The following is a 106,138-nucleotide window of genomic DNA, read 5'->3' as shown; positions in this document are numbered from 1 at the left end:
TTATTCTGGTTAGGAAATAAGATGAGCGTTTATCAACTTTCATTGAACGGATTGCCTCTATTGAGTAAAATGTCCTTCGTTCGGGGTAATAGATTAAGTAGTATCCACTTCAACTTCCAAAAACAGAGAGAGAATTCTTTATTCGACCCTCTTCTTAAATACCAGACGCAAACAAAAGACATTTGTTAAATATAACAATATTGTTTGATACAATAGAACCTGACTGACCAGCATTTCGACCGTTACGCAACTGAGGTACACTGTACTAAATCTGTTGGACATAATAGTCCTTTCCCTTTAAGATAATGCAAACTAAAAGGATATTCCAGTGTGTACCTAAGAAAGCTAATATCTAGCAATTGATAAATCTGATAGAAACTTTTCTTCAATATGCTTAATTCTGAATCAAAAGGAAGGAAGATTAACAAAACACATTATTTTATTCTGGGAATATGAGCTTCTATGATCACAGTATATAAAACAAATCAATCATCATACGTAAATTCATATATTTTTTTTCGTTTCTTCTGTCTGGATGATCTTCTCGGCAACAGCACTGACCTCTCTGCCAATGGTTCTTCAACGCTAGGGAGTCTTAACGGTAAAGGATGATGTTCACTCTTGGCGGGTACAGGTGGTTCCAAGGCTGTATCGAATCCATGAAACGGTTCTTCATCACTGAAGGGATCTCTGTAGTGGCAATACCACATTACACCGGCGTCGACGTCCTTCCTTCGGCCGAATCTGCCCCTTGTGAGCCTAGATTACGTGTGAGCCGATTGCAATCTAAAATACGTTAGGAGAGATTTTTATTTAGATTTTGTTTTTATATTTTAATAAGGATTACTTCAGTCCACCCTTGAGGTCCATGCGATTTAGGATTTCTGTACAGAACCTTGTCGCCTTGGGTTAGTTCATACAATTCATCCTCCACTGTATCATCTAATGGTTGAGAAGATTTTTGATTATTAACAGGTTTATGAACTAAATTCTGCTTAGCAGTTTTATTCGGGTTAATTAGATCAATTATCGTTTTAGGTCTGTAGCTCAAGACTCTTTCTGCTGGAACACCTTCCCCCGAAGTCAAACAACTGTTACGATAGTTAAAAAGAAAATAATTGAGTTTGTCTTGAAAATCCAGTCCTTTTATTTCTGGGTCGAGCAGAAACTTTTTCAGTACCTCATTAGTCACCCTCACTAAGCGTTCAGCTTGGCCATTGCTTTGTGGGTGGTACAGAGGGATTTTTCATTACTTGAATACCTTGCCGTTCTAAAAATGCCTCAAATTTTTTTGGAATTAAACGGTGGACCGTTGTCTGTTACTAGTACGTCCGATAAGCCAAATCTAGAAAAAAAATTGTGAACTTTTTTGAGACTTTCACTGTATCAGTACCATATTTCATCCAATCCAACTCTAACCATTTCGAAAAACTATCTACAATAAGTAATACGGTATGTCCATAGAAATAGAAAAAAACAAGAAGTGGGATATATCTGTGATACAACTGCAAGGTAGACGTAGGACTACCGTTGGCTCGGCAATCATTTATTTGAAATTGCATGAATGAATGAATATTTTGAAAAATTTCTGAAAGTTTTTCTTGTTAGGATGGATGAGTATAAGTATGGAATTTTTATTAAAATAAAATTCAACTTTTTCGAACTTTTTGGTGGTCCCAAAACGAACCGATGATATTTGAGTGGCCTTGTAAAAGCAACTGAAGATGTTTGATACATGATTCATTTTTGTTTTCATGAGAATGACTCGAGATTTTTCATGATCACTCCATACGTAGAATAGAAACTGAGGGCGCCATTTCACGGTGAAAACGAAATAAAGTCTATAGAACCTTGCATAAAATTCATTTAGTTTTTACCGTGATGTGGCAATTTTTCATGACTGTTCCATGCGAAATCAGAACAGAAACTGATGCTATTGGATTGCATCACGAGAACACCAAATCGAATGAGTAAATGGGTGCGAATATTCCTTCGATCGGACGCATTCACACGCAAACAATTTTTCATGACTGTTCCATGCGAAAGCAGAACAGAAACTGATGCGAGTGGATGTACTCACGCCTTGCGTGTGTCCGCTATGGTTTCCCAAACACGAATTGTTAATTGAAACTTTGCAGTCAATTACAAGACGGATGTCATCATCTTTCTTGGCAACAATCACCACTGGTGATGCCCATCGATTTGTTTGAATCGGGGTTATGATACGATCCTTTTCAAGCATTTCTAAATGCTCTAGAACCTTGTCCTTGAGCCGATACGGAACATCGTAAGCCTTACGAAACATTGCCTTTCTCTCATCCAACACAAGATCAGCTTCAAACCCGATTATCGGAGATGAAAAATCCTTGTTAAAAACTTGTTCATATCGAGATTTGATTTCGCTAACCATTTTCTCCTGTTCCCTGTCATTTGTTGTGGAATTAATCGAAAAAATATTGCAAATCTTCCTCCTCCATCATAAGCAAAAAACATCCAACCAGTCACGCCAATCAGAGGAATGAAGTTGTGGCCACTATCTAGAACAATCAAATACAATCGAGCTTTCTTGTTATTTAGTAGAACAGTTACTAAAGCTTTACCAAGAATCGCCAAAGAGGAGCCATTGATAACGATTAGTTTTCTAGTTCATTTGATCAAAGTAACGCCACTGAACTGCTTCAAGAAATCAGGCTTGATGATAACTGAAACAGTTGAGCTACTGTCAACCTCCATATTGATTGTAGTTCCTTCAATGCAAACCTCAAGGAGACAAGGTTCGTTCACCTTTTTCGATGTCTCTACCATCAAACAAGGGTAATCACCGGAGCTATCACTATCAGAATCGTAATCCACACGCAGTCTTTTGAAGTAATCGTGTACATTCTCCTTTTGGTTGGCCTTCTCTACGAATTTCACAGCATTCCTATTTTTCCTACGGAAACAGTATTTTTGGACATGACCTTTCTTACCACAATAGTGGTAAGTAAAATTGGAATACCTTCCTCTACTCGAGGAACGCTGGCCTGATCTAGAACGACTCCTGTCATACTGTTGACTTCTTCTCTCAAACCGCGATCTACCCCTACTATGCTCTCTGTAGAAACATGGATCATGCTCCGAGGATTTCCTTACCTGTACTTAACTGAGTTCACATGCCTATCATCGTTGATCATCATCGCGTTGTATGTCGTAACTTCTTTGTTCTTTATGATTTTCTCAGCCATTCTCAAATTTAAATTATCTTCATCTAGCAATCGATGCTGAACATCTTTGTTGAACACAACGTATACCAATTGATCCCGTATCGCGGAGTCTCTGAATTCCCCGAAATCACATGCTTCAGTTAACAGTTTAACGTCTAGAATAATGTTTCCTCCTGACTCGTTAGGAACCTGTTTTTTGATCGAAATTTATAGCGTGTCACAATCTCGGAATCCACCTTATCAGAATGTTCCTTGAGTTTTCTTGTAATTTCCTCATAACTTAATGTACGCAAATCCGTTACCGGATACAAAAGCTTCAATTCTTCGAAAGTGGGTAACCCACAGCAACTCGTGAATATATCTGCTCAATATTATTACTCGAAAAAAAATTCAATAAATTCAACATTATTCGAAAAACTTGTTTGTACCACTATATCAATTGTATATAAAACAAGTGACGTAAAACTCGTAAACAATTGACCAAAGAAAACTTCCACCTACCTCAATTTCTATGACGGCCGCCATAGAGAAATGTCCGTCCTTCCAACCAAGTCGCAAAATCGACCGGGACTTATGCAATCCTTTCACCTTCCACGCGCAAACCAACGCCGGTTACCAAACGTACTCAAAACAGTTCGTTCGTCGTAGTGGAGGCGATCTGGCGTAGTGGTAACATCCATGCCTCTCACGCTGAAGGTCACGAGTTCAATTCTCACTCCCGACATTCTTCCAAAAATGGAAGTAAAAGTGACGAACCAGCCAAATGAGTTGAAAATCACTATAATACAGATAAAAAAAAAAAAAAAAAAAAAAAAGTTCGTTCGTCCTATGTTAAACCCAGCACGCCGCTCTAAAGCGCAACCGCGATCCCGATCAGAGTGACAATGGCGTCATAATCCACTAACTGCACCAAATGTTCAGCTTTCAACCAAGCGGGAAACGACGGGAGACTGTGGTCTCCCGTCGTTTCCCGTCCACACTTAATGTGGATCAACTGCTGTGAGCCAAGCTTCATGCAACACTAAAAAAAAACTTCCACTTTGCCGTATCGAACACGTGCTACCAATTTCTCACGTCGCCAGTAAAATGTCCTTCGTTCGGGGTAATAGATTAACTAGTATCCACTTCAACTTCCAAAAACAGAGAGAGAATTCTTTATTCGACCGTCTTCTTAAATGCCAGACGTAAACAAAAGACATTTTTTTTATCCGAAATATATATTTTTGTTAAGGCTCATATGGCGTCAGCCTAACGGGGCCGGGAGCTTAATATTTTGACAATGTTTGCTTACAACTATGTTAGTAATATGTAGCCGATTACTCGCGGTTGGCTCGAGGTTAGTATTACAAGTGTTCGCATAATTGGGATGTTGCAGTCTGCAATGCTCTCTACGTGTGCCCGACACGGGATACTTCCTATTGGGATGCAGCTGACCGTTAATCAGCAACGCCCCCCTAGTCTGTACCCCATATCTAGCGTGGTGCGTCTTTCTCGACTCGAGGAATCCAGGATAGAATGATCACTAGCCAGCACAATCATCAGCTCGTGTAGAGTTGTCAAGAGCGGTACAACCTTTGGCTCTTGTTGAATCATCAGTGGACTGCTCAACCTTCGGCCCGTGTATCTGTAAAGAGTGTGGGTATGTATTGTCGCGACTAAGTAAAAGTTTATAGATCGGAAAGGAGGGATATGAAACAGGGACACAACGAAGGAAACATCATTAAACGTTGACATCGACGTTTCTGAGGAACAGGTATAGATGAAGCATAAGATCAGGATCACGGCTACCTAAGATATCCCGGACGGGGATATCCGATTGTCTGCCTTGTGCTCTTAGTGCTCTAGAGAGCTGAGAGCGAGCAGCATGGAACCGGATACACGACCAGACAACATGCTCGATGTCGTGGTAGCCATCGCCACAATCACCAAGATTGTTTGCTGCGAGCCCAATGCGATAGAGATGCGCGTTTAGGTTGTAGTGATTGGACATAAGCCGAGATATCACGCGAATGAAATCACGACCTACATTCAATCCCTTGAACCATGCACTCGTCGAGACCTTAGGGATAATCGTGTGTGAAAAACGACCGAACTCATCTTCACTCCACATGCGCTGCCAACTAACGAGTGTGTGCTGACGAGAAATCTGAAAAAAATCCGTAATGAGCAATTTGCCTTTCAAAAAGTGTGCCTTCTGAAGCGCCCACCTTAGCTAACGAGTCCGCTTTCTTATTCCCCGGAATCGAGCAATGAGAGGGAACCCATGCTAAGGTAATCTTGAATAATTTTTCGACCAAAACACTCAATAGTTGTCTTATTCTTGTTAGGAAATAAGATGAGCGTTTATCAACTTTCATTGCGCGGATTGCCTCTTTTGAGCTGAGACTGTCTGAAAAAATAAAATAATGGTCGATGGGCAATGTTTCAATGATCCCTAGTGCGTAGTATATCGCACCCAGTTCAGCGACATACACGGAACAAGGATCTTTGAGTTTGAAAGAGACACTGGAATTTTCATTGAAGATGCCGAAGCCAGTAGACCCGTTTATGAATGAACCGTCAGTAAAGAACATTCTATCAGATCTAACTTTCCCATATTTTTTCGAGAATAACGACGGAATAACATTGGATCGTAGATGATCTTGGATTCCATGGATTTTTTGTCTCATGGACAGATAAAAAATGACTGTAAGATAATTCTGTGAACCGAAGAGTAAGGTTATACTCCTGCCAAGATTTCGAGACTCATCGTATGTGTCGAATGCAAACTTCCCATGGCTATACGCAGGGTTTCTCAAAGTAGTCGATGTCGACCCCCTGGGGTCGATTTCGGTTTCCCAGGGGTGGGAAGAAACGAAAATTGATTTTGGGGGTTGACGGGGCCTGAATAACGACCCCTATAGAATAACACAAGTTCTTATTTGAAGTATTTAAGATGCTCCATAAGTTATGTTATGTGAACCATCATTTTATAAGAATGATCAGGATTGCCACATTTGATCCTGATAAATTTAAAAAAAAAAATCTGTATATCTGTATTCTTAGCAAAAAAAAATCTGTATCAAAAAACTAATAGAAAAAAAATGGAAAGGTTTATTTTCATTTTGAATTTATTGTTCTTATTTATGGTTTACTTAAGACGTATCAATACAACAAAATAAATCATAAAAAAAGTTTTCTCATAATGAATTGTATGATGTTCATACATGGTTTAGTTGAACATTGCTTTTTTAAATTTTCCGTCAATTTCATCCTTGACGCTCCTCCTTGAGCCGTTACATAGTTCTTTGCCTTCAAAATAGAGTCCATCATTGTAGAAGCCAACCGATTTTAGAATTGTGTTTTGTTGGCATTGTGAAGCGACAATATTCACTCAACACATGTTGATGAATGTGGAATTATCAAAAAGTGTCCCAAAAACATCCTTAGCAGGAATGGAGAAGTGGGGTGATATTTCATATGGTTCAACATTCTTATAAATCAAGGTACATGGCTCATGACTTCATGACTCAACGATTACAAAAACAAAGTTTATTAATAAGAAGGTAGACAGAAAAAATGAACTGTAATTAATTTAACATTTAAATTTGAATTTGGAAAAATATCTTTAAATTCTGTATCTTTGCAGAAAATCTGTAAAATACAGAATATTCTGTTTAGGTGGCAACCCTGAGAATGAAAAATTCGGTGAGCAGAAAAACGTGAACAGGATCGTGCAAGATAATGTATTTGAGCGTATGAGTCCTTCAGGCATGTTTAACATTTCTATGTATTTTAAACATATACGCGATTTAACACGAAGGAAGTAATCATCAAATCCATGTCCAAACATGCTCCTGATATTTTACTGTATAACAAGTTTGCCTCTAGGTTGCAATTCCATATGCGTTTTGAAATACGCTGGAGCTTGAATGATAATGTACTCAACTTCTAATTTAATTCAAGAGATTACAAGGTATTTACATAGCTAAATGAAGTGAACTAGAATAAAGTGATTGAAAAATAATTCACAAAATGCTTGGTCAAATACGAGGTATGGCTATTAAATAACGAGACTGGTTACGGAAAAGGTTATATTTTAAAAATTACGGTACAACGATATGCTCCCCTTCAATATACCCCCCTTGGCTTCTCACACACCTTTCCATACGTTTTCTCCATTGTTCGAAGCAGTGCTGAAACTCTTCTTTTGTGAAGGCGTTCGAAAGCCGCGTCGCTTTTTCCTTCGCCTCTTCTACGGACTGGTACCTTTCAACACGGATTTGATCTTGGAGAATAGTAAAAAGTCGCATGGGGCTGAATCTGGCGAGTACGGGGCATGTTCGAGTACTGGGATGCCCTTATCGGCTAAAAATTGCTTCACCGACAGCGCGTTATCGGCAGCTGCGTTGTTGTTCGTGTTTTTCGTCACACATGATTTCCGGCGCGCTACAAACCACGTTCCATTCAAACCACTGCTGCTCGCAAACAACTATAGTGACAAAAACGTGTTCTCGTACATTTATGGCAGACACTCCAAGCTATCGAACGCACTATTCGTTTTCCCCACCACCCCTCTAGGGCGACTTCCAGGCGCGCATTCTCGTTATTTAATAGCCATACGTTCTGTTTGCATGGCGTAACATTTTTTTTAAAATTATTTCAGGAACTTGAGATGAGCCGCGAAGAGGGAAAAGTGTTATTCAATTTATTATAGACCAACAGATTCTCTCTCCAGCTGGACGAGAGTACATTACCCAGCAATGAAGCTCTTTTGTTAAGGTATGTTCGATATATTAAAGATGAAAATATGTGCGAAGAAATGCTATCAAAAACCTTCGAAGCAATTCTCGATTATTTGCTCAGCTATATGAGAAACGAAAACGAAAAAATCTTTATTCGGTTACTTCTACACGCTGGAGTACGCTGATCATCAAAAATCTCTTGCATAGCAAGATTTTCAGCTTTTTTGAATTTGTGTTTCAGCTGCAGGGTGGCGATTTCAACTTGATGAAACAGTGTCAATAATATCGACCCGTCTGACAAAACTTTCGAAACAAAATTTAAGCAGAAGAGAATAAAGGGTGTGTCACATCAAATTGCATCACGGAAAAAACGCTGTAGAAATTTAATTTTTAGGAATTATATCTTCAGCTTTCGCTTATAATCAGATAAGAGTGTATAGATCACGTTGGCGTTGCTTCACTGTTAATTTTTCGTAAATTTGGAAAAATGTCGTCGAACGAAAAAGAGCGTCGTGAATTAATCCTGCGCACTCATTTCGAGAATCCGGAGTTGTCACATCGGGACATCGGTAAGATGCTGGGATTCGTCCAATCCACGGTCAGCAGAGTACTAAAACAATACTTCGAGAACCTAACCATCGACCGGAAGGTGAAGAACGGCAAAAATGGATGCTCCGTCAGTGAAAAAGATCACAAGCGCGTAGTTAAGCAGTTTAGACGTGATCCGAGATGTTCGGTCCGGGATGTCGCCAATAAGCTGAATTTGTCAAGTTCATTCGTCCAGCGGACCAAGCAGCGGGAGGGCCTGCGTACATACAAGGTTCAGAAGGCTCCTAACCGCGACGAAAGGCAAAACATGGTGGGGAAGACGCGAGCCCGGAAGCTGTACACCGAAATGCTGACAAAGCCGCATTGCCTGGTAATGGACGACGAAACCTACGTCAAAGCGGACTTTCGTCAGCTGCCGGGCCTGTTGTTCTTCTCCGCAGAGGACAAATTCAGCGTTCCGGAGGAGATTCGCAAGCAGAAACTATCCAAGTTTGCCAAAAAGTACATGGTGTGGCAAGCGATCTGCTCTTGCGGAAAGCGGAGCGCCCCCTTCGTGATGACCGGCACGGTAAACGGGCAGGTTTACCTTAAGGAGTGCCTACAGAAGCGCTTACTACCACTATTGAAGCAGCACGAGGGCCCGACCATCTTCTGGCCGGATCTCGCTTCGTGCCACTATTCAAAGGACGTGTTGGAGTGGTACGAAGCCAACGGGGTCACCTTCGTGCCAAAGGAAATGAGCTTCGCCCAATAGAGAAATATTGGGCGAATATGAAGCAGGCCCTCCGGAAGAACCCAAAAGTTGTCAAATCGGAGGCGGACTTCAAGAGAAAATGGATTTCTGTTCAAAAAAAAACTACAACCTGACGTTGTACAGAACCTTATGGACGGGGTAAAGAGGAAGGTGCGAGCATACGGGCTTGGGCTCGAAGTATGAATAAAAAGAAAATGCCAAAAGTTGTTTAATAGTTTTTATTTTACTGTCTAAAATTTTCAAAAGGATCGGTCTACGGGGCGAATTTCTACAGCGTTTTTTCCGTGATGCAATTTGATGTGACACACCCTTTATTCACAGTTTCCGCAGTTGTCAAAACTATCACAAAAACTTCAAGACCATGTTATGATGTTATATTATCATATGTAACTCACTTGGACGCGTTACACAAGGATTCTACTGAAATGTTTTTAGATCTTCAAAATTGTCAAATTCCTCAATGAATAATAAATAAGTACTATATCACATCTATGGAATGAGCCAAGGTGATAATGCAAGAAAAGTTGATTTGCATCAGCATAGATGAGGCAGGAGTACAACCAAGGTTGTCCTTTGTTCAAGTTATAACGAAACATTAGAAAACAGTATCCTGCGATGTGAGACATTACTGAAAAATATCTTCTCGTTTTTCCATCGTCATACTTTGTCGAAAAAAAGGTCTCATAATGGTTACAAACAACGCGAAACCGTAGGAATCATTTGAAAATCAACGAATGCGGAGATTTGGCTTCAACTAACCAATATTGAACCGTATTTTGAAATGTTGGTAGTTTGCGAATTGAGTGTTCTTTATAGTTTGTATTAATAATTATTTATTATACTTGATATTTACTAAATTTTGTCTCTATTTATATTTTTTTCTAAAATATATATTTTTATTAAGGCTCATATGGCGTCAGCCTGACAGGGCCGGGAGTTCAATATTTCGACAATGTTTGCCTTACAACTATGTTAGTAATATGTAACCGATTACTCGCGGTTGGTTCGAGGTTAGTATTACAAGTGTTCTCATAATTGGGATGTTGCAGTCTGCAATGCTCTCTACGTGCGCCTGACACAGGATACTTCCTTTTGGGATGCAGCTGACCATTAACCAGTAACCCCTCCCTAGTCTGTACCCCATATCTAGCGTGGTGCGTCTATTTCGACTCGAGGAATCCAGGATAGAATGGTAACTAGCCGGCAGAATCATCAGTTCGTGTAGAGTTGCCTTGAGCGATTTGCTGAATATGATGAGAAAATATTTTTTTTATGTATTATACTCGTAGTGACTTCCAACACTTTTGGCTGGTTTGTTCCATTTTTTGGAAGAATGTCGGGAGTGTGAAATGAACTCGTGACCTTTTGCGTAAGAGGTGCGGATGTTACAACTACGTCAGATCGCCTACGTGAGAAAAAAAAATTCAAGTTTATTCATTTAACCAATTGCAATTCAGTAAGAAAAAAACTAAAGATAGTATTTTCAAAGAAATTTGGCTATGGGGGTTTAAGGTATGACTTAGCTCTGGAAAAGGAGTCTCTTGTCCAAAACAGTTCGAGAACCTCTGGCTATACGCAAGCAACGATATTGTATCCTTTCCAGCTTGAGAATATGAATCCTGGCAGCTGATCGGAAGCAAAAACTGCCATGTTCTCACACTGATAATATCGTTGTTTGTACAACTTAATGAGGTCTCATGGATGGACACCGCACCATGTTCCGATTATTGTTTGGAGAAAATTGATTCTTTGCTGGCATTTCCGTTTCAGATACGCAATGTGTCTTCCCCAGCTACATTTAGAATCAAAATATACACCTAGGTATTTGAAAAACATTAAGTGCCTGATCGTTTTGCCGGATAGGTGAAGCTGGAATTGGGCGGGTTCGTGCTTCCTATAACATAGGACCATTTCGGTTTTCTCCGTAGAGAATTCGATACCCTGTTTGAGAGCCCACGTGAACAGGGTACAGGGTCAGGGTATCTTGCAAGGACTTTTGCAGGACGACGGGATTAGCACCCGTGATGGACATAACACCATCGTCTACAAGTTGTCTCAGCGTGCAGTATCTAGTTAGACAATCGTCCATATCATTGACGTAAAAACTGTACAAGAGGGGGCTTAGGAAGGAGCCTTGCGGTAGGGCCATAAAACTGTAACGAGAAGATTTCGATCTGTCATGAGATAAAATCATGTGCTTTTCTGACAGTAAATTGTACAGGAAATTATCAGAATTGGTGAAAGTCCATGATTATGAAGCATTTATGAGAGAATTTTCATGGAAGCTGAAGCAAATGCCCCTTTGATATCAAGAAAAATAGAAACTATTTGTTCTTTACGAGCAAATGCAATTTGAATTTCAGAATATAGCAGCGCGAGACAATCATTCGTCCCTTTACCCCGGCGTAAGCTAAATTGCGTATTTGACAGCAAATTGTTCGTTTCAACCCATTTGTCCAAACGTAGTAGAATAATTTTCTATAACAATTTACGGATACAGGATAACACGGCAATCGGCCTATATGAATTGTGATCGCAAGCCGGCTTGTTGGGTGTGGCTATCACTCTCACTTGTCTCCAGTTATACTCTTCACGGGGAGGAAGTTCATGCATCGAAACGATTGCTTCAGATATTAATTCCGCAAATTTTCTCCAGTCATTATTTTTCGTGAGGTCATACGCAATATCGACTGGCTTACTAGATCTTGATTCATTGGCGATCGATAAAATTATTGGTAGGTGATCACTACCGTGCGGATCTTGGATTACCTTCCATGTGCAATCCAGGGATAATGAAGAAGAGCAGAGAGATATGTCTAGCATGCTTGCCCGTGCAGGAGGGTTGGCTAGCCTAGCTGTTACCCCAGTGACCCCCATGCTGTTCCATGGGAGTTGAAGTCAGTTGAAGATTAGCCGCGGCTCCGGCAATACCTCGATGACATTAAAAAACTGTTGGCGGCCTACCATAGTTTTGGGATATATATATATATATATATATATATATATATATATATATATATATATATATATATATATATATATATATATATATATATATATATATATATATATATATATATATATATATATATATAGAAGCAACGCACAGGTCTTAGCCATTGATTTGTGTCTGGCAAGCGACAACTTCAATGCCTGTAATCGATGGGATAGTGACTCTATAGAAGGAGTGACGTTTTTTGATCCCCAATAGCACGCCCCCAAACGAGTCGTTTCGATCGAGGCGAATAATGTTGAAATCATGGAAATTCAGCTCGTCGTCTGAACAAAGCCATGTTTCACAGAGAGAAAATACATCACAGTTACTAAATGAACTAAATTAAATTGTTCTAGTTTAGGGATGCTGCTTCTGCAATTCCACTGTATGCGGTCAAATCCTTGATCTCTTGCACTGAATTAGGCATCGAGGGAAATGAACGCTGCTAAAAAGCCACATTTTTCTTACAAAAATGTTCTCACAACCGGAAGCAAACATAATACTATGCTTTTAAGAGGATCATGCATATTTAAAGCATTTAAAATGTTATACACAAGGTCTGAAAACGCAAGCAAGTCAGGTAATGGTTGTTGCTTCGACCGCAAAAATGGAACAGACGTGTTCGGTGTTGTTCTGGGGAGTGCTGAGGACCCCTGGTTGATAGCAGGACCACGTAAGCCAGGAGGTTCTTACTTCGGTCTATTCTCAGTACGTTCAATTCGAGGTTTCATTCCAACTTGGGAAGTTTCGGTCTTCTTTCTGGGGAGTGATGGAAAAGAAGTAATTTTAGGGATTGTCGTTGGCACGGAACTCTTAAGCATTTCTGCATAAGTCCGCTTGGAATGTTCTTTTAAGGAACGCTCGATTTTTTCCCTCGTTGTATGTACACCGGGCATTGAGTAAGATCATGAGGAGTCTCGCCGCAATGAAGACACTTGCGCTCTTTCGCGCAAGGATTCTCATCATGGCTCTCTTCACAAGCTGTGCAACGTTTTTTATTGCAACAATAGACGGCCGTGTGACCGAGTTGCATACATTTGTTGCATTTTATTACCCGGGGTACAAATAACCAAACAGATAAACGAGGTGCACCTATTGCAACGTACTTTGGAAGGACGGAACTCTCGAAAGTCACACGAAAAGAGTTTGTCCGTGTCATGTCCGAGGGGAACTAGTCATTTGAAGTCGTTCGGACAGATCGTATGGAAACACGTCTTCACAGTTCAAGTTATCAATACATACTCTACTTTATTAATGATCTCGGGGTATATATAAGAGCTGAGAGTTATCTTTTCTCTCATCTCCCCATTTAAATTAATTCTTTAATAATTCGTACAATTCTATGTTTTTTCTACTTATTCCAATAACAATTTATCTCAGTTCAACCAAGTTTTCATTCGCTATCCAACTCTTGACGAGTAAAGTTCAGTGTCGTTATTGTGCGTTGCCACTTTTACTATTGTGCGATTGGTATAGTGTACGAGTGAAGGTCATTGCTGTCCGCTTTCGAATTGACCTTTTGTGAAGTGGAACAAAGGAAGCAGCGCTCTTGCAGCTTGCAGCCCTTGGCGGCTGTTGAACATTGGCATAACGGGATCGCCATCGTGTGGCTGTCGTTAACGGGAATTATCATCACGTGACCGTGTGAGCTATTCTTGCGCTATTGTGTTGATCCATAGCGCGTAGCCTCTGTCTCTCCCTGGTTAGGGCAGTAGAGCGCAGTATCGGAACAACTTTTATATTAAGGTACACATATTTAATATTAATATTATTGTTCAACTCATATGTTCATTGCTTAATATTATCATCATAATTTTTTGTTTGTTTGTTTTGTTATTTTTTTTTTTTGAGATTATTGTTAAAATCAATAATAGATTAGAAATAAGACAAAAAATTTTGTAAAATGGAGAATAGTGGAGGATCTCCAGAGATGGAGATCTCCGATAATGAATCCCATTCAAGATCTGGGAAAAAACATAAACGAGTCCCTCAAAAAGAAGATAATTCTTCTGGGGACGAATCTGCTCATCCTTCCAAGCCCCCTTCTAAGAAAATAGCAAGCCTCCCTTCTGAACCCAATGTTACTTCCACTCCCCCTCTCCCATCATCGATTTCGCTTCCCCCTTCTGATGTTTCCGATCCAACCCAATCCTCGTCCTCGTCCTCATCCTCGTCCTTCTCCCTCTGTTGTCTCCTCTCCACGTGTCAGAGTTTATCCAGAAGATGCACCTGGAACTGGCCCGTGGGTTGTTTTCCTCCGGCCAAAACCAAAAGGAAAAAGCCTTAACGTGATTCAGATCATGAAAGATCTGGCCAGATACACTTCTGTATCTGAAATTCGCAGGGTTAGACCGAACAAATTGCGGGTTGTCGTGAATGAACGGAAACACGCAAACGAGATTGTTGCTGACCAACACTTCACTCTCGAATATAGAACATTTATACCCTCCCATAACGTAGAAATTGAGGGGGTGATAACTGAAACGGGTCTGACGAGCGAACAAATAAAAAAAGAAGGAAAAGGCAAGTTCAAGAAGCTTCCCTCAATGGAAGTAAAGATCTTGGACTGTCGCCAACTCGGGAAACTCTTACATGATTGGGACCAAACTAAATTTACACCGTCAGACTCGTTTCGAGTCACCTTTGCTGGTGCTGCCCTCCCTGACTACGTTATGGTGGACAAATTGAGACTACCTATGCGACTCTTCGTGCCAAAGCCCATGACTTGCAACAAATGCAAGTCAGTTGGTCACACTTCAGATTATTGTGCCAACAAGGAGCGCTGTGCCACTTGCGGAGAGCAACATGAGGGGAAATCCTGCAGTGCGACTGAGCATAAGTGTTCATATTGCGGAGGATCCCCACACGCGCTCTCAGCTTGTGAAACTTACAAGAGTCGCTGGGAGAAACAGAAGCGCTCTTTAAAGGAACGCGCGAAACGCACTTTTGCGGATATTTTAAAGGGCGCTTCTCCATTGGCCCAACAACAACAACAACCAATCTCAACACACAATATCTTTTCCACGTTGCCAGTTGATGAAATGGAAGCGGACACAGCTAGCGGGGGCACACCGTTAATTTTAAAAGGGAATCCCCGGCGCAAAAATGTGACCACTCCCAAAGTTCAAGAACAAGTCCCCCCGGTGATACCCCCAGTTAGCTTGCCTGAAAAATCGAGTGCAGCGGACAAGCAAAATCAGGTTCCTCCTGGCTTCCGTGGGAATAGTTCACCTTCGAACGACCCAGCACTCGAGGGGACATCAAAAACCCCAACTGTCCCTGTTTTTCCGTCCAGCTCAACTTCCCAATCGGGATTTATAAAGTTGGCTGACCTTGTGGATCAAATCTTCACGTGTTTTAATGTCTCCGACTCCATCAGAACCATTGTCATCTCAATGCTTCCAGTATTAAAGACAATTTTACAGCAATTGATGCAAACATGGCCCCTCCTTGCAATGATTATCTCTCTTGATGTCTAATTTAGATAGAGAGGTCGGAGATATCACTGTTTTTCAGCGGAATTGTCGTAGTCTTATCCCTAAGTTGGATACATTCAAATTTTTAATTCATAACCTCAATTGTGATGTTTTTGCTCTGTCCGAAACTTGGCTTTCTTCGCGAGATGATATCTCTTTCCACGATTTTAATATTATACGCTTGGACCGTGATGATAGATACGGAGGGGTGCTTTTGAGGATCAATAAGTGCCACTCATTTTTTCGAATTGACCTTCCACCTATTGGAGGGATCGAAGCTGTTGCTTGTCATGCAAACATCAGAGACAAAGACCTCTGTATTGTCAGCTTGAATTGGCCTCCGAGAGCTGCGGTTAGCCGCAAACAACTTGATGACATGTGCTCACTCCTTCCTGAGTCACGATTGATCTTGGGTGACTTCAACTCTCATGGAACTGCCTGGGGGGAACAGTACGACGACAATCGTTCATTGTTGATATATGACCTTTGTAACAACTTCAATATGACCGTTTTGAACACTGGGGAAACAACACGTGTGCCTAAACCTCCTGCTAACCCAAGTGCTCTTGACCTCTCGCTTTGCTCGAATTCACTATCGTTAGATTGCAAGTGGAATGTAATCCAGGACCCCAACGGTAGTGATCACTTGCCAATCAAAATTTCCATCACCATTGGGTCGAATTCTTCTGAATCTATAAACATGGCATATGACCTCACAAGACACATTGACTGGAAAAAATATACGGACGCGATTGCTCTAGCCATCAATTCCAGAGATGGTTTACCTCCATTGGAGGAGTATAACTTCCTTTCTCGTTTGATCTATGACAGCGCGGTTCGCGCTCAAACGAAACCCATCCCAGGTTCCACTATTCGTCGAAGGCCTCCCAATCTATGGTTGGATAGCATATGTTCCAAGCTTTATGTAGAAAAATCGAATGCATTTAAAGCTTTTCGGAAACGTGGAACCCCTGAAAATTTTCAGACGTATTTGGACCTTGAAAATCAATTTAAAAACTTGATCAAAGGGAAAAAACGTGCTTATTGGCGAAATTTTGTGGGAGGTTTGTCACGAGAAACGTCAATGAAAAAATTATGGAAAGTGGCTCGAAACATGAGAAATCGCTCTTCAACGAATGAAAGCGAAGAATATTCACATCGATGGATTTTGAATTTTGCACGGAAGGCTTGTCCTGATTCCGCTCCTGTGCAAAAAATTGTTCGAGATATACCACAAGATAGGTGCGATCTTGATTCCGAGTTATCGATGGTAGAATTCTCTCTTGCTCTCCTTTCATGTAACAATTCAGCTCCGGGATCGGATAGAATTAAGTTCAACTTGTTGAAAAATCTCCCTGATGTGGCGAAACATCGCTTGTTGAACTTATTCAATCGGTTTCTGGAGCATAATATTGTTCCAGATGATTGGAGACAAGTACGAGTTTTAGCTATTCAAAAACCCGGAAAACCCGCGTCCGACTTCAATTCTTACCGCCCAATAGCAATGCTGTCTTGTATACGGAAATTGTTGGAGAAAATGATCTTGTTTCGCCTTGATCGTTGGGTTGAAACGAATGGCTTACTCTCAGATACACAATATGGGTTCCGCAGGGGCAAGGGGACGAATGATTGTCTTGCGTTGCTTTCTTCAGAAATTCAAATGGCTTACGCCGAAAAAAAACAAATGGCTTCAGTATTCTTGGACATAAAGGGGGCCTTTGATTCTGTTTCAATAGAGGTTTTGTCAGACAAATTACACTCTCGGGGTCTACCGCCTCTATTGAATAATATGTTATATAACTTGCTTTGTGAGAAACATTTGAACTTTTCTCACGGAGATTCGGCAGTAAGTCGGGTCTCTTACATGGGCCTCCCCCAGGGCTCATGTTTAAGCCCCCTTTTGTACAACTTCTATGTAAGCGACATCGACAATTGCCTTACACAAAATTGCAGCCTAAGACAACTTGCAGATGATGGAGTGGTGTCTGTCGTAGGATCAAACGAATCCGACCTGCAAGGACCCTTACAAGATACTTTGAACAATTTTTCAACCTGGGCCATTGGGCTAGGGATCGAATTCTCCACGGAGAAAACAGAGATGGTGGTTTTTTCTAAGAAGCATAGACCAGCAAAACCAAAGCTTCAACTTTTGGGTAAACCGATCACTCATGCTATGTCATTCAAGTATCTTGGGGTCTGGTTCGACTCCAAATGTACTTGGGGGGCCCATATTAGGTATCTGAGTAAAAAATGTCAACAAAGAATAAACTTTCTCCGTACAATTACCGGCACCTGGTGGGGAGCCCATCCCGAAGATCTTATTATGTTGTATCGAACAACTATTCTCTCATCGATGGAGTATGTCAGTTTCTGTTTTCAATCAGCTGCCAAAACACACCTCATTAAACTCGAGCGAATTCAGTATCTTTGTCTCCGTATTGCGTTGGGATGTATGCCCTCAACGCATACCATGAGTCTCGAGGTTTTGGCAGGCCTACTCCCACTAAAAGATCGCTTCAATTTATTATCTCTTTGGTTCCTCATCCGGTGTAAGGTTATGAATCCATTGGTGATCGTAAATTTTGAGCAATTGATCGAGCTAAATTTTCATTCTGGATTCATGAATTCATATCATGAATTCACCTCTATGCAGGTTGTTCCTTCTTCGTATATTCCCAACCGTGTTTGTTTTCCTGACTACATCAATTCCTCTGTACATTTCGATCTGTTCATGAAGGATAAAATCCATGAAAATCCAGATTATCTTAGATTGGGGTTCGTTCCTACAATCTTCAATGCAAAGTATGGGCGTATCAATAGTGATAATATATACTTTACTGATGGGTCCTCTATGAATGAGTCCACAGAATTTGGAGTGTTCAACGTATTTTTTAGCACCTCACACAGTCTTCAGAATCCTTGCTCGGTATATATTGCTGAATTGGCAGCGATATACTGGGCGCTGGACAGCGTCGCCTCACGACCTGTTGAACACTATTACATTGTAACGGATAGTCTTAGCTCTGTCGAAGCTATCCGTTCAGCGAGGCCGGAAAAGCACTCACCGTACTTCCTTGAGAGAATACGAGAAATTTTGAGTGCTTTATCCAGACGCTGTTATGTCATTACCTTTGTCTGGGTCCCTTCACATTGCTCAATTCCGGGTAATGAGAGGGCTGACTCATTGGCAAAGGTAGGTGCAATTGAAGGCGATATTTATCAGCGTCAAATCGCCTTCAATGAATTTTATTCATTAGTTCGCAAAAATACCATCGCAAACTGGCAACGTAAGTGGAACGAAGATGGATTGGGCCAGTGGTTTCACTCGATTATCCCTAAGGTTAGCCTCAAACCGTGGTTCAAAAGTCTGGACTTGAGTCGGGACTTTATTCGCACCTTCTCCCGACTCATGTCCAATCACTGTTCGTTAGATGCACTACTCTTCCGTTTCAATCTTGCCAGCAACAATCTCTGCGTTTGTGGCCAAGGTTATCACGACATCGAGCACATTGTTTGGTCGTGCGAGGTGTATCTGGTCGCCAGATCGAATTTAAAAAACTCCCTTCGGGCCCGAGGAAGACAGTCCAATGTGCCGGTGAGAGATGTGTTGGCTCGGTTAGACCTTGATTACATGTCCCATATATATGTTTTCCTTAAAGCTATAGATCTTCGTGTGTGATTGTCCCTACATCCTTATACCCTCCTTTCCTTCCTTTGCGGGTAATTCGTCCCCTTGCTATAAATAGTAGAATAAGTTGAAATGTAAATAAACTATAGATATACGAATAGATTTAAGAATTGAGTGCTCATCAACATTGTTACAATTTCCTTATATCCCATCCTTCTCCTAAAAATATGTCACCCTTCTAAACTCGAGTACACCGCGAGTAATCGGTTTTCCACCTTACTAACCATAGATGTAAGAAAATTGTTTCTATATATATATAGTTTTAAAAATATATTTAAGAATTCGGCTCCTTTAAACTTAAGTAACTGAGCCTGTAAAAATAAACGAATTAAAAAAAAACCAAGTTTTGACTCACCATAAAATAAATTCAACAAAATTCATCTCGTTATTATGAAAAGAAAAATACATGCAAGACAGTTACAATAATATTCATTCATTAGATCTTATGCTTTTTCTTCTTGAATAGCTGTCCTTCATTAAGGCTTCTATGCTTCTGTTGTTTTAATTCTAGTAGATCTGCGTAATGCCAGACCCGTTATTAGCTTGGGAATTTTCTTGAATACAAAACCCTTTCGCCCTTTCTTCATATTTACTTCATTTTGGTTTTTATGCTCTTCCTCTGGAACCACCCTGTACTGTAGCTGAATTGGAATCTACGGAATTTTTCAAAACAAATGGTTGTTGTGGGACTCGTTTCAATTGGTTTATATGAGCTTTGCGAACGTCTCCGTTTATGTCTACTAGATATGTGCTGGTTGGAATTTTTTTCACTATAATTCCTTCTAAACTATATGTTTTATTATTGCATTTATAACTGTAAATAACTTTACTATCAATTGCAAATTGTTTTCTGGAGCTTTCATCACTATCATTTCCACTGAACGTGTCCTTTTTTCTCCTCATTCCTTTAAATTCTGTACGAGGTATAAATTTGAAAATGCGTTCATATGGTATAATTTTATCTTCTGACATTGAAGATTGACGATGATGGTGCAAAAATTTGTTGATTCCATTGTCGATCTGAAAAGATGAAGAAGAATCGTTCTCATTGATTAGTTTCCCCAACACAGCTTTTGTGGTTTTTACTGCCCTTTCTGCTAATCCGTTGCTAGCTGGGTGATAAGGTGGGGACAAGATATGTTCTATATTTCGGGCCTCACAGTATTTTTTGAATTGAAAACTGCTGAAGTGAGGCCCGTTGTCACTCACAATGGTCGATGCAAAACCAAAAAAAAAAAATGTGAAAATGTTGTCAAGTTCTTGTGAAACACTATCTGCATTTGTTTTAGACATTCTTCGAACTTCAATCCAACGAGAATATGCGTCGACTAATATTAAAAATGTGCAATTATATTTACAGAAAAAATCAATGTGTATTCGTTCGAATGGTTTAGTAGTAGCTGGACAATTTCCATAAAGTCTTGGGGTTCGGTCGATTCCCAAAAGTTGGCATTTCTTACATGAATGCACATATTTCTCAATGTCTGATTCGACACCTTCCCAGTACAAATACCTTCGAGCAATTTGTTTCGTTTTCTGTATGCCACGGCGGTTTGCAAGTAATAACTGCAAAGATGGCAATTTTAGTGTATCAGGGACCACTACTCGTTCACCGAAAATCAAGCACCCTGATTCTACAATGAATTCATTTCGTTTAGTATAAAAATTATTCAATGGTTTTTCTTTAACGCGTCTCGGCCAACCATATTGAACATATCCTAGAACTTTAGATAATGTTGGGTCATTTGATGATTCTACACTAATAGTTTTTGAATTGAGATTGGCCGTTTGATTTTCGAATAAATAGTTTAAATTATTGAAAGTACTGCGTTGACTTTCTTCAAAATCGGCGTTACTCATGATTTAATATAAAGGTAGTCTTGACAAGCAATCTGCGGCATGGTTCTCCTTACCCGCCATATAAAGGGTGTGTCACATCAAATTGCATCACGGAAAAAACGCTGTAGAAATTCGCTCAGTAGACCGATCCTTTTGAAAATTTTAGACAGTAAAATAAAAACTATTAAACAACTTTTGGCATTTTCTTTTTATTCATACTTCGAGCCCAAGCCCGTATGCTCGCACCTTCCTCTTTACCCCGTCCATAAGGTTCTGTACAACGTCAGGTTGTAGTTTTTTTTGAACAGAAATCCATTTTCTCTTGAAGTCCGCCTCCGATTTGACAACTTTTGGGTTCTTCCGGAGGGCCTGCTTCATAATCGCCCAATATTTCTCTATTGGGCGAAGCTCCGGCGCGTTGGGCGGGTTCATTTCCTTTGGCACGAAGATGACCCCGTTGGCTTCGTACCACTCCAACACGTCCTTCGAATAGTGGCACGAACCGAGATCCGGCCAGAAGATGATCGGGCCCTCGTGCTGCTTCAATAGTGGTAGTAAGCGCTTCTGTAGGCACTCCTTAAGGTAAACCTGCCCGTTTACCGTGCCGGTCATCACCAAGGGGGCGCTCCGCTTTCCGCAAGAGCAGATCGCTTGCCACACCATGTACTTTTTGGCAAACTTGGATAGTTTCTGTATGCGAATCTCCTCCGGAACGCTGAATTTGTCCTCTGCGGAGAAGAACAACAGGCCCGGCAGCTGACGAAAGTCCGCTTTGACGTAGGTTTCGTCGTCCATTACCAGGCAATGCGGCTTCGTCAGCATTTCGGTGTACAGCTTCCGGGCTCGCGTCTTCCCCACCATGTTTTGCCTTTCGTCGCGGTTAGGAGCCTTCTGAACCTTGTATGTACGCAGGTCCTCCCGCTGCTTGGTCCGCTGGACGAATGAACTTGACAAATTCAGCTTATTGGCGACATCCCGGACCGAACTTCTCGGATCACGTCTAAACTGCTTAACTACGCGCTTGTGATCTTTTTCACTGACGGAGCATCCATTTTTGCCGTTCTTCACCTTCCGGTCGATGGTTAGGTTCTCGAAGTATCGTTTTAGTACTCTGCTGACCGTGAATTGGACGATTCCCAGCATCTTACCGATGTCCCGATGTGACAACTCCGGATTCTCGAAATGAGTGCACAGGATTAATTCACGACGCTCTTTTTCGTTCGACGACATTTTTCCAAATTAACGAAAAATTGACAGTGAAGCATGGCCAACGTGATCTATACACTCTTATCTGACTTTAAAGCGAAAGCTGAAGATATAATTCCTAAAAATTAAATTTCTACAGCGTTTTTTCCGTGATGCAATTTGATGTGACACACCCTTTATGTAATGGTGTAATCAAATATGGAAAGTCGTAAAAAATATCTCTGTAGCCTATTTGCAATAATTGAAGGACCTCCCTTTTTGTTATTGGAAATGCCCAATAAAGGTTTGTGGTCTGTTATAATGGATACCTTCTGGCCCTAAACGTATTTATAAAACTTTTCCATGGCAAATACTATAGCAAGTGCTTCTCTATGTAAAATGGGATATTTTTTTCGGTTTTTGAAAATCGGTGCGAAACAAAAAATACCGGTTTGTCGGTGTTATTTATTGTGTGACTAAGAATTCCCGAGGGGGTCTCTGTAGCCACATTGGTTGCGCGTTCGCTTAGTAAGCGATCGATCGTGAGTTCCAAACTCAGGGCCCTCATTGACCATCTTTGTGTTGTTACAGAATAGCTACGTCCACGCAACAATCATCAGCGATGGAGATCGATCCACGGTCGAAGTAAGATCGATTCATCCATACAACTGCTCTGCTCTGCCAGACACATAGGGCTACTGTTCTATAAATAACTCAACAATGATCAATCAACTGTCTCCGCTGTCCGGTGGTTCAGCTGGATAATGGAAGAACAGAAAGAATAACTATTACGCCTAAATGGCTACTGTGTGAATGTACCATATGTAATGGTATAGAAGAAATACTGGCGAATGGCAACTGTGTAATGTGCTAATTATAGATATGATAACCATGTGACATGTACACGATTAAAATTCGGCTCTGTTACAGCTAAAATGCTAATGAGCCTTAAATAAATAAATGGGATAAAAAAAAGAATTCCCGAGATTCCATCGTCACTTGCGTCGCACGTCACGGTGATCGATTTAGACGGATCAAAGTGTGTTAGAACTTGGGCGCTACTAATGAACTTTTTGCTGATTTCAAAGGCTTTTTTACAAGAGTAGTCCCAACTCCACTTAGAATCTTTTGATAATAGATTGTAAACTAAACTCAATTTAGGAACAAACTTGGTATAGAACGTTATCATCCCAAGAAATGCTTTTAGCTGTGTTTTTGATTCTGGCCCTGGCACGACCATAATCGCTTTCACCTTCTCCGGATTTGGCGACACACCCGCTTCCGATAGAATGTGACCCAAATATTTAACTTGGGGAACGAACCACTCGCATTTCTCGGCATTTATTTTGACATTGTATTGCGCTAACCTTCCTAACATAGTTTTGATGACATCTAGTAACTCCTCATCCGACTCGGCCCAAATGAGGATATCATCTATAATAAGTTTGTACGTTCGAAATACCCTGTAAAATTCTATCCATGAGTGATTGAAAAATAGAAGCTGCCGGTTTGACTACAAATGGTAACCTGCGATAAGCATACAAACCTTTATGGGTATTGATAACTAAGAACTTTTTTGTGTTTTCAGAGACAATGAGTTGTTGATAGGCTCCTCTCAAATCGATGAGAGCGATTTTTTTTGCTCTACTTTTATTGGTGATAAGTTCTTCGATAACCGGTAGGGGATAGTGATTATTAACCGGTATTGCTCAGCAAATACATTTTTGTTCTCTTCGTGTAAGGTTTTGAATTTGTCAATGAATTGGGCGTATGTTTTATCCACAATCTTGTTCGGTTTAAAACTACTGATTATCCGATTTGCTGTTTCCTGACCAACACTAGTTATAAACTCCAAAGCCTTCTCATCGTCTGGAGTTTTGTTCAATACATAATAAATTTCTACGGTTTGTAGATAGGAATTTACATTGAAGCCGGGTACATATACAGGAAATCTTCCTTTTGTCCTTTTGTCCACTGTAACAGTGACGAACTTATTTTCGTCTTCTACGAGCGTTGTCATATTGGCTCAAGAACCAAACCAAAAAAACTTGCACGTCGAAAACAATAATGTCTAATCTCACTCAACTAGAAATTATTATTTCTGAACTAAATCTCACGCCGCTCTTTAATCCTCGTCGCCAGTATTGTCATGCCCGAGGGGAACTAGTCATTTGAAGTCGTTCGGACAGGTCGTATGGAAACACGTCTTCACAGTTCAAGTTATCAATACATACTCTACTTTATTAATGATCTCGGGGTATATATGTGAGATGAGAGTTATCTCTTCTCTTAGTCCGATTCAAAATTCTTTTGTCATTTTTATGTGACACAGATTTCAGTCGATAGCATGCAAGAATCTTCACAGTTTTGAGTGAGGAGGTCTTGAATAGACCGACACCATCGATTATCTTTTTTCGGGTCAAATCCTTTTCGGTTATTACGCCATTTATTTCGGCGTTGCAACAGGATACGTATACGCGATACTCAATCGCAAAGAGGTCGTAGCGCGTTATTTTGTAGTTTGTAGCAACAAAAAAGCTAAACGAATTCCAACGACTAGCATGCGTTGCAATTACTGGAACAATGCGAAGTACACCCTCAAAGGCATTGGAGGCTGTCCTTCACCTATTGCCTTTGAACCAACATGTTCAGCTAGATGTTAAGAAAAGCGCTTAAAGGATGGAAAAAAACACTAGACGGGGACAAAACTGGTCACTTGAGAATCCTGAATCTCTCACCCTCTGGACCAGCCTCAGAGATGAACAGTGATTGGATGGAACCTAGGACCAATTATGACATTCCATACAAAGTGATCGAACACTCTCGTTCAGTATGGGATGAAGGTGGTCCCAATGTTCGTGATGGTTCAATCATGTGCACTACTTGTAACGGGGCGCTGCACATGTTCTACACTGATGGGTCAAAATGGGAATCAGAACAGGTGCCGGAGTGTACTGTGGCTATGGGAAACTGGCCAACAGTTTTTCAGGGAGAAATAGCTGCAATAATAGAATGTTCCAATGTCTGCCTCAAAAGAAAATATACACATGCTAACATCTGCATATTCTCAGACAGTCAAGCGGCACTTAAAGCTTTAAATGCCTTTAACCCTTTTAACGGGCCGTGAGAACTAGGCACGGTATCGACTTCAACTTCAGAGAACATAATCCTCAAATGAGGAAGAACACATGTTCGCTTTGAAAAGTTTTTTAGCTATTGAAACTGTTGAAAAAAATTGGTGGCAATATAGTAACCACTGTTCGTTAACCCCAAAAACAGTTTATTACGCCTTTGGTTATACGAACGAACGTGATGAATTATAGAGGTTTTAAACTTTTCAGTTCATTCACCTCTAAATTTGGTTATACAAAAATCAAAACAATATTTCTAGTGCAGCGATACTGATTATTTCAGCGATTTACAATATTTCTAATGCAAATTAATATCGTACATTTTAGCAGTCCAAAGAAATGGAGTTTTGCCAGATACTTTTAGAAGGTTTTGCTAAGTAAAATATTGTAAGAATATTTCAAGTGCAGCAAAAAGAATATTTTTTGTTGGTGGCAATATAGTTGCCAATACCCGTTAAAGGGTTAAATGCTCTTCATAGATTGTCTGGGAATGCATCTTCCTTTTACGGCAATTAAGATAAGTTCGGTACAACTGTACTAGATTCCTGGCCATTGCGGCATAGAGGGCAACGAGCGAGCAGATGAATTTGTCAGAAAAGGCTCAAGCTCACCCTTCATTGGTCCAGAACCATTCTGTGGAATTTCTGACTGTGTGTTGAAATGTGAGCTAAAGAAATGGGAAGATCGGGAAATGACAGCCAACTGAATGGCTGTACAACTTAACCAGGCAAAAAATTGATCACGCCGAGTATGAAAATTATTCAACAACTGCTGAGCCTTAATAAGAAAGACTTCAGCACATTCACTGGTCTTGTAACAGGACACTGTCCGAGTAAATGAGTAAATACTTATATAGAACTTGTTTGATGATTTTTTGACTACGTCTTTCAGGAAGGGTGCCAAATCACAAAACAGGTCACGTTTTTATGAAATAAAGTTAACGTTAATAACTATTTTCACTGTGAATGAATTTTCATGATTTACATACCAATCGAATCTCTATTATTTGTTTGATATCATATACATTACAATTCGTTTATCTCTAAACGGTATGAACTCATGAAAACTGGAAGAATTTCATTTATCCCATACATTTTTTCTGCCGATTTATGTGCTAACCCTACCCGCACTTCGAATGCTTATAACTCGAACATTTCTTAACAGATCGGAAAGATGTTTGCATCAATTGATAGGAAATATTTATACGTCTATCACAATTAATAAAATGTTACTTTTCATGAGATGAACAATTGAATAACTGTAAAATATCAAGCTTTTAAACTGAGAAGCCTGGGAAAATCGTCATTTTAGATGCTAGAGGTGAATGAACTTTCGGTTCGAGAACTACGTAAACATGAGATGTGCAATAACTTCAGAGGGAGATGTAAAATACAATGATCGTTTGATAATTCTTCCGTTCACATATTTTGGTAGTCCTATGCATCGTATCAAACGTAAAAGGACGTTCATCAAATTTACTTGTAACGAAGAACATAATCTCTTACAACAAATGCGATGCATTCTAAAATAATATTCGAAGTGGTAAACAAGTGGATTGCATAATATAATTGCGTAGTTCTACGTCGAAAATGCGGTCGTGTGCCCTTACAATTTTTTTATATCAACCGTCATGATTTGTGCTGAAAATTGCGTGTTTTCGTTGTATGTTTAAGCGAATTGTAAAAAAATATGCGAACTGTTCATTTTTCCGAGCAAATAGTGCGAAATCAGTCCATCAGAGCGAATTACGTAACTAAGTGTTCCCAGATGCTCACGGACAATGGTTCCGGATATCCGTAGTGAATCTGCTAATTCACGTGTCGTATAGGGTTGAGGAAAAAGAAATGTCGTATTTCTGATCGAAATTTGACGCTTTATTTAACATACTTAAAATTATCCAATTTAAGTCAAATATGCGCCGTTTTGTTCGCAAACTTGTTGCCATTTAGATGGCAACTTCGTTATCCCCACCTTTTAACCCCCCCCCCCTTTATTTTCAATAAACTCAGATAGCAAGTTTTCGCAAGTCTCTTTTGAGGCCAATTTAGTATCACCAAGAGCGTTTTGCATGGACCGGAAGAGATGATAATCACTTGGAGCCAGGTCCGGACTATACGGTGGGTGTAATAGGATATCCCATCCGAGCTCCCGTAGCTTCTGGCGGGTCATCAAAGATGTGTGAGGCCAAGCGTTGTCGGCCATAGTTGAGCAGCTCATAGTGGATGATTCCTTTACAATCCCACCAAACACACCGCAAAACCTTCCAGGCCGTCAATTCGGACTTGGCGATGGTTTGGGCCGGCTCACCGCGCTTCGACCACGACTTTTTTCGCTTTAGGTAGTCGTACGTGATCCATTTTCATTTTGATTTCAACGATTTTATCGATTTCCACGTCGATTGGCCTACCAGTACGGGGTGTATCTTTGACAGCCACTACACCAGAACGAAATCGATCAAACCAACGCTGTGCTGTGCGAATCGTTACAGTATCGGGTCCATAAACTACACGAATTTTTTCGGCCGCCTTCGTTGCAGTTTTACCTCGCAGGTAGTAAAAACGTAAAATATGGCGAAATTCTTGCTTGGTGGACTCCATCTTTGACGCGCTATAACTTGAGACTGAAAAGGAGAATCACAACACTGTCAAAACGACACTTGTAGCACAGATTGTAGTCCTTAAATAGCCGTATAGTATGACCCGATGTGATAAGTACAACATAAGATATGTTTAAGTGTTACCATATATTGACAATATACGACATTTCTTTTTCCCCAACCCAATATATCCTTTTCAGCATCTTGATTTGATCATTATAAGTGACAGCACGTACTTTCCCGACAACCGACTATTTCACGGTGGTTCAATTGTTTCATGTATTAGCCATAACAACAAAGATCATAAGGGTAGTGGGGGCAAATTGGTTATGTGGGGGGAAAGTTGTCACCTGCTTGTTTGGTAGTATAACTATTGACTATAGATGCCGTATTGATAGTCACCTTATGTTTGAAGAATTTAATGACTTTTGAGTCACACTGTACTTCAGTAGGGCTGTCGCGTGTCAAAATATAAATAAAAACAAAAATTGCTCTCTCGATAGCCATTAGGCCGTAGTTCTGTGCGTATGGTATCTAAGGAATTTCTCGTGAAATTTAGTTTGTTCAATCTGATATATTGGTCAAATCATCAGTTTGGACGACTGCTCACATATTCTAGGAGAGGTGAACAGATATTTTGTTTAAGCTCAGTAATTAATTAGCAAATAAATTACTTTGATGTTTGGGCGCAGAGTGGTCATATGTGAATAACAACTTACAATGTTCTGTTTACTAAAGCTGATATACCGCATCACATTCTGCTCTTGGAGACCATTGATCCTTTTGTGGCTTTGGCCCTGGATAAATATGCCACTCCAACTAAACCAAGCCTCATTATGCGGAACGTTATGTGTTTCTTACTACGTTTTAGTATGCATGAGAAAATTTAAATTGAGACTCTAGGTGAATAGGCCAAGCTTATTTCATACATGTACCTACTATATTAAATATGATTTGAACAAATTTGGACGAAAATAACGCATAAATCTCTCCAATTTAGCTTGATATGAGCGAGTGACCACTTCGCCCCCACTAGGTGTCCACTTTACCTCCAAGCAAAAAAATTGTTCGATTTTTCACCTTTTTTCCTAATGATGAAAAATGTACTATTTTGAATTTTCTTAGTAGAAGCCGTTTGCTATCTTGAACAACAATGAGTTGAACTATAATATTCTTCGAGAAACGGGAATTGAAGCGGTATGTGGAAGCTGGGAATGGGCATATGACTTAGGGTGACCACTATGCCCCCAATCCCCCCACCAATCACATAAGAACTGTCTGTCACTACTGATGACGACAGGCGATGCATATCATGAAATGATTAAAAAACAAATCACCGGTGTGAAGCGCTGCATTTGTTTGTAACTTATGAATGTGCAATCACGCACTCCTAATCTTCCGGTAAATTATTTGAATGACGAATTCGTTTTTTCTTCGGTTGTGAGTGAACACTATTGTGGGTTCATTCATTCACTCATCAAGTCTACCGTGTGCGAACTATCGCGTTTCCAATAGTCGAAGATCTTGAACTTGCATTGAGAGTGTGGAGATCCTTGAGTTCGATTACAGTACACACGTGGTCTAGTCGTGTTGATCTCCTTCACCAGAGGTGCAATTGAGAGTGTTCCCATAGAAGCATTCATTTCCAGGTAGCTGGAGAGATGATGGGAAGATGCACACTCACTCGCTTCGACCCTACGAGTACATTATTTATTTGCCCCACCGCTCTTCTTTATTCGGGAGAGCTCAAAGCTTTGTGTACAAACAATTCACAGGAGGAGGCCCGACAGCCTATCATGCCCTTCGCCGTCACAACGGAATGCATTATTTGTGATCAGTTCATGAGAAACGCATGCGTCTTTGGAGCGGAATAATGAATAAAATGTGTGAGCTGCATTGATAGCATGACTCACTCAATGTGTCAATCTTAGTTCGAGTTTGCTTGAAAGTTTTTTTTCATGTTATTATTCATTGAATCTTCCATGATGTGGAAATAACCATATTTGTTTATGCATTTGGTTTTTACATAATTATTATATTTGTTATCAAATCTTATAGTCAAAATTTAACAATAACGTTTAACCACGTTCGGATAATTAACGTTTTTTTCATCAGACGTGTTACCATAGGTGGCTGAGTCGCCTTGCTAGTGGATTGGATGATTCTTCAACTTTTTCGTATATTTCCTCCTCGTTTTATATAGTTCTTCTTTAACGCTAAGTCTCGACGTATGGCACTATTGCGGATGTACCAAGGGGCGCCAGTAATTTGTCTTAGCAGCTTCTTTTGTACTCTTTCGATAATTTCAACGTTGCTTGCTGAAACTGTTTGCCATAGGTGACAGCCGTAATGCCAAATAGACTTAAGCATGGATTTGTATAGAAGTACTTTGAACTTCTTTGAATCGCGATGAGCCAATGCATTTGATTAGCTCGCATCTTCAGTTGCGTATTCTTTGCTCCTATATGCCTCTTCCAGGTGAGATGGCGATCTTGGTGTACACCGATTTCATTTGATTGGGGCACTGCCGATCCATTGAACTTGATTTATGGACATGTGTTCTTATTAAGTGTGAACGTAACGTGGATACATTTTGTTTCGTTTACTTTGATCCTCCATTTTTGAAGCTACTTTTCCACTACCGTTATATGTTCCGTGTTGAAAATTCTCGTGAGGTGTTCGTGGCGGTAACATCGATTCACACCACTACCTGATGATGCAAAGACCGTCATCGGTTATTCACAATGCGGACAACAGAACGAATGGTTTGACGACGAGTGAAGAGAAAGAGTTTGAGGAGATTGAGTTGCTTTATCGTTCTCGAGCATTGCAGAAGTTCTTCAAGAAACCAAACGCCTCATAAAAAGGCTTTGTGACGCGGGTCGAAATATGCAGAAACAAGGAAAAAGGCATCTTGAAGAGAGAACGCGAGGTCATCGAAAAGTGAAGGAGCACCTCGATGAACACCTGAACTGCGCGTAGACAAGAGACCAAGATGGCGTTGTAGAGAACTACACCGGTGCTGTAAACCATGACGACGTACCATCCCCCCGACGATGGGTGAAATTAAGGAGGCAATTGATCAGCTGAAGAACCACAAAGCAGTTGATAAAGATGGCCTAGCAACGGAGCTCTTCAAGGGAGGTCCTGCGAAACCTATACAGTGCATGCACCGGTTGATAGCCAGGATCCGGGATACAGAACAGCTACCGGAGAAGTGGGAGGTAATCTACACCGGTTGCTTGACGACTGATCAGATTTTTACACGCGGCACATCCTTCAAAAGTCCCGCGGGTTCCTACGCACCACATCTTCGTCGACTTCAAAGTCGCATATGATATAATCGACCGACGACAGATATGGATAATCATGGACGAACACGGCCTTCCTTGAAAGCTGACAAGACTGATTTAGGCAATCTGTTGGAATCGTTTGAGACTCACAGAGGACTTCGACAAGACGATGGACTCTCATGTCTGATGTTCAACGTGGTGCAACATGATTTCAACGAATCTGCTTCACCGATGACGTGGAAATAATCGGAAGAACGCATGCAACGATACCCGACTTGAATACCCAACTAAAACACGAAGGCTTCTTAGGCTTGGTTTCAATGCGTTTAAGACTAAATACATGCTAGCAGAAGTTACTAGAAGTTGCTAGAAGATTGTTAGAATCCGAGCGCTCAAAACAATCTACGGCGATGTAGAGGAAAACGGTGTATGAAGAAGGAAACTGAACCACGAGTTGGCGCAACCCTATGGTGAACCCAGCATCCAGAAAGTCGCCAAGGCCGGACGAGTGCGATGGACAGGGCATTCTTCGGAGTAAACCGAAGGGTGCAAAAAAAGTCCAGCCCATTAGAAATCAATGTATTCCAATATTAAAAGTTTTTTCGAACTTTTCGGTAATCCAGTCAATACTACGTGAAAGTAAATAATCAGTAAACCATTTTACCATTTCAGTATCGTTGATTTAATTTTCAGAAAAGCAAAAAAAACTTTTGTTCCTAAATGGATAATTTTAGGCTATGACATAAAAAACATCCACTTCATGGTTGAAGAGTTGAGAGAGTCCTTACACGTCCTTATTTCGGACTAGTGTTGAGATTTGCTTTCTACTCATTTTCCTGAAGCTCAGCGTCGAAAAACACGTCACTACGCATGAAAAGTCGACTAAACAGCTACGAAAATTATGTTTGTGTCAGATGTAAACAACCAGCTGTCAAAACCGACAAACACGGTAAAACAAATTTAAACAAGTGGATTTTCTTTATGTCATTCCCTGAAAGTACCCATTTAGCATTTTTCTAAGAAATAAATCAACGATACAACGATACTTTTAGGTAGTAGGCGAAAGTCGGGATAGACGGATAGGGTGGGAAAGATGGACACCTATGTATGATTGATAAATTACATTTTTGTTCTAAATTTTGATGATGTACAAACTTGCAACACAGTGTGTCAATACCTCTACACTTACTGTGTACACTTAGCTGGCCTTCTGTTAAAATTGTTAATAAATAAAAAAAAGTAATCTACAAAGAGCAGTCCGATGTAAATTTTCGTCTGCAGAAAATAAGGTTCTCATTGCTATCGAGTAATTTTTGGGGTATTTTTCGTTACGTGAGTGTTTTATCACCACTTTTCTTCCAGTTTATCGAATCAGCGGTGAAGTTTTCTCATTTTTACTCCAGAAATATTGTTGAAAAAAATTCTAATCAAGTCGGGTAAGACGGACACCCCACCGAAGGGAAAGACAAACACTTTGTTTTGAAAACAATTTGATTATCTCCAATTTTTCTTCTTAACTGATGTCCACTAACTACATTTGCAAGCAGATATCATGATATCATGGATGAATCAGCAGAGAGGTTTTTAAAGCCTAATCCGAATTTGTCAATCCGAATGCGGGAAGCTATTTTAGACATGAAAAAATAAAAAAATCAAGCTCTTCTATGGGATTTCAGTCAAGTCTTTTTGTTCGTTCATTTTCAATGTCAAATGTCTGACCTCCAAAACATATCGAGTACATAAACTAGAATTTTCAGTTAGTGTCCATCTTCCCCACCCTAGGTGTCCATCTTTTCCGTGAAGTGTTCGTCTTTCTCGACTCGTTCTTATTTTTTCAGAGATATCGAACACATTCATTTTGCAAAATTTCTGCCTTAACATATTAGGGACCGCACGTTTTGGGCCAAACTTGAACGCATCATTTATTCGGATTCCACGAATGAGATCGTTTCCTTCGATGTGGATGAGACGAAGGCGAGCCATCGCTAGGCCTTGTTAGTTCACGAAAAAAATCAACGTTTACCGTCCTTACCACCCTTCCCCTATTAACTGGAATATCGGAAGTTTTGAAACAAAAATAATATTTGAATACTTTGATTCCAATTGGGGTGGATTTATTTTGCGCCCATCAGTGTGTTTTTTTTAGAAAGACATTCTGCTCGAAAAATTTAATTGCGTTGTCGTACTTTACTACATGGGCTGAAATGTCCCGGGATTTTTCAACAGATGGCGCCACTAAAAATGAACAAGATTAATTTCTAGAGGCACACCTTAGTGTGCACCCGTGGCCGAGTGGTTAGCGTCTCACATTATCATGCCGGGTGTTCGGGTTCGATTCCCGTTCTGGCCGGGGGATTTTTCGTCAAAAAAATTTCCTTCGACTTGCAACTGTGGTCACGCGTATTCAAGAGCTTGCCCCTCGGAATACATTCAAGGCGTGTTATTTGGCTCAAGAAATCTCAATTGTCATTAATAAATTACGCTAGTTAAAGCATACGTTGAGACGGCAAAAGATCCACAAGGAACGTTACCGCCATTCAAGAAGGTTCACCTGTCAATAGTTTATGAGTGATGTTTCATGATCTTTCATTTATTTGTTCACAAACTACAGTTGTTCAAGTGTCACTACCTGAGCATTCGTATAGAAAATGGAAAAAAGAGGAATATCGTATTTTGATCAAACATTGCTTTTTTTGAGGGGGAAAACTTCTTAACAATCAATGCAGTGGTTGACGAAATGTTATTCCCCTTCTTCTCTCGACGTTTTGTGACAATGGATGAATCGTGGGTCCATTACCATACTCCTGAGTCCAATAGGCGATCTGCAGAGCGGAACTGAGGCATATTCCGAAGACTTAGACGTTTCGTACTACAGAAAGGGTATCGAAATCTTGGAAACTCGCTATACCAAGTGTATTGCCCTCGAAGGAAACTATGTTGAGGAGTAAATACAGCTTTGTCCAAAAAACGCTTGATTTCATTGAAAATCCCGAGACTTTTCAGCCCATGTAGTATGTTCAGAAGCTTATTTTATCTGCCTATACTATTTCTGATGAATTTTAGTTGTAAATTGATCAACCGGCAGATGAAGTGCGATATATTTTCTAAATTTGATGGTTTTTGAGAAATAGAAGAAACAAGTTATCATATACCGATAACCGTACATTTGAGCAGCAAGATCACAATACTCCCCCGCGATGAATGCAGGGCGAGGAAAGGCGCGCGTGATGTCTTGAATGAAATCAAGAGTCTGTACGCGCTCAGACCGCCCGCTCCGTATTTGGATAGTCCTACTCCGGGCGTGCACGTGAATAATAGCGAAACGGAGGCATAAGCATCCCGGTTCATAATATTTCCGTTCAGTTTCCGTTCGGAATCGCTCGTGGTAGTATCTCTGGTGCGCGCGAAGGCCAGAATAGCATCCAATCAAAGCATAAGGACACTTTTGGCACTTTGTCAGATAATAATCACACAGGTGGCTTGCAGTGGTGCAGTGGTAGGCGTTAAACAATTCGCGCGACAGCAAAAGAAGAAGAAAGTGTTGTGCTTATCTCTCTTATCTTGCGTAGTCGGGTGATGACGAGTTCATACGAGTGTCGGTTTCCGAGTGGGACATTCCTGCTCTAATCAGTGGTGCCTTTGTATGACGATCTCCGCGACTACTCTTTCCTTTGTGACTGTCGTGATTGTGATTAGATGCGCTCATTTGGGCTGATTAAAAAGATTTATTGAGGCACTCGTTACTTCTCGCAGGAAGCATAATTGTTGAAGATGGATGCAGGTTGGATCGGGGCATAAAAACATACCCACATTCGTCGACGGACTGAGGACATTCCATTGACCGTTTTGTCCATCGATAGTTTAATCTGTACGCAGTCAGCCGGCGAACGCAAGACAGAGAGTAAAAGTGATTTTATTATTATTATTCAAAGTGCATAGAATTTATGCTGAAGTGTTTTCGTTGTATCATGATTACGGCGGACTTTGCATAATTTTACGTAAACTGTACAGCATTGGATCCAATTCGGTAGTCCATGGATGGTGTTGCAAAAAGTGATAATTCAAATGAGTCGCCGGTGATAGGCAAGGTGATTTATAAGCGAAGCTCATTCTCGAAGCTTGTCATCTGCCGGCCATTATTGTCGGATTATGTGATCGGAAAGACACATTCCGGGGATTAAATGTGGTTATTTGGTTATGAAGTTTGCAGACTGACAGGCAGACTGGACATTACCTTGAACCATGGGTCCTTGAGACGATTGGAACGTTACGTTGAGAATTGTTGAGACTGGCACAAATTAAAAACAAACAAATATCACGTACATCGGGACGGATTTGAACTGCACCGAGTTTTTGGCCACTGTTATCTCGTTAGAATACTAATTAGTTCCACAGAGATACAAATTGCTTCAAACGAATAACATCAAGATGTCATCAACAAGCTTGGCTGACATTATTGAGGAAAATCACGAGCAGAACAGTTGCTCGCTGGACATGACTTTAACAGCGACGGCGACAGGGGCTCTTACGGAGTCTACTTCGAAGACTGCCAGCTCTAGCGTAGATGGTGCTAGCCTTGGGACTAAAGAGCTCTACACTGTCAGTGTCGAGGAGGGCAGCTACGGAGCGAAGGACGCCAAAGAGTCAGCTGAAGCGATGGATCAGAATTCCGTTCATAATTGTGGATGGTTCAGCCTGCGACCACGATGGATTCAGCGATTCATGACGCCCAAGTGGGCTCTATTTTGGCTCTGTTGGGCAGGGGCCGTACAAGGTGAGTTGCGATGTATATTGTAGCCCACATGATTGCTTTCGAAGAACAATAGACTGCGACTACGGATGGACAAAAAATCTATGTTTTTCGGGAATATGTTGGCTTCACGAAAAATGTATTATTTGATAGTATTTCGTATCTGCTGCTGAGTGCAGTACGTGAGACTTGTTTGAAGTAAAACCAATAAGTTTTTTTTATCGTGTCGAGAATGAATGTTTTTTTATTTAATAAACAACCGTTATTATAAACATTCCAAAAATAAATTATTAAAAAATTACTGAATGACTGAAATGACATAACATGAATTAATTCTTACTTCTCTTACAAATTCGAGCGAAGGAAAGCACACTTCAATGCCTATACTACATTCTCTAAAGCAACATTACAAAAGGCAGTTTTCAATTTTTTTAAATGCCCCTGTTGTGACGGAATACAGGATTCGAACATATAATGCCTTACATGCCATGCAGTTTTGAATTCCTTCAGCTTTAAGACAATGCTATTCCAAAACATCTTATGTCATAGAAAGCATTTGTACTTTAACTTTCAGCAAATTTCATTTACTGAAGAAACTTCTGTTCCTTCGTTCAATATTTTGAAACTAAGATTTAACTCTTGTTCATGGCAGTACCGTTAAACAGTGAAATGATGGGACAAAACTTAGGTTTTAGTAAAGGGCCTGACCGGGTAAGGGAGTGAAAAGTGCCCGCAAACCAAATCACCAGCTATATGACAAATTTTATATAGGATATTGAATAAGAAATTTTGGGCGGTTTATTTGAACCCCTATGTGGTTTAACATAGGATCTATTGTGAAAAACGTACTTTTTCGTTTATTCCACGCCATCCTCAAAAGTTTTAAGGTAAAAATTAGAAAAAAATACTGGATATGCATCTTACTACGGTGTATCAAGAAAAATTATCAAACAAAAATTTTATCAAAAATTGAAGTACAGGTCGGAATCGATTATCCGGAGTATTGATTTTTTTTTCACTCCGGATAATCGAATTCTCCGGATAATCGAGTCAAAAAAAATTTTTTTATTCGTTTTTTTGCATGTATTTTTTGTTTTTTGAATATAAAAGAGGAATTTGATTTTTGATTCATCCCCTTAAAGTCAGAAAACACCTTTCTCACATGAAAAAAATAAATTTATCCAGATTTTCTCAGGAGGTGATAGGCGATCATATTTGATGAAAAAAAAATCCTTCTACGCATATGTTAGAATTTCAACAATGCAGAGTCATAGAACTTTTTTTCTGTTTCGGACTCTGTTGCCTCAAACTGGTTCTACATTAGAAAATACGCTACGGAAGACAACTCTGTTGCCTTCATTTGAAAGATGAGAAAATTTAGTATAGGATATAGTAGTGGAACATCTAAATTAGTGTATTTTAATAACATTTCGGAAGTGAAAAACTTAAAAGTTAATAATTTTTAATGTGTTATTATTACTTTTATCATAAAAATTGTACTAATTGGATTGTTCCTATCAATTAAATTGAAGCTCTCAAACCGCTCTACAATTTGTTCTTTGATACCCAAATTTTATCTTTCTTAATTTGGCTGCAATATCGATATAAAGAATTCCTGGTATAAAATCAAGCAAAATCTCCAAAAATCACTATTTTTACCCCACTGTACATGCAATAGCCACTCAAATTTCACCTTAACGTTGAAAGGTTACATTTCTTCTTGAAATAAGTCATATTTGAAATATAAAAAAAAAAATTTTACAAACTGTATATAATCGAGTCCAAAATTGTATATAATCGAATCACATATAATCGAGTCTGACCTGTATCAAATGAAAGAGATTGACTAGTAGAACACAGTTAGTTATTAAAAATGCGAATCCAAAATGGCCGCCACCACAAAGTGGCGCCAAATATATATTTTTTTTTCAAAACCACATCAACATGGGTATCAAATGAAAGTGCTCGACTAGTAGAACATAGCAGATAATGAAAAATTCAAATCCAAGATGGCCACAGTCCGCAAATAACTGATTACTTCTCAATGGTTTCATTCAACTTGCCCTGTTTGTATGTATGTTTGAGTGTTTGTAGGATTGCCCCACATTTATTGAAATTTGACCCCGTTCCTGGTCACTGATTGTTCTGAAATTTGGAACATACCTTTAATTATACTGCCATTATAAACCTGCTTGAAAATTCAATTTGGTCGCCCCTAAAAAAATGGCTGAATGGCTTGACTTGGAGAATAGACTACATTATGGACAACATAAATTCGAAAAGGTAACTATGTAACTATGTCTAAATAGTCGACTATGTATTTTTTGCATTCCCCCCAATACAGGGAAACTATGAATTATCTGTATTTTGATACTAAAGCTTGGTTTGTACTTTTAACCAATCCCGAAGTACAACTGTTTTGTGATTCCGGATTCTAAATGAATCAAATTTTAATCAACAGTACGAAGAGAAACATCATGAGAAAGGTTGGCTTCGTCTTCTAGTTGAATTTATCCATTAACCTTACTCAAACAGCGACACAATAAAGTAATATAAGCTACGTTTCTGAGTTCTTTATTATGTTTCGATATAACGTACAATTCGATACAACGTACAATTTTGAAAGTAAAATGTACGTAATATCGAAGTTACCCTGTATTGTTATCAAATAAAATGATTTGACTAATAGAATACAGTAAATAATTAAAATATTCCGAAGGAAGTTAGGTAAGAAATATTTTTTTTTTAAAAGTTGAATGGTTTTATTGTAGAGATTCCATTGTAGTATGCTAATGGTACAGATAATTTACTAAAAACTAGAAAATAAAATAAATAAAACAGCTTTTGAGGTTATACGGATTAATGTACTAAAAGCTAGAAAATAATAAGACAAATAACAGTTAGTAGTTATCACATCCGTTCCTTCATTCATGTTTGTGTTGTTGATAATGTAGTGTATTCTCCAAATCAAGCCATTCAGCCATTTTTTAGCGGCGGCCAAATTGAATTTTTCAAGATCATGGAGTACGCAGTTTTATAATGGCAATAGAATTAAAGGTATGTACCAAATTTCAGATCAATCAGTGATTAGGAACGGGGTCAAATTTCAATTAATGTGGGACAATCCTACGAACACTCAAACATACATACAAACAGGGCAAGCTGAATGAAACCATTAAAAAGTAATCAGTTATTTGGGAACTGCGGCCATCTTGGATTTGTATTTTTCATGATCTACTGTGTTCTACTAGTCAAGCCCTTTCATTTGATACCGATATTGACTATTAAATATGGAATTATTATACAAATTATTCAAAGTTTCCGAAAATCAAAAATAAAATACTCCGGATAATCGAGTCTAAAATTCCGGATAATCGAATCCCGGATAATCGAGTCTCCGGATAATCTAGTCCGACCTGTACTAAAAAAAATCAAAATTGAAATTTTGATTTTTTTTTTCGATTTAGAGATTCAGTACGACTCTAATACATATTGAAATGTGTTTTTTCAGATTATTTTCAGTATTGCGCGATACAAAAAAATATTTTTTTATATTTCCAACGGGTCTGGAGTAAAAAGTGCCCCCAAACCAAATCACCAGCTGTATGGAAAATATTGTATAGGGTGCTAAATAAAACATTTTGACAGTAGTACCATATATTTGAGTCCTTATATGGTACACCATAGGATCTATGGTGAAAAATGCACCAAATGCAAATGCACTTCTCGTTTTTTTCACGCCTTTCTCAATAGCTTTGAGATAAAAAAATTGGAAAAAATACTGAAAGTACATCTTACTAAGGTGTATCGATCAATATTTTCAAACAATTTCTTCATCAAAAAATCAAATATTTAGAAAAAAAATAAATTTTAATTTTAATTTGTATTTTTTTTTTGATTCTAAGACTCAGTACTACTCTAGTTTGTATTCAAATTTATTCCTACGTCTATTTTAGGTATATGTGATTTTTTTCAGAATTTTTAGAGTGTTTTTCGCGGTACAAAAAATATATATTTTTTCAGGCATTTCGAGATTTACAAAAAAATATTGCTTTTAGACCCACTTTTGCTCTAATTTTTATTTAAATGCATTCGTATGTGTTGTTTTTTCCACATGTAGCGTAATTTTTTTTTAAAGTTTAAAGAAGATTGCGCGAAAAAAGATTTGTTTGGCCTTTGGGTATTTTAAATTTATTTGAATTTAGAGACCCAGTGCTGCTCTGATATTTATTTAAATTTTGTTTTTATATATCTAAATTTTGTCGGTCTGTTTAGAGCATTGCGCTGTGCAAAGATTTTTTCTCATATCCTAAAATATATGAGATCATCTTTACATTGGATTTAAATGGTTTACCAAAGTCATAGGAGTCAGCAGTACGATAGAGCTCTGTGAGAAAAAATAAAGTCCTTAATGAGATGAACACTTAAAAAATCCAAATTCAAAATCCATACAGCTGGTGATTTGGTTTGGGGTGCTCTTTTAACTCCCTTACCCGGCCAGGCCCTTTGTACCAAAAATGAAGAATCCTCCAAACTTTCCTCAGGCAAGGTCGATCGAAACTTCTTAGGTTCTGACATATTTAAGAAAATTTGCTAAAGCAGCGGATTCCATTCCAAGCTTTGGAAAAGACTGGGGGAAAACTATTCAAAATTATTGAAAAACCGTCTGTGTTGAAGCTAATGAGTATTTTAAGATAAAAAATCCTCTCGTCGATGTACGATTGATTGAATTTCAGAACCATAATGTTGATCTGTTAGAAAATACTGTAGAACACACAAAAGTTCTCCAAATACAAATACTAACCCGATGTGAGAAAAAAATAAAAATGTTTGAAGAGCCACGTTCGAATGGACTTGTGTGATATATTATGGTTGATAAGGAGCCGTCCACATACCACGTGGACAAAAAAACGCATGTTTTAGACGGCCCCTCACGCTCCTTGAATAAGCGTGGACATTCCTCCATTTTTTTAGATTCAAAAAAAAAATTGAATTGCCCTTAAAGCCTCGCTTTTACTTCGGTTATTCACGTATCGATTCCTCGTTGAGATAATGGGCCTGATCACGAACATCACTGCCACGTATGCTTTCACGTCACTTACACTTCACTTAATCTTTTTTTGTCTATCATCATTGTCACGGACAGTTGCGTGTAAAAATGAACTCCGTGAAGTGAAAGTGTTCATTCCCGTTTATAAATGACATGTTGGTTGCATAATGTCTGGTGTTAGAACGTTGTATCGGTTGCATAATTTCGGACGTTTGAACGTTATGTAGGTAAAATTAATACAGCGTTTGAGATAATATTCAATTGTATTAATCGTATGTTTTAGAATGACAAGTATGCGATTATACCTCGATGATTAGTTTGCTGAATCAAATGCTGGCTCAAAGATGAGGAGGAATACTTGGTTGCTCGGGAATAATGTAGTTGTTGAACATATGGGAATGTAATTTTATTTACTCTTTCTATAAATTACGCTAGAGATAAAACATGACTATTACGTTTAATAATCGAAATGTCGCATACTCTTGTATTTAGCTCTGTTTTACTCGTTTGTATAGTGAGAAATATTTAGAATCATTTTTTTATGAACTGTTTCTACAATTTTGATGAATAATAATATCTTCTATATCTTAGAACAAACCCGAATTTATTCACCTCACGATCAATATAATCTGAGCTGCTCCCATATGGGATTCTGAAGTTTAATCCTTTTATCCTTCCCATTCTCGTGTAATTTGATATACGGGATATGAGGATTGATTTAATTATTTAAACAGAAACTGGTCAGCAGCGTCGATCAGAAGGATAATATTCATAACATAACATCTGATGGGTTTCAAAGAATTTGACAAAAGCGGAAAGTAATTCAGATTTTCTTAAGACGGATATCAAACTAGAGAAGAATTTAAAAACAGTATCTTGTGAATGCTTTACAATGATAGACTAATTTTTTCCTTGTTTGAAACTTATTATCACTGTTTTAATATTCTTTCATTCAAAGTTCAAAACAATACCGTTGAAAATATCTATAGCGTAAAAAGTTATAACTATCGTCCTGATTCTGGTCTGGTCCGCCAATTGTGAATGTTTGAATTACAAAAACTAGCTCTGCAGTGTTGAAAAAACTTTACAGTTATTATTTTATATTTAAAATATCAAAAAATCAATCATAAGGATCGTATTTGGGCCAGTGGCCTCCACTGCCATTTTATGGTGTTGCAACTCTCTCTTAGTCTAATCCTAAAAATAGAAATAAAAAATTTCTGTTCATTCAAGACAATCGGAAGTAGACCTTCGCCATATTTCAATGGGTCTACGGGAGCTACATTCTCAATCCTCAATTACATCCCATAGCGCATTTACCGAATCCAAATAGACAAATTTACGTCCTCTGGATACGTCAGAATTTCGTTCTAAAAATGCCACCAGGCGGGTAAATTGCTGTTTGTGTATCTTTTGTTACTTAAACAAGACAATAAAAGATTCAAAATGTTAGCAAAAAAGCTAAATAAATACGAAATTAAACTAACTCCATTCCGCGTGACTAGCTTTCACCATCTAAAACACAAGTGACAAATATACCTGTTTTTCTCCGTGACATGACAGTATCGTGGTATTCATAATAACACCGAGTTCATCAAAGTTGTCACGACGGATGAACTCTCCTGGATTCTACACACACGGTGACAGTTGTAACAAGGTTGTGTACAATTCACTTCGTTTTCACCGTGATGTGACGTTCGTGATCAGGCCCAATGATATGAGATGTGATCATTTTTTCAAAATATTTATTTCACGTGTCCACATGAACATTATCTATACAGTTCTCATTCGGTCGAGAAAGGAAGCCCAGTTATCGACAATCGCTCGCCAACTGGACCGGCATGTAAAACGTCAAATCAAATCAAGGGGAACTTCATGAATTGTTTGATTCGCATTGAGCGTGAAATTGAATAAACAAACGATTTCCTCTGGAAGGTTTGCACTGAGTGAAATATAATTTGGTTAAATTATTTTTCTGTAATTTTATCAATGTTTTTGTCATGCGAAAGTAATGTGAATTTTTATAACATCTCAAATTACATTCGAATGCCCCTCACAGCTATTTTTCAAATTGAATATGACGTGAATTGTTTACAAATTGCTGCTTTTCAGCAGTAATCTTCCCTTTCCCCAAGGGGTATTTGGACAGCTCCTAATGAGTTTTTTTGAACATTGCAAATATTGTTTTAATCTCAGAATTTGTTTCCGAAATTTTTCGATTTTCCGGATCACGAACGAGGGTTTTGTAGTAGAGCTGATTTGGATACTAGCGCTTTTTTGCTGGAACACTATTATTTGTGTCGATATTTCGCTTTGAACGGAACGAAACATCTATTGAGACTTTCTATATACCGTTCTGAATCATATTTCGGACACTTAAGGCATATGATGCAGAAAACAGATCTAAACGTTATGCACAGGTATTATTTGGTTGATATTCTTAATAAATTAGTTCAATATGCTTTCAAGTTTTCTACTTTGGTACCTATCTGATTGAAAACGAATAAGAATCAAACTTCGGACACTATTTATAAAACAAATATTTCGGACAGATCGAATTAAAAATTTCGGACACTTTATTTTGTAATTTTTTGAACGAAAATTACGTTACACTTGATTATATTTTGTAGTCAAATGCGAAACACTTACCAAGCAATCACATTAACTTGGCAGCGATGATGAGAACTGATGAAAAACGAGAGAAATTTAAATATTGAGGAACGAGTAATTTCTACGTGCTCATGCTAAGCAAACGTCAAACGCAAGCGATAATGAGTAGTGCTGTTGGATTTTTTCCTACAATGTAATAGTTCAAATGTAATTCTCATATGAAATGAAAGTGAAACCAAGGGATTACTCTAAAGAGGCAATTATGATATTAATTTTATAGTTATATCATCAGTGCATCAAACATTTCAAGATATTAGAACAAAGTGTCCGAAATACGATTCAGAACGGTATTGTAATTTGACGAGTTCATCTTGCAAGATGTGAATGCCAAAATATGCTTCATAGTTGCCCCCAATAGAATCCATTGAAGATCCTTCTTCAAAATTGTGAGTAGAAACAATTACTCTGGACTCTTTCATGGATCTCGCCTATTGAAAGTTGCAAATCTTTATTCGACGAAATATTTACCAGATAATGAATATTTGGGAAAGCTTTTTTTTTTTGGAAAAGAAATCGTGTGAAGTCTCAGAAGAGGTGGATCCTTGTTGCGGGCATGTAACTCAGAGAATTACGAAAAAAGGTTACTAAACACGCAAAAAAGAAAATCACATAGTTATTGAGCTTGCCAACGTAAACCTAAAATGTTCATTGGAGATTTTTTCCAAAGATTTTATCTTTCATTTACTAGAAGAAAGTACATATGTATAAAAAAAATAAAATCTCACTCGTTCCGCCTTAAAAATGTACCGAAGAGCTAAAGGTTGAAAAATTCGCTGTATTGAACAATTTACAAGAAAGAAGACAATACAAGATCATTTTGCTTCATGACAATTTATCATACACTTTGGTAAAACCAGTTCGCGATATGATACATTTAAATCGAAAGACCACGCACCAGGGCCCGAAATCTTCGAAGGTGAAAAATGAAGACCGACTCTACTCTCAGTAGCTTCGCTTCGACTAGAATTGCTTCGGCAGTCGCCCACAACAAAAAGTGACTTGACTGGAAAATGAATTGACTAGCGTTGACTAGCGAGGATGACTGGTGAACTAGTCCAGTCCGTGATTATTTTAACTGACTCGACTAATGAATACTGCCTCTTCATTCAACTGACTTCAATCCACATTTCTGTACCAAAGGCCTGTTACGCCCTAGCTGCCCGCATGGACTCCTCTAGTCCTCTCAGGGTCGGCTCAAGATTATAAGTAAGATTAACTCGAAAAGGGGGAACACACGTGGTTTATAATTTTCGACGGCTTTTATTTACCGAATCCAAACGTCCCTATTTCTCTAACTTTTTTTTACAATTACTCACAGGTGTTTATGTTGTGTGTCTGGGCCCGCCGTTGACTACTCTGGTCGCTGCTTCGGTTCCGTCCTGGACCGTTCTGGATCTGGGTCTGCTTCTTACTGGAATATCCGGTTACGTAGATTCTGCTTCACGGGTTTGTGGATTCTGCTTCACGGGTTTGTTGCGATCCCTTTACCAGGATGTGGGTTCACCGGAATATCTAACTCCGTTCTGTCAGGATAGTATCCGGGTTCAATCCGGGAGCTCACCTGCTCGGTTGGATGCCAGCTCTTCAACAGGAGCACGGATGACGACAAAGTTAAACTCTTTCGTTACTAGACGATTTTGGTGGGTCTATTTCGCCTCACTGGCACTTTTCGACTTTGGGCTTTTATTTAGTCCGAACAAGTTCAGTGGAAACTCTCACTTCACAATTCGAGGTTCAATATATACTTTTTACGTGAGCGCGTCTGTTCTTCTACCGGTGGCTCAAGCAAGTGCCCTAGTTCAGCATGGCGGAACTCCGAGGAGCCCGCTGAGTCACCATCGGGTCGAGTCACACCGCATCTTGTACAGTCGTATCAACCGCTGCGATGAAAAAGTGTGTCGTATTGTGTTGTATGAGCTGTGTATAACACCTAAGTTTGTGTTATATATATATATATATATATATATATATATATATATATATATATATATATATATATATATATATATATATATATATATATATGCCGTCTTCCTAATATCTAGATATCTTTTCAAATTTATTTATTATTCTTATTTATTATATTCATGTTTTTACCAATTTTATATATTCGTATATGTGTCCTGTCTAGCTATGAGTGTGTTCCACCGTTTTTTAATTCAAAATGCAATTTATTTTTAACCGTGGGAGGGTAGAAGCCTCAAAAAACCCCAGCAAACAGGTGACCTGTCACATTTCTACTCTCCTAGGAACGAAATGTATACCCGCGAACGCAATCTTGTTTCTACGTCCATATAAAGAAGAACGAAAACATGATTTGTGATGCAAAAAACAAAATTACCCCATCAATGGACGGTTTATTGTATACCCATCGTGAACTCAAACCAATGAACTTAGACAATTATCAAGTATGCTATAACGGTCCTCGCGTTAGTATTAGTAAATAGCGTACAAAGCGTTTTGATTGTGCGGTAAATTCGATTTTTGATTGATGACAAAAACACCGGTTATATTTTGAATCAAATCCTTCAAAAACTGATTAAACGGTTGATTATTTCGAATTTTTTAAAACTTCTATATTGTCGTAAAATTTACCGTAATTCAATCTTTACTTTTATAAATTACCAATGGTTGAGAGGGCAACAACTGATTATAACGGTCGTTTCCATATCTAGATTCCCACATGACCCGACAAAGGTACCATAACTTTGTAGCCTGATACGTTGGAAAATCAAATGGTAGCCCCAAAAAGTTGACATCGACATGCCCTTGTAAACGTGCAATAATCACTCGTACAATTTTCACCCTATACCATTTAAATCAAAAGCGACTAAATTGCTTCTATCATAACATCCCATTACTGTCATTCTTCCAATGGCACTAATCTGTCACCACTCGTGATAAGTGTTATCAGGCGCTTAATCATTCTCGCGCGGCAGACGGTATGGCACTCGTTGGCCTGAGTATCCACTCAATCTTGCGCGCGAGACCAGAGCCGCTAACATTATTAGTTATGACTTCGAGTTCATTGAATTTGTCATTCTGTCAAGTTGAATGTTGAACAGCTATCAATAGGCTAAACGACGTGGGGCCTGCAGACGACACTTTCCGCGGACTAAACAGTTGATAAATGAGAGGCCAGAGATCAATTGGTGAAAGTTTCTGCATTCGGCTACTTATTATGAAGTGAAATTTACCATGATAAAATCACACCAAAACAGAAATGCTTTTGATTTTCTCGGTCTATCAAAAGTTCTAACCAAAGGCGGAAGTTTGTTCAGAGCTATAAAGCAAACAAATCAGGTGCGATTTATTAATATTCCGCTGGTGTTTGAAAGAAGCGTCTAGCGATTTCTTAATCATCACTGATTGCTGCTTGAAACGACACTCAGATTTTATTTTATATCGTTTCGCTGTTAACCTTCGAAGTTGTTGGAAAAATCAAGCCTCATCTAACTGGAATTCAGCGCGCCACCGCGTTATCACCAGGTAATTGTCATAAAAATAGAGTTGTTGCTGATTTAATAAAGTCACCCATTGCATTCCAACTTGAACGGTTTACCATTAAAGCGTGTTCGGTGAACACAGTTATCATGTCATATTTCACTGATCATTGCAGTGTGATTGCAATCGTATGTATCGATTAATAAACACACGAAACCGGAGGATGCAATTTTCGAAGTGTTACCCGGGGTGACCACTGAGGGACCCATAATTAATGAGTGGGTGGCGTGAAATTGAATTTTAAAGCCCCGGAAGTGATTCCCACATTAAATCATATAATCGTCTGTTTGATTTATTGAACCATTTATTATTGTGTGGAGCTTTCGTGCTGGCCCAAACTGTGACACTCGCGTCTAGCCGCCGGAGGACAATCCGACTAGTATTTCCATTCCACCGATGCTCACTTGTTGAGTGGGATAGCCGAACGGTCGTAAAAAATATGTTCCATGTATATTACTCAAGTATGAGGTCAGGAGCGGCAAGTGGGTTGGACCGATATTTATTATAATATAAAACAACGATTGCATCTGCAATCGACGGATAACGAGCCTGCAAATCTCTGCGGTCCACACGGGTTCTCAGCTGGAGTGTGTCCGTTCCAGTGCACTATCTCGCGCGCTGGCACTGACAAAGAGGGCCCCATAATGATCTAATTGAGATTTATGGGAATTTAACCAAATTACACATTATGTCGTGTTTGGGATGAATAAGATGCATAATAAAACCGATACATCATAATCTCATTCAGCTGTTTAAGTCGCGTGTCGCGTTGTCACGTTACAAAAAAGGTGTACTAAATAAGAATTTCAGCGTTTTGTAGCAAGCTACGTGCTATTTTTTATGTTAGTTATTATCCTGAATGCTTCTCACTTTCCTCTGAGATCTCCTCTTCCCCTTCGTTCAACATATAGAGGAAGGTGGTCCTAAACCAACCCTCCTTCGTATCTTAGGAACAGTGCTCCCTACCGAATTTTCAGAAGTGTCAAATGAAAGGTGTCACAACGCTGACAATTTGATAATATGAAACTCTTGCTCTCTTGTTTGTTCTTTTTCTTGTGTATTTTCATTGCTTCAAGAACAGAGAAAATATATTTTTGACCTATATCAATGCTCTTATAGATTGCAAAAAAAAAATAAAAAAGAAACAAGACAATTTTAATTTCTTATGGTCTGTTCGTAATTGTATCTGCCTGTTGCTTTCAGTACTCGGCATGTCGTTGATTGGAAAAAGTCTGGATGGTTCTGAATTGACCTTCGGAATGTGATTATAAACCGATCTCCAGTTTTAACTTCACAATTATTTAACACATTCACTCTGACGTATGCCATAAATGGTTCGCAAAAGTCTGGCACATCGGACGGTGTTCACTACCGAGGGAACGCATTCAATATTGCTATCAGAAACTTTTGCTTCCGTTGCGTTCCTGCTTTTACTTCGTCCGTGTTTATTTTTCATTTTTCACTTTCAAATAAGCTTCACGGCATATTGAAATGACCCTCCTCTCCGACTGAATTCGTTTATTCGTTACTCATTTACAAATGATTAGTTCACGATAGGTAAATAATGGCGTAACTTCTACATCAATGGTGTAACTACTTTTTTGCATTAGAAATCAAGTTTTCGTTCCACTTTATATCAGCTATATTCGACTTGCGGTCCACCGGGGTCTTCTGGTTGGCCCGTGTGGTTCGTTACCATTTTGTATGTGTAATAATCACGAAAACTTTAGAAACCGTCTAGGAAACATGAGACGAGAATAATGCAGTTCGACACATTACACATTTACACATTAGTTAGTTGTCTAGTTGCTAATCCTTTCGACGTTAGTGACAAAAAAAATTAATATGAAATCATCCTATTTTTTACATAAGATTATGTATTTCTGTAATGGTACCAAATCAGAAAGGTCACGTTTTTTAGGAAATAGTTTTAACGTTAATAGTAATTTTAGCTCTGAACGAATTTTGATGGTTTGCATTCCAATTGAATCGGAAATTCTCTAATTTTTTTTTCGGTACGTTATACAATACGATTCACTAACCCATGAATGAATGAAAATTGGAAGAATACCCATTTTCCTGTAGTGTTCCCGTTGCCGAGTACGTATCAGTGAGGTACAATAATTAAAAAACCGTGCTAATCAGACCTGCGTAAATCGGTCGCTAGAAATGCAAATGTAGCATTCCTTCTATAGACAATGTGGATAGAGAAAATATTGCAATCTAAGTCCCATCCCGCATTGAGTATAAAAAAATCCATTCGCTAATTCAAATTACAGTATAGCGCGGGCTCGAATATATACAGTCTTCGATTCCTTTTCACTGAATATAATCGAATCCTGTACATAATCGATTAAAAAATTTTTTTTTATTCTTTTTTTCACGTATATTTATCGTTTACTGAAAATATAAGAAGGATTTAATTTTTGATTCATCTCCTTAAAGTTAGAAAATACCTTTCTCACATGATTTTTTTCAGAATCTCTCAGAAGGTGATAGATGATCAAATTTGATGAAAAAAATCCTCCCAAGCATATGTTCGATTTTCAACAATGACAGAGTTACAGAACTTTTTTTTTGTTTTTGTTGCCTTAAACTGGCTCTACACTAAAAAGTACACTGCGTAAGCCAATTCTGTTTCCTTCATTTGAAAGATGAGAAAATTTAATACAGGATGAAGTAGTGGAGCATCTGAATTAGTGGATTTAAATAACTGTTTTGGAAGTGAAAATTTCAAATTTAGTATTTTTTAATGTGCTATTATTAATTGTATCCCAAAAATTTATATTAAACTTTATTGTTTCAATAAAATTAAAGTCAAACCACTCTACAATTTGTTCTCTGGCACCCATCTTGTATCTTTTTTTATTTCGTTGCAATATCGATATAAACAATTCCTGGTGAAAATTCAAGTATAAACATCAAAAACCACAAACATCAAACTGCATATAATCGAGTCTAAAATTGTAAATAATAGAATCACATATAATCGAGACTGTATAGAATCGAGTCCGACCTGTATTCACAATTCATCAGTTATCTAGCTAGCGACCAAAATGGTCTTTTTCAAGGCTAGAGACAAATGAACTAATCAATTTTAAATTCTCTATAATTCAAAGCATCATCATCATTCAAGTCGTCTTGCTCCAGCTATCAAACAGCACTCTTTCTTAATGCTGATGTCAGACATACTGCGTTAATACCTCTTTATCGGATGAACAAAGTGTGAATGTCAATCACTTTATTCTAAAGATAAAAAGGTGTATGAGTGATTTTGGTTACTGTGTGGATAGTGTATGTAATCCTCCATTTACATCCAACGTACTTCGCCTGCAATATGCAGTCTATCCTTTTGTACACACCGTGTCAATGCGACACAATCCTGCGCACATATTTATTCTTTAGGTTTAGCACAGCCCTGCATCATCCAACTCAATCACGCAGCATTAACACTCGGCCTCTTCCGTTTCTGAACAACGGTGAAGGTAAGACGTGCTTCGAAGCTGAAGTGTAAAGCATTTCCGAAATGGCTGGTCTTATGGTGGCTAGGACCACACAGTTATTGACCCAAAAACTTGATTCAATAGCTCAAAACTGCCTCGAAATCACAAAAATCTATAAATATGAGTACCTGCTTGAATGTCCATTTTAGTCAAGATTTTTCGATGCATGTCGTTGGCTGTCAGTGAAAGTACTATAAATATTGTGCTCATTCTGGCCAACCTCAGTTTCTATTTTGCTACTGTCTTTTTTGCCGCGACTACAAAACAACTCTCGAAATTTTCGACTCAAGAGTTATTTTGAAAATTTCGATGCGGAAGCTTCTGTGAATTCAAGAGTGTGTTTGGATTTATTGGTGTAATGATGTGGTTTTGAATTATAGAGGATTTAAGTTTTCTCAATTAATTCGCCTCTAGCCTTGAAAAAGACCAATTTGGAAAACTAAATTGAACAACTCGGCCTTGAGAAATACCATTTGGAAAGCCTTGTTGCCGTCCGATCGCTAGCTGGATAACTGATAAATCATGAATAATTTATTTGTGATTTTTTTCGATCTATCATTCAATTTTTTAGACTTCCATTATTGTTTTCGTTGAGCGTTAAGAGTTGTGTTCTTCGAACTGAAGGTCAAAATTTGTTTCGATGCTATTGCTTTAGTCTTCGCCATCACCACACAGTTGATTCGGTTCGGATTTTCTGCTGCCGTTCTGCGTCTTCTGAAATGATTAGTTCTTCGTTGGAGATGTAATTTTGCTGAGAAATACTGAAAAACTACTTAGATATTCAGAAGTTCGGTATTTCAGTTTCAGTGTTCTAGATAGCGAACAATCAACAGTACATGTTAATGCTTAGAATTCATTTGACAATCTACTCAAATTGATTGGCGAAACGTTCGCACTCCTAACTTAGTGAAAGTTTTCATTTATCGTCCCTTGTCATTGCTATCAAATTTGTATCAAAGAGTTTTATTATTAAATTGCTTTAATGTTTGTTCTCGCCAGCAATAATTTGGTGCTTCTATGTTAACAATGCTCGGACATCACCCTTCTTTATTTACATTTGGCGGCCCACGACACCATGACTAACAGGTGTTTGTGGACCATATTGAAAAAAGGTTGGGTTCCACTGATTTATATGGACGTGAAAATAACATTATATACGCTGGCAACGAAGTACATGTATAGGTGGAGTAGTAGTCAAATTGAATGAAGGGGCAGATTTATATTCATTCGTCACGTCACGTCACGCCATGTCGGTCACTAGGAACTGACGTTGAGCTTTTCGTTAGAAAAACGTCGAGACTGACAGTTACAAAATAAGGAAATATTTAAAAAATGGTTTGTTTTCGAATGTTTTATGATATGTGACTATTTTCTAGTCAAATTTCTAATTATTTTATATAAGTTCATGCTTTCAATGCCAATAAAAACATGATTATTCCCCTCCCCCTTGCCAATCTTGAAGCACCTCTTGGAAACCCATCGCTAGGATATTGCGAAAAACATAAGAAAGATCGCTTGTAATGAACCCTGCCCCGTTAGAGAAACAAGTTATAACATCGTTTAATTCTGTGTAATTCATACATGAAGATGAGAAAAAAAGTGTTCGTAGTGAGTCTAAATGTTGTCACATCATGTGACGAGACAATAACTTCGCGAGACAGTTCATACTTCTCTATTTGTAGACCGATCTTAACCAAATTTTGTGGTTTGTTGACCTTTATTGTTTGTTAAGAGAAACCCAAGTATAAAAATGTTTGAACTCAAGTTCATCTGATGAACTAAAAAATGTCCCATTTATGTGACGTGACAACGCTTCAAAACACCTGTTTTTCAAATTATTGTTTCTCATAAATTCCAAATGAATCCCAAGTCTACCCACTGCTCTTCAAACAAGTATTTGATTATTCATTCAGTGCTATATAGATATTGAAGTTTGGCTGAGTGAGTGCAGAGATATCTCAAGAAACATAGAAATAGCGAAAACATAAAATATATAAAATATCATTATGTAGTTTTCAGACACGCCCTTCTCTAAGGATGGTGCAAAAAATTAAATTCGTTTTGTTATTATAACTTCATATTATAACTAGTGTTTATTCAGATAACGTTATATTTTTTCCCTAAAACACAATCTGAAATTTGGTTCTTTTGGCCATAACCTCATGGAATGGGTCCTCTGTGTCCTGCGTTTACATACAGCATGCGTATCGTAAACTCCACAAATTCTTTTACATGTTTTTACTCAGTAATTGCCTTTTCTGAAAAAAATTACTTATTGTTTTGGCTTCGAATTCACAAGTAAATTAAGTATTGATGGAAATGCAAATATAACTAAGTTCAGATTACGAAGTTCCTCTAGGAACATCTAACTTGCGGAACTAACATGGCCCTCAATATGTTACATCCTGCTGGTTCTAACAACAAGCACGAAATCGCTAGAAAAAAAAAATCCCGCTTCTGATGATTGTAACTCCAGGGAAACTTCTGCTATCAGATCAGCTCTCAATTTCCAATTGGGTTCACCTTATTTTTATGACTGCTAACTGTCCCAAAGATAATGTCTTATCACCAGTGCCTAACTCGGCCAAGCAAAATAAAATGATTCATAGCCAATAGGAAACTTCCTTTCCCTCGTTGTCCTAAATGAACAAAAGAGAGAGAAGGCGAAAGTTATCCTTTGATAGCGCACAAAAATCACACACGTTTCTGGAGGAGGCAGCAAATTTTCACGACAAAACTTTTCCCAGCGACGAATGTGTGCATAAAACATACTGGCCCACTTCCAGATTACGGGGTCAATACTTCAGTTTGGCATATCTTGCCAATCCAACTGAAAGAACCCCTTTTAGTCTTTGCGTTCGTCCGGGAGTGGGACGCGTTAGCTATTTTCAAACGAAACATATGCTTGTCATGAGGTACGGATGCATTCAACGGATCAACGGATTGCGGTTTTATGAAACTGACATGAATGGAAGCGCAGACAAAATAGCTGATATTGGATGGTTGATTGCAGCATAAAAGATTCCATATTGGCACGTGTTCTCAAGTGCAAATGGTGGTTACTCGACTGACATCACTCCCACATGTATGCATCCATCCGAGCGAAAGTCTTTCATTCTGACACAAAAGGTCTGTCGATTGCCAAGTGGGAGGGGGTGAGTGTTGGCAATCCCAAGATTATGTTACCTCCATTCAAAATATTGGAAGCACTTATCATATTGTTTGTATACATTGGCAAACGTAAACAACACATTACACTTTCATCATAACGCTATAATTTCATGCTTTCAATGCCAGTAAGAACATAATTATTCGCCTCCCCTTTGCCAATCACGAAACACTTCTTGGAAACCCATCACTAGGAAGTTGCCAAAAACATAAAGAAGATCTCTTGTAATAAACCCTGCCCCGACGGAGAAACAAGTAAACAAACACCATGCGCCGTATCAATCTTGGACACGTGGCGGTAGGTAATCGAAAAGTACCCCTGGCAATTGGAAGCTACTCGAAGAAGTTGTTTGATTGGGCCAATGACATCCAATGTAACCACAATATACTTAAAAGTACATTAAATGACAACAATTATGTGAATGATGCAGTGAAGATTTAGTTGTTTGACTTTGACTGAAACGATTCTAAATGTTTCTAAAAGAGTTGCGACTATGAAGTTATATAACGGCGAAAATTAATCATTGATCACAGCGTGTTGTTTATTCGCCGAGACCGTCGCGTCGGCATAATCCTCGAGGTGAAAGTGAGGATGACACCAATGACACCTTTCTACCACATTAAACAGTGTCTTAATGAAGGTTCTTCAATCTGTCATCGAATTTTGTTCGCAGTTTATGTAGTTCGGGAAACTTCTTTATCACAAAAAGGAGAAGGATCTGAGCTTAGAGGCACGGACGGAAACTTGACGTAGGACTTTGAGGAGTGTTACGTCACGTTGTGAGAGGTGGCCGTGATATAATCACATCGAGAGGAAATAAAAAACGTGATCGTAAACGTACTAACTCTTTACTAAAAACACGCGTTCTAAATATCACAATAGGTACATATTTGAATAGCCGATCACTACTGACTCGGCTTCCGGTTTAGCTTCTGACGTCTATCGTGTGGCAGCATGTAGCTGTCACCGATGAGCCCAACATGAAAGTGATGGGGCTGCACGCAGTGCTCCCAGCACTTCTGTTCCATTGCTGCAACAAGGAGATTTTTTAACTGTTCAGGAGCCCGTAAATTTAGCTCATTCAATACGCCAAATGTCTCTAGAAAAACAATTTGTTATATGAACTTAACTGAACATCAAACGGATTGTAAGAGTTGTAGTGGTAGAAAGAATCCGGAAGCATTATTTATTAATTCTGCCTATTTTTAATAGTAAACTGTTGAAAAAATCAGATGGATAAATATTCCAACATTATCACGAAACACGTGAAATTCTCTGGTTTTCTTGTATCCAGCGACGTAGTGAAGGTAGACAGCGCCCCCGGCAAACTATGGAAATGGCGCCCCAAAAAAATACCACTGTATACGATTTTTTCACTAACATTGAGTTTGTGATATTTTGAGAAAGCCACTCCCTTATGCCAAAGTTCACTTTGAGCAGTTTATACGTATTTAGAAGGTTAGGAAAAATCATTACCAGCTTCGTTTATTCTCTAGTAAAATCTTTGCCTTGGGTACTTTAACTGGAGCAAAATGATCCTTAATTGCATTTAAATCAAGATCTGCTAACGATTCATTTTCGATCGAAAAAATAGCCAAGCCATTGATTCGGTCTTTGTTCATTTTAGAACGCTGATAATTCTCAATCAATTAAGATTGCTGAAACTGTGTTCGCACGATGCGCGGTATGTACCATTTTTACTTCAGTGTAAACCGGACTAGCAAGTTCTTTCATTCCAGCACAAAAATTTCTCAAAAATTGCCTTTCAATAACACAGACCTTATTTAGAAGTATGCGTTCTTATAATGCAGCTTAAGAAATAAAGTGTGTTTCAGTTAGAATTTGGTCCCTTATTTTTATTCACTTCAGCGCCCCTAGTTGTCACATCGAGAAACTATTGACAGCGTTTTGATCCGGGTTTGTTTATTCAGTAGTACAGAATTCGTCAAGATTGGAGGATATATCCAAAAGTTATCGACGATGGAACGCGAAAGGCGAAAAAAAAATTCGCACAACCATATTGAGAACCCGACGTGGTCGGGAGGAATAATTGCAAAATTCCTCAAATTTCCAAAATCGACTGTAAATACCGTACTCAAAATTAGCGGGAGACGTCGAACACCGAAGAAAACTTGTACAAAGTGAAAGAAATGGTGCTTGAAAATCGTCATACCCGCTTAAGGGGGTATGTCTAGTAAATTTGGCATTGCATATGTCTAGTAAATTTGGCATTGCATATGGGGCGGCACAGCATATTGTTTGGGTATGAGACGCGTGGAAGCTTTCGTGAAACGGATAATTACGGGCAACGAGACATGGGTCTATGAATTTGACATAGAAACAAAGCAAGAATCGTCCCAGAAGCGCTTCGAAATCAGAAAAAACCGCGTCAAACCACTCAAAAGTGAAGGTGATGCTGACTGTTTTCTTCGATTATCAACGCGTAGTGCACTATGAGTACCTTCCACCGGGCTAGACAGTCAACAAAGAATATTATTTATCCGTTTTGAAGCATTTGAAAGATGCTGTACGTCGCCAACGACCAGAAATGTGGGCCGACAATTCTTGGATTTTGCATGATGATAACGCGCCATCGCACCGAGCCAGAATTGTACTGAATTATTTGACCAAACATCAAGTTAAAACCACCGAGTAAGTACCGTATTCACCTGATGGCCCCGTGTGACTTTTTTTTTGTTTCTCTAGTTGAAGTTGCCACTTCGTGGAAAAAGATTTCAGTCGATCGATGTGATCAAAGAGAATGTTACGAGAGAACTAAAAACCATCTTTTCGTTGGCCTACCAGCGATGCATGGAGGACTGGGTCAAGCGTTGACACAGGTGTGTTGCTTCAGATGAATCGTATTTTGAAAGAGATAAAATAAATTTGCCTGGTCCAGTGAAGTTCTGGCCTGACTTGACAAGCTACCATTGCAGCCGGGATGGCATTAAGTGGTATAAGGAGAACAAAATCGACTTCATTGAAAAAACTATCAATCCATCAAATTGTTCGGATTTTCGAGAGATATTGGACAATAGCAAAGGCAAAAATTGAAGATATGTGGCAGAACCATCAAAAATACAATTCAAATGCACCATTTTTCCAAGAAGATAGCAAAATCACACGATACCAGGTGTCTTGGCCAGATTCCAGACCAGTAAAGTTGGATTGACACCATCTCGAATTCTGCATGAATCTTTTCACTATTGATCGAGCATTTTCAAACGCTTTTGATGCTTGGTAAAAGAAAATCCGTTCGCGATGGCCTGCGTTGCTCTTTCAAGCTCCTCCTTCTTCCAACGTTGTCTGTCCATTCTTTTTTTGTAATTCAGCAGCATCTGGAATCAATTAGACCAAAGAAAAGTCTCAAACCTGTAGGACCAATTCACCCCACAGAAACGAGTCCATGTCACCCCACACAACAAGCAAAAATTAAAATGCAATTAATTTCATTTATTGTTATCAAACTTACAGTTTCGCTGCATAAAATTGTTCCTCTTCTGTAGGGGAACAGAACTTTACTGTACAATACACGAAAAAAAGTTTGTTTAATTAGCGGGTAAAACCTTCAAACCACTATCGGAAAACTCACATTTTTTGACGATCAAAGTGCTTGCTGTGTTCATGTTACCGTTTCCCTCTACTTGTGAAGTTTTACCAAAGTTTTTTTTTACTTTAGGTACATACGGTTAAACAATAGAAGGAAATGACATTCTAAAAAAATCCAAGTTGAGCCGTAATTTTCAAGATAAAGGGGTGGTCCAAATCACCCCATATGACCAAATCACCCCGTGTTACCCTACATAAAAATCCTTTTTGATAAAACTGCTTCTATGCCGGTGAGAAATGTGTTGGCTCGGCTAGACCTTGATTACATGATCATAGTGTGAGTGTGAACACTGTTACAATATTATTATATCCCATCCTTTTGCTGAAGAAAATATGTCACTCTCCTAAACGACCGCGAATAATCGGTTCTGTACATTAATAACTTTCAAACCCATACTAGTAACTAAACACTTAGATGTTTGGCTCCTTTAAACTTATGTAACTGAGCTTGTAAAAATAAACGATTTAAAACAACCACTTCTACAAAAGACAAGGAAGGTCAATACATGGTTTATTGAACAGAGGCTTCAGATTCCGGACTGGTCAGCTTGTTTACCAGGTCAAAACTCTATCAAGAACTTATGAGGAGTGATCATAAAGGGTGTGTCATATCAAATTGCATTACGGAAAAAACGCTGTAGAAATTTAATTTTTAGGAATTATATCTTCAGCTTTCGCTTATAATCAGACAAAAGTGTATAGATCACGTTGGCCATGCTTCACTGTAAATTTTTCGTAAATTTGGAAAAATGTCGTCGAACGAAAAAGAGCGTCGTGAATTAATCCTGCGCACTCATTTCGAGAATCCGGAGTTGTCACATCGGGACATCGGTAAGATGCTGGGAATCGTCCAATCCACGGTCAGCAGAGTACTAAAACGATACTTCGAGAACCTAACCATCGACCGGAAGGTGAAGAACGGCAAAAATGGATGCTCCGTCATTGAAAAAGATCACAAGCGCGTAGTTAAGCAGTTTAGACGTGATCCGAGAAGTTCGGTCCGGGATGTCGCCAATAAGCTGAATTTGTCAAGTTCATTCGTTCAGCGGACCAAGCAGCGGGAGGGCCTGCGTACATACAAGGTTCAGAAGGCTCCTAACCGCGACGAAACGCAAAACATGATGGGGAAGACGCGAGCCCGGAAGCTGTACACCGAAATGCTGACGAAGCCGCAATGTCTGATAATGGACGACGAATCCTACGTCAAAGCGGACTTTCGTCAGCTGCCGGGCCTGTTGTTCTTCTCCGCAGAGGACAAATTCAGCGTTCCGGAGGAGATTCGCTAGCAGAAACTATCCAAGTTTGCCAAAAAGTACATGGTGTGGCAAGCGATCTGCTCTTGCGGAAAGCGGAGCGCCCTCTTCGTGATGACCGGCACGGTAAACGGGCAGGTTTACCTTAAGGAGTGCCTACAGAAGCGCTTACTACCACTATTGAAGCAGCACGAGGGCCCGACCATCTTCTGGCCGGATCTCGCTTCGTGCCACTATTCAAAGGACGTGTTGGAGTGGTACGAAGCCAACGGGGTCACCTTCGTGCCAAAGGAAATGAACCCGCCCAACGCGCCGGAGCTTCGCCCAATAGAGAAATATTGGGCGATTATGAAGCAGGCCCTCCGGAAGAACCCAAAAGTTGTCAAATCGGAGGCGGACTTCAAGAGAAAATGGATTTCTGTTCAAAAAAAAACTACAACCTGACGTTGTACAGAACCTTATGGACGGGGTAAAGAGGAAAGTGCGAGCATACGGGCTTGGGCTCGAAGTATGAATAAAAAGAAAATGCCAAAAGTTGTTTGATAGTGTTTATATTACTGTCTAAAATTTTCAAAAAGATCGGTATACTGGGCGAATTTCTACAGCGTTTTTTCCGTGATGCAATTTGATGTGACACACCCTTTACGAATAGTAGATGCAGCTTACAAGCAGTATAAGTGATTTGAACAGCTTAAACGAGCAGTATCCTCTGCGTAGAACGAGATACACTCTACAACATGGCGCAGCTTGGTCGAAACCACCCCGAATGGGTTATATGAACTGATTGAGAACTAAAGATGACCTACGAATAAGGAACATAATGTAATTCATGTGAAATTGACGTTAATTTTGTGAGTGGGAGTTCTGGTTCTGTAATTATGAATCACTGGAATTTTAGTTTTTTGAATGTTTTGCGCCTGAACACAACAATAAAGTTCAAATGGTTAGTCTTTTAAATGAAGTTATTATATCCTAAACTATATACTTCAATTCAACCGATTTCTTACATAACTCTGGAAACTTAGAAAAAATTAGTGGTTCTATAGCTGTGAAACGCAGTGTACAGAAATATTAATCGTTCGGTCGCCTTTTTTCTTTAATTTATTTAATTTAGCTGAATACGAAGCCACCATCTTACAGTGCATCTTTAAACTTAAGTTAAAACAGTTTGCCTCTCATACTTAGGCTCATACTAATTATATTGAATGGTGATGCACATTAGATATATCATGACCGTGAGTGTATGAAAACGAAGCGAAGTGTATGCGCGATACGGTGTCGATATCTGGATAGGAAATTAGTTTTCAACAAGGTATACTACTCTCTATCAGATTAGCTGGTCCGATGGTATTTTCTTTTCTGTATTATAGTGACTTTCAACGCTTTTGGCTGGCTCGTCACTTTTACCTTCCACCATTTCGGAAGAATGTCGGGAGTTAATGGGTTACTACTACGCCAGATCGTCTTAATACGGCCGGGTGGTAGTTTTAAAATGTTAAAATTTGAATAAAAATGATTACTTGCTGTTATTTGAATACGTAGGCTTTGCTCTGATAGAACAATTTTTCTATAAATGTTCTATTTTCTACATCGGCTAAAATTTTATCATTTTCTTTCAAGATTTTTCACCTTTTGAAGGAATTGTGGTACTCTATTCTATAGAACAGATATTTGAAGAAAACGATAATCGTTTTTTAAAGATAACATCAGTGTTTGTCGATTGAATATTTGACTGAATAACTCACATCCGTTTGTTCAAATATGATATTGCACAATTCATTTCCACCAGCGGCATTTGTTTGTTGTTACATGCTATAAATCATGACAAAAACAAGAACGAGAGAACTCTGCTTCGGTTAGCACTTCATGATATACGAGCGTTAAAATTTCAAAAAATTACCCTATACAAAATGTTCACCACCTCGAAAAAACACCCTATGCAGAATATCAGCTCAATCGGATTTAAGCAAGACTGGCGCAAAGCGGTCAAAGTTTGAGTTTATTGAAAATCGAAAAATCACCCAATCCAAAATTTTGTTTTGATGCCAAATGTCTAGTGTCATCTCGATTTTTTTTTGTCAAAAATCGACACTCTGGGACTGTTTTGGGTTAGGTGGTTTTCGGACTACGAGACGAAACATATGGTTTTGGGTACCAATGAAAATAGTTATCTCGATTTTTCACTCGGAACTTGCTGCGAAATGTTGATTTGCACGATAATAGGCATCATTCGAACATCATTCATTAATGTCGCAGACGTTAAAAATTTGAGTTTTTTGGAAAACCGGGAAATCACCGGAAATTGGGGTTTTAAAAGTTTTTTTTCGGTGTCAAATGTCTTAAAATTGCATGACACGTCGAGATTTACAATCATATCAAAAAATTTTTTGTCTAAAATCAACTTTTCAGACGGGAAATGACCAAACGCCAAAAAAAATTTTATTTGATTAAATTTTTTTCGTGATAACAAAAAATCTCGACTAGCAATGCAATTTTTAAACATTTGGCTCCGATTTTTTTTAAACCCTCAATTTTCGGTGATTTTTCGATTTTCAAAAAAACCGAATTTTTAACGTCTGCGACACTAATAAATGATGTTCGAATGAGCTAATGTTTTGCATAGGGCTTATTATCGTGCAAACAACATTTCGCAGCAAGTTCCGAGTGAAAAATCGAGATAACTATTTTCTTTGGCACCCAAAACCATATGTTTCGCAGTCCAAAAAAAAAAAACCCAAAAAAGTTCCAGATTGTCAATTTTTGACAAAAAAAATCGAGATGACACTAGACATTTGGCATCAAAAATTTTTTTTCGAGAACCTCGATTTCCTCGAAACAGCTCTACAGTCTGCACTTGTATAATGGTTAATCTTTTTTTGTTCATTATCTATATACAGTGAAACCTCGATTATCCGTGCGGGTTATCCGCGAAAGCGAGTTTCATAGTAATTCTATAGAGCGTCCCGAAATTTTTCAATTAGAGGTAGGCACTTGCTCTTTTGTTTTGATCATGACTTTCACATTATCTAATCACTAGTGTACACGACCTTACAGATTGATAGATTAGTGATTTCTGTATTGATTAAACATAGTTTTCATGCTGAAATATCTTTTTTCCTGTTTCCACTCATTTTGAATTGTTTATCACGTTATCCGCGATTTTTGTTATTCACGGTGACCAGACTATTTCGCGGATAATCGGGGTTCTACTGTATTCTGGAGCGATTCGCTTTATCGGAGATATCCTGTTGACATTTATTGAACCTTGAAGTTGGCGTGAAAAAAAGATATTAGCACGCCCAAAGACAGTTTCAAATCATTATATTTTGAATGAAAATAATTACTTGTTTTTTTAATTGTTAAAACATAATTCTTACTTTACAACTTTGTCAAAAAAAAATCCTGATGTTTCCACAATATTTCTTTGAAGCTGAACTTATTCATTATTCTCGAAGCTCCATTATGATCTTCTACTAATTAAACAGTCGATATATTCCCATAACTACTGCTCGCAACAAACAAAGGAAACTTCTAGAATTAGTCAATGCGATAGTCCTCGTGTTCCATCAGAGAAACGCCTAACTTCATGGCTCTTTGACAACACGTCAATTTATTTTGGAGTTTGACTGGAATGTGCTATCCTACCAGCTAAACTAACCGCTTTCAGATTACCACAGGTTAAGGTGCGAAATTCTCTCAAGTACACGAACTTTGACACTATGGACATCAAAAAATAAAAATATTCTTCTATAAATAAAACAGCTTTCGACGAGAAAGCAAACATATTCTGGTGGATAAATTTTTTAAGCTGTGTGAAAGATGGCGAAAGATCGTGGAGCAAAACTGTGCACATAAATTTCAATAAATGTATGTCAGCGTATAAAAATCATGCGTTTGTGTTTTAGAAAATCGGTTCGAACTTTCCGGACAACACAATATGAGCATCCTGATTTCTCCTGATTTTTATTTTCATTCTCCCTGATTTTTGAAAATAATAGTTGGCAACCCTGAGTGCAATTTGCACTCATGTAAACCGAAAAGTGTTACTAGCAACACCGATCCAGTGAGGAACAAAACCTTTCTCGTTTTAGTTCTTCTTCCATTGAAGTTTGTAAGATCTTGCGGATATACCAGAGTGTAACCAACCCAAAATTTTTCCTACCTCTAAATTGGCGGTATATCGCCAATGACAAATGTGATTGATTATCTTGTGACAAGGGATCAACATTGTCTTAAATAATTACAGTTCGCAGATTAGAACCATCGAAGGTGAAATATTCCGAAAAGCTTAATAAAGTCTACAAAAACTTATTTAACACATATGCGATGATAGGAGATAACGTGCGCTAATCTGCCTCAGATGTCCCACTTTCTGCGGAAATCTCCAAAAAAGGCGAAAGAACCCAACATTTTTAAACACACGGATTATAAATGGCACAAACGTGACTTTGCACCAGATAATGCTGCTAACAATTTATGTTTGCGATGTTCAATGGAAGGAAACAACCTTCTCATCATTGATTTTTCGCGGATTCGCTTTTTCCGACCGTCATAACCATACCATACACTGCATGAAATGAATGAGGGTACACAACTGATAAGGTTCAATATTTTACGAGCAAACGGACTAGAAGAGGTGGAAAAGTATCCCCATGTACCATCATCGTTGGAGCCCACACTGCAGAACTCGGGCGGGGGTTCATAAAAACGCAGCAAGTTTTTCTCCCGATGCTGCTTCTTCAGTACACCGAGGGGTTGCAGAAAGATGATTCAAGAAATATGTTTATAACTATTTGTTCAACTTATGTCTATATTTTATGTGCTCTCGCGCTGTAAACCACGAATGGGGCGGGGGCTCAATGGATGTGCAGAAAAAACATCGGGGGTTTCGAACGCAGTTTATCGCTTCATTGCATCTCACAGTAAGAATGCCCTGCTGGGAGTGAAAGTTGGCCTAGCGGTCGCGCAGCATCAGATCATCTGAATCTGGCAGAACATAAAAGCTTTCTCTAATAACAGAATTATCGCCAGACGAAATCAGCCACTTCAGAATGTATGAGATCAATCCATACGGAGAGGGTGAGTTAATTGAAGAGCATGCATGAAGTACACATATTGTATTTCTATAAGTATTTGATCGAACCTTCGAGTTCTATTGTAGTGCGAGTTACTCTACCGACATATTGAAATTATTTTTTCATTTTGTCACACAATTTTCTACCTTTATCCCGACGACTGGCATTCGTGTCACATTCATTGATATAAATTCATTCTTAAAAGCTCCATTAGTGGGAACCACGTTCGTCCCCGCCGTTCATTGACTGCGACCGAGGAACCGACGACGACTGTGACGGGAAATCCTAATTTCCGGCTTGGCGTTCCTATTCCGTATGTGTCATCATTCACACCCTTCCGATGAAATGTGATTTCACACTGTTGAAACTTATTATGAAACGATTTGCCACAAATCGTACATCTCTCAATCCCCACCTCTCTGCAGAGTATGAACGCGAGAAGCTCGTGGTGCACTTGAATAGAAGTTAACGTCACATATCCCTTTGCGGGGGAGGTCGCTGATGAGCATCAGGTAAAGATTACGACGTTCGCCACATTCCGAAGCTAACGAACGAATGAGTTGAACGGGCGATATGAATGCTAACGCTTTTCGCTTCGACAAATCGTCCATTCGTCCGGGGTGAGGGAAAACATTTCCAAGATTCAACAGGAAATCCTTTAAGTTGACATATTTTTCCGCTTAGCGTAAAAATGTCGATCCAACACTTCGGTGCTTTCCCGTGATTGTGGCCGTCGATAGTGGTGACGAGAAATGTGCACATGAAAGCGTAGGATGCTGAAAATATGACGGCGAAAGGCATTACATATGGCTGTCATCTATTTGACTAAACCTTCTCGAAGAATGCAACAGTTAGTTGCCCGAGGCTGTTTGTATATTCGTCTCCTGTTGTGGCAGTTGTTCCAATGTAAACAGGTTGATTTTCCTGGTTCGGATAGCATTTTATATTTTCTGTATCAGAGTACAATTTCAGCAATAGTTTTTCAAGGATTTGTATCCATTTTTTCCATCATTTAGAATATGTTGAATTAAATCATTTAAATAAGACGGCTTTCATTTGATCCCCTAGAATGAATCTATGAATCTATATAGGGTAAATGATCTTGGTTTGTCCGATTTGAAGTGTTTTTACGCAACTAGTAAATGCAAATCGATTTTTCTTCATGAAAATCACATATAATCAATACGAGTTTGGGTTTGTTGAAAAGCCCCAAGTCTCTAGTTGCTAATATAACCATAAGGTGTTGAAATTATTCAAATTTTTATGTTTTTTAACGATTTTCCTCAAAGAGGAATTTTGATCATGGTTTAACCTCCTCTGATTATGGTTTGCCCAGAAAATGTTCATGGTTTGTTCGGATTTAGAAATCACCATTTCTGAATAAAAACATTCGAATTCTCAAGCAGATTTGCATTTATCATTGCTTGAGTTTACTGTCATCTTATTGATCCATTTATAATTTAGGCTTTCTTCAGAATATTGCATTTTCTTGGGCATTTTAAAAGTGTACTCCTCAATTCATTCAACATAGAGAAACTTTATTTCTGCTATGCGCGAAGGACACAATAAACAAACTGCAGCGCTCCAAGCGGTTGTCATAGAAATAATGTGGACAAAACAACATTATTGAATTGGACAACTCATGATCAGATTTGAGTTCATCAAAATGCGTTAATTTAATGGTTTAGCTATGTAAATCTGATACAAATGGTGTGCAAGAATGATGTTTACAATATTTGTAAGTGTTATACTCCAGAGAAGGTCTGAATAGGTGCGAAATAATCATCTGGTGATCGATTAAAAGTTAGCTCGAATGAGGGGTGCATTGACACCAATAGATGGTGTATTTTATAATCCTTTAAAACATGTGATTCCGTAAAAATATACTATAAAATTACTGTAAATCATGAAAAAGACAATTTTATTTATATGTTTTGAAACATTCGAATACATTATTTGACAAAAGTGTGCTGAATTAGAGCATTCAAAAAAGTGGACAAACCATGATCATATTTTCGACTGGACATCCCAAAATCATTTACCTTAAATAGAACTGATTTGGTGTCCGTTCCTCACGAATTAACTCAATAACGGAGCAACGGTCTTGAACAGTCAGTATCAGGATTGATGCGTCTTAGTCTGCGTTAGGTTTATATGTCAAAAAAGTTATGAAAACCATTCGGAAAGATGGAAAATTGAAAAGTCAGTTTTTAGCAAATTTTGTATCTTCTTCTATATCTATAAAAATGGATTTCTGTCTGTCTGTCTGATTCTTATGGACTCGGAATTGGTATGTAGGGATTTTTGGGGCCGGGGAAGGTTCTTATGGTAGTTCGAGACCCCTCCCCCTCTCTAAGGGAGGGCTGCCATACAAATGAAACATAAATGTCTGCATTACTCGAGAATTAATCAAGCAAACGAAACCAAATTTGGCATGTGGAGGTTTTAGGGTGCAATGTTTCTATGGTGGTTACATACTCCTTCCTTCCTCTCTAAGTGAAAGGCTGCCATACAAATGAAAAAAAAACTGCATAACTCATGAACTAATCAAGCAAATGGAAACAAATTTGGTATATGGAAAGTTTAGGGGGCAATAATTGTTAATATGGTGGCTGGACAATCCTTCCCCCTCTCTAAAGGCAAGGGGCCGCCATACAAATGAAACACAAACTTCTACATAACTCGAGAGCTATTCAAGCAAATGGAGCCAAATTTGGGATGTGAGGGTTTTTGGATACGAGAAATGTTCTATGATGGGATGACACCCCTCTCTCCTCTGAAATGGAGAGGGAGTCCAGTAAAAATAATACACTTATTTCAACCAAACATGACAATTGAAATTTTTTGGAAAACTCTGAAGGAAAATGGGAAAGTTAGGAAAATTCTAATTCGCGAATGTTCTACAATTACATAGTGACAAACGTTGTAAGTCCATTTGATGTTTGCGCTAACGAAATTGATTTTTGTTCGAAAGTGGAAATTGATTTTAATGCGATAAAACACACTCCTATATCTTCTTCTATCTATATAAAAAAATGGATCACCGAATGTGTTGATAATAGCAAAACTCGAGAAAGGAATTGTCCGATTTAGGACTGTCTTTATTCTATCATATTTTCTGTATCAAACATTCATTCCATGTAACGGAGAAACATGTTATTTGCAAGTGGTTGAAAAATCATCGAGAATTGTATCTGAAAATAACCTGATATTATGATGAAGAGTTTTGGTAGAAGTACTAGGAAATTTACAGTAAAAGGTAATTTTAAAGGGTAGTTTAGAAGATCAATCAATGAACAGTTCAGCGATTAGACGCATGATCGTGTGCTTAGTAAGAAAACGTGAATGTGATAACGAAAAATAAATTTTGGGCGGTACGAAGTTTGCCGGGTCAGCTAGTTGATAATAAATGTGATTAATTATCAGGCGATTTTTAGTATATTTTCTTGAAAGTTATAACATTTAAACAACATACAATTAAACAAGGATTAGGATCTACATCTTCTCATGTCTAAATTTGAGTTTCTTACTTTTAATGATTTTGGCTGAAATTTTCCTCAAATTGGCGAGAGCAGGCATTTAGTTTTCTATAGTATAGGTATATATTAATAGGTATTATGGTTATTATAAGACCATTGTTTCACTGTTCCTTCTGACCATAGGCAATTGCTCGAGTTTTTCTTCGTACATAGCCCGTGTTCTCTGTTTCTCTCCTGTTCCATTTCCGCTTGAAATCCTTGAGTTCAATTGCAGTTCCACATACAAACATTGCCTCCAAGTTCTGCTTTGCATTCCGGTCCAGCACAATCTAGTCCTTGATATTTTCTCATCCGGTCATTTTCTTCTCTTTTTGGACGTAGGATTGTCGAAAAATACTCTTTTCGCTGCTTTCCTCGATTAGAGATATCTCAATTTTTCATTTAATAGATTAAAGATTAATTGTTGGTGAATTTTACAATAATCGATGGGCCTGATTCTGGAATACACTTCACGTGGAAACGAAAAAAACGGCACGCCATTGAACTACGTTTTACGAATTAGTGAAGTGTTGAAGATAATAATGAGCTTTCAGGCAGAATGAGCACTTTTCAAATAAAAAATCATTCATGAAAATTAACTTCTTCGTATCAAATTAGTATTCAATGAGAGTGGAAAACTTTGTTATCTTCATGTGATATAAAATTCTCATATAAAAATTTCATCTGAAGATAATTTGATATTATAATGATAAGTTTAGTGGGAAACTAACCTCGTATCCAGATGTCGACACCGTACCATTGTCATCGCGAATACGTTTCATTTCGTTTCCACCGTGAAGTGTATTCGAGAATCAGGCCCTTCATTTCGGGCCACATGAAGAAAACAAAGTTTTCCATTCACATTGAATACCAGTTTGATACGAAGAACTTAATTTTCATTAATGATTTTTATTTGAAAAGTGCTCATTCTGCCCGAAAACTCATTATTATTTTTGGCACTTCATTAACTCGTAAAACGTAGTTCAATGGCGTGCCGTTTATTTCGTTTCCACCGTGAAGTGTATTCGAGAATCAGGCCCAATGTAAACAAAAGAACTCATCCTGACAACCAATGCCTACTGTGATTCTTTACACTGTTAGCTTGATTCAGTTGAATATTGAAATAAAAAACACCAAAATTTCCTAAACTAAAGCGTTTTCAGTATGTCCTACTTTTGTCGTATTCAACCTTAGCAATTGAGGGGCTTAGAAGGAAAGGAGTGTAAGCGACTTGATTTATCTTCATCAACTTTTTCTTTAGGTAATAACTCCACTGCAAAAACATTCCAATTTGAGTTTTCTATAGAATCCGATAGATAAGGTGCTGATTTATCTTCCACATTATGTATGAATGGTGTAAGGCATTCGAAGATGGCTGAGAAAAGATGAACGATTTGCCAGGTCAAGGACGACCATCCACATCTCCGATTGATGAAAACATTCACAAAATAAAATGAATGGTGCTAATGATAATTTTAGTTTGAGAGAACTAGCCCGTGAATTTAATATATCTCACGAGACCGTCCGTCATATTTTGGATGATGTTTAGGGCATGAGAAAAAGTCACGGCACGACTAGTGCCTAAAGAGCTCGATTTTCTTCGAAAATTTCATCCCAATCAAGTGGCTGAAGACATGCTTGAACGATCAAATTCAAACATGGGTTTGACTTTTTCCTATTTCCAGAACTCAAACTACCGTTTTGTTAGCATTAAAGCTTTTTCGTTGGAAAAAATGTATTGCGTATTTTGGAGGCGATAATATAAATCATTATGCATTGAAATACATAATAGATAAAGATTTTCGAAATTTTGTTTCATTGGGTGTTTGAAAATTCGCGTTGCTTACAGAATCAATGACACTAACAACTAGGTGACCCTCCTGGCTCCTATATCATACTAACGTCCCTTTCTACCCTGATGGCTGTAACAACGGGGCGTCGTCATTGATTATTAAAAGTTCAAATCACCGAAACTTTCATCATGAGAATGTGTTGTTACTGCCAAGCGCATTTCGGTGTGCTTTTTGTGTAATTTTGCTGGTCCAGGAAAATCACGTAATGTAACTACAAAGTGTATAGTGCACCCAAGCTCAAGCTCTATAAAAAGATAATTTTATTTTGGTGGGATGATGATTCTGCTGGTCGGCTCAGTGAAAGGTGTCACAAATTGGGCACGGACTAACGTATATGAGTTTGGGCGACAATTTGGGTGTTGAATGAGCAAAAGCTACATAAAACAAAATTTTTGTAATTAGAAATGCGTGGCGATATCCATATCGATTTCTATTTATACAACTGCTATCTTGTTTCGAGATTCGCTTTTATTTGATAAATACCAATAACTCAAAACGAAGTCGTTGATTTCATTGTCCATTTTTTTCAAACAGCTCAGCTTTTTTGATTTTTGTTTTCCAAAAAATGGGAGAATGCCTAAATGCACAAAAAGGGAAGAGGTATAGGAAATGTCCACACTTGTCCACGTTTAAAATTGCGCTTTTACAGCCCGCGTGGTATGTGAACTGTCCCTTACGTGAAGCTTCAGCCAAAATAGTGGTTTTTTATTGTATTAGCAAACTGCAGAAGATGTTTTTGAGACGCTCAATGTTATAAACTGTTCGTTTTGTGACGACAATTCAACTTTGCTTGTAGCAGCTCTCTACATCAGCCTGCCAATTAATACGTCCGTCGCCCATCGTGAACTAACTGAGTTTCTTGTGGGGCCCACCTTGCAGATAAATTATTAAATGAAGGTCAAACTTTGTTTGTAAACAATTTTTACATCATCTAGTTTTTTTTTATTTGAAGATGAACTGACAACAAGTACACATGCCATTGTTATATAATATGGGTTCCGTAGGACTAGTAAATATTCAATAACTCAAAAATACAATTGACATATTAGGGGTACCGGTGAGTTTCTTAGTTTTTTTTTCAAAAAATAATTAATGCTTTGTTCTGCAGAAATGGTTACAAATTTAATATTCAAAGTGTTGCCCATCGCTAGTCACAACTTTTTCTCATCTTTCTGGCAATTCACGGATTCACGGATTTGCGGAAATATACGGCCGGTTTGCCGGCTAACCACGAACCGATCCAATTTTTGACTTCATCAACATTGGAGAAGTGCTGGCCAACCAGGCCATGTTGCATCGATCGTAAAAGGTACTAATCGGACGGAGAAATGCCTGGAGAATACGGCGGGTAGGATAGGATTTTCCATTCCAGCGTTTCCAAATATGTTTTGACCGGTTTCACGACATGCGGCCGAGCATTGTCTCTGCCACTTTGCTCGTATTGTGGCCGTTTTTCCTTCAGTGCACGGCTCAAACGCATCAATTGTCGCAGTTAGAGGTCCCCCGTAATGGTTTCATTCGATTTTAGCAGCTCATCGTACACTACACCCAGCTGATCCCATCAAATAGACAGCATAAGCTTCTGGCCGTGAATATTCCGTGTAGGCGTCGATGTTGATGCATGGCTGGAGTATTGAAGGGTGTGTCGCATCAAATTGCATCACGGAAAAAACGCTGTAGAAATTCGCCCAGTAGACCGATCCTTTTGAAAATTTTAGACAGTAAAATAAAAACTATTAAACAACTTTTGGCATTTTCTTTTTATTCATACTTCGAGCCCAAGCCCGTATGCTCGCACCTTCCTCTTTACCCCGTCCATAAGGTTCTGTACAACGTCAGGTTGTAGTTTTTTTTGAACAGAAATCCATTTTCTCTTGAAGTCCGCCTCCGATTTGACAACTTTTGGGTTCTTCCGAGGGCGTCTTCCCCACCATGTTTTGCCTTTCGTCGCGGTTAGGAGCCTTCTGAACCTTGTATGTACGCAGGCCCTCCCGCTGCTTGGTCCGCTGGACGAATGAACTTGACAAATTCATTTTGTCATACGGACGCTATTTGTTTATTTTATATTTAGTTCAAAGTTTGGTCTCGGCAAAAAAAATTGAACTGAATCGTGAACATTTTCGTGCGATGATTTTTTACGACTTTCGACGTGGATTATCACAACAAGAGTGCGTCAATCAACTTAATTTGACTTTTGGCGATGAAGCTCCATCAAAAACCACTGTGCATCGCTGGTATAGTGAATTTAATCGTGGCCGTAGTTCGCTGTCCGACGAGTTTCGTGAAGGTCGTCCAAAATCGACTGTAGTGCCAGAAAACATCGATGCTGTGCACGAAATGATTAAGCAAGATCGTCATGTAACCTATTGTGAGATTGAGGCATCCCTAAGCATTAGTTCCACCAGCATATATGCGATTTTACATGAACACTTAGTTGTGCGAAAATTATGTTCACGTTGGATTCCACATAATTTGACAATCGCTCAAAAAAAAAGGCTCGCATCGATTGGAATAAATGCTTTGAAAATTGGTTTAAGCGCATGCAAAAGTGTATCGATCATCGTGGCGAGTACTTTGAAAAACAATAAAAATATATTCGCAGCTTAACTATTTGTTTTTGTTCCTATTCCCGAAATATAAATAGTGACCCTCGTACGTTGTCCGGCGTTTGTAACGGATGTTGATCGAGTAAAGCTTCCAGTTCTTCGTTTTCAAACTTTTTTGGCGGTCACCGCGGGAACGTTCTCCGTCTTCCAAGTCAAAATTACCACTTTTAAACCGTGCAAACCACGTCTGACAAGTTCGCTCAGTTGGAGCATGGTCATCATAAACTTCCACCAAAATGCGATGACTTTCCGCAGCTTTTTTCTTCATATTGAAGTAATGAAGTAACACTACCCGCAAAAACACTCTCGTTAGGGGCTGTCCACATACCACGTGGACAACTTTAGGGGGAGTAGGGGTTACGAAAATGTCCACGCATATCCACGGTGAGGGGGGAGGGGGTTTTGATAATGTCCACGTGAACACGTTAAGTATTTTTTAAAGTAAAACATTCAAGTTAATTGCCAAAATCGAATGAGATCTGTTTTGTATTTACACGATTTTTTGAACTTCACGCCCGCCCTGAGTACTCAGTATTCATCAATAAAAAGATTGAACTGCCTGAAAGTGCTGCTCGGTCAAACATCCGTATTTTTTCATATGACAGAACCGCTTTCCTGAAATGTATATTCTGAAGGTAACGCACATGAACTAGGATCCATCAATTTATTCCAATCGGTAATAGAGGGCCATTAAATCCATCAGGATAAAGACAACCAATAACATAAAGAATGTTGGTTTTGACGTAGGACTACGTCTAACCGGAAGATATAGGGGGTGAAATGGAAATCTAGGCACTGAACAAGTAGGAAAAAATGCAAGATTTGGAACGCTTATAACTCGAGCATTTCTCAACAGATCGCAAAGGTTTTTGCATCAATTGATAGGAAATATATCTACGCATCTATCATAACGAATAACATTTCATTTTTCTTGAGATAAATAATTGAATAATTGTGAAATATCAAGCATTCTCAAAATTCACTATGTGCCCATTTTTGATTGGTCCATTTTGTGCTCCTCAAATCGTACCGACCAAAACGGGCAACCAGAGCAGCAGCGAAATAGAATGAAGCACCATTGGAAAGGAAAAAGAAAAAAATGAACGAAACATTGGTCGCAGTCTCACACATGCGTAATTCTCGAGCCAGCCAGTAAGCTTAAAAATCCCCGCTCCGCTGCCGTAACGATCATTCTCATTCAAACCGTACACCACATCGGTTCGCAACACAACACATCAACAAACCAACCCAAGCAGCCATGTCTGGACATGGTAAAGGAGGAAAAGTGAAGGGAAAGGCAAAATCCCGCTCGAACCGTGTTGATCTGGAGTTCCCCGCAAGGGTAGCTAGGCCGAGCGCGTTAGTACCAGTGTACCAGTCCACTTAGCCGGCGTTATATAGTTTCGGCCGCCGAAGTGATCGAGTTAGCTGGCAAAGCTGCTCGCGACGATAAGAAAACCCGCATTCGGAACAGAACACATTCGGTTCGGTGGACATCAAGACAACAGGCAGTTGCAGCGAGTGGCGAGTGGCAAACGCAATCGCAAAACTGCATCAGGTAGCAGAAGAAAAAAGTTTGTTCTTTATACAAACTGCTTTGGTGGCAAATCCAGAACAATGCGGCATCGAGGGCGTTCGAAATGGTTTTTTTTCAAAACCACGAGTACTAAGTTTTCTAAATTGGAACCATTCCATAAAACAAGGCGCTTTTCAGGGCCATTAAACCTTCCAAAAAAGAGTTTAGGAAATACAGTTCAATGCTTTCTAAAACATTATCCAAAATAATAATAAAACACAAATTGATTTTTTCATAATTTGTTTGCCAGGATCTGATGAGTATGAGAATTTGGCAGTTGTTCTGAGCTTATTGATAGTTGGGGACTTTCCTGATTATTCAATTTTCACCAATTCTTAAATTGTTTCCAGATTGAAAGTACAGTAATTTACAATTAGTTCGACATTTAGCTAATTGGACGGACATGTAATGCGACTTATTTAGTTGGACATTTTTGTAAACATAGAGATCCAAATTATGACCCCACATTAAAAGGCGTCACTGTACCACTGTCATCGCATATGTTCAATTACAGATTAAAATCGCCTCCAATGTGACACTGAGTGGCGCTTCGGCACGTCGCATTGAATGTTATTTACTGTACAATATGTCACAAAGCTGGATGGGAAGAAATTTTCCAACTGTGAAAGCTGTGGCGAGTGGCAAACGCAATAGCTAAACAGGAAGGTTTAACCGAACAAGATGGGAATATCGAGTGATAACAAAAACACAACACCAAAGGTTCTTTTCAGAACCATCAACATATTCATAAAGAGTAAACAGTAAACTAATCCATTTTTCAGGCAGATAGGTAGGTATTCACGTAGGAGAAGAAAATAAAACAATATATTTAAAATATATATTTAATAAAAGCTGTCCCCTTTGTATAGTCCTACGTCACTCCGGTTATGTCCCCGACATTACCCACCCGTCTTTTTTTTTTGTAGTATTAAAAATCAAGACTTCAGTGCGGGTTGAATTCAGTTTTTGATGACAAAACTGTTTTTTTCGAGAACTCTCAAGGATTTCTGAACATTGAAACGAACAACAAATTCTTTCATGAGTGTACGGGCCGTATCTCTGGAGATCTATTTCTTGCAATGATGTTGTTCTTCATTGATGTCTCGTAATTTTTGTAACACGCTTCTTTTGCATTGTATGGAAAGTTCATGCTGCTACTGCTGATTAATTAAAAGAAAAGATTATTCCTTGATGCACATGAACTAGTAGATTTGATACAGATGTCGAAAATCACCGTTCATGAGAAGCGAAACATTACGAAAAACATGCATGCAACATGCAAACATGCAACAATGCATGGACTACATATCAACCCATATTACGGAACCCGATCGGATTTGACATATCGCAATTCGAACGAAATAAACTTTTGCATTCTGCATTTCAAGGTTGCAACATTTGCACAATCCAATAGGATTTGGCTCAATCAGATTAAGAAGGGATAGAGACACGAATTTCGAACGTTTCTTCGAGCTCCGAAAAAGTACAACAAAGCACATTTTTACCATCCATTATATCACTATTTGTTTATCTATCTTTCAACAATAAAACAAAAATTGAACGGAAAAAATATATCCATAATTAGAAGCTGATCAAGTGAGGGGGTTCAAGAAAAAGTCATACCATGGCGACACAATTCCAGCCCTTCTGGTTATCTGAAACAGACAAATCGAACAGATTCTGAATCAGTAAAGATGCCACTATCGCATGAACCTCGGACAAGTCAAAAACGTGTTTTTTGACAAAATGGCGGAAATTTGAAAAAAAAGAATGATGTTTAAAAACATTTTTTCAAGTTTCTTGATTTTTTGAAAACAGTAAAGTTACGGAATTATGATTTTTTGTAGGTTCATTCGATAGAGAGATGCATACAGATTGTATTCATATAAACATAGATCGGTTAAGTAGAACTTGAGATATCATGTAAGCCGGTTTGAAAAAACATGTTTCGAGAAAAACGTGTTTGAAGTTAATTGTTATGGCCGTATCAAAGGGTGTGTCACATCAAATTGCATCACGGAAAAAACGCTGTAGAAATATAATTTTTAGGAATTATATCTTCAGCTTTCGCTTATAATCAGATAAGAGTGTATAGATCCCGTTGGCCATGCTCTACTGTCAATTTTTCGTAAATTTGGAAAAATGTCGTCGAACGAAAAAGAGCATCGTGAATTAATCCTGTGCACTCATTTCGAGAATCCGGAGTTGTCACATCGGGACATCGGTAAGATGCTGGGAATCGTCCAATCCACGGTCAGCAGAGTACTAAAACGATACTTCGAGAACCTAACCATCGACCGGAAGGTGAAGAACGGCAAAAATGGATGCTCCGTCATTGAAAAAGATCACAAGCGCGTAGTTAAGCAGTTTAGACGTGATCCGAGAAGTTCGGTCCGGGATGTCGCCAATAAGCTGAATTTGTCAAGTTCATTCGTCCAGCGTACCAAGCAGCGGGAGGGCCTGCGTACATATAAGGTTCAGAAGGCTCCTAACCGCGACGAAAGGCAAAACATGGTGGGGAAGACGCGAGCCCGGAAGCTGTACACCGAAATGCTGACGAAGCCGCATTGCCTGGTAATGGACGACGAATCCTACGTCAAAGCGGACTTTCGTCAGCTGCCGGGCCTGTTGTTCTTCTCCGCAGAGGACAAATTCAGCGTTCCGGAGGAGATTCGCAAGCAGAAACTATCCAAGTTTGCCAAAAAGTACATGGTGTGGCAAGCGATCTGCTCTTGCGGAAAGCGGAGCGCCTCCTTCGTGATGACCGGCACGGTAAACGGGCAGGTTTACCTTAAGGAGTGCCTACAGAAGCGCTTACTACCACTATTGAAGCAGCACGAGGGCCCGACCATCTTCTGACCGGATCTCGCTTCGTGCCACTATTCAAAGGACGTGTTGGAGTGGTACGAAGCCAACGGGGTCACCTTCGTGCCAAAGGAAATGAACCCGCCCAACGCGCCGGAGCTTCGCCCAATAGAGAAATATTGGGCGATTATGAAGCAGGCCCTCCGGAAGAACCCAAAAGTTGTCAAATCGGTGGCGGACTTCAAGAGAAAATGGATTTCTGTTCAAAAAAAACTACAACCTGACGTTGTACAGAACCTTATGGACGGGGTAAAGAGGAAGGTGCGAGCATACGGGCTTGGGCTCGAAGTATGAATAAAAAGAAAATGCCAAAAGTTGTTTAATAGTTTTTATTTTACTGTCTAAAATTTTCAAAAGGATCGGTCTACTGGGCGAATTTCTACAGCGTTTTTTCCGTGATGCAATTTGATGTGACACACCCTTTAGATAAGATATCGCATCACTATAATGGCTATAACTTGGTAAATAATGAGATTTTCGAAAAGTTTCTTCTATGGTATATTCTTAAATGTCTGAATTAGAGAAATATGAAGGAAAAAAAATTGATTTTTTTCAAATTTCTAGACTAGGGTATTTGAGGTATTTAAAGAACGCAACATTGTGCTGATTTCAAATCCGACCGGATTTCGGAATAAGGGTTTATTTTATCGAAAAACATTTGAAGGGACTTATCTCATAATGCGATTCGTTTCATAAACGCGACGAAAAAACATATTTGTAGTGAATTTTAAAGGGCAAATCATTCACAAGAATGTTGAGTTAAAAAAATCCCAGCAAGTAAATGGAACCCCGAAGCAGGTTTTCGCTTGAAGCAAGTTGTGGCTGGGTCTGGTAGGGCTGAAAGAAAATCTGTATCAGGAGCCTCTATCAAGCAACTAGTTTCGATGAATTCCAACGAGTACTGCCAGCAGCTGGACGTATTAAAATCAACGATCCAGAACGTTTCTAGGGCACTTCTAAAACTCCACCCGCCTTACTCACCAGATATTGTATCTTCAGATTATTAACTATTAAGATTCTTGTAAGAACTTCAACATATTGCATAGCATAAGTTCTGAGAGGATGGAATTCTCAAGTTGCATGAAATATTCAGGTATGTCTACAAAAATATGCTTTTGGTTTTTTCCTTAGAATCGGCACGAATTTTTCAGGGCAATTTTTAGCATGATTTAACAATTAAGAGTTGTAGGTCAACGGAATCATCTATCACGATGATAATGCAGATGTGTTGTTTTTACTAGGTTCGAACCTGTAAAAGCGAATGTCATTGGTGTTTAGACGAGAAAATTCTGTTTTCAAACAAAGTGCTTGATTTCATTGTCTGATTTTTTGAAAACTCTAAAAAAGGCAGCCAGCTTTTAAAAAAATACTCGAGAATAAGTTCACAATCGATATTTTAAAATGGATATGGAGATAACGTAAATGGAATTCGGAAGAAAATAATGAGCTCCTGGAAATCGAAGATTTCAAGACAAATCGTTACCATTGGTAAGGCTATAATTTTTATCAATAAAAATATGGAATAGAAAATAGAAACATGAAAATAGAAACTTGAAATGAAATTTAAGCGAAAATAGAAGTTCTTGATTTTTTCCTAAAAACAGGAGGAATGTTCACGTGGACAGCAGGGGGAGGGGTATAAGGAATGTCCACGATTGTCCACGGAGGGGGAGGGGGGTGTCTAAAATCATGCTTTTTCTGTCCACGTGGTATGTGGACAGCCCCTAAGTACGAAATTCGACATATTCGAAGTGGCAAAGAACTATGTTGTTTACGCTTCAACTTTTTGACATATACTGAAAAAGATGCGCAATGAAAGAAGCTTTCCATTGAATGTCTGGAAATTTGATTTACTGTAATAATAGTCAAGTTATGCCATCTGTTGTAAAACCGAAGAATCTTACCGGTACACCTAATAGTTTTGTAGAGCAGAAAGAATTCTATCGAATGAATACTTACCCTTTGTCAAACAGCAAATAAATCGTTGTAAAATAAATAAATCATAAAAACGCTACGAACTTATTCCTCAAGCCAATATTTTTAGGGTTTTCAATTTTCTGGTTATTCTATATAGGTATTCTATACATCCTACATAGGTGTCTATTCCTTTGAGAAGGTTGAATTACAGATCCGCAACAACCTAGATCGCGATAGGACAGCCCCGGATTTTCCCTATGCGCATTCAAAACTATTTTCACGCGTTTCCAACTGACTCACTCCCATTTTGGCGAAATCAAAATACTCAACTACGACACTCACATGATGTAGGGTAACACGGGGTGATTTGGACCACCTCTTTATCTCAAAAAGTACGACTCAACATGGATTTTTCATAATACCATCTCCTAACGTAAAAAAACTTTGGTAAAATTCGACAGGTGGAAGGAAACGATAGCATGAACACGGCAAGCATGTTGATTGCCAAAAAATGTGAGTTTTCCGATCGTGGTTCTAAGGTTTTTCCCGCTCATTAAACAATGTTTTCGTGTATTGTGCAGTAAAGTTCTGTTCGTCTACCAAAGAGGAACAATTTAATGCAGCGAAACTGTAAGTTTGATAACAATAAATGAAATTGATTGCATTTTAATTTTTGTATGTTGTGTGGGGTGACATGGATACGTTTCTGTGGGGTGAGGTTTGAGGCTTTTCTTTGGTCTACATTATTCCAGATGCCGCTGAATCATAAAAAGAGGAAGGGCAGACAACGTTGGAAGAAGGAGGAGCTTGAAAGAGCAACTCAGGCCATCAAGAACGGATTTTCTTTGACCATTCATTGAAAGGGTTTGAAAATGCTCGAACAACAGTGAAACGATCCATACAGAATTCGAGATGGTCTCAATCTAATTTTTTTGGTCTGTAATCTGGCATAACATTATCCCAAAATACTTTACATAAACATAAGTATGTTTTTTCGATGAAACACACAGTGGTCCAAATCACCCCGCATCAATTTTTAATGTCCAAAAATCATCTCTTTTATTTTAAGATATATTTGGTAGTTTCAAGCTTCTTATAATGATTAAACATTATTGATTGAGAGAAAACAAGTTTAGCTCAGAGTTCAAGGTGATATTTTTTATTTAGACCGTATTGGTTTGGTAACAATACTGCGTAAAACAAGGTTGATTTGTACCCAATAGATAAAAAAAAGATAATTGAATCTAAACATTGTGGCGCCAGAGTTCTGGCCATTTCATGAACTTTTCGAACAAGGAACGAGGAACTAGGTATTTGAACATCTGAAATAAATGCAAAACATACCGTCAGACCCCTAGCATAATCAACACCAACGATGAAACACACCTACTTCGAATTAATCAGTGTCATAACCCTGTTGTAAAGCCCGACACAGATGGTAGTCCCTTGACGACTTGTGAAATTATACCTATCGTACCTTCATGTATGCATGTTGTTAGTTTACCGGCGTTGTAATTGCCACGCTAATTTGTTATTCCCACCGTCTGCCGCCTCCTAATGGGTATCACATATCACAACTGAAGATTCGAACACAAATACGGCTTAATTTGGCTGAGATCTTTGCTGCATTTACCTATGCATACGCGGGTTGCACTATTCGGCGGATGTTTGCTTTTGTTTTTCGTTAAAATATTCAGAACAAACCACCGATGTCAATTAGTCATGTTGGTGTGTCATTGTGCCAGGATGTTCTGAAAATTTAATGTCTCCATTTTCTAGCGCTAGGCTACGTTTCCTATTACACGTGACAATGGGAAACGTTGCTTCGTTTATCTGGTCCGACAGATATGGGTTTTCCAGGATAACAAAACACATTGTCCGAAATAAAGCATATAACCTTTGGATGAATGAAGGGAAGCTAATATCGTTTTGTCAATTGTGGGATTTCTGATGTATTGTTTGATACACAGGAATCAATTTGCGATATATTTTGTTGGCTTTTGCGTTTATTCTTTTTGGGGAAGTATTGGGTTGGGCATTCCCTGTTTATGGCTATCGAAACGAATACGTGGTGAAGGACTTCTCCGAAGTAATTGCGTTGTTTGCTCTCCCGATTTTCCTCCGACAAACGACAAAGAACTGCACTTGAATGGTTTTATTCTGCCCCAGCTTGGTGCTAACACGACAAACAAACTAGCTGTGATATGTTTTTTTTTGCATTTTACTCTCTTTTCCACAATATCTGAAGCATTTTCCACCCTCTTTCTCTCATCAACAGGACTGGTCGTCAATGGTTTCATCAACGTTGTCATCACGACGATCGAGCGGCGGTTCGGCTTAAGATCGACGCAGACCGGATTAGTGGCAAGTGGGTACGATATTGCATCATTTTTATGCCTGGTGCCCGTGTCCTACTTCGGTGGCCGGATAGGTGCCTCCAAGCCTCGCTGGATTGGGTGGGGTGTCGCCGTCATGGGCCTCGGTGCGTTCGTGTTCGCTCTGCCGCACTTTTTGGTGGGCCAGTACAGGGCAACCAATTCGGAGCAAAATGTTTGCTCTAGCTTGGCGGAGTTGGTCAACGGAACGAACGCCGCAACAGCTGTTCACCTGCTAGGGGAGGTAAGCTGGCTTTTGCACATCGCTGGCCAATTTGTTCCATATTTGCTAATTAATAAGATTAAGTGATGTCAAATGAATCGTAACGTGCGATATGATCTCCCAAGTTCGTAGCTGGTAATTAAAGGCTGGAATAAAATATGTTTTGTTCCGATGGAACATAGACCGGGGAAAAAAGTTTTGCGTCGACGGGAAAGTTAGAAGTTTTGTTGATAGTTTTTTCTACGCTCGATTGCAGATAAATAGTAGTAGTTTCAGTCTGGTGAAATAAATTTGTAACATTTCTACAATTAGATAACGTAAGAAGTATTGAATCCACACGTTTTACGGTCTACATAATCGAACTAATTTGCGCTACATTTTATTCCCTCGCCAGAGTTGCTCGTTGGACGGAAGCTCCGCCGGCGGTGGACTCGACAGTACGGAAAATCTTTCCTGGAACGTTTGGTTTTTCTTCACCGCACAGCTCCTGTTGGGTGCTGGGGCCTCCCCACTGTACACGCTCGGTGTAACCTACATCGACGAGAACGTGTCCAAGAAGATGTCGTCTGTTTATTTAGGTAAGTTCCACACACACGCTGGAGGGATGGCTGCTTAGTGCTGCATCATTTGGCACAGTGTAGTATGGTAAGCATCGTAAAAATGCCGCCGATAAAACGGGATGACGAGGGACGACTGCACGGGTAACGGTTTAGCAGGATAAAAGGAGCGAGCTTGTTTGGGAAAGAAAGGTGATAACTGTTTGTTATTGTTTTGAATTGCTCGTTTTTACTAGGGGTAATTTACCAGCGTATCGGATGGGGTGCCAGGGAACTCACAGTAGGTTATTTGCGGTTTACTGGTGGGCACTTATATCGTCGTTTAACGGTGAATTTGATGAGAATTCAGTTCATACTCGAATCGTGGGCTCATGGTGTTCCATATTATAATCGGACTCCTTCCTGTTGCAAATAAATCTAGGTCTAGTAAACATCTCTGGTCATAATTGGCAAGAAGCTCCTCAATTCACGACAAACAACGGAAATAAATCGAATCAGTATTGGGTACTTTTACGACAAGCTATATAGATGCAATATAATTTATTGATTGATTGCAATTTGCTCCTTGTCTTTACATCTGTTGATACTTCTGATGGTTAGGCGTAGATAATTCTGTACTGGCATTCTGTCTTCTCAATTTTCAAAACTCTTACTACGATAGGTCTAAGACGGTTAACCTTTTTCAAAAGTTGGGGAGAATGGGGAGCTTATACAGCGTCGGACAAAGCAGTAAGAGCACTGCTTAAGCAAAAAAAAGTCACAACTTTGAGAAAAAAATACAGGCAAACCTTTTTTTGTGCGGGGGATAGGGACCGCACAAAAAAATCGTGCACAACTTCACCAGTAGCTTTAAAAAATCGTGTTCGGTTCACAATTTGAAAAAAAAAACTTTTTTTGTTTTCTGCAAGGAATAGTTCTTTTTTCTGTTAAAGATATTAAACACTCCTCAGCGTATTATTTAATACGTCACACATGAAGTGATTTCACTACTCTGCTGAGCGTTCTAGCGCCCTATGTTATGCAAGTACACCACGAGCGAAGGGGTAAACGAAATCGAGTGTTATGCGAAAACATTTCGAATCAATCGCAATCATGTTCCCTACGTTTGGAGGTCATTCAACTGTAAGCAGTACCTCAAATTGACATGGTTTGCTAGAGTTTATCATTCAGCTCCTTTCAGTAGCGTTTACTGTGAAAGACTGTTATCTGAAGCTGGCCTGGTGTACGAAGCAAAGCGTTATCGGTCGGTTAAACAATTTATAATAAAAGTCATAGTGTTATTGAATTAATGTTAGGAGTTAATATTGATCAAAGTTTGAAAAAAATATGATTTATCTTGTGTTAATGAGAAATTATTGTTTTTTTTTTTTCTAATATCCGGTATCCGGCCGGATAGCAAATATTGGCCGGATAGGCCGGATACCGAATAGTTAACGGATATCCTTTTCATCTTTAATATAAACCATCGAAAAAAAATGGACGATAACTGCGTCAAATATGCTTCTTTTCATATACCACACAAAAAAAACCGCACAAGAACAGAAAACCGCATAAAAACAGGTTTTTCTGTAATCCGATCCAGTGCTTCAATCCATTTATAATAAATTATTTGCATTGTTCGAAGAAATTTATAACATCTTTAGTTAAAACAATAGCCATTCATTAAAAAAGTAATACTAAGTAATACCTAAACTAAAATGAGTGCTCCCGTGGCCAAGTGTTTAGCGTCACACCTAACATGTCAGGGGTTCGGGTTCGATTTTCGTTCTGATCGGGGGAATTTTTCGTCAAAGAAATTTCCTCCGTCTTGTACTGGGGTCACGCATATTCTAGAGCTTGCCACTCAGAATGCATTCAAGACGTGTTATTTGGCATAGAAATCTCAACTAAGTATTAATAAAAAAGTGACGCAACTAATACTACGTTGAGACGGCGGAGTTCCTCTAGGAACGTTAGTGCCCTTCAAGAAGAAGAAGAACAACTAAAATGACGCGACAAAAATTAAGTAAAAAAAAATAAAACAAGAAGATTCATACCGTGAAAAGTTTCTAGGGATAGTACTTGGTCATGTAGTCTTTGTTACGCATCACTTCACGCACCCGGTTCGGCATGGATTTCACCAACGTCTGGCACATGGTCACCGGGTTGGCGTACCAACAAGCTTGGATACTATCCCACAGTTGCTGCTTATTCTTCGATTTATCCGTCCTTTTCACGATTTCCCATAGGTTCTCTATAGGGTTCAGATCCAGTGACTGCGCTGGCCCCTCCATGACGTCGATTTTGTTATCCTGAAACCATTTGTTGACGGTCTTGGCAGTGTGCTTCGGATCTTTATTCTGCATGAACTGCTATTTCAGGGGCATCTCCCCTGCATGTGGCAGCATAACATCCTTTTGGGTTTGAGCGTAGAGGTACTGATCAATGATCATATCCACCCAGTACAGGGGGCCAACCCCGTATCAGGAGAACACCCCCACACCGAAATGTTCTCCTCCTCCTGGAAGCGATCTGGCATAGTGGTAACATCCGTACCTCTCACGCTCAAGATCACGAGTTAAATTCTCACTCCCGATATTCTTCCAAAAATGGAAGCAAAAGTGACGAACCAGCCAAAAGTGTTGAAAATCACTATAATACAGAAAAAAAATTCTCCTCCTCCTTGAATTTCTTCGGGGTATACCGTGGCATGTAGGCGCAGCCTATTGGGCGATAGACCCAAGTGTTTCCGTCCGAGCCGATGAGGTTTACCTTCGTCTCATCCAACCACAGTATATTTCGTCACTGCTTTTCCTTCTCCGGACTGATCCAATCGAAGTGGTCTTTCGCGGACTTCAGCCTCGCCTTCGGATGCTTCGGCGTCAGCATCGGGACCTTCCGGGGGCTTTTCAGCCTAGCCTCCGATCCATCAGCCGGCGCTGAACTGTCCGGGAACTCCCGGATCTTTTTCGAGGCCTTGAAGGGATCGTTCTTGGAGGCTCACTTTATGGCAGAGTCATCCTTCGCGGTCGTTTGCCTTTAGCGTCCAATCGTTTCGGTTTTTTGCGGCCGTGAAGGGCATTAAATACGAAGGTTTTGGGTCGTCCCAAGTACTCTGCGATTTCGCGTTGGCTGTTGATTGGCTTGCAGTGACGGCATTTTCACTGAAATGAGGATACAGTCATCACTCACCAAAGCGCTCTTCCCTTTCACCGGCGAATATATAAAGAGTCAGTGTGCGCAAGTTAGGAGAAATTTTGGTGCGAGTGAGTCACACTGTCTTACACTCTCTTTACTCTTGGGAGTTCGAGTGTGCGAAAACCTGTGTTCAGCACAGAAGCGCGCTGATTCGCACTTCATCACACTGAGGAGTACACTGAAGAGTACACTGAAGAGTAAACTAAATATGTTTCACCTCGGTTCAATTTTTTCATCGAACCACAGTGCTAAGTTAATTGAGAGCCACTTCTGTTCTTTTATCTGTGCGCACTCGCCAGAGCGGGTAGCTAAAAGCTCATTATAGTATATTCTCCAGTGAATTCATTCGCTACACTGTAGAGAGTTTGTGCGCTCTCTTTCCACACTCTAGCGGGACCGAGTGTTGTGTGAAAAAAATAATCTTTCTTCATCTTGCGCCCGCACATATTTAGAACTATGGTGATTATAGACCAAAGAGGAGCGCTCTCGTTGAGGAGGACAGAGTGGGTGAGTGAAGTTCAGTTTCCCTTTGCTACACAGAGTATATGGACATCACTGCTGCCTTGGACATTTTGCGGATGACCATCCGCTTTGTTCACGTGTAATTATGCGCGCAACCCATTTTTCGTTAACTGCAACTAAAATTCGAGAATTAAAACCTTACATACTTCTTGTTTACATGATAAATACTTACCATGATCCGAAAAACACAAAATATCACCGAGAAACAAATAGTTTTCTTAAAAAAATGGTCGAAACAATACTCAAAACAGCCGATGCGAGTGGTTCTAAATTTTGTCGCGTCACTTTAGTTGTTAAGAATTCTTGAAACGCATTTTTAATGAATGACTATTGTTTTAACTAGAGATGTTATAAATTTCTTTGAACAATGCAAACAAATTATTATAAATGAATTGAAGCACTGGATTGGATTTTTTCTCAAAGTTTTGCCACTTTCTTTTTTTTGCTTGAGCAGTGGTCTTAATTTTTTATTCGACACTGTATATTAACGCATATATATTAGGTTATACAATGTGATTTGTTATACAGGGCTGACTTGATTATGTACAGTCTGTCGAGTCAAAAAAAATGTTAGTCGTTTTTATGCATATATGTTTTGTTTATTGAAGAATTTAGTTTTTGATTATATCAATTTGATTCAAAGTCAGAAAACACCTTTCTCACCTGAAAAAATAAATTGATCCAGAATCTCTTAGGAGGTGATACACGATCATATTTGACGAAAAAATCCCTCTACGCATATGGTTGAATTTCAACAATGAAAGAGTTATAGATTTTTTTTTGTTTCGAACTCTGTTGCCTCAAACAGGCTCTTCATTAAAAAGTATACTACGTAGGACGATTCTGTTGCTTCCATTAGAACGATGAGAAAATTTAGTACAGGATATAGTAGCGGAATATTAAAAGTTAGTAATTTTTAATGTGTTATTATTAATTTCATCCCAAAAAATCATATTAAACTTGATTGTTTCTGTCAATTAGATTGAAGCTCTCTAACCACTCTACAATTTGTCCTTTAAAACATAACTTCTTTCTTTCATAATTTCGCTTCATTATCGATATAAACGATCCCTGATGGAAATTCAAGCAAAATTTTCCAAAATCACGATTTTTACCCAACTGTACTTCTAATAGCCACTTGAATTTTACCTTAGCGTTGAAAGGTTACATTTGTTTTCGGAATAAGTCATATTTGAAACATATAAAAAATATTTGTTTCAGATTGTATGTAATCGAGTCCAAAACTGTATATAATAGACCATAAAACCATAGTTCAATATCGTATCGCGAGTTTCACCAGATAAATCATATTTGTTATGTGAAATATCTGTTCACCTCTCCTAGAATATGTGACCAGTCGTCCAAACTGATGATTTGTCCAACATATCAGATTGAATCAACTAAATTTCACGAGAAATTCTTTAAATAGCATGCGCTCAGAACTACGGCCGAATGGCTATCGAGAGAGTGATTTCTGTTTTTATTTGTATTTTGACATGCAACAGCTCTACTGAAGTACAGGGTGACTCAAAAGTCAGCAAATTCTTCAAACATAATGTGACTATCAATACGGCATCTATAGTCAATAGTTATGCTACCAAACAAGCAGATGACCACTTTGCCCCCACAGTTTCATAACGTATGTATGGAAGTTAAAAAAAAAAAGAAAATCAATGGTTTTAGCGGAGAGTTGCTTGCCAAGAAACAGCCATAAAAGAAGGAAGAAAAGGAAGAGTAAAAAAAGTACCACGAAGTTCGATTCAGTTTTATGTTAGGATCTGAAACTAAAGGTAATGAAAGGGGAACATAAGGCGGCTCGCACACCGGAGCAATAAGCAACTAGCAATTACCAACATGCAATGAGCAATATTATCGCCAATAGGTTTCTCCATTTGATTTTTGTTGATCTCGCACACCGACGCAATACGATATCGTTATCACCTTTGTAGATCAACATATATTGCTAGCAACACGGCTTGTTGGTTGATAAGCAACTATATTGCTCATAATTTGACAAGTTTCGTTCATCAAGCAGTTTGTTTACAAAATGTCAGACGATCCAGCATTTAACATCAAGTTTGTAGAAGTTGTTGAGAAATACGAATGTATTTATGATTATCGAAGACAGGATCATAGCAAAAGAGATGTTGTGGAGAAAGCATGGGGTGCAATTGGAAGTGAATTAAAACTATCTGGTAAGTATTTTGCAAGCATTTATTTTTTCAAAACGATCTTAATTATACAATATAGTTATCTTGCCATTGTAAGGCGTTTTCTGGCCTCAAAAAATATGATTTCAAGTAATCTCGTAATTCAGAAGGAGATTTTTTATTTGTTGATGAATTATGAGCAAGAATATTTCTATACAAGCGGTTATGTTTTGCAACCTGTGGAATTGAAAACGTACCCTCTCTGAGTTTTATAAAGTTATGAAGAACACAGGCACTTTTAATTATTGAAATAGCTGACTCTTCTTGACATAATATTGGCCTTTGAAAAATTTCAAATTTGGAAGTTAGCATTCCGAATGCACATTCTATACTTTTTCGCCCTCTTGATAGTCTATAATTAAATATTCGTTTTTCATTATCAAGAAGCCTTTGTGGATATGGTCGCATTAGGTTTTTTTTTAAAGGGAACGCCTCATCTCCCACAAAGTAAAATGGAAAATCGAGTTCGTCATTTGGCAATGGTGTTACCTCCGGAATAAGGAGTTTTTCTTTGTCTAGCAATCTTCCAAGAGTGGAAGAGCGAAAAACGCCACCGTCACTCATTCTACCTGCTTCCCCAACATCAATTGTTAAAAATATCCCATCAGCATTGGCGCAGGCCATCAGAACCACCGAAAAAAAACTTTTGTAATTATAATAATGCGATCCGGTCTTGGAAAATTTGTTTATTCGACAATGCTTCCCATCGATTGAGCCTATGCAGTTTGGAAGGTCCCATAATTCATAGTATCGTTGCGCTGTCGATTCCCAAATGGCTTCTGTCGGAACAGGCATATATAGCGGTTGAAGAACATTCCATATAGCCTTTGTACATTCTTTTACTACCAATCCTATAGTAGTGTCTCCTCTCATAAATATATGGGTGAGCGCCTTGAAAGTGCATCCTGTAGCCAAATACCTGCAAAAATTTTCTATAATTAGATTTTTTATTGTTTATTTTTCAGTTTCTCAATGCAAAGAAAAATGGAAAAATCTTCGGACGGCATTTTCGAGAAGTATGAAAAAACCACCATCAGGAAGCGGAGCCAAAAGAACTAAAGATTATTATTTGAAGGACGTGATGCAGTTCCTCACGCCTTTTATGAAATCAAAAGCGCAACAAAGTAATCTACCTAACGAAGCAGACCAAATACCGCAAGAAAACAGTGACTTTGAATTTTATGTATCTGAAATTATCGCATCTGCTACAAACTCTCAGGATGTGACATGTGATAAACCTCCAGAGGAGAAAAATAAATCCACTCACGCCCAATGCTCGGATAATGCAAGCATTCGAGGAATGAAACGACGAAAAATTCCACCAAAAACCCTTAATGAAGTTGACAAGTGTTTCATAGAATATATGAAATCAAAAAAAGGGTCTGCAGTAGAAAAGAGTAATCCAGATATGGAATTTTTAAAAAGTTTACTCCCTGATATCGCAAAGTTAAACGATTATCAAAAGAGGCAGTTTAAAAAGAGAACTCTCGAAACACTAGATGAACTATTGTGCGATAATCCATTACAAAGCAATTCATTCGTAGTAATACCAAGCCCTGTTGATTCCAACTACTCAGTTCAATCAAATGCTTCCAATTACACAACTTATTCGCATTTGTATTCAACAACAGAATATGGTGGAGGACAGGTTTCATCTGCAGCAACATATATTCCGAATTTTTCACCCAAAATGTCATCAGTTAATGACGATAGGAATTCATAATATCAATTATGTTATGTTTTTTAATTATATCATTAATATAAGTATACTCTGAGTTTTCCAAATTTTTGTTTTATTGAATTCATCTTACCTTAATGTGATTAAAAGTTTTTCCTGTGGGCTGATCGCATATCTGTAATTGGTGTCTTGTTTAGTAATATGAGGTGCTATCAGCTGAACTAGCATTTCAAAAGTACTCGGACTCATTCGGTAGCAGTTTTGAAACTGTGTGGGATGCGTTTTCAATTCTTGAGCACATATACTGGCTCCATGTTTACTCAACGCTTCAAACGCTGGATGAATCCAATATCGTCTCCTTTTTCTTTTCTTTCTCAAAATTTGCCACAACATTATCACTTCGTCTTCATCAGATGACATTTTGAACAAGAGATTCTTTATTCGCGATGACAGTGCGACAGTGTCGACGACTGGCGGCGACTTTCAATTAGGGGCATAATTTGGGTTCCAAACTCGTTAGTGTAATCTCTATCAAATCAGAAGACACTGAGCCAGGTTTTAAATGTTAGAATTTAAATGAAAATGTTCACATAATGTTATTTAGTTACTTGAAACACGCATTTCCGAGTTTTATTTAACTAATTGTGGATACATTTCCAACATTGTTACTGAATATTTTCATTATAATATTAACTTGTCTTCAAAAACAATTTCCCTTAGAAATTTTTTCACCACCTGCAAAAAAAAGTATTTTTCATCCAAAAAGAATACTAATTTGATACGGGAAACCTAATTTTCATTCATAATTTTAATTTTAAAAACGGTTTCATTCCAACTGAAATTATTTTTTTCTTTGACGCTTCCCTAAACTAGAAACGAAGCTCAATGCCGTCAACGCAGATTCGCGATGACAGTGGTGCAGTGTCGACGTCTGGTGGAGACTTTCAATGTGGAGCCATAATTTGGGTCCCAAACTCGATAGTATAATCTCTATCAGATTAGGAAGCGTGAATCCAGTTTTGAAATGATAAAATTTGAGTGAAAATTTCTACTTTATGTTATTGATTCACCTGAAACACTCATTTCCGACTCTTATTTAACCATTTGTCTATACATTTCCGATATTTTTACTTTTCATTATAATATAAATTGTCTTTAGACACAATTTTCGTGTGAGATTTTTTCATCACCTGAAAAAAAGTATTTTAGTTGAAATAGAATATTAATTTGATGCGGAGAAAATAATTTTCATTCATAATTTTAACTTTAGAAACATGTTCATTTCGTCTGAAAATCAATGCTCCTCGAAACTGGTAAACGAAGCTCAATGTCGTCAACACGAATTGCTTTGGTATGCGAAGTACAACAAAATATGTTTCCTGTTGCATGTTGCGTATTGCTGATTTCTAGTTGCTTATTGCTTCGGTGTGCGAGCCGCCTAAGAAAAAAATAGAGGAGTTGAAAATGACGAAGAACGCACTCTGAGGGAGAATATCGAGAACATCGAAAAAATGAAAGCCATACGACAGGCATTCAAACGGGCATAGGAAAGACTGGACTTAGTACAAATTCCGCAGAATATACTATACTATATTCCGCTCAAATTCTTCAGAAAGCTTCAGTACACCGATCCCAGCAAAAGGTAGCATACAACACACTGCGGAGTAACGAAAAATTGTTAGTATTTATTGGAAAGTCTAAGCATTTGCCGGTGGTCGCTGGTGGATTGATTAGGTATCGTTAGAATTTCAGACAAGTTCACTCTGGATATAACGGCGGATATTGCTCTTGAAGAAAAGGGTTGAATGCAGGAACGATTACCAGACAATGTTCACATTGGCAGAACCTTCTCCAACGTACTCGTACTCCGATTCGCTGGTTTTAGCTGGTTCTCTGAGAAAGATCAGCAATATCGATTCTATTACTCCACTGGAAGTGAAAATGGGTGAACTTGGTGAGCCAATTGCTGTCCGCAGTAAAACGGGATGCGGAGTCCTCTGCAATCTCTTAAGAACACAATGTGCTCAGGAAGAACCTGGGGTGGCGGTGAAAGGAGACTCGAAGGAGGCCAACGAAAAGAATTGGGAACTGTTTCAAAAGCGACGTTGTTTGGAGTGTAGACAACGTGTAGAGCGAAAGTTAGAGAAGAATCTAGAACTATGAGACCATCCAAAATCAAATTTTGGCCAATAAGAGTAGGCGCAAATGGAAGTAGTCTCGCAATCCTATGTCCAGATTGCAAATAATAGGGTGGGTTTGAGAAGCTTGAAGGAAGCTTTATCAGGTCGTGGCGTAAAGCAAAATAGACTTCCCCTACGAGAATTCGCTGACGAAATACGACTGTGTCCTTATGGACCTTATGGTTAGATCGGAAGATTGATGTCAATAATTGTCGCGATTTGTTCGTCTTTGTTTCTATATAATTGTAATATGTGTTGGAAAATGGTTTCTGCGTGATGACCGAAGATGTTCTTGATGGCGGTTAGACGTTGTTGAGCATATGTCGACCGTTAAGTGGCCGACGGTTGATGTAGATTATGCTATACAATTTTCTTCATCTGGTCGTTGCGACCAGAAACTCGAATTTTGTAACGGATAGAAATATTAATTCACTGTTACTCTAAATGAAATGTTCGTCTAATGGTACATTTTTTTACCTTCAATTTTGGCACTTAGAAATGCTGAAAGGGCAGTTTTTTAATACTTTTATAACATTTTGTCATGACGAAAAACATTTGATTTAAATTTTATTCCAGATAACCAGGAAATTGGATTTTTATCACTAATAAAGGGTTTCTTGGTTTTTCTCGTCACTGCTTATAGCATCGTTAGAGGGTTTCTATCATATACGAAATACATTTGTCCCATTTCTAAACAACCTAAGCATTATTCTGAATATCACCTTGGATTTGAATTATTCTAGAAGATGAAGGAAAAGTTTAATATAGAGGTTTAGAGAAATTATCAAGCCTGAAACGAATCCCTCTATGGTGAATTTATATTTGTAACGAGTACTATTTTTGATCTTCAAAAAGCTGCGATTTTTACATTATCAAATTATCATTTCGGCCAAGCACTATAGACATCAGCCTTCAAAGCAAATTTTCGAAATTATTGTTGCAGGAGAAAGAAAGAGTCGCCTTCAATTTTCAGGTCAAAGTTTATGGATTGCAAATAAAGTGTACATGAGGGAGGAGCCGGTCGGAATATACTTCCCCTCTCCTGTATTTTCCCCAAGCGCTACAACGAAGCGGAAAACAATAAAAAATATTTCCATCATAATTTCATTCAAAAACATTTTATTATCTTCCTAAAGTGAGTCTATTAGGGGGTTGGTGGATGCTTGTGGCCTTCGGTAAGGAGAACACAAACACCATCGGTAGTGGCCGCCCACCTCTCGCTCTCCGGAAGCAGCTATCCGTCGCTTCCTGGCTAGGTCGCTTTTGTTTGGCCGCTGTGAAAGTGAAAGCGAAATGGACCGGAGAAGACGAAGATGCTTCTTTTCGAGCGCAGATGTTTGGATGCACTTGCTACTCAACGGCGTGGAAAATGCTCCCTTCGATTTAGCATCATCCGCTTTTATGAGCGCGTTGTTACGTTGGCTGGTCGATGTGATCGATGGGGGATGAAAGTAGCAATTTTCCAATTCAGGACTATTGCTTACAACTTCCGGGGTGGTATAATTTTATTTGGATGGGGTTATTAGATTTAAAAGCGGTAAAGTGGTTCTGATTCTGAGTGAGTGGATTTTGTGATGCATCTGGGGATTACTGGACAGCGAGGTGATTGGTTTTGTTGGGTGAGAGTGTGTTGTTGCAGCCTCGTGTATTGCAAACTAAACAGATTCCACAGGTTGAACTAAAATTTATTACTTGAGTTATTACTGTAACCCAACCGGCTTTTAAATTTATGTAGTTACCCAAGCGTGCAACTTATTCAAATAACATCCAACGGCACAGGCTAGATATACTTTTCTTGACAATATGGAAGGATCTCAATAAAGATAACTATATTTATTGCTATCATTTTGGTTGTTTGCAGGCATCTACTACACCATGGCCGTGGTTGGTCCAGCTGCTGGATACGTGATTGGAGGACAATTGCTGCTCTTCTACACCGACATGTTCGTTGTGGATTCTTCGTCGTAAGTATTCTGAAAACTGATGTGCATCAAAACCCTCCGCAAGAAGTTCCTACAATGCTAACCGCAGTGCGATCTTCCCCACCCCGTGCGAAGATGACTGATGTGTTTATAAACCATTTTCCGCATTGTTGACATTCATTCACACCCAACCGCTCCGCATCGTCTCCTCTAGATGATGGGGAGGGGGAGGATACAGCGGTTTATCACCGTAGCAATATTTGCATTCCCAGACGCACGTAGCTCATCTAATATTAATAAATTCAAATTGCGTGAAAATATCTTTAGGATGTAACCATTAATCGAGCGTTGCGATGTAAGCTACCTTCTTAGCGTGGCATTTGTAAAACGGGAGCAGCGTCACGGGGCAAAAGACCCACTAAATCGCAGGAGAATACGACGCTTTCAGCCTGTGGCAAGTTTCACGGCATAGTATGGAAAATGATTCAATAAAGACTTGCCCTCGTTTCCCTTGCTGCCGGAGTCGCTGCTGTGGAATGCTATCCTGCGTCCGCAAGAATGATGAATATGTGTGGCAAAGGGGCGCAAGGTAAACTAGGAAAGGTTTTTCCCCAACCAGCAGTAATGGCTGGGATGTTATGCCGGGGAGCTAACAACGACGCTAGGAGTAAAGGATTTATTCTTTTTTTAAGTTGAGCGTCCGACAATTACGACACTGTTTGGATGGCACAATTTTCGAGAAAAATCCTAAGGCTGGCGAATACAGTGGATGGTGTAGCACTCGCTTCTCATGTGTTTTCAAGCAGAGCTTGCCATTTTCGAAATTAAGAAATGAAAAGTATTTCTATATGTTAATTTTAATTTAGATCGAGCAATTTCCGATTGATTCATTTTGGTCTATCGTGTTGAAGTGAAATCGGCACATTCTCTACGCATGCTGAAAAATTTTTCCTATGTGACGTATTCTTCCGGCACCCCCTGCACACTTACCTTTCGGCAGCGGCGTCTGGTGATATAATACAGTCATAACAAAATGCACATCCGTCAAGCTTCCTCGCCGCTCGCAGGGTAGATGATGCTTTGGGCAAGGAACGAAGTGATGAAATTCTAGGCTCCTTGTCGCACACCAGTGGGTAAGCACTCACTTGGCATGCCGAAACATTTGGGTCCACATCAGATTTTTCCCGAGCGCCAACCAGCTGATCCTTTTGCAGCAAATTATGTGAGAATGTGGGATAAATAAGCATCCCATACCTCGGTGAATGGGAGTACAACAATTCCGCTCAGACATGCTGCCAGAAGGCGCAAAAATGCCACCGTCGTCTCCTGACTTAAGATCCTCGGAGATTCGATACCCAATATTCACGTTGCTCTGCTGTGGGTTCACTTGTAGCACGAGTGCAGTGGTCTATCGTCTGCCGTGGTTGGGCTAATATATTAGCTCTTGCGATTCCCACCGGATAATGCTCGTCAGGAGGTGTCTGATTCCTTGTGGTTGCATGTTGCTTGCCGAAATAATAATCATTTGTTTGTAAATTGCATTTCGTCTGGTGAATAATAAACCGTGTGTTTGGTTGAATTTTGAGTGCGGGTTTGTGCTGTTTTGGAAGATGTTCATATTATTATAAAAGTTGAGTAAATTTTGAGTTTAAAAATCAAAATATCAGGATTTCTATTTTTTTCTTATTATTTCTAGATGAGTTGAATGCTACTCAGAAAAATGTGGCTTTTAACACGCTCCCTACACCCAAAGTTAATTTTTAGCTCATAGCTGAAAGATAACATAAAATGTTCTACTCCCCGATACATGTATATCAATTGTATAATATATATGCTAGAGCCAATATGAGGGAGCGAAACAGGAGATACATTTAAATGAAAGCTTTTCGTATAGTTTGCCAAATACACGGCCAAGACAGAGAAAGATATATTCTCGTTCATGTTCTTCTTTATCGGCTTAGAAAACACCTTCCAACTTCATTTTATGATGAGGTGTAATATTATCACGCACCTTTATAATAGCGCTGGCAGCTATATGGATAGCGTGGACGTGTGAAGTAACTTCGCATTCCAGCCGGCCTTGGTTCGATCCCCATTGACGTCGAATGGACCTTATTTTTTGCACAATCCCAAATGAAAAGAGAAAACAAAACAGAAAGAGATGTCTGCTCGCATACATACAAACCATTTTTAAGCTTCAAAATAGCTCATATTTGACTCTCATGACCAGGAAATAGCATATTTTCTGCCAAAGATGGCATGTTTTCTGCCAATGCTAGTTTGGGTGTAGAAATCTAAAAACATTTCCGGTGTTTGTTAGCCACCCAAAGTCAAAAACAGGCTAATAGAACTACAAAATTTTTCCCATGGAATAAACCAAATAGCATACTGATGAGTAGAATTTTCAGGAGAGTTATGAATATTTCAACATTGACAAAATGGTGAGTTTTGTCGTCTAGCAAAACAAAATAATTCTCTGAAGGTATGCAAGAAACAAACCAAACAACTCGGAATTCTGATAGCTGCACCGATAGCTATCACTCGCTCGATGCTATCGAATTGCTCGGTATCTATAATAGTAAAATAAGGCTAACAAGCAAAATTATTATCGCCTCGATTTCTGTAATAGTGCCCAAAATTATCGTGAGATGAATGAATTCGGCTCTGTTACAGCTGAGTTGCTCAATGAGCCTAATCAAATAAACAGATGCGTTAAAAAAAAATCTCGACATTTGTTCGTTTTATTCATTTTAAACTACGAATGGGAGAAGGAAAATAGCATATTTTCACAGCTCTTCTGTGTTCGTTCGATAGAATAGGAGAAAGTTTAAACATTCAACTGACAGCCGTGTTCGCGACTGTGCATTTATTTCTGATGTGACTGTTGAAGCAGAGGTAATGCATTCGTTGTCACGTTCACAGTACTTATTGAGCCCTGGCTTTCGCGCAAAGGGAGTATGTGATGGTCACCAAAAATGCCGACCGTCTACAAGACATTCTGTTTCCGTTTCCGAGCTTAAACTTTATTGCTTCAAGCACGATGAATCAACTAGTTTATATCAAAAAGTGCCTATAGAAACGCCTATTGTCGACTTTATCTGAAAGCACACATGTTCTGCGCAACTTCCATTATGCCAAAAGACTGCGATCCTCCAAACACTCCAAAATTTCCTCTGATGGGTAGAAGCTCGGTAGGAGTGCCATGTAGGGCCCGACATCTTCGAATTTGAAAAATGAGGACTCTACTATCAGTAGTTTCGCTTCGACCAGAACTGCTTCGGCAGTCGCCGGCAACAAAAAGTGACTTGATGAGAAAATGAATTGACTAGCGTTGACTAGCGAGGATGACTGGTGAACTAGTCCAGTCAGTGGTTATTTGAACTGACTCGAATGAAAAATACAAATCTGCCTCTTCACTCATTCAATTCAAACTTCCATTTCCCCTTGACATGATTTCTGATGATAAATTATAGGAGGTTGTGCCTCCTATACACGACCGCATTGTTGACCTAGAACTACGCTGTAGTTTAATTCAAGTCGCTTGTTAATAACTGCGAATATTATTTTATAATGCTACGAAATTTTAGAATAATAACAATTCTACCAGTTTGGTCTCCCTGAAATATTTTTTTTCTTGTAGAATCATTTGACGATTATTGTTTGATGATTCATTCACCCGATATTACTTCCTAAAAGCCATCACGCAACCGAATTAATTGTACTGGATGTTCACCTGCAGTATTGTCATCTCAACCACCGAACCGTCTTGAATGAAATACGACAGAGATATTATGTGCCACGCCTTCGTACCGTCTACCGTCGGATTTGAAATCGTTGCCAACTTTGCAGGATCAGAAATGCGAAACCTCAGTCACCGATGATGGGAGATCTGCCTCCGATGCGTTTAAAAGCTTTCTCTAGACCATTTTTGTACGTCGGAATCGACTACTTTGAGCCTATGCAGGTGATGGTAGGCCGTAGGGTAGAAAAATGCTGGGGCGTGTTATTTACGTGTATGACCGTAAGAGCAGTACACATCGAGATCGCCCACTCGTTATCCACCGATTCCTGCATACTAGCCGTTCGTAATTTCATCGCACGAAGAGGAATGCCTTTGGAGATAATAAGTGACCGTGGCACGAACTTCACAGGTGCCTGCCGCGAACTGCAGGAAGCCCTGCTGAAAATGGACCAGAGCAAGATGATCGAGAGTTTTGTAAGCGCCCAAACCAAATGGTCCTTTAATCCACCTGCGGCGCCACACTTCGGAAGATGCAGGGAAAGACTCATCCAGTCTGTCAAAAAGACTCTTACTCAAGTTAAGCCCAATAGAACACCCACCGATGAAATTCTTTCCTAACATTCTCGTTGAAGTTGAGGCAATTATCAATGCTAGACCGTTGACAGAAATCCCGCTCGAACATGGAGAAGCCTCACCACTCACACCGAACCATATTCTAATCGGATCTTCGAATGGCTCCAAGCCTCCGATCGCATTTAACGACAGTGCTTCCACGGTTATACGCTCCTGGAAAATGTCGCAGGTATATGCGGACGAGTTCTGGCGACGCTGGGTGGCCGAATACCTTCCGACCCTGACCAAAAGGACAAAGTAGTTTCATCCGGTCAAACCGTTGGCAGAAGGAGATATCGTAGTCGTGGTCGATCACAATCAACCCAGAAATTCGTGGCCGAAGGGTCGAGTCATCGGAGTGACCAGATCCAAAGACGGACAGGTTCGTCGTGCGTAAGTACAAACTGCTGGGGGAATTCTCGAGAGACCAGCAGTTAAATTGGCAATCCTGGATGTTGGTTCGACAACAAGTAAGTCGGATCAGTGATCGCGACGTACTGGGGGGGAGTGTTTCGACCATAGCTGCAACGAACCATCATCAGGATGAAAAACAAGTTTCAGTGTAGGTTTGCCCCGACCTACCTAGAAGGTGCAGGCCTTGTACTTCTCACTACTACTTAAACATCGCAATATATCCATTTTTGAAAAACAATAGGTATAAAAGATAGAATTGATACGTGCAGATAAAAGGTTGCAGAAAAAAGGTTGCTGATTGAACGGAATTATTTATTTCAATATTAAAATTAGTTGTAAAAATTGTCATAAAGGGTGTGTCACATCAAATTGCATCAACGGAAAAAACGCTGTAGAAATTCGCCCAGTAGACCGATCCTTTTGAAAATTTTAGACAGTAAAATAAAAACTATTAAACAACTTTTGGCATTTTCTTTTTATTCATACTTCGAGCCCAAGCCCGTATGCTCGCACCTTCCTCTTTACCCCGTCCATAAGGTTCTGTACAACGTCAGGTTGTAGTTTTTTTTGAACAGAAATCCATTTTCTCTTGAAGTCCGCCTCCGATTTGACAACTTTTGGGTTCTTCCGGAGGGCCTGCTTCATAATCGCCCAATATTTCTCTATTGGGCGAAGCTCCGGCGCGTTGGGCGGGTTCATTTCCTTTGGCACGAAGGTGACCCCGTTGGCTTCGTACCACTCCAACACGTCCTTTGAATAGTGGCACGAAACGAGATCCGGCCAGAAGATGGTCGGGCCCTCGTGCTGCTTCAATAGTGGTAGTAAGCGCTTCTGTAGGCACTTCTTAAGGTAAACCTGCCCGTTTACCGTGCCGGTTATCACGAAGGGGGCGCTCCGCTTTCCGCAAGAGCAGATCGCTTGCCACACCATGTACTTTTTGGCAAACTTGGATAGTTTCTGCTTGCGAATCTCCTCCGGAACGCTGAATTTGTCCTCTGCGGAGAAGAACAACAGGCCCGGCAGCTGACGAAAGTCCGCTTTGACGTAGGTTTCGTCGTCCATTAACAGGCAATGCGGCTTCGTCAGCATTTCGGTGTACAGCTTCCGGGCTCGCGTCTTCGCCACCATGTTTTGCCTTTCGTCGCGGTTAGGAGCCTTCTGAACCTTGTATGTACGCAGGCCCTCCCGCTGCTTGGTCCGCTGGACGAATGAACTTGATAAATTCAGCTTATTGGCGACATCCCGGACCGAACTTCTCGGATCACGTCTAAACTGCTTAACTACGCGCTTGTGATCTTTTTCACTGACGGAGCATCCATTTGCTCCCTGCTCCCTTGGCCGAGTGGTTAGCGTCATAACTAACATGCCGGGTGTTCGGGTTCGATTCCCGTTCTGGTCGGGGGAATTTTTCGTCAAAGAAATTTCCTCCGACTTGCACTGTGATCACGCGTATTCTAGAGCTTGCCACTCAGAATGCATTCAAGGCGTGTTATTTGGCATAGAAATCTCAACTAAGTACTAATAAAAATTACGCAAGTAATACTACGTTGAGACGGCGAAGTTCCTCTAGGAACGTTAGTGCCATTGAAGAAGAAGAAGCATCCATTTTTGCCGTTCTTCACCTTCCGGTCGATGGTTAGGTTCTCGAAGTATCGTTTTAGTACTCTGCTGACCGTGGATTGGACGATTCCCAGCATCTTACCGATGTCCCGATGTGACAACTCCGGATTCTCGAAATGAGTGCACAGGATTAATTCACGACGCTCTTTTTCGTTCGACGACATTTTGCAAATTTACGAAAAATTGACAGTGAAGCATGGCCAACGTGATCTATACACTCTTATCTGATTATAAGTGAAAGCTGAAGATATAATTCCTAAAAATTAAATTTCTACAGCGTTTTTTCCGTGATGCAATTTGATGTGACACACCCTTTATTTCTATTAGTAAAAAAAGTTATACAGGTAAACAGATTAAAACAATAGTTAAAATGTGAACTTAATATCTAACTTAAACTACTTACAAACTATAGTTACAGCACTCACGTGTAACCACAAAGTAGATAAAAATAAATAATTTATTTAGATACAAATTAAAAACTGATGAAACAAAATACTAATTCTAGTTTGTAAATTTATAGGAAATTTATAACCTTACAACAAATTATAAAATAAACGTCTTTGTTGTCCCCGCAACAACAACACATGCTAAAGTTAGAGGTGAATGAACTGCAAAGTATGAAGCCTCTTAAAAACGAAGAAGCAAACAAGTCTTGCTAATTCGTTTGACAGAACGAATTATGCGACACAATTTTGTGTTGCGCACAACATTCATGGGAACGTATGCATAATTACATGATTTACCTTCGTATCCGCTCGCAAAACATACATCTTTCATTTGTTAAATTGCTCACTTATTTTATTATTTCCACAGTTGATGTCTCAGACGAAAAAAATGCTGGAGAAATTTGCCGCCTAATGGTATATGTTATAACATATACTGTAAGAAACGATTCTGCGTAAAATGCATTTGAAAACTCTTAATAAACGTTACTTTTTCCGTAGACTGATCCCCTATATAAAAATCAAAGACGTAGTCCTACGTCAAAGAGCAAAATCGCAATGGATTATCCGCGAAAGCGAGCTCCGTAGTAATTTTTTAGTAGTAATTTTATAGTAGTAATTTTATATTTTATATATTTTTTTTTCATATTATCTGACCACTGGTGTACACGACCTTACAGATGGAGAGTTGAATGATTTCTGTATTGATGAAACATAGTTTTCTTCTACTGTACTTGATTAGTACAGCTAGGTTTCGCGGAAATACACGAACATACGGTAAATCAAATCCGGAATTCAAACTACTATCATTGTTCCATTTTCCAATTCGCTCATAGGGGATATGAGATTGGTAAAATAACATGCCTTTTTCTTCATTGCATTTATATTTGAAAAAAAAAGCATTCTCAATTACAAAAAACTCAAAGTCTATCAAAGCTGAACACTATTCAAATATAGTTTTTCGAGGATTATATCACACGGACTAATGATCCTCTATTCTGTATTGAATCTCTCTATCACCGATAACGGAAAATTGCTCAATTGTGTAATTCTCTTGTAATCCCACATGGGAAAGTAGCTTTTGGTCAATAATCTACCGAATGCGTGTGCCAAGCGATGCAGCGTGTGGTGTGAATCCTACCAACCGAAAATGGGATTTGCTGATTCCTCTTTTTTGCTCTCTGTATTGTATTGTTTACACCGCGTATAGTTTGGTGTCTCGAATGGAAACAAAACATGCATTGGTTCCCAGTGTATTGGTCCATCGATTGTACAACCTCAATCGTTTAAATTGTCTTTTGAAAGGATTCATCTCACCCCGATGCTTAATTATTCCTCTGTTTTTTCTCTGACAACTCCCCTGTGTCCCCACAGATTGGGCCTGACGCCGCACAGCAAGGTTTGGGTGGGCGCCTGGTGGATCGGATTCGTTTTCATGGCTGCCTTCTGTCTGCTGCTGGCCCTACCGATTCTGGCCTACCCACGGGCACTGCCCGGTTCGGAAAAACTGGAAAAGGTCTCCGAGGCGCACAAGGGTGACGTCGGCCAACAGAAGCAGACGTTTACCAAAATCAGGGAAATCCCAACCGCACTTGCCGCACTCCTCAAGAATCCAACGTTTTTCTTCCTGAACCTGGCAGGAGCCTCGGAGGGATTGGTGATATCCGGATTTGCGGTGTTTCTGCCGAAACTAATCGAAAATCAGTTCAGCGTGACGGCGGTTTGGTCCGCGTTGTTAATGGGTGAGTTCACATTGGAACGACAGAGGCTCGTATGTCTCTCATCTTTTTCCGAGTTCAAAATATGAATGTTGGATATTTCATGTAACAATTGTTGAATTAAATCATCATTTTTTCTAATTCTTCAATGTTTGATATATTCTTCAGGCATCATAACCGTCCCAGCTGGAGGCGGTGGTACCTTTCTCGGTGGATACCTGGTGAAGAAGCTAAATCTCAGCTGTTCGGGAATCGTTCGATTTTGCCTGTTCGCCACCGTGTTCGCTGCCCTTTTCACAATATGTTTTTTCCTGTCCTGTCCGAATCTAACTTTCGCTGGAGTGACGGCACCCTACTTCCCGCTGGACAATCTCCGCACACCGGTGGCCCACTCCACGGAGTTGTTCTTCCTGCCGAAGACTCTGGACAACGCGTGCAACAGCAGGTGTTCGTGCAGCAAGCAGAACTACGAACCGATTTGTGGAGCGGATGGGGTTATGTACTACTCGCCATGCCACGCGGGTTGCTCGGAAGAGGTGAATCTAGCAAATGCGAAGGCGTACAAGGATTGCGCCTGTATCAACTCGACGTTCGGCCAGAATGAACCGTACCGAAGTTACGATGCGGTGAACACGATGTGCGAATCTCAATGCAACCACCTGTGGATTTTCGTGAGTCTGTGCTTCCTGGTGATGTTTTTCACCTTCCTGGCGACGATGCCGGCTCTCTCGGCCACGCTCCGTTGTGTTCACGACGATCAGCGTTCATTCGCGTTGGGTATTCAGTGGATAAAGGTGCGGGTGTTGGGGACAATCCCGGCGCCGATGATTTTCGGTCGGCTCATCGACGAAACGTGCATCCTGTGGCAGGAATCGTGCGATGAGCATGGTGCTTGTCTGGTGTACGACAATGCTTTTATGAGCAAGTAAGTGAATGTCATTGTAATGAAGAATTGAATTCACGTAACCTTTTTGTCTCAACAGATACATGCTTCTACTGGCACTGATAGGAAAAGCCTGTTCCATCGTATTTTTCTTCGGAGCTTGGTTTTATTACATTCCACCGAAAGCCGTCGCGACGAATGGTACCGACGAGAGAGTCAACAACAAGAAGCAACAGGTGAATGGCGTAGTACACCACGTGGAAAAGTATTAGGTGTTGGGAATGAACTCTTCCTCTCTCCCCGCATGCCATAACTCGTTCTCATTCATAAGCAAATCGGAGCAATCGGAGCGGAGTGGAAGGATAATAGTCGTGAGAGGAGGCTCCTGCTAAAATAATAATACACTCAGTTTCAGTCATTCCATTAGCATTAGCGTTTAGGGAAACTATGCGTAACTGTTTCACAATCACTTTTATACCAAATAGAAAGAAACTCATGTGTAATAACTATATAAGGTAATGAAGTTTGTACGGCAATCGAGAAGCAGATATATGTTCCACTAGGGGTTTTGTTGTTTCATATTTATACATATAGGGGTTTCCAGTTTGGCTTGGGATCATATTTTTTTCGCTGACCGACTGAACGCTATTATTTATTATATTGCTATCGATCTGATTAGATAGCATCGTGTGGTGACGTTTAGATTAAGGTACGATAGAATCTCAATTTTGTGTAACCTAAAATAAGATATTGGTAAAATAGAATAACGAGAGAAAAATTGTGAAATGTAATCGTGTTATGTGTTTTCTTGCGTTGTATAGTTTGTAGTTCCAAAATGTAAGATGTATGTAAGAAAAAAACTCCAATAAAACCATCACAGTAGAGTTACCAGCAGAAGTGTGGATCATTTGTATGTAGAAACCTTTTTTCAGTAACTATCCAAAAGCTGTCCAGTTGTTGTATCCATATTTTGTTTTTGTCGGAGTAAAAGTTAAAATAAAAAAATGCAACAAAAAGGAATTCATAATCAAGGTACGTATGTTATCTGATCTGCTCGTGCCTAGTTTTTTTACACTATCCAATTCGTCTTTGAGTTACCACCTGACCTTCTGGGACTGAGTGACAATGAAGGTATGGAAATAAATTATCGAATTTCGAAAACCGACCATGTACATTTTGTTTATTGGCCCTAAAAATAACCTGTGAAAAATTCCAGCTTAATCGGACATGATTTAGAGGTGCCTGAAAATGCTCAAAGTTTCGAAAGTCATATTCAACTGAGGATAGTTACGGGCCTATCAAGAAGTTCGCCTTCGTATTCAATTGGAAATGAGTTTTGGCTTGATCCAACAGGTTCCCTGTAAACATGCCTCAACAGTCATGTCATTTCATACTACCCCGTCAAATGGACTTGCGTATTGAAATGATTCCCCCCAAAATGAATTCTTTTCTCTCTCTCATGTACCGTTCTGAATCATATTTCGGACACTTTGTAATTATATCTTGAAATGCTTAATGCCCTGAGTATATTACTATAGGATTAATATCCCAAATGATTCTTTAAAGTAACCCCTCGGTTTCACTTTCATTTTATATGAGAATTACATTTGAATTATAAAATAACAGTTCGGCTGAAAAGTTTTTAAGGTAACATAGTAAAACTGTTTTTTTTTTGCAAAATTCAATTCTATTCAACATAATTGCCTTCGAGGGCGATACAGCGATTATAGCGATCTTGCAACTTTTTATAGTATTCTTTCGTTTTTCCTCAAAATAAGGAGGATGCGGAAGTAATTCGAAGCCCAATTCATGCAATTTTGCCATCGTTTTCATTGATTTGTGATTTTCCCATTTTTTTCACAATAACAAAAGTAGCTTCACTCTCAATGCTGTAACTCACGAACCAATCGACCGATTGCTGTCAAATTTTGACACGTATCCATTGAAAGATGGTGCTTTGTGATAGTCAAGTAGATTTTTGCCATCTAGACATCAACCTTATGAATTTTTCAGCCGAACTGTGTAGAACAGAACTTGTCTCAATATTTTGTTAGTTAAACGTCATCAATTAGTTCATACATCCCAAGGGTGGTTCAAGGGTTTTTTGTAAAGGAAAATACACTGAAACGAAATTCACATGCATTTATTTTTTTCGTCTTTTTTTTGAGTCAATTCTTTTTTTTTCGGAGAAGAGAGAATATGTGTGTAATAAATTCTGTTTAAAGGGCCTGGCCGGGTAAGGGTGTAAAAAGTGCCCCCAAACCAAATCACCAGCTGTATGACAAATATTGTATAGGATATTAAATAAGAAATTTTGGCGGTTTATTTGAACCCCTATGTGATTTGACGTAGGATCTATAGTGAAAAACGTACTATTTCGTTGATTTCACGCCATTCTCAATAGCTTCGAGATAAAAATTTGAAAAAAAAAATACTGAATGTGCATCTTACTACGGTGAATCAAGGAAAAATATCAGAAGAAAAATTTTATCAAAAATTAAGTACTGAAAATTTTTTTTGAAATTTTGAAATTTTTTTTTGGGATTTAGAGATTCAGTACTACTCCAATTCATACTTAAATGTGTTCCTACGGCTTTTATAGATATGTGTGATTTTTTTCAGATATTTTTCAGTGTTGCGCGGTACAACAAATATTTTTTTATATTTCCAAAGGGTCTGCCTGGGTAAGGGAGTAAAAAGTGCCCTCAAACCAAATCACCAGCTGTATGGAAAATATTGTATAGAGTACTAAATAAAACATTTTGGCAGTAGTACCATATATTTGAGGTCTTATATGGTACACCATAGGATCTGTGGTGAAAAATGCACCTTCTCGTTTTATTCACGCCATTCTCAATAGCTTTGAGACAAAAATATGGAAAAAAATACTGAAAGTACATCTTACTAAGGTGTATCGATCAATATTTTCAAACAATTTCTTCATCAAAAATTGAAATATTAAAAACAATTGAATTAATTTTTATTTTAATTTTAAATTAAATTTTAGTTTTATTTATTCTGAGATTCAGTACTACTCTAGTTTGTATTCAAATTTCTTCTCACGTCTATTTTAGGTATATGTGATTTTTTATCAGAATTTTTAGAGTGTTTTTCGCGGTATAAAAAAATCAGAATTTTTAGAGTGTTTTTCGCGGTATAAAAAAAATTATATATATTTTCAGGCATTTCGAAATTTTGAAACAAATATTACTTTGAGACCCACTTTTGCTCTAATTTTTATTTAAATGCATTTGTATGTGTTGTTTTTTCCACATGTAGCGTAATTTTTTCTTGAAGTTTTAAGAGGATTGCGCAAAAAAAAATTTTTTTTGCCTTTGGGCATTTTTAGTTTAATTCGAATTTAGAGACTCAGTACTGCTCTGATATTCATATAAATTTTGTTTTTCATATGTCTAAATTTTGTCGGTATATTTAGATGTAAGATGTAGTAAGATGTACTTTCAGTATTTTTTCCATATTTTTGTCTCAAAGCTGGCGTGAAAAAAAACGA

General features: G+C 38.9%; 3 protein-coding genes across 5 annotated transcripts; 2 read left to right on the top strand and 1 right to left on the bottom strand.

Moving 5' to 3' along the window:
* Window positions 1-34,745: 34,745 nt before the first annotated feature.
* LOC129778271 (solute carrier organic anion transporter family member 4A1) lies at window positions 34,746-103,511 on the top strand. Of its 3 annotated transcripts, none has more exons than XM_055785068.1 (8): window positions 34,746-34,929; window positions 35,366-36,207; window positions 80,630-80,970; window positions 81,344-81,527; window positions 93,135-93,237; window positions 101,401-101,768; window positions 101,913-102,669; window positions 102,728-103,511. In XM_055785068.1, exons 2-8 carry the CDS (start codon window positions 35,862-35,864, stop codon window positions 102,897-102,899), a joined length of 2,271 nt encoding a protein of 756 aa, XP_055641043.1. In that variant the 5' UTR covers window positions 34,746-34,929; window positions 35,366-35,861; the 3' UTR covers window positions 102,900-103,511. The 3 variants fall into 3 exon arrangements, with proteins under 3 accessions (XP_055641043.1, XP_055641044.1, XP_055641042.1); XM_055785069.1 differs by having other exon boundaries at window positions 35,187-36,207; XM_055785067.1 differs by having other exon boundaries at window positions 34,746-35,214.
* LOC129778273 (uncharacterized) lies at window positions 87,098-89,513 on the bottom strand. The gene is made up of 3 exons (XM_055785070.1): window positions 89,333-89,513; window positions 89,227-89,268; window positions 87,098-88,334 (listed from the first exon to the last, which is right to left on the bottom strand). Exons 1-3 carry the CDS (start codon window positions 89,392-89,394, stop codon window positions 87,443-87,445), a joined length of 996 nt encoding a protein of 331 aa, XP_055641045.1. The 5' UTR covers window positions 89,395-89,513; the 3' UTR covers window positions 87,098-87,442.
* On the top strand, window positions 87,166-89,182 carry LOC129778274 (uncharacterized). The gene is made up of 2 exons (XM_055785071.1): window positions 87,166-87,400; window positions 88,381-89,182. The coding sequence occupies exons 1-2, from the start codon at window positions 87,253-87,255 to the stop codon at window positions 89,136-89,138; spliced, it is 906 nt and encodes a 301-aa protein (XP_055641046.1). The 5' UTR covers window positions 87,166-87,252; the 3' UTR covers window positions 89,139-89,182.
* Window positions 103,512-106,138: the final 2,627 nt, after the last annotated feature.

This window comes from Toxorhynchites rutilus, chromosome 3, assembly GCF_029784135.1.
Source record: "Toxorhynchites rutilus septentrionalis strain SRP chromosome 3, ASM2978413v1, whole genome shotgun sequence".
Lineage (NCBI taxonomy): Eukaryota > Metazoa > Arthropoda > Insecta > Diptera > Culicidae > Toxorhynchites > Toxorhynchites rutilus.
This window is presented reverse-complemented; position numbering and strand designations above follow the sequence as displayed.

Excerpts from the sequence above, each read along its gene's own strand:
- LOC129778271 (XM_055785068.1), top strand. The coding sequence starts at position 35,862 with ATGTCATCAACAAGCTTGGCTGACATTATTGAGGAAAATCACGAGCAG. Across the intron at positions 80,971-81,343 it reads CTGTTCACCTGCTAGGGGAG|AGTTGCTCGTTGGACGGAAG; the intron begins GTAAGCTGGCTT and ends TTCCCTCGCCAG. Across the intron at positions 93,238-101,400 it reads TTCGTTGTGGATTCTTCGTC|ATTGGGCCTGACGCCGCACA; the intron begins GTAAGTATTCTG and ends GTGTCCCCACAG.
- LOC129778274 (XM_055785071.1), top strand. The coding sequence starts at position 87,253 with ATGTCAGACGATCCAGCATTTAACATCAAGTTTGTAGAAGTTGTTGAG. Across the intron at positions 87,401-88,380 it reads AAGTGAATTAAAACTATCTG|TTTCTCAATGCAAAGAAAAA; the intron begins GTAAGTATTTTG and ends TTTATTTTTCAG.
- LOC129778273 (XM_055785070.1), bottom strand. The coding sequence starts at position 89,394 with ATGTGCTCAAGAATTGAAAACGCATCCCACACAGTTTCAAAACTGCTA. Across the intron at positions 89,269-89,332 it reads CTGCTACCGAATGAGTCCGA|ATATGCGATCAGCCCACAGG; the intron begins GTACTTTTGAAA and ends CACCAATTACAG. Across the intron at positions 88,335-89,226 it reads AAACTTTTAATCACATTAAG|GTATTTGGCTACAGGATGCA; the intron begins GTAAGATGAATT and ends AAATTTTTGCAG.